Source organism: Urocitellus parryii, chromosome 5 (genome assembly GCF_045843805.1).
Source record: "Urocitellus parryii isolate mUroPar1 chromosome 5, mUroPar1.hap1, whole genome shotgun sequence".
Lineage (NCBI taxonomy): Eukaryota > Metazoa > Chordata > Mammalia > Rodentia > Sciuridae > Urocitellus > Urocitellus parryii.
Window position 1 is genome coordinate 96,615,471 of NC_135535.1, and position 117,360 is coordinate 96,732,830.

The 117,360-nt window shown below is 41.8% G+C and overlaps 3 protein-coding genes and 1 pseudogene across 6 annotated transcripts; 2 read left to right on the forward strand and 2 right to left on the reverse strand.

Moving 5' to 3' along the window:
- The first annotated feature begins 4,265 nt into the window (after positions 1 to 4,265).
- Positions 4,266 to 31,630, forward strand: Hebp1 (heme binding protein 1). Its single transcript, XM_026409293.2, has 4 exons — positions 4,266 to 4,425; positions 17,238 to 17,376; positions 19,856 to 20,036; positions 31,065 to 31,630. The coding sequence occupies exons 1-4, from the start codon at positions 4,348 to 4,350 to the stop codon at positions 31,234 to 31,236; spliced, it is 570 nt and encodes a 189-aa protein (XP_026265078.2). The 5' UTR covers positions 4,266 to 4,347; the 3' UTR covers positions 31,237 to 31,630.
- Positions 31,631 to 48,317: 16,687 nt separating this feature from the next.
- Gprc5d (G protein-coupled receptor class C group 5 member D) lies at positions 48,318 to 58,495 on the forward strand. Of its 2 annotated transcripts, XM_026409296.2 has the most exons (4): positions 48,318 to 48,449; positions 49,577 to 50,514; positions 56,561 to 56,628; positions 57,732 to 58,495. In XM_026409296.2, the coding sequence occupies exons 2-4, from the start codon at positions 49,620 to 49,622 to the stop codon at positions 57,801 to 57,803; spliced, it is 1,035 nt and encodes a 344-aa protein (XP_026265081.2). In that variant the 5' UTR covers positions 48,318 to 48,449; positions 49,577 to 49,619; the 3' UTR covers positions 57,804 to 58,495. The 2 variants fall into 2 exon arrangements, with proteins under 2 accessions (XP_026265081.2, XP_026265082.1); XM_026409297.2 differs by lacking the exon at positions 56,561 to 56,628 and having other exon boundaries at positions 48,320 to 48,449; positions 57,732 to 58,494.
- Positions 58,496 to 65,588: 7,093 nt separating this feature from the next.
- Positions 65,589 to 78,857, reverse strand: LOC144255015 (small ubiquitin-related modifier 2 pseudogene; annotated as a pseudogene).
- A 1,093-nt stretch (positions 78,858 to 79,950) lies between these two features.
- Positions 79,951 to 95,810, reverse strand: Gprc5a (G protein-coupled receptor class C group 5 member A). 3 transcript variants are annotated; one of them, XM_026409292.2, is made up of 4 exons: positions 95,732 to 95,810; positions 83,302 to 84,230; positions 81,136 to 81,194; positions 79,951 to 80,864 (listed from the first exon to the last, which is right to left on the reverse strand). In XM_026409292.2, the coding sequence occupies exons 2-4, from the start codon at positions 84,221 to 84,223 to the stop codon at positions 80,772 to 80,774; spliced, it is 1,074 nt and encodes a 357-aa protein (XP_026265077.2). In that variant the 5' UTR covers positions 84,224 to 84,230; positions 95,732 to 95,810; the 3' UTR covers positions 79,951 to 80,771. The 3 variants fall into 3 exon arrangements, with proteins under 3 accessions (XP_026265077.2, XP_026265075.2, XP_026265074.2); XM_026409290.2 differs by lacking the exon at positions 95,732 to 95,810 and adding an exon at positions 94,494 to 94,615; XM_026409289.2 differs by lacking the exon at positions 95,732 to 95,810 and adding an exon at positions 94,130 to 94,218.
- Between the last annotated feature and the right edge of the window lie 21,550 nt (positions 95,811 to 117,360).

The following is a 117,360-nucleotide window of genomic DNA, read 5'->3' on the forward strand; positions in this document are numbered from 1 at the left end:
CCCACCCCTATTCCATCCTTCTTCAGCTCCCTTGCTTCCTCTGTACCTCACTCATTCCGGGTGCTTGGAAGCCCCAGAGCCTATATCCTGTACCTTCTTCTGTGTCTGTGATGTCCCTGGAAGTGCTTATGATCATGTGTCTCACTTTGTCTGTGGCCCCTCCCGACCAGGCCGTACCTCTTCTTGTCAAGCCCTTCAGTATTGCTTGAAGACCCTTCCTTAGGTAAATATGACTAATTCGAACTCCTCAGTCACCCATCAAAGAGCAAAATTGCATCAACTTAAAAACCTTCATTGACTCTGTTTTCTATTCTAGAATCAGGCAACACTTCATTCTATAAAACAGAACAAGCGTTGCAATGAGCAAAGCAGAAAAGTTTGGCTTTATAGACAGAAAAATGTTGAAGAAAGCAGAAATAGGAAATGAAAATGAATTGGTCATCTTAAAATCACTTTCCTTGTAAGGCAGAGGCAGGGAGATAGGACAATAGAAAAAGAAATGACTGGTTTAAATTAGATTAAAACTGGCCAGTTTGGGGAAATTCTGTTGTTCTCTTCCTTATCCTGATTTCTCAAGTCAGAAAACAGCTTAGTTTCAGTTGACAACATAGAATTTAACATGAATGACTCCATTTCGATTTTTACCAATTATTTTGTGGCCTGGAATTTGGTGCAAAAATGGCTTCCAGTAATTTTTATTTAACACATCTAAAAAAAGAGAGAGAAAAATGTAAACTTCCCTTCACCCTCTTCCCCCACCTCTACCCACAGTACTAGGAATCAAACCCAGGTGTATTTTACCACTGAGATGCATCCCCAATCCTTTCTATTTATTAGTTTTTTAAAAAATACTTTTTAGTTGTAGATGGACACAATACCTTTATTTTATTTATTTATTTTTATGTGGTGCTGATGATGGAACCCAATGCCTCACACGTGCTAGGCAAGTGCTCTACCACTGAGTCACAACCCCAGCCCTCTATTTATTACTTTGAGACAGGGTCTCACTAAGTTGCTGAGGCTGGCCTCAAAACTGTAATCCTCCTACTTCAGCCTCCTGGAATTATGGGCATGCACTGCCACCTGCTTACCTTCATCATTTAAGAGGTTAGTTTATAAGAAAGAAGACAGATGAACTGGAGATACAATGTAACAGTGGTCCACTTTATGCTTTGAATATAGCACTTGCTGCTCTGCCATTGCAACTTATTTTTAAAATGGACATGTTTCTTTTTTTTTAACCATACGATTTATTTTTATTTTTTTCAGTCATACATGACAGCAGAATGTATTTTGACATATAATACATACATGGAATGTACATACATCAATCATATTGTCTATTCTATTCTGTTGCACTTCCTATCCCCCCTACTCCTCCCCTCCTCTCCCATCCTTTCTCTCTATCCAATCTAATGTGACACACTTTTTTTTCTTTTTCTCATCACAACATCATATATGTATTCTGTATAACAATGAGGTTCTCCTTCCATCTTCCGTGCAACTCCCCTTCTCCCTCTTTTCCCCTCCCACCTCTCTTCCCTATTTAGTGGTAGTCTTCTTCTCATGCTCTTCCTCCCTATCCCATTTTGAGTCACCCCCCTTATATCAGAGAAGACATTCTGCATTTGTTTTTTAGGGATTGGCTAACTTCACTTAGCATAATCTGCTCTAATGCCATCCATTTGCCTGCAAATGCCATGATCTTATTATTTTTTAGTGCTGAGTAATATTCCATTGTGTATAAATGCCACATTTTTAATCCATTCATCTATTTAAGGGCATCTAGGTTGGTTCCACATTCTAGCTATTGTGAATTGTGCTGCTATAAACATTGATGTGGCTGTGTCCCTGTAGTATGTTCTTTTTAGGTCTTTTGGGTAAAGTCCGAGAAGGGGAATAGCTGGGTCAAATGGTGGTTCCATTCCCAACTTCCCAAGGAATCTCCATACTGCTTTCCAAATTGGCTGCACCAATTTGCAATCCCACCAGCAATGTATGAGTGTACCTCCCCTCCCCCATCCTCGCCAGCACTTATTGTTGTTTGACTTCATAATGGCTGCCATTCTTATTGGAGTGAGATGGTATCTTAGAGTAGTTTTAATTTGCATTTCTCTGACTACTAGAGATGATGAGCATTTTTTCATGTATTTGTTGATTGATTATATGTCCTCTTCTGAGCAGAAGTTTCTGTTCAAGTCCTTGGCCCAATTAAAATGGACATGTTTCTTTCTCTTCCTATCTCCCTGTTTCTTTCTAGGCTCTCCCCCTCCCTAATCTCATGGGAAACAGGATTATCTTTCTTCTCCATTTTAGGCAGATATATCTGTCCTTGTACACATCCATAGGAACCAAGTAATCCGGACTTGGGGATGGTACCAGAGGTTCTCAGAAATGACAAATATACAAGTGAATTACAACTCCAACAGGGAACACAGGGAATGTAGCCTTTGAATCACTTTTTTTTTTTTTTTTTTTGTACCAAGGATTGAACTCAGGGGCACTTAACACTGATCCATATCCCCAGCACTTTTTAATATTCTATCTTTGAGACAAGGTCTCATTGGGTTACTTAGGGCCTCGTTAAATTGCTGAGGCTGACTTTGAACTAGAAATCCTGCTGGGATCTTCCTGCCTCAGCCTCCCAAGCCGCACACAGCTTTGAATCACCTCTTTAAAAGCTCCCTGTTCCTGCTGATGAGCAGAATCACAGCCTTTAGGACAGAAGTCCTAACAAAGCAACAAACCTTTTTCCTTTGTTCTCAAAATCTTGTCCTCCTTATTGGATTGGCTTTAGGGACAAGGACCAAGCTCAGTGATAGAGTGCTTGCCTATCTCTAGTATGCTTGAGAACCTGGGTTCAATTCCCAGCCCCCACCCACGCATGCAGGCGCCCTCCCCCCCACACACACACACACTTGGGGAGGGGGTAGTTGGATGTGGGGGACAGACAGACATGGCTGCAAGCAGAAAAAAGACTCAGACTCTTAAAAAGCAACATAACAATCTCTTATGAATTGTAAGCTAAATGCCATTTCATATTTTAAAGTCTCTGAATGCATTTTAAACCAATTGAATGTCATTGTTTACCAGGTATCATTTGTTTTCTTTCTTGGCAGTACATGAAATAATAGTGCCTTTTACAATCAATAACTCTTTTTTTATTCAAAAAAACTAAATAATTAAATGGTAATTTAGTAATTTATTTTACAGCAATGAACAAATATTTGTCAAAAAGTAAATCTTTTTATTCACAGTTAATAAAGTTACTGTTTTCACAAAGCTAGAAATCAGCAATTTCACCATTATTGATTGCCTCTGCTGGCTCAGGCTGGACTTGTACTTTCTCCCAAGAGTCAGATACACAAGACAAGGTCCCTCAGCTAAGCTCAGAGTAGCCTCCACAAATTAGACTAAGAATTCAGTTGAAAATTTCAAATGACTATAGATTTTATGTCACTTGGAGCAATGGGTTAAAAGTACATAAACAAACATCATATTTGCAGAATGTTAGAACAAACAGGATTACACAGTTCTTGTGGGAACACCGTGTTTGAAGTGTACTTACATAGAAGCCAAATATCAAGGGTGAGTCAGAGGGGTCACTGACCTGGTGGAGGGATCAATGTGCCTCAGAGGAGGAACATTCAAAGAATAATCAGAAAGCAATGACAAATGTAGAGGTAGACATAGATCTGTAAAAAGCTGGGGTGACGATGCAATCAAAGATTTTTGGACATTGATATCAGAAGCTTTGGTTTAAATCCTGGCCAAACTGCCCACTGGCTGGGAAACGTTATTTTGCCTCCTTTGTAAAATGGCTACAAAATGTTATTTTTAAAAGTAATATGAGGAACTGAGATCATATTTGTAAAATACTGGGCAGGGAGCAGACAATGCAATAAATGGTAATAAAAACTGTTTAGACGATTATACAAGAGAATATGCAAAGCTGTGCGGACAACTAACAGAATCTGTGATTAAAATAGATTGTAGGAAAGAATGCGGCAGGAAATTAGTGCAGCGGCTTTTCCAGTCATTTAGATGAGAGGTCAGGGGGCGGGAATTGGTGTCCCAGACGGTCTCTGTGGGTGCAGGACAGCTCCGCTCTGTCCGCCACTTCCAGGCAGCGCTGAGCGCCCGCCCTGGTCTGCAGCGGGAGTGTCGTCCCGGTGGGCGGAGCCGCTGGTCCCGCCCCGCCCCGCCCCGCCCCGCCCCCTGCCGGAGCGCCGTTCTGGTGGGCGGAGCGCTAGCGGCCCCGCCTCTCCTCTCCCAGCCACTGCGGCCGCTGGCCTGCGAGCCTTCTGCCGGCGGTGACTGCTGAGGCCAGAAAGGCGCTGCGGCAACATGCTGGGCATGATCAGGAACTCGCTGTTCGGGAGCGTAGAGACTTGGCCTTGGCAGGTCCTGAGCACTGGGGGCAAGGTAAGCCCGTAGGGCTGCTGAGAACTTGAAGGAGGCCTGCGACGTCGCCTCATCCTGGCCCGGGCTGCAGGGTTTTCTGAGGCCAGGTGGGATGGGACTGTGCCCCCGAGTGTGCGTTCTGGCCCCCTACTACCCAGAGAAGGAGGGGAACTAAAGGTCCCATGCAGCCAGACCAGGGGTCAGGGGAGAGGTTGATGGGCAGGGGTGGGGAGGGGTGGGGTTATCCACCTTGGCGAGTTGGACACCACCTAATGAAGCATTTGCTCATTAAAACATTCTGAACATTTTTGTTTGTTGAGAGACACATCGTTGTAGAAACGGCTGCCCAAAAGCCCTTGCCGGCACTAAACTTCCAAGTACTAGAAAACTGAGTATTAAAGAACAAGTAAGGTCTGTACTGCATAGACCTGATGCATGATGGGGCAGGGAATATAGGCAAGGGAGCGGTCTAATTCGGATCTTCATAGGAGTGCCATGAAAGACCTCAGGGATGATTAAGAGTGCACAAAATAGATTAGAGCATATGCAAAGGCCCAGAGCCATACTGTTGCCTTTGGCCAACTGTTAGAGTTCGCTGTGCGCATTGGCACACACCTGTAATCCCTGCGGCTCCCGAGGCTGAGGCAGGAGGATGGCAGGTTCAAAGCCAGCCTCAGCAAGAACAAGGTGCTAAGTAACTCAATGAGACCCTGTCTCTAAATAAAATACTAAATAAGGATGGGGATGTGGTTCAGTGGTTGAGTGTCCCTGAATTTAATCCCCAGTAGCCCCCTCTCCAAAAACAGGAACTGTAGAATTGGATGAATAAAATGAATGAGGAATAATTGCTATAATTTCCCCAAATTTATATCAGTGGGACTGCCTCCCTGAAAACAAGGAGAGTGTTGCTTGATTATAATATCCTTTCAGACGGGCACTTTGTACAGTGAAGCTGTATATAACCTCCCAGCACACCATCTCACTTTTTTTAAAGGACCATGTTACCTGGGGGCCAACTTTTGAAACAGTACAAGGGGCATCAAACCAAAGCCCTTCACTCAACTCTAGTCTGGACTGTTCAGCCACCCAGAGGCTTGTCACTCATCCCCGTATCTAATTTTCCCCATCTATATGTAGACTGAGTAGTATAAAGCCCAGTCAAGGTGACACATTCAGATGCCTGCAGCACCCAGGCAGGTAATGGAAATGAACTAAACTGACTGTTTTATACTATACAGCATGGTGGAGACTGAGGCAAACACGAGAGAGAGCTCAGATTTGCATGTATAAAAGATGACTTTAACCAGTTGTTGCAATGCAGTAAAGTGAAAAAGTATTACTTTTTTTTTTTATTAGTGTTGGGGATTGAATGCAGATTCTCATGCATTGTAGGCAACTGAGTTACAGGCCCAGTGTTGCCAGATTTTTAAGGAAAATCAGATATCCAAATTCTTTAGGTGAAACCTCCCAATGTAATATTCATTAACTTAACAAATAACAAATTTTTTAATGCCAGCTATGTGCCAGTCTCTCTTCTAAGCTATCAGAATAAAGAGTTGACAAAACCAACAAAAATCCCTGCCTTCAAGGAGTTTATGTTTTAGTGATTAATGATCAAATAAATAAGTAACTATATCCAATATCAGGTGGTAATCTGTACTATGAAAAAAAGCAAGCAGAAAGGCCCTTGGAGGTAGCTTTGGTAGTAGAACACTTACCATGCATAAAGGCTCTGGATTTCATCCCCAGCACCAAAAAAAAAAAAAAAAAAAAAAAAGCAAGCAGGGAAGGGGAGTAAGGAATAGGGAGCACTAGAAGTGATCCTTTGGCTTTGAGTAAGGCAACTTTGTCAGACTAACCATTAATAAGTGACTAAAAACGTTCGTAAACACTGCAAGGATCCTGCCTGGATCAGATCATGCCAGTGTCAAACCGGTCTGTGGTTTCAGCCCTGATAAGGTTCCTGTGGCTCCAATAGATCAGAATGTGTGTTACAAACCGCTCCCAGAGAGCCTTCTTTTCTATAATGAATGGGGCTCACTTGGTCTTTTTGGCTTAATGGTGATGCCCGTTCAGCGACTGAGCTGGTCTGTGGCCTATACCTTCGATTCCTTTCTCACCCATTCCTAGCCCTGCTGTCTGTCAGTGTGAAGTCCAGGCTGAACCCTGTGAGTTATTTCCCAGTTTCAGCTGTCAGCTGGCTCCCATCTTGGTTTGCCCAGTGAGGGGGGGGCGGGTATAGTGAGAGACAGAAAGTCTCCAACACTAGATTTGGGCACTTGTAACTTTGGCTTCTCTTACACATGCCTCCATGGTTCTAGCTTCTACTCAGTGATCCAGATACTGAAGCCTAGGTAACAGGTAATCCTCTGTCTTTCTTGGGATGTTTACTAGCCTCTGGGCTACCTCTCTGTCCTGTTTGGCAATTCTTCTGTTACCTATGTAACCAATTCCTTGCATTTTAATGCTTCTGTTCTGAGTGCTCCAGTCATTCCTATTCCTATTAGAAGCTTATTAATAATGTCACCTGCCACTGATTTGTTACCTCTAGAGATAAATACAGCTTTTTATAAGCATTTCCTGCCATGTTTGATGGGGCCGTATGGGATATGATATATCATTCATACTGTTACCAGGCCGAAGCAAATCATTCCACCTGAAGGAATCCCAGTTTCTGCAGCTGGAATGGGTATAAAAGTAGCTTTACCATCTACTCCCAGAGATACTATAATTTTTTAAAAAAATATGAAACTGTTTTATAAGCAAGTACTCTCTACATATATAAATAATTCAATTATGTCAGAACTTGCCTGTGCCCCACTGTTACAAGCAACTTAATCTCTGAAGCTAATCATGAGAGAAAGTAATAGTTCATGTCTTAATAGATGGTTTTGAGGTTTTATAATTGATAAAATTATAAATTGGTCCACAGCACACCTGGCCCTTGGTTGAGCACCATTACTGTTAGCTTCCCCCAGTTTTACAGGTAGTTTTAGGTCAGTTACTTAACATCTCGACCTCCCCGAACCCTTTCATTTCTCAATTCTGAAGATAAGCTGGTGTGGCAATTAATTAAATATTAAAGAGTCATGTAAACTTTTTTTTCTAAATTTTTTTTAGTTGTCAAAGGACCTTTGTTTTATTTCTTTATATATGGTGCTGAGAATCGAACCAGTGCCTCACGAATGCTAGGCAAGTACTCTTCCACTGAGCTACAACCCCAGCCCATCGTCATGTGAACTTTTAATTTACAAAGCCATTGTGTTATTATTTTGAAGACAGCCTCTGCCTGAAATTATGTCCCTTATTCTGGAAAGAGTTTGGGCCAGAAATTGTTGGCCACACTCCTTGGCAATTGGATGTTTCCCAATAGTGTGGGCTTCAGGCTCTCCAGATGCTCAGGCCAACTTCAAGCACACCATCCAGCAGACCTTTTCAAGTGTCTCCTTCATTGCTTAGGGAATGTTATGGTTTGAAATATAAGGTGTCCCCCAAAAGCTCCTGGGTTAATGCAGAAATATTTGAAGTGATATGATTAGATTGTGATACCTGCAGTCCAATCAGTCCCTGACTGGTTGGTAACTGAAGTCAGGTGGGGCATGGCTGGAGGAGGTGGGTCACCGGATGTGTGACCTGAAGGTGTCTCTTCCCTGCAATCCCTTCCTTTTCCTTTCTCTCTCTCATAATATTCTCTCTCTCTCTCTCTCTCTCTCTCTCTCTCTCTCTCTCTCTCTCTCTCTCTCTCCTCTCTGACCCTGCCATGAGTAGCCAGGCCACCCATCCACATCACCCCCAACCATGAGCTGCCACACCTTGGGTCCCAAACAATGAAATCAGCCATCCGTGGACCAAGACCTCTGAAACTGTGATCCCCAAATAAACTTTAACTCCTTGTCAGGTATTTTGATCACAGCCATGTAAAAGCTGACTAATACAGGTAGGGAGAAGGGCAGATAGCTTTCTGTGTGGGATTGGGTGGGTCCTATGAATGTTCAGGACACGACCGACTGATAATTAAGAACTTAGTCTTTATCAGATGTGCCCAGCCTGTGCAAATATGTTAGGACCCGATAGCCTGGGTTCAGTCCTGGTTCCACTGTTGGACTGCCTCTCCAGTTTGCTCTAGAAATGAGTATTAAAGCACTAAATTTCTCACAGACTTGATGGAAGAATTGAATGAATTAATTAATGTAAAGTGTTTAAACAATGCCAGACATAGAAAGTATTCCGTTAGGATATTAATATTGGGTGCAATAGCACACACCTATAATCCCAGAAGCTTGGGAGGCTGAGGCAGGAGGATTGAGAGTTCAAATCCAGCCTCAGCAAAAGTGAGGTGCTAAGCAATTCATTGAGACCCTGTCTCTAAATAAAATACAAAATAGGGTTGGGGATGAGGCTCAGTAGATTAGTACCCCTGAGTTCAATCCCCAGTAACCACCCCCCCAAAAAAAAGGATACTATTATTAATAGTATAATGAGAAAGCAGGCTTCCATAATCAACATGTATACCCCACATCAATAGCAACTGGGCACCCTGGCGCCCGCCTGTAATCCCAGTGGCTCAGGAGGCTGAGGACGGTTCACAAGTTCAAAGCCAACCTCATCAATTTAGTGAGGCCCTAAGCAACTCAGCAAGACCCTGTCTCTAAATATAAAAAGGGATGGGATGTAGCTCAGTGGTTGAGCGCCCCTGGTTCAATCCCAGTACCAAAAAAAAAAAAAAAGAAAAGAAAAGAAATAGCGGGAGGCCAATGAGAAGGTACTCTGGGTGTGGCTAGAAGGTTAGAAAGAAGCTGGGTGGTGTCAGGATTATCCAGAATAGGCTAAGAACTCAGTGAATAAAGGCTTTTAGACAAGGAATGGGTGAATATGATTGGATTCATATAGATTGTTCTACATAGGTCTGTGGGCAGTTTCAACCCCATTTAGAATCTCCCTGTGTACTGATGATTCCCCAAGTTACATCTTTTTGTTTATGCCAGCCTCCTGCGAGCTCCAGATCCCAGTGTAACTAACTTCCCAATGGACACTTTGCTCATCCATCAGGAGGCATATGACGGCAGGACAAGGCCCTGCAGTTCTAGACTAGTTAAATCTGACTTTTGTAATTCATAGAAAGGAGGGTCACTCAAATGGAGGAGGTGGTGTTGAAGAGCGTTCTTTAAGGAGGGTGGTCTTACAGTGGGGGCCTTGGCAATCTGAGTAGAACTGGACCCTTTGTTGGCAGCCTTTCTTTCCTTGGTGTGGATTTTTTGCCTAAGAGGCTGAGGGCCCAGATCACTTGTACATTCCCTAGAGTGCATTCCTGCTCCAGGTCCCTTCCCTTGAGACTCACTGAGACGGACATATATTTGAAGAATCCTATGTTTAGATCACAAAAGTCAATTGAACTCATTTTTAAAATTTTTAATTTATTCTTTTTAATTATACATGACAGTACAATGTATTTTGACATATTATACATACGTGGAGTATAATTTTCCCGTTCTTTTTTTTAATATTTATTTTTTAGTTTTCGGTGGATACAACATCTTTATTTTTATGTGGTGCTGAGGATCGAACCCAGCACACCGTGCATGCCAGGCAAGCGCACTACCGCTTGAGCCACATCCCCAGCCCAATTTTCCCATTCTTTTGGTTAAAGTTGAACTAATTGAGAGTAGATGAGTCTGGCATACTATCAGATCATCATCCTTGAACTAATGGCTAAAAATCCAACTCCCTATAATAGCTGGTGAGTTCTTCTGAGCCAGAACTTCTGGCCTCTTGCTTTGCCGTGGCTGGCTTAACAATCTTTGCTCCAGCCACGTATATCATTGTTTTTTGAGGTACGGGGTATTGAACTCAGGGGCACTTTGCCACTGAGATATAACCACAGCCCTTTTGTATTTTGAACCAAGGTCATGCTAAGTTGCCTAGGCTGGTCTTGAACTTTAAATCCTCCTGCCTCAGCCTCCCTAGTAGCTGGGATTACAGGCACACACCACCATGCCTGGCTGAACTTCTTGTATTCTTCACCATCATTATACTATCCTTGATCTCTCCTGTTTTGTTCATTTAGTAACTTGTTTTAGTCAGCTTTTTTACCACTGTGACCTAAAAGACCTGGCAAGAACAGTATTAGAAGAAGAAAAGTTTATTTGCTGCCCACAATTTCAGAGGGCATTGCAGCCAGTTTCAGAGGTCTCTGTTTATAGACATCTGACTCTATTGCTGTGGGTCCAAGGTGATGCAGAACACCACGACAGAAGGAGGAAAGCAGCTCAGGATGTGACAACTGAGAAGCAGAAAGCTTCACTTACCGGGAACAAAACATATATCCCAATGACCCACCTCTTCCAGCCACATCCACCTGCCCAGTTACCACCCAGCTGATCCATTCCAGTGGACTAATGCACTGATTAGGTTAAGGCTCTCATAACCCAATCTGTTCACTCTGATTTTTTTTGCATTGTCTCATTGTCTCATACATGAGCTTCTGGGGGAATACCTCATATCTAAACTAACGAAACTGCTACCTGGAATCCCTTCCCTAAGCAATCATCACTTACCGCATCGTGTAATAATCATTTGTGTATTTCTTTTCACCACAGTCTTCATTATCATGTTAATCTCCAAGTTGTAGCATCTGGCAGAGGTTTTCAATGTATCTTCAGTGAATCAATGAAACCAGGACTGAACACCCAGGTGGGTGATCTATAAGACCCTCAGAGTCAACAAGAGTTACCCATACATGTAAGCACACACATAAATGCCCCCATGCTAACCTAAGGAGTCCTGTTCTGTGTTCCCACACTGCCCTGGCACTCCTCACCACTTCAGACAATAATCTTCTGTTTCCCTAGCTTCCTCCCTTATTAGACCCGGCTTTTCCTGGTGTTAGAAACTGTCTTTCATCTCTGTGTTGTAGTACCTGGCACCATGCTCACAACATAGCAAATGCTCAATAACTGTTGGTTGAATGCATAAAAGAAGGAAAGAAAGGCCAAAGGAAGGAGGCTTTTCCTCCAGGAAGGTCCTGTTGTTGCTTCCCTGTTTGAAAAGAAGTAACTGCATGAAATAACTTGTAAGACCTTCATTCTGAGCTTGATATGGGCATACTGATGTCTCCCCAGATAAATAACACAGTGGCTAAAAGAGAGGTAAAATACTCACTTCACACCCAAGGGCAGTGGAGAGTCTTGCAACAAGCGTTAGTGGAGGCTGGGACAGGAATTCTACTTCCTGTTTTTGCCATTTAGTAACCAAGCTAACTTGGGCAATTCAGTCTGTTTCATTCTTCATTTCCTTTTTGGTAAAATTAGTTAGATGAGGTGAACTTTAAAACCACTTGCAGTGCTGAAATTATGTGATTCACAGAGTAGCACTTCTGGATTCAAAACACTAGAAATGGCAAGATCAGTGGGGTCTCAAACAAAGGGGGAGTTCTGGAATTCTCTGCTGTGACAGAACTTAAAAGAGCAAAAGGCCCCAAGCTTACACAACAGTTTGCTACTGACGGCTCTCTGAAAGCGTAAGATGCAATGAATGGAGGGCATTGCAGCCATCTTTGGATTACCAGGCACAAGGCCCCAAAGTCAAAGCCGGCCGATTTGCTGCCTCTTGATTCTTGATCTGGTGCTTTCTCCCACCCATGTCTAGGAGAGTTTAAGCATGAAACTGACACTCAGGGTTTGGTGTCAGGTGACCCTGACCTCTTTCTCACTATTCACCTTTAATTTTACATCACAAAAATGATAGGTGTTTTTGCATTCCAGATATAGTTATAATATTAAATACATTTGTTTGAACTGCACAGGCCACTCACAGGCTCTCCTACCTAGTTGAGAATCTTTGGTCTAGGATACATAGGGAAGCCTGTTTGACCAACCTGAGGCAGCCAGGTGCTCTATCGTGTGTCTGTTTTTCCTAATCATGAGTAGAAGAGGAAGCTCCTTAATCAAATAAATACCTATTGAGCTTCTATCATATAAAGCTCTGTGGTATAGTTCCTGTCCGCATATACTTCATTGTAGATTTGTCAAACTGTAACAGTTTTCCATTAGCAGACTGTAAAATCAATATAGACCAACTTTTCTTCTTTAGTACAATAGAATAAAATTCACTCAAGCAGAGTTGGAGAAAACAGGACAGAGAAAAAGAATCAGAATACACCCCATCCCTAAGGGTAAAGTGTTGTTTTGGGTTTAGTTTAAGCATGTGTATATTCATGATAAGGCAAGATGTAGAATTTTTTTTGATGTGGACTGATTATTTTAAAGTTTACCTTACTAAATGTCCAGCAATACAAAATTATATCCTATGAGACACCACATGGCAAGGAAAAGGGGGCTGGGATTCTGAAGGAAAGCTACATGAGTTGCCATGAATCCAGACACCAGGGAGAGGGTAGTGGATTTAGGACAGAAACTCAGTGCAGAGAGTGGTGGTGAGGGGGGTGGGGGAAGGGTTTGTGTGGGAAGAGAGTAGACCTGATCACTAAGGGCTTGGGAGGCTACCACACATGAGATAAGAGTTAGGGAGCAGAGGTGCTGGGAGTGTATCTCAGTAGTGGAGCATATGGTTACATGTGTAAGGCCCTGGGCTTAATCCCTACAAAGAAAATGGCTTAAGGACATCTTTTTTCCCCCCCATATATGAGAGAAGACGTGTGATATTAATCTTTCTGTGTCTGGCTTACTTACTTTAACCTGATGTCCTCCAGTTCCATCTGTTTTCCTGCAATGAAATGATTTCATTCTTTATGGATGAATAATACTCTATTTCTTTATCCAATCATCGATTGACAGGCACCTAGACTTATTCCATATCTTAACTATTATGAATTTTGCTGCAATAAATATAGGTGTACCAGTATCTCTTTTGTATGCTGACTTCATTTCTTTCAGATATATACCCGGGGCAGGTACAGCTGGATCATATGGTAGCTCTGTTTTTAGTTATTGAGGAAACTCCATACTGTTTTCCATAGTGGCTGTACTGATTAACATTCCCACCAAAAGTATATAAGGATTCCTTTTTCTCCACATCCTCACCAGCATTATTTTTAATAATAGCAATTCAGACTGGTGAGAGGTACAATTTCAGTGTAGTATTGATTTACATTTCCCTAATAGGTAAAGGAGTTAAACATTTTTATATATTTATTGGCCATCACATTTTTCTTGAGAAGTTTCCATTCAAAGAGAATGATGCCTACTCTCACCACCCCTATTCAATACAGCACTAGAAATTTTAGCCAGCACAATTAGGTAAAAGAAGGAAATAAAAGGAATAAAAACACAAAAGGAAGAAATCAAATTATCACTGTTTCACATGATATAATCCTATAATTAGAAGATTCAAAAAGCTTCACCAGAAGACTGCTAAAGCTAACAAACAAATTTAGCAAAGTAGCAGGTTACAAAATAAACATACAAAAATCAGTAGCTTTCCTGTACACCAATAGTGAATCTACTGAGAACGAAATCAGGAAAATAATCCATGGTTACCTCAAAAAATTAAAATATCTAGGAATATCTAACCAAGGAGGTGGAAAACCTCTAAAATGAAAACTATAAAACGCTGAAGGAAGAAATTGAACAGCTGGGATTGTAGCTCAGTGGTAGAGCATTTGCCTTGCATGCTTGAGGCAATGGGTTCGATCCTTCGCACCACATAAAAATAAACAAATAAAATAAAGGCATTCTTTCCATCTACAACTAAAAAAAATAAAAATTAAAAATAAATTGAAGAAGATGTTTGAAGAAGGAAAAACCTTCCTTGTTCATGGATAGGCAGAATTAATATTGTTTAAGTGATAGTACCAAAAGCAATATACAGAGTTGGTGAAATCCCCATCAAAAAATCAATGAAATTCTTCACAGAACTTAAAAAAAAAAAAGGTCCTAAAATTCATTTGGAAGAATAAAAGACCCAGAATGGCCAAAGCAATTCTCAGCCAAAAAAAGCAATGCTAGAGGCATCACAATCCCTGACTTCAAATTATACTACAGAGCTATGTATCAAAACATTCATGGTACTGGCATAAAACAGACACATAGACCAGTGGTACAGAACAGAAGACACAGGGACAAATCCACCCAGAACAGTCGTCTATCCTTGACAAAGGTGCCAAAAACATACATAGCATTTTAAACAAATGGTTCTGGAAAAACTGATTATCCATATACAGAGTAATGAGACTAGATCCTTATCTCTCATCCTGCACAAAAATCAACTCAATATGGATAAAAGACCTAGAAGTTAGACCAGAAACCATGCAAATCCTAGAGAAAAACAGAGTCAACATTGCAGGATATAGACACAGGGAATGACTTTCTCAATAGGACCCCTAAAGCTCAAGAAATAATGCCATGAGCTAGTAAATGGAACAGCATCAAATTAAAAAGTTTCTGCATAGCAAAGCAAACAAATAAGAATGTGACTGAAAACTTAAAAAATGGAAGAAAATTTTACTAGCCATTCTTCTGACAGAAGATTAATATCCAGAATACATAAAGAATTCCAAACACTTTAAAACACAAAAGCCCACAAGTAACCCAATTAATAAATGGGGAAATGAACTGAACACACATTTCTCAAAAGAAGAAATATACATGTCCAATAAACATGAAAAAAATTTTAACTTTGTTAGCAGTTAGGGAAATGCAAGTCAAAACTAGACTGAGATTTCATCCCACTCCAGTTCAGAGGGCAACCATCAAGAATACAAAAATAATAAATGTTGGAGAGGATGTGGAGAAAAGAGAACACATTAACACTATTGGTGGGATTATAAAATAGTACAACCACTACAGAAATCAGTATGGAGGTTCCTCAAAAGACTAGGAATGGAACCACCATATGGCCCAGCTATACTTTTCCTTTGTATTTATAGAATCAAAATCAGCATACTACAGTAATACACGCATACTCATGTTTTTTTATTGATTGTTCAAAACATTACAGAGCTCATGATGCATACTCATGTTTATAACAGCGTAATTCACAATAGCCAAACTATGGAACCAACCATTGGTGGTGTCCATCAACGGATGAATGAATAAACAAAATCTGGGAGATATATATACACACACACACACACACACACACATACAATGGAGTTTTATTCAGCCGTAAAAAAGAATGAAATTATAACATTTAAGAATGAAAGTATAACATTTGAGGAAAATGGATGGAACTTGAAGGTAAGCAAAATAAGCCAAATTCAGAAGGTCAAGGGTTGTATATTTCCTCTCATATGTAGAAGCTGGAGCAGAAAAAGGGGGAAAAGGTGGTAATGGGAGATCTCATGAAAATCTAAGGGAGAGAGTAGAGTAGAAGAAAGGGACCTGGGGTGGGGAGGGTAAAGAGGAAAGGATAGAAAGGGAAGATACTTGGGGAATGATATTGACCAAATTATATTATTGTAATGTGTGCATGTACAAATATGTAGCAACAAATTCCACCTATGTGTATTATAATACAAAGAAAAATATGGAAAAAAGAGAAGAGTCTGTTCAGATCATTTGTCTTAATTGATTAGGTTATTTATTCTTTTATTGATATCTGCCTTGAGCTCTCTATATGTTCTGGATATTAATCCTGTGTCAGATGAATACCTAGTAAAAATTTTCTCCCATTCTGTAGGTTGTATCTTTATTCTGTTGTTTTCTTTGCTTATTAATTTGAGGTAATCCCATTTGTCAAATCTTGGTTTTATATCCTGAGCTAATTTTAGAGTTTTCTTCAGGATAGTGTTGCCTGGGCCTGTATCTTACTGTGTTTCCTCTATATTTTCTTCTAGTAGTTTCAAAATTTCAGGTCTCACTTTAAAGTCTTTCATCCATTTTTTTTTTTTAATGTGTGAATGAGGGATAGGGATTATTAGGGAAGGGGAAGAGGACTGGGGGCAGGGGGAGAGGAGAGGGCAAGAGAGGGTTATAGGGAGAGTGGATATGATTAATATTTATTTTTTTTTTTAGTTTTTGGCAGGCACAACATCTTTGTTTGTATGTGGTGCTGAGGATCGAACCCGGGCCGCACGCATGCCAGGCGAGCGCACTACCGCTTGAGCCACGTCCCCAGCCCGAGTGGATATGATTAAAGAATGGAAATGTCGCAGTGAAACCCATTAATTTTTGCAATTAATTAACATGAGTTATTTTTTATAATAAAAATAATGCATTATTTTTTTTTTTTTAAAGAGGGAAAGACGTCATGTCCAGGAGTGTGGTGTGAACAGGACAGCTCTGATAATGGAATGGCTGATTTGGGGGCCTTTGACTTCTATGGGACTGTTGTTAGTACTGTATTTTTTGTTTCCTCCCTTCCATGTTTTCCTTCTTTTTCTGGCTCTCCTGTTAGTCAGATGATAGATTCCTGGCTTAATCCTCCTGTTTTCTTTTCTATTTTGGACTTCCTCACTTTACTTTCTGGCAGATTTCCTGTAATTTTATATTCCAAGGTTTCTATGGAATTTTTCATCTCTCTTATCAGATTGTTTTTATTTCCAAGAGTTGTTTTGATCTTTGAGTGTTCCATATTTATAGTATTCCATTGTTTTAGAATGCAATATGTTCTCTTATTTCCCTGAGAATATCAAATCTGAGAATTTTTTTGTTTGATTTTTTTGTTTTTGGGGTTTGTTTGTTTATTTGTTTGTTTTCAGCTTCTGGTATCTCTACATTCAAAGGAATCCAAGAATCTATTTCTGATGGTCCATCATACTCAGACCTGTCTCTTCTCACCATATCCATTATGGAAAGTTCTTAGAATTTTGTACTTCTTATAGCTGGCATAGACTGCTACTTTATACCTCTCAATTACAATGTCTCCTAAATCTCTAGGAAGAAGTCTCCTATGAGGAAAGAGCCTGTGAAGGGGGGAAGTTTGCCACTGTGGAAGTGACCGAGAAGCCTGTAGATGAGGCTCTACGGGAAGCAATGCCCAAGGTCATGAAGTATGTGGGAGGTACCAATGACAAGGGTGAGTCTCCCTGTAGGATGTAGATCTGGTCTCAGAGGCAAGCACTGCATGATTTCACTTCATCAGGAGAAAACATAAGTGGGGCCTACAAGGCTCCCCTAACTATTTCAGTATCATGTGAGCTTCCTGTTGCTGCCTGAACAAGGAGTTCAGCAGGAGCCACTCTCATGTCAGCACAGCTATCCCTCACTATGAGGTTCCCTGTTCTGTATGAGTCAGTTCATGGGTTTTTCCTAATGTGTAGCCATAGGCTCCCCCCCTCTTTTTTTAATCTTACAGTATTCATTGTGTCTTTGGAATGGCTGACTGAGTAAGGTATACCCAGGTAAGCCAGGCCCCAGTGCAAGGAAAGGCCAGCATCTGACTTGAGACCTCCATGGTGGCATCAGATTGGAAATACCAAACCAACTCCTGGTAGCTCAGACCCTGCTAGATACTGAGACCCTAGTGACCTATGGGGATAATAGGTTCCAGACTTTGTTTTGGTAACAGAAGTGTCTTGAGAATTTTTAGGATTATTTCACACTTTTTTTTTTTTAATACTGGGGATTGAACCCAGGGATACTTAACCACTGAGCCACATCCCCAGTCATTTTTATATTTATTTAGAGAAAGGGTCTTTCTAGGTTGCTTAGGACCTCACTAAGTTGTTGAGGTTGGCTTTGAACTTGGGATCCTCCTGCCTTAGCCTCCCAAGTCTCTGGGATTACAAGAGTGTGCCACCCTGCCCAACTAGGTCATTCCACTTTTAAAAGACTTGGCAATCCATGCTGGCTGACTCCTCATCTTCAAAATGATAGGTCTGAGTTTCATGTAAGGTCTACATGTTAGAATATAAACCATATTTTAAAATGTTGAACTCTTAAGAAAACTTTCTAATTTGGTCAGCACTTTGGAATCACTGCAAACTAAATATGAGTCAGAACGCAAGTGAAAAAAGAGATATTGGGTTTAATTTTTAGGTTGTTGCTCAAGCTGATAATTTAGAAAGAAAATGGTATTAACCGTAGTAACATTTTCTATGAACGAAGTAATTAGACTTTGGATTGGAAAATAAGTTGACAGATAGGAGGTCAAGAAGAAATATTTTTTCCTTAGTATTTTCATAGTATCTTCTTAGATGAATATATGAACAAAAATTATAACATTTATTTTTAAAAATCCTGAAAATAAGTAGTATCTCTAATGATCACATTCTAGAGCAATCATTGTTGTCTTTTGAAGATATTTTTAGGGCTTTTTAATGTAATCTTTTTTTTAAATTTTTTATTTTTTTGTTATTTTCTTTTTATGTGGTGCTGAGGATCGACCCAGGACCTCACATGTATGAGGCAAGAGCTCAGTCACCGAGCCACAATCCCAGCCCCTTAATGTAATCTTAATAATCCTACAATAGTATATTTTACTTTTGTTAAATTATTATTTCATGATTACTTTCTACTATTTCTAAATAGTTTTCTTAATCACACAATTTCTCGTGGCTACATTATATTGTATCATGTGCCCATGATTTACTTAGATATATTACTGGGTTTTTGGGGGGTAGGTGGATACTAGGGATTGAACTGAGGGGCACTTGACCACTAAGCCACATTCTCAGCCCTATTTTGTATTTTATTTAAAGACAGGGTCTTACTGAGTTGCTTAGCACCTCACTTTTGCTGAGGCTGGCTTTGAACTCAAAATCCTCCTGTCTCAACCACCCAAGCTGCTGGGATTCCTAGGGTTTTGGGGTTTTTTTGGGGGGGGGGCACAGTTTGAACAGAATTATAAATTCTGCTTCTGAATATCCTGTTATGTATAGCCTTTTCCATATTTTGGGTTATTTTCTAAAAGTAATGTTTAGATAGGAAGTAATTAAATATTGATATGTCTATAGTCTAGAGACATACTGCCAAATAATCTTTTTTAAGAATTGTACCACCATATTCCTATCTCCAATATATATAAAAATAAAAGTTGTTTGCATTTGTCTAACTATATAGTTTAGTGCCTGAATTATTTGTTCTTAATTTCTTTTTTTATTCTAATTTGTTATATGTAACAGCAGAATGCATTACAATTCATACTACACATGTAGAGCAAAATTTTTCATATCTCTTGTTGTACATAAAGTATATTCACTCCATTCATGTCTTCATACATGAATGATGTCTATCACATTCTGCCATCTTTCTAATTTCTTTTTTTTAAATATCATAGTCTTTTTAGTTCTTTTTTTAAATTTATGTATATATCAATTTTAGTTATTGATGGACCTTTATTTTTTATTTAAATATGGTGCTGAGAATCAAACTCAGTGCCTCACATATTCAAGGCAAGTGCTGTACTACTGAGCCACAACCCCATCCCTGTTCTTAATTTCAAGAACAAAAAATATTGGCATGAAAGAAAAATGACACTAGTTAGTGTATTTCCCATTGCCCTGAGCAAGCTCTGTCTCTAATACCTACTTCATTCTGTGTTTTTATGTTCTCAGGAATTGGAATGGGGATGACAGTCCCTATTTCCTTTGCTGTGTTCCCCAATGAAGATGGCTCCTTACAGAAGAAATTAAAAGTCTGGTTCAGGATTCCAAACCAGTTTCAAAGCAACCCACCAATTCCCAGTGATGAAAGCATCAAGATTGAGGAGCGGGAAAGCATCACTGTCTACTCCACGTAAGGAAACTTTTCTGAAGGCATCCAAGGGCAGCACTTGATTTCCATTGCCACTCCTTAGATTATCTCCAGTTAGCACTTGTATTGGCTTTTTGTTGTTGCTGAATTAACTCAAGTAAAAAATATTGGAGCTTAACAATTATTCATGTTAATTTCCTTAGGTTGCAGCCCACAGACATTTGTAATTTTTCTGAATACATACCTTGGCCAGTTGCTAAACTGGTGGGTAAAGACTGTATCCCCTTAGTTTTAGCTTAAGATGAATAATTACACTAGCTGCGTTCTAAGATACTCAGAATATCTAAGTCAAGCTGTGGTTTGGGGTCACATATGCATGGGAAATATGAAAAGCTGGAGAATACCTGATTTTCACCCCACACTCCCTTTGAATGCCAGAAAGGCAAAGAGCATTTGCCAGAGCTGGGCTTCCATATCCCTAGTTGTTCACGGTCTGTGGCATGCATTCATGCTATTGTCATTTTGATCCTATTTCCAGGACCTCATTCAGAGTCATGTTCCCTTGATTGTAGAATGTAGCAGAAACAAATGGTTGTGTATTTGTTGTTTGTATTGTTTTTGGCAGTGCGGGGGATTGAACTCCAGGCTTGATGCATGCTAAGCACACAATGTACCTCTGAGCTATGCCCACAGCCCTGTTACATGTATTTATCCCTGAGCCCCAATCATTACCCAGTAAATAAGTCTCTTCTAGATGGTTGGTAACTCCCCATTTGTTAAAATCCTCCTGTGTGACTGGCACAGGACCAGGTACAAGAGAAGAACAGGATTTTGACCAGTGGTAACCGTGGGTTGGGGTTTGGTTCTTTTCTACAACAACCTCATGAAAAATAACTACATATAATCTTGCACTGGACAGAGTTTTAGTCCACTCCCAGGACCTCCAAACTTGGTTATTTGGCTTACCTACTCCAACTTTGCAGCTGACCGTGGGCCAGCTTTCCCTGGAGATAGCGCAGTGCTTTGAACCTTCCTACTGTGGCATCCTTAGGCCACAGAGCCTCTCAGAGGACAGTGGACACAATGCAACTGCACAGCTGGCCTGGGAGCCTCCAACTCCTGTTTCCCTCTAATCCAGACGTGGTTCAGACTTCCCAGCCTTCAGTGCAGAAGCTGCAGAGAAAGCAGACTCTGATTAAGCAGTGTCTTTTCTCTGGGTAGGAAAGTGAGTCACCTAGGATACAATTTTATTTTATTTTATTTGTGCTGAGGATCAAACCCAGGTATATCCCCAGCCATAGGATACAAAATTTAAAGAAGCATTCAGTCTCATAGTCTACCCTGTCTCCAAGTGCAGGGTAGGCACTAAAAGTGAGCACCTCCTTGTCTTGCACCCTGAATATGTGCTTGTCTCATCCTTATTTCTGCTCTGTCTTTCCCATTCTCTTTCCTGTGCTTTGCGAGGCAGCCTGGTACAATATAACAAGCTAGTATTTTATACTGTGATTCTTAGCTCTGCTCCTTAGTAGCAGGATGACACTTGGGAAGTTATTAGGCCCCTTTAAGACTAGTTTCCAAAAAATAAAAAAAAATAAAAGACTAGTTTCCATGGGGCTAGGGTTGTAGCTCAGAGGTAGAGAGCTTGCCTTGTACGTGTGAGGCACTGGGTTCCATCCTCAGCACCACATAAAAATAAATAAATAAAATAAAGATATTGTGTCCATTTACAACTAAAAAATATTTTTAAAAAAACTTAAGTTTCCACATCTGCTAAGCACTGATAATATAATTTATTTTGTAGGATTATTGTTAAAGAATGTCTTTCAGTATGTACTAAGATATTATTTATAAATTAGTTAATGTTTATCATCTGGAAGTAGGTTTCAGCAATTATTCTTTTCTCTCTCTTGTTTCATTAGGAGTGAGGTTGACACAAATTAGTTCACTTAAGACTTCCTGCTGATAAGCTAATGTCTCATTATTTGTTAGACCAGAGCCATAGTGAAGAGTTGGCACAATTGTTTTCTTTTCTTTCTTTCTTTTTTTTTAGAGAGAGAGAGAGAGAGAGAGAGAGAGAGAGAGAGAGAGAATTTTTTAATATTTATTTTTCAGTTTTTGGTGGACATAACTTCTTTATTTTATTTTTACGTGGTGCGAAGGATGGAACCCAGCGCGCATGCCAGGCAAACGCGTTACCGCTTAAGCCACATCCCAGCCCTACTTCTTTCAACTTTTTAGTATGGGAATTTTCAACTTATAGAAAATAAGACAATGAAGCCATACATACCCAGCATTCACCATTGCAAATTAACTTAGTGGCAGTTTTGTGTCATGTGTTGACATGATACCACCTTGGATTAATTTTAGGCAAATTTCAAATATTATTTCATTCATAAATATTTTAGTGTGACTAGTGAAGATTTTTTTTAAATATAATCATAATCCAATTTTAATAGGAATTTGTTAATGTTCTAATAACATAGAATAGACAGTGTTAGGACTTCTCCCATTATCTTATAGTTTGTTTTGACAGTTTGAATCTGGATCCAAGTAATATCCATCCATTGCAAGTGGCTGGTATATTTTACCCCCTCTCAGTTCTGGAGATTGAACCCAGGGGCACTTTATCACTGAGCTATATCCCAGACCTTTTCAATTTTTATTTTGAGATAGGATCTTGCTAAGTTGGCCAGGCTGACCTTGAATTTGTGATCCTTCTGCCTCAGCCTCCTGAATAGCTATGATTATAGGCATGTGCTACTGCACTTGGCCTGTCAGTGTGTGTGTGTGTGTGTGTGTGTGTATTTTTTTAAATAACTTTATTTTATTTATTTTTTTATGAGGTGCTAAGGATTGAACCCAATGCCTTTCCCATGCTAGGCAAGTGCTCTCCCACTGACCCACAAACCCAGTCCCCTATTGGTATGTTTTTGAACTTTTACAATCCATGACTTTTCTCACCATGGTACTTGTTCATTTTTCCTTGTAATTTATGAATCATTTGTCCTATTTCCCACAGTCAAGATTTTGCTGATTTTGTTTCTGTGGCACTTTTATATGTCCCTCCGCCTCCTTTGGTTGCCTTATAAATTGAAGCATCTGAAACTAGAGATGTGTTCAGATTCAGGTTTTAGGATTAGGCAAGAATACTTCCTAGGTGGTGATGTATATTCCCATCAGGGTCACAGTGTCTGGTTACCTCTATTCTTGTGATTTAGAGACCAAGGTTAAGGTAGGTGTCTTATTCATTAGAGCTTGCAAATTGGTAATGTTCTGTTTCCTTCTTCATATTATTAGCTGAAATACTTAAATAATGAGAAGCTTTCCTTATCTCCTGTTTGGTTTTGCAAAGGTAGAGTCATACAGAAAAAGCAAGATCAGTGCTTGATATACCTTCTTTTATTTGCCAGACTTTGGAATAATAATTTCATGCCTTGACCTCCTCCAAAGGTGAGGTGGTCATCGTCTTTGTTTTTTGAGTAGCAACAGAAACACATGAATTTAAACATGCCTGTTGTGTTTCCTTTCTTTGAAAAAATTTTTTTATTGATGCTCATGTTGTCTCTTGGGCCAGTACAGCCTCTTTAAGTTGATTTCTCAGTCCTTTTGACATGTCTTTAATAGTCTTTTATCACTTTCTATTTTTCAAGCACTATTTTTTATTCTAAAGGAAGAATTAGCCATTTCTCTAAGAAATCCTATTCCTATAATGGAAAAGATATCAATTTAAAAGATAGATTAAAGTCAGGTTTGTGTAAGTTTCCTTTTAATTCTCTGAAATCTCACCAGATGAAAGTATCAAATATGGTATTTAACCTACAAATATGGTATTTACCCTGGCTCTGTGAATGTTTTAAAAAATGTTTTAATAGCATATAGCTGTTCCTCAACCAGCCACTTGATGTCACTGCACAATCAAATGTGCATTTAAAAGTACTGTGGTAATGTGTGCTATTTCTGATTCTGTTGAAAGGAGCATTGAGATGGAAGAAGGCAACAGTACTATTTCAAATACAAACGTATAATTTCAAAGGATGCAGTGATGATGCTCCTTGGTGGTCTAGTGGTTAGGTTTTGGCACCTCTCAAATAAAGCAGTGAGGTGTTTCATGACAAAAAATTAATTCTTTTTTTAAAAAATTTTTATTATTGGTTATTCAAAACATTACAAAGATCTTGACATATCATATTTCATACATTTGATTCAAGTGGGTTATAAACTCCCATACGGGGTAAAAATGGGAGTTCATGACAAAATTAATTCTAAGATGAAAGTTTTACATCCGAATTAAGTCTTCATTTTTTATGGCCTTGTCCACAAAGGGGATCGCACACTTATTGGCAGTATTAATTGCCAGTGCTTTTTTATTTGGGGGTGTTTTTGTTTGTTTGTTTGTATTTTGATAAGTAGAATGCTATAGGGGTAGGGGACCACTATCAGAATATTCATAGTAGTCTTAGGAGGTAATAGAATTATCCTCGCACTTAGACCAGGGGTGATATTCCAGACCACTGTCCTTCCTCTGTGTTTTCTAAAAGCCACTGATATTAGAGATTGGCCTCCAGTACTGGGTTCTCCACAAGATCCACAGTGGGAAAGGTTGGATAGTTTTATTAAAACTTTCACCATTTTAATGAAATATTTGCATATGAAGGAAAGAGCTGGAAACAGAAGGTCATTGCCAGGGTGACCAGTGCTCCAATCTACTCACCATACCCACAGGACCACTGGCAGTAACCAAGCCTTAGCTTTGCCTCATTTTCCTTATCTGTAAGGTGTGGGTAAGAGTGCCTAGCTCATATGGTTGTTGTAAACAGGAGATAGGACTATATCTATAAATGCCCACACAATACTGGGCATGAGGTAGACACTCAGTAAATCCTAGCCTGTTCTCTTCTTCTTGACTTTACCTGCCTCGAGAATTAAAAAGTTTTATTAGAAAAAAAATCAAAGTTACTATAGATACACTTGGGTCTAAATTTCAACTCTATTACCTATTAGTTTCACAACTTTGGGAAGGTGCTGAAGGAACATTAGAGAAGAAGCAACATCTGCCCTTGGAAGTAGGAAAGACATTCTAGTGGGAAAACAGACAAAAAGCAAATGTCTCCAGATACTGAAGGACTGCATTTTTCCAGAGATAAGAACTGGTATCCGGGCTGGGAATGTGGCTCAAGCGGTAGCGCGCTCGCCTGGCATGCGTGCGGCCCGGGTTCGATCCTCAGCACCACATACCAACAAAGATGTTGTGTCCGCCGAGAACTAAAAAAAAAAAAAAATAAATATTAAAAGTTCTTTCTCTCTCCTCTCTCACTCTCTCTTAAAAAAAAAAAAAAAAAAAAAAAAAAAAAAAAAAAAAAAAAAAAAAGAACTGGTATCCACAGACCAACATTATAGGGAAACATATTTCTACTCAAAGATAAAAGCACTGTGGCACAAGGTTCCTGACAGTAAAATGGACTGATGACAAGGTCGTGAAGTCCTCTCCCCCAGAGGGGTTCACACACCATCTGGAGGGGCACGTGATGTTGTGCTATGTAATGATTCGGATGAGTGGATGCTTAGTTCAGCTGAACAAGTGTTTATTGAGAATCTCTGATATTTAAGTCACCTCACCTCTAAAAGCCTTGCCAATGAAAAGATTCCATATCTAAAATTTAATTAAGCACCGTTTCATTTCCCACCGTGACCCAAACTGAGTTCCCCAGCCAAACTCGGCTTTCCTTCCTTAGTCTGATTCCTGTCCGTGATCCCTGTCCTACCAACAGTCCCCTCCACCCCTGCCTACCTGGTGCAGATGTTCTCACTCCTTCACCTTCTACATGCATTGATTGGCCCAGTCCTACCACCTCCCAGCCTTACCTTTACAGCCATACTGTCACAAGTCTCCTTCACCTCTTGCCTGAATGATTATCATGGCCTCCTGATTGGCTCTGGTTTTCCCACCACTGCCTCCTCCAAATTACCCTTTTATCATTACCCTCCCCACCCTAAAGCACAGGACCATTCACATCACCTCTACCTGCTTGGACTCTGAGCCTCATGGAAGTCTGCTGAGCTCTGGTTGTGGACATGTCCCTGACCATGATAGATGTCAGGGATTGGACCAAAGTCCAAGTTAGTAGGGAGTTGCTCCACTCCCAGGAAGAGGGGTATGGGAAAATCTTGGGTCTCCCCATATATGACCAGGTGGTTACACCCAGTGAAAGTACCTTGTCATGGCATTTATCACCCTCTACAACATGGCCCCAGTCATGGTACTTCATTCCAAATAAGGAAATGCACACTTTATTGTGTCATTAAGCTACAGCTTAAATATAAATGTAAATAGCTGAAGGCAATGTGAAGTCGATGATCCTTGGTCTCCTCTTCATGTAAAAATAAAATGAAACCCAAATATATAAACAACTGTATTCATGACAGCACCAAGACACTCCCTGAAGGATGAATAACACATAATGAATTTTTGCCACCTTGGACCAAAAGCCTGCCTCTCAGCCTCCTCCATACTACCTAAAGTACTCCCCTTCTCCCCATCTTCCAATTCTCTGTCTTTTAGTCAGCTCCTTTTGTTTTTCTGGAATTGTGTGTGTGTGTGTGTGTGTGTGTGTGTGTGTGTCCTTTGTTTCCATGGTAACCAAATTCTTTGTTCTGACATTGGGTAAGATAAAATACAGTGCCCTAGAGAACTTCTTTGAAGATGGGAGTTATAAACTTATTAACAGGCTTACAAAAATAATATACGTACCTTCTGTTTACTTCCTTTTAGGAGCTCAAACCACATTATGAGCATTCCTTAACTCACACTCAGGCATGCTTGTGAACTCAGGAGCTGTGGGCACCATGTTGTTTTCCTCCGTGTCCAACCTGGAAGCTGAGGCAGGGAGGAATGAGGCACCTTTTCTTGGATCACCAGCTGAGTCACCATAGACCAGCTCCCTTCATATTCCAAGGCAACGTCCCTGAATAGGGTCTGGTTTTTTGGCTTGTTTCTGTGGCTCTGTGATTGGGGTTAGGGTGAGTTGGTTATATGAGAAGACAACACATGGATGTTTCCATGACCCTTCCAACTTTGTTTGCTTTCTAGTAAAATGCTTCCATGATGAAGCAGTAGGGAACTTTTAATCTTCATTATGAGCATCTTGGTCTGCCTAGGAACAAATGGAAAGAAAGAGGGGCAGTTCCAGTAGTGAATTTTTGGAATCCCTTAGTGATGATATTCTCTCGATTACCTTCAGCTGGATTTCCTCCTTCTCAGACAACCCTTCTCAATGTCCTTGCCACATCCTCTTTCTCCACCCACCACTGAGGTATTAGGATTCCCAGGAGAAACCTTCTGACCCTCTGCAACATCAGTACCTGCATCACTGCTTACCATGACTGCAGCCAGTGCCTATGTGGTGGGGATGCCCAATTTCTGTCACCAGATCCATCACTTTCCCAGTGGATATCTCTGACTCCAATTCTTTCCTGAGTCTAAGATTTTTAGTGTCAGACACCCATTTAGTACTCAGTTAATAACTCACATGAATGTGTTTCACAAAGGCACCTTAACGTCATCAGGCCCCCAGACCAGACCGTTAATGCCCCATCCCCACTGCTCCTTTCCAGAGTCACTCTGCAGCCTTTAATCCCTATTCCAGTTAGAGGCGTCTGCTTCCAACCAGGGGCTTACCTATAGCCCAGGAGAACCCTCTCCTCTCCCTCTCTTACCTCCCCTTCATGTCCAATCACCTTTCAAATCTGCCTTGCCCAGGCCTTCATCGCCTCATAATGGCTATTCCTGGCCCCCAGTGACCTCCCGCCTCAGTCCCCCACCATTTCCACCGTCTCTCCACTGCCACCAGAGGAATCTTTCTAAATTGCAACCTGCTCATATCGATCCCTTGCCTTAAAACCCTTTTGTGGGTTCTTCTTGGCATCTGGGATTAGGAATTTGAAGAAGTTGCATGAGGTTCCCCTATATGGCTCTAGTCAACCCGGGCTTCCTGTTCTAGCTCCCAACTCTGTCCTCTTGGTATGTGCTCAGAGGGTTATGAGTGGGTGAATTTGGCAGCACACTGATGTATTTAAACACTTAACTCAGGAATAGGTCTTAAGTGCTATCTTTAGGTCTGTCAACCTGAAGACAATCTCTTTTTATTGTTTTGTCTTAGATTTGTTTATTTTGCCAAGGGCACTGTGTTAGATGTGCTGGGTACATCAGTGGATAGAAAGTGACAAAGATTCCTGCCATCATTGAGCCTCTAGTCTACCAGGGGGCATAAAACAATGAACAAGCTTGGGCTGGGGATGTGGCTCAAGCGGAAGCGCGTTCGCCTGGCATGTGTGCGGCCCGGGTTCGATCCTCAGCACCACATACAAACAAAGATGTTGTGTCCACCGAAAACTAAAAAATAAATATTAAAAATTCTCTCTCTCTCTCGTTAAAAAAAAAAAAAAACAAAAAAAAACAATGGACATGCTACAGTTTAGATTTTGAATGGCCCATGTGTTAAAAGGACAGTCCCCAGCTTGGTGCTGTTGAGAGATGGCAGAACTTTTAGGAGGAGGTGCCTAGTGGGAAACCTTCAGGTCACTGGGGATGTCCCCTGCAAGCAGATTGTAGGACCCTACTTCTTCCTTTTTTCCCCTTTTGTCACCTTGCTATGAGTTGAGCAGTTGCTCTCCCTGCCATGACCATCCAGCACCCTCAGAGAGACCTAAAGAGCAATAGACTGGCTGCCTGATGGTGAACTAGACCCTCCCAAACCTGGAGCCAAATAAACCTCTATTTTAAGTTAATTTTCCCAGGTATTTTGCTATAGCAACAAAAAGCTGACTAACAGAACATAATAAGTAAATCTTATTGATATGTACTGGAAAGAAAAGGGAAGGAGGGGAAAATGAGGGAAGGAGGAAATGAAAGATTGGGAAGGGGGGAGGTTTTACAAGGTTAAATAGGGTTTTGAGAGTAGACCTGAGAAAGTGAGAATTGTTAAATGAGCCACTTCACAATACTACTTTAGATTACCATCATGTCCCTCACCTGCAGAATCAGGATTGAAAGCCTGTCCTGAGAGAATTGCAAAGCATAACAGGCCCTCTGTATTGGCTAGTTCTGCATCTTCAGATTCAACCAACTGTATGTCAAAACTATTTGGGGAAAATTTTTCATCTGTACTGAATATTCACAGACTTTTGTCTTGCTATTATTCCCTAAACATTACAGTACTTACCATGCATTAGGTATTATAAATAGTCTAGAGATTATATGGGAGGATGTGCATACGATATATGCAAATACTGTGCCATTTTATATAAGGGACTTGAGCATTCACAGATTTTGGTACCCTAAGGGGGTCCTGGAACTCATCCCCATGGATACCAAGAAATAGTTAACAATAAAAGCTGCAGTGTGCTGTGAGTTTACTATCTTATAAGCTCTGGGTTGAGCAGTTTGCTGTCTTCTCTCCTTTTATCTTCTGAATCAATGCTATCATCATTCATATTTAACAAAGGACCTTAAGGGTCAAGAAATTAAGAATTTTCACAAGACCATGAGTGGAAGTGGCAGAGCTAGAATTTGAGCATCCACATTAGCCATTTTGCCTCCAACTGATGAATGGCCACATTTGAGGACCAGTCCTTTTGGGCATTTCCAAAATAAGTAGTTTGAAGAGCCAGTAACATCCCTTTTCACAGTTGGGTATCATTCACTGGCAGGGCCTTCAGGTAGCTTCAACACTTTTTCTCACCTCCAGCATCTGATTTGTTTCAGACAGGTGGTTCTCAATATAACGATGTTCTGAGTGAGAAACTTTGGCATCTTGCAGACTTTTATTGCTAGAAAAAAAAACTTTCTGAATCTTCCTTCTCTGTCTACAAATCCAATTTCCCTTTTCTTGAGCCCCAATGAAACTGGAGTTCAACTTTCTTCATCTGCCTTATACTCCTTCTTCAATATATTTGAAGAACCAAGCCTTGTCTGCTTGAAATTGGTCTCGGCTCCATCTCTCTTCTGTAGCTGTTGTCTAGACATTATAATAACCAATCCCTCACAGATGAATCCTGGGTGTTTTTCACATCAGCGACCCTGTAATCAACATGCTGAATGCTTGCCGAGCATGACTAACCACTTATAAAAGAGCAAAGCATGATTCAGAGAACTCCACCAAAAATAATGCGTTATTTGGCCTCATCTTAGCCTGGTACAAATTCAGACTTTTGAGTCATAAAGCTCATTAGAAATGCCATGTATTGACTCTAATAAAGATTTTAGTGCAACCAGATTTAGAGTGGTATAGTTAGGGTAGGCTACAGGATGATTTTGGGTTCAGAGGCAAATGATGTCAGGGACATAATAATCTCTTGAAAATGAAGGCCTTATTGCTTTTGTCCCCAGCTTCTGCCATCAAGAAAAACACCTGATTTGGGAGATGTCTCAACCTATTAGAAAAAGCAGGCTTTCGTGATTTGAGCAGAAGGGATTTATTAAAAGGAGTTTTCTTATTTGGGGAATGTGTAAAACTGACATAGATCCCTTCTAAAACTTGCTTGGGTCCCTGCCTTCATTAGCCCTGATTTAATGAAGCTGTCACATGTCCCTACTGGATGAGTTCCATCACTATAGTTGCTCTGCTTTGAAAGCAACAGTAGCTACTACCTTTAACAGCAGCTCCACCCTAGCTCCCTGATGTCCTCCTTCCTACTAGTAACAGAGGCCAGAAGAGGAGCAGCTAGAGCAGTAGAGGGAGCTAGAGAGAAGGGTGAAGGGTGGCCCTGAGACAGTTAGCTCACCACCTCTATGGGAAATTGCAGATAAGGGAAGCTGGCATTTAGCATGAGGCTATCATGTTTGAAGCCCTGCATTGTAGTTCTTCACCTCTGTTGTTGCATGTAACACTCATGACTGTGGATGAAAAAGAAAATATATTATAGATTTTACAGAGAGGTCCAGTTCACCTATCTAGGAAGTGACAGATGTAGTCTTACTACAATGAATGCTTGTCACAATGACCTTGGCTATGCCCCCCCCACACACACTAAGGTCACATTTTTTCTTACCAGCCCTTGCTCTTGTATCCTCAGGCAGTTTGGTGGTTATGCCAAGGAAGCTGACTACGTAGCTCATGCCACCCAGCTGTGTGCTGCCCTGGAGGGCACAGCCACTTACCGAAATGACATCTACTTCTGCACTGGATATGACCCTCCCATGAAGCCCTACGGACGTCGCAATGAGGTCTGGCTCGTGAAGACCTGAGTGACTCATGGCATCGAGAGCTTCCTGGAAGTGTGCCTCTGCGTTCCCTGACTTGGGGTCAGGAGGGGCCAATGCTTCTCAAGTTCCAACTCTCCTTCAAAGCCAGTCACTGCCAGTTTTCTGAAATAAGCGCAGTCCATATACTGAGGTTCTTTTTCTCGTGGTGGGGAATAATACAGCCAAGATAGGCAATATGGTTCTTGTTAATTTAGAATTTTCTGTGGCAGATCAGAGAAACTCCAGCAGTACTTTCTCAGCCATATGGGCCACTAAAAACTGATTTTTAAACATCACTGAATTTGTATTTCTGTTAATGAGGGAATATGTGAATTGTTCACGATCTTTCAGCTTGATTCTTATAACAGCTTGTCTAAAAATAAACCAAATATAAAGATCTCTGACTTAAGCAGTTGAGACAAATCTTAAGTATAATTATTTCCAAGGTTCTGCAGTCTTACAGATAATATAGTTATTAGTACTGTTGACGGTGTTTTTCACAGCAGGAATCCTGTGTTTGGAGTTCCAAAGTCCTTCAGAATGTTAACACAAAGACCCTGGGGAAGGGGATGTTCACGGGGTGCTTGGCTGTCTCTAAACTGGTGTTTACCAGGACCATCGTGGAGCATGTAATATGCCCCTAAGGTGAGCATCACTGTGGCCCATGGAGGGTCCCAGAAGTCACAGAAGCAGACCAAGGAGAAAAATCACTTGGAATCACAAACAACTCTGGGGGCAGGGAGTTTGCCAGGAGGACCTATTTGGGATGATGAGATACCAAAAAAAGGCTGTGGTTCAATTTCCTTAACTAAAAGGAACAGAAATGGCATGCAGTTTGGCTGCAGAGAAGGAAAGAGGAGGCGAGGCTATGAGCGGGAAGTGCAGAAAGCTAGGCTGGATCAGGGCTGTGGGTGAGTGTGTGCGTGTGGAAGAGGTTGGTGGGTCACAAGGCATGTAGAGGGTGCTCCGATCCTCCCCAAGGCCTACCAGAGTCTGAAGCTGTCCCCCACCCTATCTAGGACAGATGGAAAGGTTTTCCAGGAGAATCTCCACCTCAGATCCACCTGTGGCCCAACTGGGTTGGGCCCAACTGGGTTACTACCTGAGAGGTCAGGGCTCGGTAGAGTGCTTAGTAGGGAAAGAGAAAACAGCCTTCTCACCACAGAGGCTCTCACTGGACAGGAGTGAGGTTTCCCAAGGAGCTGAATGAGAGCTGCACATCACTTTTCCTGGAGATCTTCCTAGGTCTCTTCTAAAGGCAAGTCATGGTTGTTTCTGAAAATCAGCCTTGATTGTTGGACACCATGCCTGCACCCCCCTACCCATATGTTCCATGCTCAGTCTCTAGGGAAAGGGAGGTACCATTAGATCCCCACAAAGAGATGAGAAGACTGGAGCTCCCATGGGTTTTCACACTGAACTCAGGGCCAAGACAAAAGGACACCACAGGGGGCCTTAGCACATGTCAAACAGTTTAGATTTTGTCCTGAGAAAAATGAACAGTACCTGAGTGAGTTTGAACAGGACAGGATACCATCATGTCTTAGCAGGGAAATTCTGTCCATGCACGGAAAATAGATGGGAAGGGGATATGTCAGAAGGCAAGGAGACAAGTCGCAATGCTAAGTAAAAGATGATAGTGGCCTAAATTTGGGATGGTGGTGGTGGAGATGGAACAACATGGACAGTTTGGAACAAGAGAGGATCACCAGGACTGGGTGAATGATGGGTGAATGAGATCAGGGAGAACGTTCTGATGAGGATCAGAGCATATTACCCCCAAGTATGTCATTTTGTCACATTGATTATTTTGAGCTGAAGGCAATTGAAAATAGAGACCAGAAGGTCTCTCTGCTCTCCCCTTTTCTACCTAAAGCAGAGTACATTTTTCCTGAGAAATCTGCTTTTCTTGTACCAGGAAGAGAACATTCATGTCACCAGGGACGAGGGGGAGTCAATGACAAGATGAGTCTGTACAAACAGTACTCAGGGCTTACTTTTATAAGGTAGAAAAGTTCTTTAAAAGTAACCCTTATCTTCCATAAGTTATCCAGGAAACTTCCTAGTCTCTTTCCCATGATTTACCACCCCGAGCTCCAGCCCCTTTCTCCTTTGCCCTATCATGTCTCCACATTTGCTGCTCTTTGTTAAAATGGTATGGAAGCCCTGGGTCTAGCTCCTGCTTCAGGGTTTTCACTTCTTCTGGGAAGCCCTCTCCCATACCACATAAAAATATTCACATCAGATAAAGTGTGTATGCTTTTTCTCCTGCTAGTCTCCTTGGTCAGTTCAACCCACAGGTCCCAACCATAGAATTTAGGAAGGTCAAGTACAACGTCCAGGATTTGGGCTTGGGCGTGTGAGTGGGTAGTGTCACCCCTCAAGGTAAAAACAGGTGGGAAGCAGCTTGGCTGGGGAATAGTGTCCAGAGGACATATTTAGTTTTCCAAGCCTTCAAGTGAGGCTACCTAGGGGACGGCTGGGAGTGTGAGTCTGATGGTTAAACAAGGAACCTAACTCAGTAACTGTGTTTGGATGCCATGTAGAGAGAGACGGAGTGGGTGAATAGGAACTCAGGGAAAGGCTGTGGAGGAGGAAGGAACAGAACATTTGAAGAAGAACAGAGAAAAAGAGTCTGACAATGACAAAAAAGAAGTGGTAGAGGAGAAATGTCAGAAAATGGAAAAAGAAACCAGCCATTGTGAGAGTGCTCTGACCCAGTCCTGAGTCATCCGGTGTCCTCCTTCACCTAACTCCTACAACAGCCCCTCTCTGGCCTTCACACTTGCACTCCTGCCTCCCTTTTTCTACACAACATCCAGAAAGATCTTTGCTTTAAAACTCTTTTTTTTTTTTTTTTCTTTTTCACTTAGACTGAGATTCAGACTCCACTTTGAGACCTGTAAGGCCTTGTGTGATTTGGCCCCTGACTTTTCTCCACGCTCCCTCATTTCTTGGCTCTCTTTCTATCCTCCAGCCTTGGATACACTGAGCCCTGCTTGACCCTAGTAGCTGCAGTAGCTGTTATGTCTGCCTCATTCCCTTTTTGTCCCCTTTTCAACAGCTGGGTCTTCTCATCCTAATAGTCCTAACTTGACCCCCTTCTCAAAGAGGCCTGCAATGGCCCCTCTATCTGAAGTACCACCTCCCTATGGTGTTCTGTCACAGCATTTTTTATTGTTTTTCTTTATAACACAAATTATCACTTGTAATGTTTTGGACTTATTCACGTCCTTTTTTTGTGTGTCTCACACCAGGTAAGTTTGGTGAAAAAGAGATTCATATCTGCTTTGTTCTCCATTAGATGGCCATCACCTACCTCAGGGATTTATCATTTAGGAGTAAATTAAGCTGTAAGTAACAGAATACTTAGACATCAGTAGCTGAAACCAATAATGTCCTCTTTCCTCTCATAGCAAAAAAATCCAGAGGTAGGTTCTGTGACTCAATGCTGGCACCTCTGAAATTGTTCTCTTTCCCTCGGGGCTGCAAGATGACTGGTGTAGCACCTGCTATCACAATCAGTGTTCAAGGCCAGAAAAGGGGAAGAGGAGAAGATGCTGTATCAGTTGCATCCATCCCATTTTACAAGAAAACACAAACTTCCCCAAAGTTCCCAGAGCAGCAGGAGGCAAAGCGTCCTTGTGGAATCAGTTCTATATTCAGTTCTATAAATCAGTTCCTATATTCACGGGTCAGAACTGACACACAGGGCCCCCTATAGCCAGAAGAAAACTGGGGAAAGTGAGAGCAGCGAGGGAGAAGGATGTTCAGAATGGCTTTGGGGTAGCTGGTCAACAGTGTTTTCTGGAAGGGGACAAAGAGTAGGTGTGTGCCTGGGGTCACGAGTATGGGAAGGTGGGAGGTGGGAGACATCAGACTGCAGAAGATCCTACAGACTTGGATTCTACATCTGGCTTCTGAGCCAATGGACACTGGTTCAGAGGCACTTTCCTACCTGCCCTCCCAGTGTCCTGCTCCCACTCCGCTCTCCTCTCTTCACCTTTGAAAAGCCAAAAGAGTGGAGGATGGTCAAGGGAAAGAAGGGAGAAATGATTTCAGCCACCTGCCCCACACGGAGGACATAGCAGGTGACTGGATAGTGGTGATACTGTAAACGGAGGGGAAAAGGGACAGGACCTAAGGAGAGGAAATAAGTTTATCGTTATTCTGAATTTAATAGTGACAAACAGAACCAGAGACCAGAGTTTCTAATTGCCAATCTATGGGCTGGCAGAGCAGTCTTGTTTCTTGATTCCCCCCTCCCACACTCCTAATCAGTATCTTTCCCAAAATAGAAGCTGATGAAGGCCTCATCTCATTCTTCTTTCCCTAGGGTCTGGAGTAAAACTTTAGAATGCTGTACCACTAAGTTGGAAACTAGTCAACAGGAGACTGCAGATACCAACAAATACCTAATCTGCACTCTAGGCCTACCTCGTTCCCAGGGTCACAGCCTCAAGGCTGAAGCCTCTCCAAAACTGATTCTGTAAGGATGCTTTGCCTCCTGCCAGAAGCCACCTTCCTGTGGCATTAATATTCCTTGCATTTTTGTGAGCTCCACCCAGTAAAATTTGTTCTGCCTGAACCACGGTGCAATACCACATTCTTAGGCTTCTATGAGTGTTCAAGACCCTGGGATGATGGTTATAAACACAGGGGAACCCTAGGCTGAGTTCAGGGAGCTAGTTGGTCATCACTTGTTTCAGGAAGATCTTTTTCATTTACACTTGGCTTCTCCACTCTTGAGTAATGTTACTTTGATCTTGAGCACAGTAATTAAAGTTTCATAGCATGCCACATTGACAGGTATTTATTTGGTTGAATGCCATGGATTTTGCCTTTGAATTTATACTCTTGACTAGCTCTCGGCTTTTCCCTTAGAAATATTTTTGTTTCTATAGCAACAATTATTCTGCCGGAATTTCATGCACCAACCCAAACAACATAGCCATCAATGCAAAATTAAGAATCAAACCAGCTGAGGTCAATGCACAGTGGACTGCAAGTGTGGTGACAATTGGTAAAACCACCTCTTGTCTCTTCTTTATCATCAATCAACTAGATTCTCATCAAAAAGTCATTTTGTAGCTGCTCAGACCCCAGCTTCTTCCTATATGATGATTCTTCCTCTCTCCAGGGTTCCTTGTCCTCCAGTGGCATTAGGATAATTGCTGTTTCCCGTAGGGTTCCCCCACCTCCATCCCTTCTGCATGCCTTCGTTCAATCTGCTCCTATACCTAGAATCCTCTCCCCATTCCTCAAGTCCAGTGCTAGCATCTTTGAATTCTTCCCTGATCCTTGCAGTAATACCCTTCTTTTCTGTGATTTATGACCCCCACTTCATATCCATTGCTTAAGGAGATGTACATAGAAGATGCTCAGTTTTATTCATGTAGATTGGTCAGAATTTTAAAAATAAGAGCTATCAATAGCTAGCATTGAGCATTCACCATGTCAGGCACTCTGCAAACCAGTTACATGAATTACCTATGTTACCAGTCACTACTTCTGTGACTTTACCCCTCTCACAGATGAACTAGGCAGCTCAGGGAGGTTCATCAGTAGCTCTAGGCCATCAGATGATTTGTGACAGAGCCAGACTTTGAACTGTGGCAGTTTTAACTCCGGAGCCCAGGCTCTTGGCCATTCTGCAGTGCAACACTATATACTCGGTTCAGTGTCTGCTTTCCCTGGCTGGCACGAAAGGCAGAGGGTATACATCCCCAGTGAGTGTGCTGGGTGGATGCTTCCTCCTCCCTGTAGTATTTACTCTGTGGCTCAGCCAAAGTGCTGATAATATAATCCCTGTGTCCCCAGGGTTTATGCCACTGCCTGGGGACACAGAAGCAGCACAGACACCCAGGAGCAACCTCTCTGCCACTTATCCAATCAGCAGCCTCATCTTGTGCCTCTGCCTCTGCCTGTTGATTAAAATTCAGCTAAAAGTCCTTGCCCCTGCCCTCCTTTGAGTCCTTTCTTATGGGTTATCAGATTGTGGATTCATCCAGGTGTTTTTCAAGTGGACAGAGTGTATTGTATGGAGACAGGTAGTGACAACACTAGAGGTGGAGTCTAGCAAATTATCAATTGTTCTAAGAATCAAATGAAACCTGCTGCACTTGGAGTATTCATAAGGCCCCATGGAGGAAGTGGGGTCAATTTAATCCTCAGGTAAAGCTTATTGGCTACTGGAAAACACCATCTTGACTTTTTCCCCCTCCAGGGGATTAGGTATCCCATCTAAGGTTAATCTTGTCACCTGTACTGGGAACCAGGTCCCTGTCACCTACTTTTTTCATCTATTCTGTCCTTGAGGTTTCAATCTCTCCCCCATCTCTGGTTCTTTCCTCTCAACAAGAAATCACACTCATGTCTCTCCAATTAGAACAAAAAAAAAAGTAAGAAATAAGTCTCCCAGCAGATCTTTCCAGTACACTCCAGCCCTCTCATTACCTCCATAAATTACCTTACAGATTACCTTACATACAAAGCTCTTGTATCCTTTTTTTTCATTTATTCCATTTGTTGATATTTACTTTCTGAAATCAATCATCATTCAAGGTCCAGCACACACTGGTCTTTATCAGGTTGCATGGCTACTCCATATCATTTGACCCAGATCTCTCATTCTCCCTTGTGTTCCTCCTTTTATACCTGTGAATTGTAAGAGAAAGGTATAAAATGCAGAAATAAATCTAAAATCTCCAGAAGCATATGTCCAATGACCTACTTTGACTTACTTGCACAACTAAGTCACATATCGCAAAGTTACCATGGCCAAAACTGAACTCTTGGTTCACACCCTCCCAACCCCCAAAACCTTTCACCCCTCCATCTTCCTTGTCTCTAAACTATACCACCATTCACCTACTGCTCAAACCAAAAAAACGGAGATCAGTCTGAGAAAGATTAATCTCCCTTGTTTGTTGATGCCCTATGGTGTCCTTCTCCCCTGGTACCTACAGTCTGAGACCAGATATTCCTCCAGTCACAAGGCCATCTTTCCCTTGGAAAGTCCCATTCCTTCTTGATCATCCAGCAAGTTTTCTGACTTCTCCTAACTTCTCTTATATAAAATGGAAGGATGGGTGGTGGGCAAGAGTGAGGACCCCCTCCTGGAACACAAACCCCAACAAAGCCTCCAGCCAGAAGTGAGAATATGGGATACCACATGCATTTGACCAATCCTCCGCTTAAAATTCTTCCCTTTGTTTGTTTGTTTGTTTGTTTTGTTTTGTTTGGCATCAGGAATTGAATCCAGGGGTGCTCAACCAATGAGCCATATCGCCAGCCCTTTTTATGTTTTATTTTGAGACAGGCTCTCGCTAAGTTACTTAAGGCCTTGCTAAGTTTCTGAAGCTGGTTTTGAACTTGCAATCCTCTGGCTTCAACTTCCCGAGTCTCTGGGATTATAGGCATGCCCCATCATGCCCGGCAAATTCTTCCCTGTTAACCATACTTTAGCCTGTACCTTGTTTATTGTATTTGGTTCCTTCTTCTGGCTTAACACAATCTTGATTCCTTATCATTCATTTACTTCACAAAAATTTATGGGGACCATCTGCATACCAAGCCCTGTTGCAGGCAAGTAGATATATCAGAAAAAAAATAAACATCCTCACTCCTGTAGAGTAGGGGAGATGGCTAGTGAATAATAAGCATAGAGATGGCATATTACATGATGGTTTAGAAAGTAATAACTGCGAGGACAAATTTAAAAGCAGAGCAGGATAAAGAGAACGGGCAGTGTTGCGGAGTGCAGTGTGAGAGGAAGGTGTGAAGTCTTTGCTAACGTGGTCAGGGAAGGCCTCGTAGAGAAGGAAGGCTGCAAGGTAGGGCCTGAGTTAGCCAGAGAGATATCTAGGGAAGCGCATTTCTGGCAGAGGAAACCACCAGTGCACAGGTTCTCAGGCCCAGGTGACAGAGGGACATCTAGGAGACCAGTGGGGCTGAAATGGTGAGCAGAGGGGAGTGTGGAGAAGATGAAGCCACTTTAAAGCCTTTGACCTTCGTTCTGTATAAAATGGAGCAGTGTATTGATGGATTCAAGCAGAAGAGTGATATTATCAAACTCAACTTAAAACAAATCCCCCTGACTGCTGTACTGATGACTCACTAGAAAGGGGTGCAAGCTTGCCAGGTGTGATGGTGCACTCCTGTGATCCCTGAAACTCGGGAGGCTGAGGTAGGAGGGTTGCAAGTTCAATTCCAGCCTGGACAACAATTATGGAAACCCTGTCTGAAAAGAAAAAATAAAGGGGCTGGGGTTGTGGCTCAAAGGTGGAGTGATCGCCTAGCATGTGTGAAGCACGGGGTTTGGTCCTCAGTACAACATAAAAAATAAAATAAAATAAAGATATTATGTCCATCTATAACGAAAAAATAAATAGTAAAGAAAAAAGAAAAACAGCTGGGGATCTAGCTCACAGTTAGAGAGCCCCTGGGTTCAATCCCCAGTACTGACAAAAAAGTTTTTGAAGAGGTACAGGTTTGGGATTGGACAGATCAGAAGCAGATGAGCATTCAGGAGCTATGCAGTAAAGCAGATGAGAGATGAGGGCCACCGAGACCCTGATGGTGATGCTGAAGTGGTGGGAAGAGATCAGAATGCATTTATATTTGGAAGGTAGACTGACAAGATCTCCTGATAGACTATTTGTGGGCTGTGAAAGACCTCTGGAATCAAGGGGACTCCAAAACTTTTGGTTTCAGCAACTAGAGGATGGATTTGCTCTCAACTGAGATGTGAAGGGCTCCTGGTGGAGCAGGTTTGGGGCTATCAGGGCCATTTGTCTTCATTCTGTCTCCCATAACCAAGAAGACCCAGATTCCACCTCCAAAGTGTCTCTTGAATCTCACCAGCTCTCTCCACCACCCCCACCCAACCCTGGAGAACTAACAGCCACTGTTACGTCTCTCCTGGACCAGAGAGGGTCTCCTGCTTTTTACCCTGGTCTTTTCTACTCTGTTCCCAATACCAGGTGTCCCTTAGTACATTTGACAGTCTACAGCCAAACTGATCCTTTCACAACATAAGCTGGATCATGTCACTTCCCTGCTTGATGCTCCTTCTTGGTATTTTTGCATCAGACTACATTTCTGGGGTCTCTTGTCCCTGAATCATCAAGGCCTACTTCCAACTCCCCTGTCATCCTTTGCTCTTCCCCTTCTTGCTGCAGATACAAAGGACTTCAGTTTCTCATACACACTATGCTCTTTGGCATCTTAGCGCTCCCATTTACCTTGGCCTCCCCACCTGGAATGCTCTTCCTCCCGCTCTGCATGTTCTCCTATCCTTTGGGTCTCAGCTTGAATGGTGCCTTCTAAGAGAGACCTTCCTAACCCACCCTAATAAAGGGACCCAACTCCATTATCCTCTGCCACAATATCTGTTATAGCACTTTCCACTTTCAATAATTATATATGTATGTTTTATTTGCTGTTCTGTTAGCTGCTCTCCCACCAAACTGTAAGCTCACTGGGGACAAAAACCATGTCTGCTTTATTCATCACTGAACTTACAGCATTTAGTATAATGAGTATTATGAACGTTCCTGAAAGATCTGTTGAATACATGAATGAATATTAAATATAATGCAATTTGTAAATTAAATTGCAGCAAATTAAATTACTTTCAGAATAATATTCATACTCCTTAATATAGGACACCAGGCCCTGGGTGATCAGACAGGGGACCCTCCTCCCCTCTCACTATTCCTGCTCCCAGGACTTGCCTACCTGCATTTGGAAAAGAGGCTGTGGCCGGCCTCATCTTGACCTTTGTGCAGGCTGTTTTCTCCTCTGGATCACTCTTACCCCTCACTTCATGTAGCTTACACATCTCTTCCTCTGAAAGGTCTTCTCTGAGCCCCTTTTCTGTGCACCTACAGGACATTTGCTGAAAAGCTACTGATATCTTCATTACTTGCTTACCCCCTTCCCTGTCCCAGTTGATAAGCAACTTGAGTTTGGGTAGTGGGACCTGAGTCTTGTTCACTGTGGTAGCTCAAGTGCAGCAAGAACCTAGCACAAAATAGATGCTCAAAAAAGTCATTAAAAGAATGAATGGGCAAATGAATGAATTATCACTCACAATACATGTCTAGGAAGAAGGTCTAAGAGTAAATAAATGAACTACTCTAATATGTAAACCTAACACTTGAATTTAATATAACAGTTTGCATGTTGATAATTGCAGTATAAAAGACCTTCAAAATTGTTAGCATTAAATAGTCTTATTTAACCTTTGATACAGTTTATGCTTTCAAAACCCTGTAACTGAGCTCAGAACAAATGATCAATTAAATCATTGATAATTTTCACTTATGTAAATATAGCATGGGGAAGAAGAAACATTTAAGTTCAAAGAGATGAAGAAACTTTACCAAGATCAGAGAACCAGTTAGTAGCAGAGGTCCAAACCCAAGCCAGACTCCACTGCTCATTTGATGACACTAGTATTTTCAAACTTTTCTTTTGTTCCAAGCCCAGTCAGAAATACATTTTATACTCAGACAAAAATTTTATGGAACAATATTTACTATTCCTACCAATGGTAAAGTTAATGCATAGAAAAATTAACATCACACATTATTTTATAGATACTTATATATTTTATAAAAAATCCAAAATACAGTCTTAGCCATTTTGGTTTGTGTAAGTGCACTGTATGATGTTTGTACAATGATCAAAGTGCCTTTTGGTACATTTCTCAAAATGTATCCCGTGCTTAAGTTGATTCCAGATTCTAACAGAAATTTAGACATAATTTTTACTCAGAGAATGAACCTGTTTATAAATTTATTCCAATGGAATACCTGGGGACAAGTCAATATACATGTATGTATGGGACATTGTTCAACCTAGTTCTTTCCTTTTGAAAATCCAATCCAAGCTGTTACCCCAAAATTCATACCCGCACATTGTGATTGTTAACAATAACCATATATTAGTAATGACAGCAGCCCTGGAAGTCTTTCTTGAATATTAATCCAAAAATATGCATAATGCTTTTAATCATTCTTTAGTACAATTAATGACAGTCACTATTCTCTTCTTTCTTCATGAAGTTTAATTAAATGACTGATTCAGAATTTTGAAAAGGAAAGATATTTTCTTTCAAGCTTCAGATTTTCTTCTAAAAAATAATCGTTGTGACTTTGAGAGAAAAGTAAAATATAACAATATCTCTAATTTTATTTCATTCAAACTGATTTTACAATGTTCCCTTCTATAGGTTGCAACAGTGTTGGGAACACAGAAAAGTTATAATTATTACATTTATAGGGACAATTTTAAGACTTTGGAATGCACATCCTTTTGGAGGAATGCTGGTGTCTCCGGGTTTATCTGACCCTATAGGGCTATGTGCCTTTGGCTCTGACAAACTCTGTAGAAATAAAAAGTTAGCATGTAGAAAACTGATAACAATGCAAATAATTCTTTCATATAGAGATGTATATGATTCTGTTCCACAGAGATTCAACTAAACAACTGGAACAAAAGGGTCAGTCCTACATGGCTTTCCATGCATATGGCTGTTGCTTTCATGGCAATAGCTGGAAGTCTGGGCTTCAGGCTCAGGTGGTGCATTGACCAGAAAACCTACATGTGGTTTCTTGTGTGGCTTGTAATTTTCAGAGCACAGCAGCTGTGTCTCTGGAGAGAGCATTTGGTAACCAAGTATTCCAAGAGACCAAAACAGATGCTGCAAAGCTAATTTTGACCTCGCCTTGGAATTCACACATCATACTCCCACTGCATTTTATGGGCTACAAGAGACTCACTAAAGCCATCCTAGGTTCAAGTGGAGGGGAATTAGACCCCACCTCTTGATGGGAAGAATGTCAGATAATTATAGCCATCTTTTAAAACTGCCACGTCTTTTGGAATCCTCAAATGTGTTTTGACATATTAAAATGTATCATGGGGCTGGGGATGTGGCTCAAGTGGTAGCGCGCTCGCCTGGCATGCGTGCGGCCCGGGTTCGATCCTCGGCACCACATACCAACAAAGATGTTGTGTCTGCCGAGAACTAAAAAATAAATATTAAAAAAAAAAATTCTCTCTCTCCTCTCTCACTCTCTCTTTAAAATAAAATAAAATAAAATAAAATAAAATAAAATAAAATGTATCATACTTTTCTCCCCTAATTTAAATTTTGGTGAAGAATGCTCCCAAATCAGCTAAATATGCAATTTATTACCCAGATACTATGTCCAAAAATATTTATCAAGTGAGATCATTTTTCAGTTCAAAAAAATGTAAATCTTATTTCTGAATCTGTATACTTTTCCTAGCATGGTATTTTCCCTCATGGCAACCAGGAATTTGACTATTATGGTAAGTGGATGTGGTCAGCTCTGACATCTGAACAAATGATTTCTACAAGTTTTGTTTACTAGAATCTTACTTGATTTCAATAAACCCATGAAGTTCAATAGAATTTCTTTTGGTGTCAATGTCTGATGACAAATGAACCATGAGTGTTAGTGATTTTTAAATAGTTTTTAATACATGTTTTTGGTCATATTTGTTACCCACACTTGAAGTTTCCTTACAATTTTTTTTTAGTTTATAATTCCAAGTCAATAACATACATATATTTTTTCTTTTCTTTTCTTTTTTTTTTTTACCAGGGATTGAATTCAGGGGCACCCAATCCATATTCCCAACCCTATTTTGTATTTTATTAAGAGACAGGGTCTCACTGAGTTGCTTAGCAACTTGCTTTTTGCTGATGCTGGCTTTGAACTCGAAATCCTCCTGCCTCAGCCTCCTGTGCTGCTGGGATTACAGGCATGCACCACCACACCCGGCAATAATATATTTTTATAGCTAGGAAAGTATAGCTAATCTAGTTGTGTATAAAATTAAGTTTAAGCAATGCAACAAAATCTCGGTCAAAATTGTCTTTTCACTCAGATCTGATCAGACTACAAGGATTGGAAACCTGAATCATTAGTGCTTTATTCAAATTTAACTATGAAACCTTTACCAGACTGTAACTGTATTAAAAACATTGTGTCTTTTCAACTAACTATAATATGGATTTGCTGAGATATTATGGTATACTATTTAATTTAGCTGATGATTTATCATTTTATCATCAAAATTCATATGTACCATTCCATACATCCTGGAAGAATAATTTTTGGCAGCTACATAACCTGTTTTCATTTTTGCCACCTGTTACACAACTAAATAGATAATTATAAGGCACTTACATCAATAGTGGCTGACAACTTAGAAATTATTAATAAATGTATATGATTTTCCTTTGGAAATATTGAGATGCTCTTTGAAAGAATATAATATTTTCCCCAGGTGTGTTTTTTATTTTGGAGGTTTTATGCTTTCAAGAATTTTATTATAAATGACATTGAGTCTGTCATTTTTGTTAAGCCTTGCATATTTTATAGAATCACATCTAAGTAATCTTCACTATAAGGTCCTATATCTACTTTTTCCTTTTTAGAATGTAACTCAAATAAAATTAAAAATTTCACTAGAGTCAACATTTTTTTCAGCAGTGTCAGATGTTACCTCCAGTTGCAACAGTTGAACTTGAACATACCTCTAGCTATTTCATTCATCTGCTTTCTCCCAATTAAAAAAAAATCCGTATAAAAAAATGTATACCAGTTCACTTGAAATGGTATAATAGTCACAAACCAGAGGGGGAAATGTAGAATAACTTCTTTTCCAAAAAAATACCCTGACATTTATAAATGACACTCATTTGAGAGTCTTGACAATTTGCTAGTCCAGGCAAGTTGCTCTAGGACTTCACAGCTAACTGCACATTATATAATTAATACAATTAGACTATACAATGTATGCAACCTTTATACAATTGATCAAATTATCCGTCATATACCAAAAAATAAAAAAATAAAAATTGAATGAGATGTCCAGAGCATCATAATTTCTGGGGCCCAATGTAAAATGAAAATGTGAAGCCCTGCCTGAAGGTAGGTAAAACAGTTCCCCTTTCCAAGGGCCCACAGATTTAACCCATGGCACACAGGTGAGTCCAGTGAGGGGCAGCAACAGTCATAGGTAGTAGGCAGAAATTCGGAGGCCAGGTGACCCAGGGCACTAAGTGGTGGCATAGATTGGGTGGTCAACAGCCTGTCTGTCTCTGAGAGGCAAGGAGGCCATGGGAGACAGGACTGTGTTTGAGTGAAAGCTCTAAGACATGCGGAATGCTTTGGCCCATCCCACTTCATTTACCAAATACAAATTCAAAGATAAAATTACTAAGAATTTCAAGATGGTGACCACCATTGAACTCTAAGCCCAGGGCCCTACTGAGTGGAGGCTCTGTGTAACAACACTGGTTGCACCCCATGAAGCCAGCCCTGGGGATATCAGTGTGTGGAAGAACAGAGGTCCCTTCCTGGCCAAGATCTCCCTCGTCCTTGCCTGTCCCCACACAGCCAGGCATAACTGCAGGATGAAGGATACAATGTACTCTCATATTTTAGTACTTTCTTATTTCTTTCTGATCATGACCCATGAGTCTCATCTAAAGGCTCATGTCTCTCTAAGGGCCTGTCCATATGAGGTGGATGTGTCAGGAGAGGCAGCCTGGTATGGAGGCAAGAATGTGGATAGGAGCCAGACAACCCTGGCTGTCCTCTCTAACATCCTATGCCTCCAACTCTCCTGGCCTCTGCTTCATTATGATGAAATTCCTCGTTATAATGTTGGTTTCCTCATTATTAATGAAAGGGATGCTAGATGATCTCTAACATTCCTTCCAGTTCTATTTTTGTGAGAGAGAGACAATGCAAATAGGTGTTTGGCAAAAGGAGTTTGGCCTCCTGGCTGTTTTACCTCCATTTTTAAAGGACTCATTGTAACCAATGTATTTTGATTCATCAAAGCCATATCTGAGCTGTTGGTTCTGATGTTGCTGCATAGAAGCCAAAAGAAAGGAGGTATGAGTAATTTGGATGTGTGTAGGCAAAATGGGCCCTCATATCCTTCAGGTCTAGCAGCAGATGTGTTAATTCTATCACCCTAGATTATAAAACAACAGTAATTAATACCTGAGCCAGGTCCTTTTATCTAAGGTGCTCAAAGTGCTTTGTGGTCATTAACCCACTAATTCACCTGCCTCAAGCCATCTGGAGGTCAGGAAGAATCTCTTACAACAAAGAAGGATGACCTGACTAACAAGCAGGAAGTGGGTATGAGGTGAAGGGGGATCACCAAAATAGTTCTCTTGGAAGACGGAAAATTACTGACAGAAATTTAACCACTCACTAGGCTCTTGACATGAATTCTCATGGATGTCACATCTCCTCCTCCTGGAAATCCCTTGACCTTTCATGTAAGCTGTAGCCCTTACAGCTTCAGATAGACAACAGTGATGCCCAAAGCAAAGAAGGGGAAGCACTCCCATCCCTAAAATTTTTTTCTCTTAAAGAAGGCAAAAAAAAAAAAAAAAGCTTTTTCAAGTTAAGGAGTCTCTAAAGAGAAAAGAGCACTTCAGAATGAGTTGATCACGGTTCTAAGGTCCTGACTTCTTTACAGGTGGTTTCCACTAAAAAGCATCTAATGAAAAACCACACTGCTCAGAAGTATCTTCTGGCAGGTGCTTTTATCATTAAAATCATTTAGTTAACCATTCAGTTAGAATGGATAGTCACCTAAGAGGTTCTCTGCATGGGGCCAGGTGCTATAGGTGCAAAAAATGTGAAAACTGACCCTCTTCCAAGCAGCTATTAATCTAACCAATTAAAGGAGATTCATACAAATAAAGTAAGTTGCTAAATTTATTATTTATAATTATTCATTTATTTCTACTAGTCATTTCCTAATTAATGTTATTGATAAAATTAACAACAGAAAACAGGATTTCTATAATTTTGAATGGTATCGACCCCAAGTCTTGTACAGTCCTGGTGGAAGGTGATCCGTGAGTGATAGAATGACCAGGGAAGGAAGGAAGAGCCTAGGAGATAGGATGAACTGGACCTTAGAGGTAGGGAAAGCATTTAGATCAGAATCAGGGACTAAGGGACGAAGACAGCGACATCTAAGTGGAATTGAGCAGATGGGAGCTTATTTCTTTGGGATGCTTTGGGAAAACCAACCTGGCTAAATCCTCAGGTCTAGAATTCGGAAACAAATATGAAAGGTAGAGCCAGGTCATAAAGTACCTTAAAACCAAACGAAACAAGCACTGACGTGGGGTCTTCAGAGTCGTCTGTCAAAATGAAGACATTCAGAAAAAGAAGCAGGCTTGCTTCTAAATTTAGAAAGGTACACTCGGTACAGGCTAGATACTATCATATGTCACCACAGGAAAAAAAGAAATATGTAATTTCAGTATTGGCTGGTGACCTTTAATTGTGAATTCTTTCATCTCAGGACCTAGGAATGTCCCCATGGAGTGAGACCCAGAGCAATAAAGACTTATGGAGGTGACGAGGGAAGGATGGAGGGAAATTATAGACAAAGCCTTGAGCAGTATTAGGAATGGCTGGTCCAGGTAAGGGCCCACCCTTGATGGACCTCCTCGGCCACAGAAAGGATTTCCAAGAGAGAAAAAGAGAGTAGGATAGGCAAAATAAATTTCCCCTAATTCACAAATTTACCTACCATTAGCCATTGCATGTCAGAGGTAGAAAAAGTTACTCTTCCTTCTGGTCCAGTAATAATAATCTTGTTACTGTTGAATGGATGCTCTTTTGCATCTCATGATTAAAATCAAGAGGTAAGGAAATCTCTGGAAATGGCTCTAGAGAATAGGTCAGAAGAAGAATAAAGTCTCCTGGTTCGAGGCCAGTTGAGGGCCTCCTGTGGCTTCCTGAATACCCTGGAATATATGTGAAGAAGCAGTTTCCTACATTCACACCCCCTTCAGGGAGTGTGGGTCCTCATATAAGTCACCATGTATCAAAACTGCATGGACTCCATGCAGTCTGAGACCAAGTTGCCCCTGGTCGACAGTAGAATTAAAAATAATTGTTCTCACCAAAGAAATCTGTGTAGAAAAGTTGCTGTGAAACTGGAATAGGTGTGTCTTTCTGTCCTTCCGGTTCTTTTTATAGGCACTGCAGGTACCTGAGTGAGGGCCTACAGTCCTTCCGCCCATTTGGGAAGAGATTAAAGAAGCTGAGGTTGTCTCCTTCTTACTCATTTGCAGTAACAACCTCACCACCACTACAGCCTCAGCTTCCAGAGGGGACACAGAGGAGGTAAGTCGGAATTAAGGGGCCATACCATCTACTATAAACCAGAATCACTGTGGCCATCTGGATGGGGAATAACTGAAGAATAGGGATAGCAATATTTGATGGCAAGGTGTCTTTTGTTTTGTTTTTCCCCCAAATGAATATGCAGGGTTTTTTTTCCCCCCCTAGATCACCTCAGTCAAGACATGGGCTTTGGTACTAAACTATTCAAAAAATTATTTGAAAGAAGGGACAATTTTGTGTAATTCTTTGATGAACAAATAGCAGGTGTTTAATAATAATCTGGTGCATTGGATTGACTTGAACTGAAAGAACAAACAGTCATTAAAATTACTGAGGGAAATCATCCACCTGTCTCCTTCAAGCAGTGCATCAGTGTTTAGAATAATCCAATGATGCATTAAGCCCATTCTATCCCATCGTTCCAGATGTGGAACACCAATAAAAACTTAAATTGAGCAACAAATATTAACCTATTTTAATGCACCTGTGCTGTTGAACTATTTGCACAATTAAAAACTTGGGTCTTAAAAGGGTTTGTGTTGGCAGTCCTTGTTCTGGAACCTGATATAGCTGGAATTCCATCAGTCAGGCAGATTGTCACATATCATTTTTCATGAAAAAGACCCCATATTTATGTTCAAAAAGCCTTAGAAATTGTGATGCAAAAATTGATGAATGATCTGGAGACTCTAAGGAAGTCTGTTCTGCTTTTCCCAGAGAAGGATGGAGCTAAGATAGTTTTGAGAGGTTTAGATTGGCTTTCTCATCTCCTTCCTTAACATCCTCTAAACAACTGTCACAGCGTTAGGGGGTAATATGTGTGACAGCATTTCCCATCCCTATAGACCATATTGGTATGTATCTGATTCCCACTGCCCATCCCCACCCACCACCATCCACCACCAAGGAAGCTTAGCATTTAGAAAAGTATCAGGAGTCAAACAAAATATAACTGGAGTCCTCTCCAGTGTCTGCATGACAATTTGGTATAGCCATTTTTTTCATTTGCCCATGCGTCTTCATTTGGAATGTGAGACTCTATGGTGCCCTCTATAGGACCCTCAATGTAAATACATGTGAAATCTTAAGTTTGTCCCATCTTTTTTTTTTTTTTTTTCCCCCTGCAGGGGACCAGAAGACCATTCTTGTGAGGTCCTCATATAAGTCACCATGTATCAAGACTGCATGGACTCCAGTGGAGAGTATTATTTCCTCTGTGACAATGAGGGGCCATGGGGCATTGTTCTGGAGTCCTTGGCAATAATTGGCATAATAGTCACGGTGATTCTACTCTTGGCATTTCTCTTCCTCTTGAGAAAGGTCCGAGACTGCAGCCAGTGGAATGTTCTCCCCACACAGATCCTCTTCCTCCTGGGTGTGCTGGGACTCTTTGGACTTGCTTTCGCCTTCATCATCCAGCTCAATGAAAAAACTGCTCCTGTACGCTTTTTTCTCTTTGGGGTTCTCTTTGCCCTCTGTTTCTCATGCCTCTTGGCTCATGCCTCCAACCTGGTGAAGCTGGTCCGGGGAAGAGTTTCCTTCTGTTGGACAACGATTCTGGGCATTGCTATTGCTCTCACTCTGTTGCAGGTCATTATTGCCATTGAGTATGTGACTCTCATGACAAGTAGATGCATGATGTTTTTGCACATGACACCCTGTCAGCTCAATGTGGACTTTGTTGTCCTCCTGGTCTATGTCCTCTTCCTGATGGCCCTCACATTTTTTGTCTCCAAAGCCACATTCTGTGGCCCATGTGAGAACTGGAAGCAGCATGGGAAGTTTATCTTCGTCACTGTACTCATCTCCACCATTATCTGGGTGGTGTGGATCTCCATGCTGTTGAAAGGCAACCCACAGCTCCAGCGACAGCCCCAGTGGGACGACGCAGTCATCTGCATTGGCCTGGTCACCAATGCGTGGGTTTTCCTGCTGTTGTACATCATCCCTGAGCTCTGCATTCTCTGCAGATCCTATAAGCAGGACTGCCCTTCACAAGGCAATGCCTGCGCAGTCCCAGTCTACCAGCGCAACTTCCGAGCCGAGACCCAGGAGCACTCCAGAGGTACTTCCCCCCGCGGTCTTGGGGGCAGGGAGGGTCTTTGGGAGAAACAGGAGAGAAACAGAGTAACAGGAAGAACCCAGAGGGATCCAACAGGGAATGGTTAGCTTTTTGGTGGGTGATTTCGTTGTTCAGATATAGAGATTAAGACTATCAGAATCATGGTTAAATTTTTATGAAAACTTCGTTCTTTCAAACTTAGAACTTCATGAGGAGAGAAACAAGACCCGAACACATCAAAGGCCCTAAATAAAGAAGGTGTGACTCTGAGTGCTCAACCTGAGTAAAGCAAGGCACCCTCTATAAAACGAGTTAACCAGCTCCAAATGAGGCTTGGGCCATGTAGTCGTATAACATCAAATGCTAAGTCCAGATGTGTTGGCTGTGGAGGACAAAAATCAATCCTGGCAAGAGTGGTTTGCGTTATTAAAATTTGAGTCTCAAAGCTAGTTTGCCCAAACATAATCTTAAACTGACTTGTTGGACTTACCACTCATAAAAGTCACAAAACCCTGTAGCTTCTGGATTTCTACTTTTCAAAACATTTGCTGTTTACAGTCTTTCAAGGTTCACAGAAAGCAATAGGAAGAGGCATTTAATCTAAATTCCGAGGAAAGGTTCAGATGTATGATCATTCGTAGACATAAAGTAAGTTGCTTATGCAACATTTTTATAACAATTTTATAGTCATATTTTTATCGTTATATAATACCAAGACATCTGAATGTTTTGTTAAGGAATAAAATTTATTATCCGTGACAACAAAGATGCTTGGTCCCTAGCAACATGAGGGAAATAGTGGCTAAATTTAATTATCTGGAAATATATCAAAACTCATCAATTCCTTTTCTGAAAGATCTGGCCTATTTTTCATAATCCAATATCATAGTTTTGCATAATTTTGTGTCTTAATAGGCAACTGATTTCTCACATTTTATTTCTAATGTATAATGATGTTATTTTATATACACATATATATAGCATACATAATGTCTCCAGGCTCAAAAAATCAACATTCGCTTTCCTTTTAAGTGCATATATTTTTTTTTGAGCTGTAATCTATGGCTAATTGCATATTCAAACTAAATCCTGTTTAGATAAATGCACCCATTAATTCTTTTCTGTTCAATTGACCAAGAGTCGGAAACGGACACTATACATCCTTCCTATAAATTTTTTCACTGCTTGCTGATGATGCATAATCAGATCACTGGGGTTTCTGGCAGAATTGCAGAGCCCAGCTTTCTTGAAAATTCTTTTCATAGTTCTTACCAGAAGATAAAAGTTGTTGTGTTTGCTTTTGTTGTTGCGTGTTTCCAGGAAACGAAAGTTGGAGAGAAAGTTCCTATAGTTTCACAATAACCCAAAACACCCTCTTAATGTTCAATATTCCATCCCCCAAAACACTGGGCACATGTTTAAAATGCTCTAAGGAGTGTCTTGGTTGAAGAGTGAGGGCTTGCAAATTTCCTGATTTGACCAGCACTAACCTATTACCCAACAAAGTTAGAAAACCAGGAAATAACCTGTCATCATAGTCATTGCCAAAATAGTTTGATATTTGGGGTAGGTGCAGGGAGGAGTGCCTATCAATAGTGTAAAATATATATATATATATATATATATTGCTCTCCACGACTTCAGGGTCACCTGGAAATAAGTGCAAATATCAAAAATTCAAAGAATAATTAAAACTCAATCAAAAGTGCAGGATTACACCTGGCTAGGAAATACATGCAAACAGACTAATTAAGATCATACTAACAGTAACTTGAAAAATCCTGAGTGTTACCCTGGGTCATGAACCCACATTGAGAAAGCAGCTGTTTCTATTTGCTGAAAACAATCTCAGGTCTATGTAAACAGACATGCAGCTGGCAAGAACAACGTGCCCTCATTCACAGCACTGGTCAGCAAGAATACCCATTTCAGGCCTGGGATCCACTAAGGAGAAGTGTGGGGAACTCAGGGAGGCTCTATGGAAAACCACAAGGATGATTAAAGGGTTACAGCAACAGACTGTGTAGAAGGTTTAAGAGGAGGAAACTGACAGGGCAGTGTTGAGCTTGATGTGTTTCTCTCATGGACTACCCAAGTCCCCCACTCCCTTCTGTACTAAAGCACAACATTCTGCTCTTTCCCATGGGGCGTGCAGCTAGTTGTCATTTGACTCTTCTGACTAATGCTGTTTGTAGCTGTGGCTACAGCTGCATAATTATTTGATTTACCTCTGAGTTTATGAGGCCAGGATTATTCAGCTGAAAGAAAAGTAAGTCAAGGGTGATCAGCAGAGAATTTCCTAAATATGAAGACCCCTCTCCAAGAGACTGTTGTCTGTTGTTTTCCATTTCCACTTAAAATGATGGGTGGAAATGGGTTTGACCAAGATGTGAGGGTCTTAGACTAAATAGGAAAATAAGAGATGGTAAATATTTTGCTGAAACACATCAGCAAAGGGGATTAAGGACTCCATTTCCCTGGAAGTCTTTCAAAAGATTAGACTTATCTCTCTGAAGTGGTTTATGGACTTAGATAGAAAAACATCTGGCTGGTGAGTGGCAATGCAATCAGGCATGTCACTCAGAACACCAACAAATGGACTAAGTATTCTTTGCCCTACATTATAAATGCCTACCTAAAAAGTGTGCATTGATTGAACTTTTAGACCAGTTGCTCTTCATCAGAGTCTTGAGCCAAAAATATAGATACATTCTTTCACAGCATTTCACAAGCTCAACATATTAGAAACAGGAAGCTTTAACTTGAAGATACCTGAGAGTAAGGCAAAGAGTTTGTGTGTGTATAAATGAAGTATTTAAAGTGCAAGATAAAAAATGAATAAGTCATTTCAAAATTATGTTAATGTTTAATTAGGTCATTTATGAACCAACTAAATGCATATGGGCGTATGCACTTTTTTAAACATATCCTTCATTAATTACATTAGTTAATGGATATGTTACTTGTTTTGTATTTGAAGATGGTGAATTTTGGAATCGTTCTGATTCTGAATAAAGCAGAGCTAACCTCCAAAAATAAATGAACAAATTACTTCATTAACTAAATCTGTTGCTCTCCTCACTGAGTTGCAAAGATCTTAAATACAGAATACCAAATATTTTATGGGAAAGAAAGCTCCTTTTCTAATTATTGCCAGCTTTTTTCTGTTTTAGATCAATTAGAATATTGTCATATCAAGCTTGCTAAAAGCAAGACCCATCCATAGTCAAAGGAATTACATATAGGCGTTTCTTTTTACTTACTTTAATTTTTATATGATTTATTTATTTATAGCAGGGATTGAACCCAGGGTACTCAACCAATGAGCCACATCACCAGCCCTTTTTGTTTTTTTATTTTGAGACAAGGTCTTTCTAAGTTGCTAGGGCTGGCCTTGAACTTGTGATCCTTCTGCCTCAGCCTCCCAAGCCACTGGGATTACAGGTGTGCACCACCACACCTGGCCACATGGGCATTTTACTATGCAGTATTTGAATGTATACAGACAAACATAGTATGGTTCTTTTTGAAGGCACTACAAAAAAAAAAAAAACTAATGAGATTACTTAAGTAAAAGTGAGTCAATGAGTATAAAATGAGGTGAACCAAGAAAAAAAATTCCTGAAAAACACAGCCCTTCGGGTTCTTTTTCCTAGAAAATATTGACTTTTGTTGGGTATAGTCCATTTGGACAGTTCTTAACACTGTGTTCAAGGCGCACACATCTTACTAAAAGAGACCCATTAGAATGGTTCCATGTAGTACCATTTTTGTTTGTCCTTTGACAGGTATTTCTTTCTCAGGAGTTACAGTGATCTTTAAAAGTTTATTTGTTAGAAGCTAAGAGTAGAGTGGTCCAAAGGTTGAGAGAGAGAGGAGAGGCACAGGTGGACGGAGGCTGACCAGTGCCATCTAAGCTACAGTTAGACAGGAGCCAAGAGCTCCAGTGTGCTGTGGCATGTTGAGGGGCGCTGCACACTGTACATTCTTTTAAAACATTAGAAGGAGCCAGGCATGGTGGCACATGCCTGTAATCCCAGTGGCTTCAGGGGCTTAGGCAGGAGGATCAAGAGTTCAGAGACAGCCTTGGCAACTTAGCGAGGCCCTAAGCAACTGAGACCCTGTCTCTAAATAAAATACAAAAGGGGCTGGGGATGTGGCTCAGTGGTTAAGCACCCCTGGGTTCAATCCCCAGTTGAAAGGAAGAAAGGAGGGAGGGAGAGAAGGAAGGGAGGGAGGAAGGAAGGAAGGTAGGCAGGCACTAGAAGAGAGGACTTAAATATTTTCACATAAAAAGAAGGAATAATGTTTAAAGAGACACATCTTTCCCTGGATTTAAACGCTATGCCGTGTGGACAATGCAAAGCATCACATGGCATCCACAATATGTACAAGTCTCGCATGTCAATAAAATAAATTTTAAAAAAGAGTTGAAGTTGCAAAGAGAGAACTAGCTTATATCAGGGAAGAAGACAGTGGGTCATGGACAGGTTAAGGTGAGGATGATGACATTCCTAATACCTGAGCAGCAGAGGGCAGCAGAAAGAGCTCAGAATCAGACCTCACACACCCTGGCTTCCAGACTCAGCTCTGCCCCTTACCACCTTGGAGATCATACAAGGTCCTTAGCCTCTAGGAGACCCAGGCTCTGTTTTTTTGTTTGTTTGTATTTTGTTTTAATGATAGTTATAATGTCCCTTCCTGCCTGCCCCACATGTAAATGTCAGGTCTTAACTGAACTCATGTTTGCCACCATGAGGAAGTTGTAGGTTTGATATAAATACTCAGCCTTTCGGTGAATTCATGAACAATAACTGGCTGGAAAAATTAGGCTTTTCTAATTTATGGTCTGGTCTGATGAGAATGTTGGGTTAAATTTGGTTACCAAGGGAGTGAGTTTGAAGGAGTATTATTATGCCACAAGGAACAAAGTTAAACCAAGGATCCAGTTTGTTCTACATTGGAGGAAACATGAGTATTTCATCCTTCACAGCACCCAGTCCTCCAAAAAATATGTCAATAGAAGAAGGTTGTCAGAGCATCAGCCATAACTACAGCAGCAGCACCAGTAATATCCAAAGGCGGCTCAGACAGGGATTTCTTTGTATCATGCTCTGATCCAAGGGTTTTATATATATATATATATATATATAAATTGGTGGAATCCTCAAAACAACCCTATGATTTACCATTATGATTATCATTTTGTCCAGCGAAAGGTTAAAGGAACTTGTCCCTAGGTGACAGAGGTGAGGGACTGAAGTAGTCCTGCTCCAGAGTCCATCTACTCAGCATGACAGCTCCTGAGTGTGGTCACAATGACACAGTCACGTGTGTGACCATCAAGGCACAAATGTGGATCTGGGGCTGTAGCTCAGTGACAGAGTGCTTGCCCAGCATGTGTGAGGCACTGGGTTCAAGCCTTAGCACCACATAAAAAATAATAAAATAAGGGCATGCTGTCCATCTATAACTTCAAGAAAACAATTTTAAAGGAAAAAAAATGTGTGTGGAGCAAGTTCCTGGCTTGGAGAAACACAGCTTTATCTTCACAGAGCTTACAGTCTGCTTGAGACTGACATTAAGCAAATAAGTGTGTGCATGTAGTCATTCTGTAACGGTATAGAATTGTCTTCAGGGATCTTTTTTATGATGTCCAGCTTTGAGAAATGAATCTAAGCTGCAAGTGAATAAAGCCTAAAGATACTATTGAAAGAGTGAGATGCCCATAGTTATGTAGCTAATGGTAAGAGAGCAAGCACTCTCACCCAGGGCTAGTGCTTTCTCTAGAAAGTGAGAGAATTCTTCAGCCCTTGAGTTTCTAAACTCTGATGTGCTTCTCCTGAACACATGTACGCTATCCGTATACAGCCTTCCTCATAAACTTCAAAAGCATCCTTTTAAATCATCCATTTTTTCCAATATCAGCCTCAGTGGAGTATTCCTTTTAAAGGGTCAGGAGCCCCTTTGCAGGGCTTCTCACAGCTCACGTGCTATTTCCACACGAATCCCTGACACTAACCCAGCCCTTCCCTCGTTTGGCTTTCAGCCCGAGACAGTGACGGAGCTGAGGAGGATATAGCATTAACTTCATGTGGTACTCCCATCCCGAGGCAGGTAAATGTGCTCGTCTCACTCACCTAGAAGGACACAATAGGCACTCCTTCCTTAGGAGAGCCTTCAGGCTTCACCCCCGGGGGCTGTGCCCTGAGAGAGGAAAGGCAGGGCAGGATCATCCCCAAAGGTACATGGAGCTGGAGCCATCTGGATTCAAGGGTGGCACGAGAGAGGCAAGGTACCCTTTTAACCCATTCCTAAGCCTCCACCACAGCCATCAAGAGACATGCTATATTCTGAGGCAGGGAGATGTCCCTGGAAAGAACAGGGGACTTAAAGGGCTTGTATGAGGATGAAGAGGAGCAGGTTGACTGAGTTTGATGTTGGGGTCAGTAGAGGATTGTAAATATGCATGAGTGTCGGGTCCGTTTTTAGTATCAGTTGTCTAAATCTATCCCCTGAGTCCCACCAACTGCCTCTCTGAATCAACGTCTAGCTCTGGCAGCCCAGGCTGCCCCCCAAGAACTGGGCTAGGTCTGTCACCATCATCTGGATGGCCAGATGGATGAACCAATTTTAATCCTTTCAGGCGAAAACAGAGGGAGCATTGCTGAGGGGATTGGATGTAACTCAGATTTGTGCTGTGATCGCTCGAAGACATTCAAAGGCAGACAGCCAAAAATACTGCACTGGCACACAATTCTTGCATTATGGGGATCAGAGGCAACAGAAATCCAAGAGTGAAAGTCATGCTTGTTCAATGAACTTGACCAGGCAACCAGCTAAGCTAATCCCTCTGGTCTGTTATCTGAGGCTTTGCCGTTTCCTGCAAGGACGCGTGGAGCAGGACACAGCTATCTATCATTTGCTGTAATTAACCCTCAGGAGGGCATTTACACAATGAGAAAATCTTTATTATCCCCTGTAAGAGTTTCTTGGATGAGTTTCAATTTCCAGCAATCAGCTATTCAAGAATCTCACAAAAAGATTCTTATTAATGGCTACGAGGGTAGCCTGATACAAGTAGGCTCAGTATTTATTTCTCCCTCTTTTTTATTAACAAAGAATTAAGTGATGGTGAGATGATAATATTTCAGACATCATTCACATTTTCATCCCCTATTTGGCTCAGAAAGTTGACGATGGCATTTCTTCCTTTCCAGACTGTTGATCTCACACAGGAGTATTTAATCCCACCGGCTACTCTGAGCCCCCAGCAAGATGCAGGATTATAAAGTCTACAGGAAACATGAGCAGTGAAAACCCAGGAGGCGGTCCTGGTTAACGTAGCCCTGGCTGCGCACTGGAGAGATCAATGAGTCGTGCTGCCCACCGAGGCCCGTCCTTCCTTCTCTGTTTCCTTGACCTTTACATCCATCGGGACCCTTCATCGGAAGACCGCCCTTTCAATCGAAATTACAATCTTGCTGGCCACTGTACCTCAGCTGTGTGTCTCTTTCTTCATTCGTGAAACTGAAAACATCCATTTCTTAGCAATGCTGGAAAGAAGTGGTGCCTTGTTAATGGTCTAAAGAAATTAGGGCCATTCTAATGCAACAAAGTATCGGTGTTAATGGCAACCAACTGCTGGATCAGTCCTCTAGTTAATAATTTTTAATCATGCTAAGAAACACATGACACAATTTACCACCTTAACCACATTTAGGTGTTCAGTTCAGTAGCATTAACTACATTCACATTGTCGAATAAAAGGTCTCTAGAATTTTTTTCATTTAGCAAAATTGAAATCCTATAGCCCCAGGCCCTACCCACCACCATCTGCTTTCTGTTTCTATGAGTTTGATTTAGATATCTCACATAATAGAATCATCTAGTATTTGCTTTTTTAAAAATTTTTCTGCTTTCTCTTTACGAAAGTTTATGTATTTCTTATAGAAAATTTAGAAAATACAGGTAAGTTAAAAAATGCAATTCATACTCCTCTTTGTCAGAAGTAAATATTGACATTTGTAAGAGTTTCTTACTAACAACTGATGATTATTCTACTACTCTAATCTAAAAATCATTCAACTCAGAAATTAGCATTGCTCTTAAAGAATTCAGGCAGTGAAATCAGATTGGTTGGTTCCAAATCCTGAGTTCACCTTGGGCAAGCAACTAATTTCCTTGCTGTCTCATTTTCCCACAGTTTCTGAGGTTTCAACCCACGGTCGACCAGCTTCTTTACTCTGGGCCTGGAAGTGAGGCACAGCATCATGGCAAAAGATTGTGGCAGCTCAGGGGCTGGGACTGTAGCTCAGTGGTAGAGCACTCGCCTTGAATGTGTGAGGTACTGGGTTTGATCCTCAGCACCACATAAAAATAAATAAATAAATAAAGATATTTTTAAAAAAAAATAAAAGAAAAGAAAGAAAGAAAGCATCTCAGAACATGGCAGCCAGGAAGCAGAGAGAGACGGGGGGAAAGGGTTCACAGGGAAGATCAGTATTTGTCCTTTTGTGACTGGTTTATTTCACTTACCATGATTTCCTTAAAGTTCATCAATGACATAGTATGTAACAGGATTTCCTTCTTTTTTAAGGTTACATAGTATTACACTATATGTGTATACCACATTTTCTTTATTGTTATGTGGACGGATATTGAGTTGCTTCCACCCTCATGACTACTTTGAATAATGTTGCAGAGAATATGAGTGTTCAAATATCTCTTTGAAATCCTCCTTTCAATTTTTTTGGAGATATATATATATATATATATACACACACACACACACACACACATAGAAGTGGGATTGCCACATCATATGGTAATTTTATTTTTAATTTTTTGAGGAATCTTCAAACTGTTTATCTTTGTGACTACACCATTGTATATTCCCACCAATAGTGAACAGAGTTCTACTCTCTCCATATCCTCACCTACATTCTTTATTTCCTGGGTGTTTTTGTTTCTGTTTCTATAGTGGCCCTCCTAATGAGTTTGAGGCATTTAGTCATTTTTCATAAAGAAACCCCAAAGGGTTGAGGGGTATAGCTCAGTGGTAGACCACTAGTCTAGCATGCATTAGGCCCTGAGTTGGAACTCTAGCACTACCAAAAATAAAGAGAAACACAAAATATGATTGACTTGGAATTTTCTATAAAAGTGATAGCAGAATCCTCAGGATCACCACACCTGGACAATGTGAATAACATGGACATTCCCATGGACAGTAGGCTGATAGGCTTCTCCCATGGTGCTACCACCCTGAGACAGCTAATATGAGTGACCTGCTTTGATGAACCAGTAATAGCAAAGGTAAAGCCACTCCATGTGATGCTCGTAAACGATGTTAAGTGGTGAACATAAAAAGCAAAGTCTGCCCGTCTTGATGTTTCTAATGAGCTGGTGCCTCTGTGCTAATTGTCCAGCCTTCGTTCCTCACACAGCCCCACATCCTTCCCAGGTTTCATCTGTCCTCAAGTACTCATTTGTTATTTATATCAGGACCAAAGTCAGAGGTGCACCTCCAGAAAGGTTCTTGGGGGTCCAGTTTTGCCTTCTTACTTTGCAGAGAAGACAGAATCTTGGGAAAATGGAATGACTTACCAAAGCCACACAGCAGTTAGTGGTGGGCCAAGTTTTCTGACCCCCCAGGCCAGTCTTCATCTCCCTCTGTGAGGCTTCTCCGCTCCTACATTTCTGTATTAGCAATTTAGGTATGCCCCCCTTGGGAACCAAAAGAGATAGTGATTGTTGAGTGCCTGCTACGTGAAGGCATTGTGAAAAATAACTAAGGCTCCATATGTGTAACAGCCTTTTTAAAGAACAGTCGACGGCATGGATTATTCAATAGCAACAAATATTTCCTGAGCATGGGCAAGGTTCCAGGACTCATCCCTAGACAAGGCAGACAGCACTGCCTTGGCCAAGCTCTTGTGTCTGTGGCAGAGAGAACACAATGGAGACGCTTTCAGGAACACAGCTTCCTTGTCTTACAGATGCAGAAAAGGGATAATATGTCTTCTTAGTCGCCAAACAAAGCCAGAATCCACATTCTCAATTCTATTCAAGTGCTCATCCTCTACACAACAGAACAACATTGTCATATATTTTTCTGCTACATTAACATTAGCTGCTCTTTAAAAAAAAAAGGTGCCCTAAGTAATGTTACCAGCACAATCCCAGGACCTAGCCTTTATAGGTAATGAAAAATTGAAAGAAAATTTTCAGCATTAATCCATTATGTTCCATCATCCCATTTATGGAACATCTGAAAACTTACATTAAGCAATGCATATACCATTGATGGTAATTTTGAGATAAATGTTTTTAGAGTTCTAGTCTTTTAAGAAAAGTAATGCCTAGTAGCAACATTCATTAATATCATTAATATTAGTGATAATAAATTATATAAGCTCTAGGTTATAATTTCTATTTGAATACACCTGTGTCAATTTTATTGCAATATTAACAGAACTGAAAACCTGGGGTTTCATGGGTTAAGTAAAACCCTGACCTATATAAATTAAGTGGTATTAATCAGCTAATTTAGAAACAAACCATACAACCTTATGTCTGCTCTTGGATAAAACCAGTATCATTGATCTTCTTGAGTTTTATTCCAATAATTATGACAATGATTCCTTCAGCAAATTTTGCTTTTCAAGCAGGAGATGTTTCTGTACAGTTGGCTGACAAAGTTTTAAAACCTACTGAAGCATATCCAGTGGCCTAATATCATCTCTCAAAATGTTTTTCCAGATTAGTGAAGCTAAAATTGAACCAAATTGCCTCTGAAGTTTACAGCACAATTTTACCTAATTTTTGACAATGTATTAATTAGATTTGGGAGACTGTAGTTTACAAGTGTCTCATTCAGACTGTTTCACAAATGGAGCTTTATTGTGAAGTTACCTACAGGGAGGAGAAAAACTCTTAGGGCATTCAGTACCACCACTCAACTGGCCTAGCAGAGATGAATACTTTGGGGCACTAGGAGGAACTTGCTGTCCCCCTCCCCTGCCCCACAGGCCCCCTCAGCCACTTTGACATGCTCCTTACCATCTCTGCTCTCCTTTGTGGGCGTTTTCACTCACTACCCACAGACTGATTCTCTCCCTAGATGTCAGATTCCTGAGAGGGACTTGGATGGGTCTAGCTGATCATTGTCCCTGATTGGGACCTCCTGTGCATCATCCCATCTAACTGACAACCAGTCTGTGGACTGCCTGATCTGACACCCACCATCAGTACCTTCATCTGTGCCTGGCTGGGTTGTGTGAACCTACAGACTTGGTCATGTATGTCTGCTTTCTGTGGGAAGCGCTAGGCAGTCAAATGTCCTTTGGGCAGTGGGGGAAAGCACAGCATGCACTTTGACCAAAACAAGGAGAGACTGATCCAGGAAAATATAATTTTATGAAATTATAGAATATTTTAATGAAAACACTATTTAATTTCTTTTGAATTTTAGTAGCAATTCTCATAAAGCTATGAGTCTCAGTTCCTTTAAGTATTTTTTAAGCTGTCAATGGATCTTTTATTTTATTTATTTTTATTCAGTGCAGAGCATCAAACCCAGGGCCTCACACATGCCAGGCAAGTTCACTGCTACTGAGCCACAATTCCAGCCCCTTGCAGTTCCTTTAAATGGAGATCTATGAGGAATTTGCTTTAGAAAAAATAGATAAAACTATTTATGAATAACATTTGTACCAAATTCAATAAATATTATTTGAAAAACTAAAGTCATTTCTTACATGTAATGAGTTACATAATTCAAAAGGTGTTTATTCTCTTATACTAATATTAAATAGCTCCCTTCTGATTTTATTTATTTTATATAAAAAAAAGGTATCAATGAGAAACTTCATTTTTAAATATCAGCCTGTATATATAACACAGCCAATTAGCTCAGGTAGTTAGAACTTGGTTCTAATAAAATAACTGCCCAGGTAGAGTTAATATTTCCTTTACTCTTTTTTTTTCCTGATTTGAAACATCAAGATTTGTTTCCCTCCACATTAAATTTCATGATCTCCCCTTAAGCTTACAGGACTTTCTAATTATGCTTCATTTCAACCTATGTTTGGGTCAAGCTAAAATTTTTTCATTCTGTCTATTCATTATTCCTTTTGTCTTGCTAAAATTTCCCTTTTTCTAGAGTAATACATAATCACTTTTTTTTTTTTTTTGTACCAGGAATTGAACCCAGGGCACTTAACCACTGAGCCACATCCCCAGCTGTTCTTGTATTTTATTTAGAGATAGGATCTCACTAAGTTGCTTAGGGCCTTGCTAAATTGTGGAGACTGGCTGTGATTTCATGATCCTCCTGCCTCAGTCTCCCAGCCACTAGGATTACAGGCATGCGCCACCACACTCGGCTGAGTAATACCTATTTTATATTGGCCAAATCTATGCCATCTTGTCCTTCCATAATCAATTTGGAATCCACCTTTTCCTAGAAACTTTCTCTGCTGATGTGGGGAGATGGGGTTGGCACATACCAAACTGCACTTCAGTTCTGGAAGAATGAAGGAGGCAAGATACTTCTGGGACATTCTCCTCAGAATAAGCCTAATCATCTACTTTAAAAGAACACAATTAATAAAACTAAACTAGAAAGTCTCCTTTTGATTCCTTGACACAAAAGCCTCTATATTTTGTACCTGGGGGAGATGCTTCCAAACCAACAGTAATCGCACAGACCTGAACTTATAAGAAGATGCATCTAACACCCAAATAAAGACTTTTTCCTGAGTCTGTTCAAAATGTCATAATGGGCCAGGTCAATTTTAAGCCCTGGTCTCTTGTGAGACTTGTGTTTGCCACTATTCAAACCATGTTTTAAATTGAATTTGTGTTTTAGCATATATCTTGTATATACTATATCAAGATAGTTATCTTAGGGGGCACAAAGATTCTACATTGCTTAAAACATGTACGAGTTCTGAAACAAGTATTAGAATGCCCTTCCCCCAACTGCCTTCCAGAATGTCTCAAGGAACAGGTGTGATGGGCTGACCACCATGGCCCGAACCACTGCGCCCTGCTATGCCAACACCTTTCAAATGTCAGATCAGAGAAGTGAGCACAGGTATGAATTTCTGACACTGGTCTGATTCACCCCTCAAATATCTTCCAAGTGCACTTTGGAAATCCCTTTGAATATCTTTCTGGATTTTTCTTAAAACGGTGAAAATATTAGAACTTGAAACATATTTAGTGTCTGGTTAAAACAAGTCCAAGTTTGCAAGTGGTGTGGGTCTTGAAATGTGTCTCCATAGGATTCAAGATAAACTAAGCCAGTAGGAATTCCAGTTGCATCTGTTACTGCCCACTAATTGTAAGATGATGGTGTATCTGCTGCAAATTCAGAGGAAGCTGTCCATGAAAGAGGTATAAAGCAAGAAAATATATGAATTGTAGTGTTGCATGTAGATTTCAATTTGTGAAACTGACAATTTTTAACTTACTAACATTTTCTTTACATGATATAAATTTCTAAGCAGCACATTGTGCCTTGAAAATTCCTTTTAAATATGTAATGCATCCCTTAATTATTCTGCTTTAAGAGTCTGAGGATTTTACATCTTTCTAAACAGGACCCACCTGCATATCTTGAGGGGGCTGGACTTTTTAAATTATATGCTATAAATAGAATGTTTTGTTGTTGCTCCCACCTGGATTTATTTGTATGTAGGAGAATTTGTGTAGACTTCATCTGCAATGAATTTTTAAATTCCTCAATGTTTAATTCAGCAGCAATATGCCTAGGGCAATTTGTTTCTAGAAAAATTCAGTTTCTCAATTTTAGTCTTGAATATGTGGCTGGTTCAGATTTTAAAAAAATGTTTGCTGTATCTGTTATTATTAGGGTTTTGTTTAAAAGCAAATGAAAAGAAATTAGTATGTACCTGTAGCAAAATAAAATCTTAGATCATAAGGATCTTCAAAATGCCCAGTCCTTTAGGCTAACAATAATTTTTTTAAATAACATTTTGCAGTTTATTGCACTTTACAACTTACAAATGATTTTCATGTTCATCATCTCATGGGATTCACTGGGTGGAAAAGCCAATGCTTTTCTTTTTCCATTCAGTATTGGGGATTGAACCCAGGAATTCTCGGCCAATGAGCTACATCTCCAGTCCTCTTTATTTTTCTTTTCTTTTTTTTTTTTTAAAGAGAGAGAATTTTAATATTTATTTTTTAGTTTTTCAGCGGACACAACATCTTTGTATGTGGTGCTGAGGATCTAACCTGGGCCGCACACATGCCAGGCAAGCGCGCTACCACTTGAGCCACATCCCCAGCCCCCTCTTTATTTTTCATTTTGAGATAGGGTCTCATGAAGTTTCACAGGCCGACCTAGAACTTTCGATCCTCTTGCCTCAGCCTCTGGAGTCATTGGGATTACAGGCCCATTGCACCCTGCCATGCCAATGCTTTTCAATTATAAAATATATATATCTTACTAAAATATGAAGAATCTCGCTTAATAAACTGCATTTGGGTCATTATTATGCTGCTGGTTTGGGTTTTTTTGTTGTTGTTGTTTTTTGTTTTTGTTGTTTTGTTTTTTTCATTTTAAACAAGAAGTTTATTTAAACAACAAGACGCTTGACTTGAAGGGAAAACTATCTAGGGATCTTTTTTAAGAGTAATTTACCCCTACTTAAAGACAGATTGCCCTACATGTAACAGCTACGTACAAAAAAGTTATAAAATTGTCCTTGGTTTTACAATGATAAATGAAAAACATTAAAATTCTCCAATCGAACAAGGTATGCAAGGATTTTTATGTTGTTCAGGTTTTGTTTTTGTTTTTGTTTTTTGTTTGTTTGTTTTTTGTTAAAACAGTGAGAGCAAAATAACTTACTGGAATATAACGATAAGAGCTGAATGAGCATGCCACTAATGGAGAAAGGGGATATTTTCACAGAACCAGTATTTTTCCCCATCCCATCTCCATTTGATGTCAATCAAAACATATCATTGGCCATTTAGTTAAAAAAAATGCAATATGCTTGTGCACATACGCCAGTTACTTTATGTACAGTAAAGGAATGGGGAAGGGGAAAATGAAAGAATAAAGAAAACTATACTGTAGTAGTCAGGATGTGGTGGAACCAAATTGCAGTTTTCTAATTGAGAATGTATTCTTGGTCTGTAAGAACAGAGTTCTGGAGTAAAGTAGCAGGTTCCCTTTTTAGTAGACACCTCCTGTCTGCTGCTGGAACACGTCAATTGTATCTTCATCCTCCATTTCCAACTGTGCAGGTGTGTCTGTTTCATTAATTGGCTGCCCGTCAAATCGGAATCTGATCTGCCTCATCGATAAACCCTGTCGTTCACAATATGCTTTCATGAGTTTACTAAGTGGAAATCTTAAACTGCACCACAGAACCATCCTGCCCCGCCACCTTCAAGTTAATATGATCCTTGTTCTCGGTCTTGACTCCTTCAGGTTTCTTCCAAGTCTTCTGTATAAATGTCGATCCGACCCCAAGTTCACCAAAACCAAGTGTGGGAAGAATTCTGCAGCCCCTAAGTCACTCCAGAAAGCAGTGCCGAGGGAGGGGAGCGTGTCAAACCATCCCAAGTGGCAGGTCCCCTGTGGCCTGGAGATGCGCGTCCCTGGTCCTCCAGGGAAGTCTCCCGTGCCTCCAAGCCGCCCTCCGCTCCAAAGTTAAGCCCCACTCGGACCCCGGCCTCCAACTTCACGGAGCCACAGGGCCCCTGCGCCTCAGGGGCAGCTGGCACCGGGCAGGGCCTCCGCCCCTCCCTGTTTTTTTTGGTTTTTGTTTTGTTTCCATGATCTGATCTACCTCTAAAGTAAAATAGACATAGACCTCCGTAAGAATCCTTATTTATTTATGGGCAGAGATGTCACTGTAAGATTTTTTTTTTATTTTTTAAGTGGTGTTCTTGGATTTAAGCTATAGTTATTATTGCTGTGTCCTGCTGTGGACAACTGATTTTTCTAAACACCAAAACAACTGATAGAAGTGATTATTTTCAAAATTAGGAAAAATAAGTCAATTTTGTGGAAAGTATCATTGTGGTAGGCTTAAATGCTATCCTCCTAATATTTCCAAACCTCCTTCTGGCACATGGTAGAATTAAATTTTTTGTCCATTTTGTGGTTGGGTAGGACCATGACACTAATTCTGGCCAATAGCCTGTGAGCAAAAGTGATGTCACTTCTAAATCCCATACAAGCCAAAGCAATTGATTATTGATACAAGATCCTTGTGAGCTTCTTTCTTCCTGCCATGGTAGTAAGCAATATTCCAAATGGTGGCTGCTCTATCCATCTGAATTCTATGTTGAACATGCAGTGTGAGCAAAAAAATAAAGCTTGGTTGTTCTAACCACTGAGACATGGGGCTGCTTGTTACCTCAGTTAACCTGCCTATCCTGACTGGCATAGCCACTGAACCGGTTGTTTGGTATCCTGAAGTAAACCAAGGAGTTGCTTGCCTGAATATTTCACTTTGCCACCTGTTATTGCAGTGTTCTTCAAAGTCGTTCTTAAATTAAAGAAGAACCACTTTGTCCTTGACTGATATACATGCCAGACCTATCTGCCAGCCATGTGGCTCCATGGTTGTCCACATAATTACAATTCACTGCGAGAGCCACCACCATAAAAGCATTTAGAAGGTGAGGTGGTAACTTAGAACAAAGAGCAGCTCTGTCTGGGAGACCCAAGGCAAGAAAGACTTCAGAGAGGAGGACAAAAACTGGAGCTCTGTCTTCTAGGGTGGATAGGAATTCACTGGGCAGATAATGTAGGGAATGAGCAGCCATTAACAGAAGTCTTTGTGTGACTTAGTAAAATGTGGCCCTCTGGATGAATTTGAAATTTTGCCCCCAGCCCCAGAAGCATGCAACCTCAGGCCAGGGCCCAGGGCTTGCCAAGTAGAATGAGGCTTGATTCCAACCCCTCCTCACCATCTCAGATGGGTATCTTTGTTTATTTAAAAAAAAAAAAAAAAAAGCTAGTCTACTGTCTGCAATGGCCCCAATAAAACCTAGATACATTCAGAGAACTGTGGGGCTTTTGTTATGCTGGCGCAGGAATGCACAAAGGGTGACGCAATAGGAGAAAGGGCTGGAGAGCTTGGCTGAGTGTGGGCTTCGTCCCAAGAGGAGGCCCTGAGACATGGCATGTGAGTAAAGAGCCCTGGAAGGAGGAAGCACATCATCAGTGGTCAGCACTGCTCCGAGCCCTAGGGAGCCCGAGGCAAAGGAAAATGTGATCCCTCTGTCCACTCACCAAAATACCCTCCCCAGTTTGGAAAGTGCAGTTAATGAAGTCTCCAATCGAAAAATAAAAAGTCCTTCATTGTGCAATCACTTTGCACACCAGTGTCAACCCTCATACCCGGGGGAGGGAGGTGACAGCCACACAAACCTGGGAACCGCAGCCTGGTTGGAATCAATTATTCCTCTTACACAATAACACAAGATCTTACAGCAGACAAACCACAATGGCCTGTTTCCATGAAATGTTGACATTATTTATAAACTTTTTTGGCATTAATTTTGACTTTTTAATATATCATGTCTCTTGATGAACTGATTTTCTGACACTCCCTTGAATTCTGTGCCCAAGGTCATGCCTTCCCCTGGTTCCAGCCCAGATTTGCCTCGTGGGACAGGATATAACTGGGAACGCTGAGGATGCCTTGGCCACACGTTAGAATCACTTGGAAAGTTCTAAATGCTGTCCCTGGCATGGCCTCATCAGAGACCAGTTAAATCAGAATTTCTGGGAGTGGAGCTTAGGCATGGATATGTTTAAAAATCTTTTCAGGTGATTCTGTTTTGCAGCTAGGGTTTGAAATCACTGCCTTAAAGACATATTTAGGATTCGATGTAAAGAACGAGGAAAATGGATATGTCATCCTCTCAGCTTGCTTACCTAAGTGCACTTTCTAAAAGAAGGAACTGAGGAAGAGGGTCAGGAGGAGAAACAGGTCCTGGAGACGACAGCAAATGAGGGTGGTTTTGAACAGGCTGTTTGGAGAGAAAATGCACATACACAGATGACTCTGAGACTGTGGAGATCCAGGAGAGACAGATCAGAGAATAAAGAGGTCCAGGTGGAGTTTGTAGAGGAAGGTAAAATTATAGAGGGAGAAGAAGGAGAGGGCCCCAAGAACGCCTAGGTGGTGCAGCAGCTGCCACATCACAGAGGCTCCCTCTGCATGCCTCTGCCTCCGCCTCTGCCTCCAGGACCCAGGGGGTCATCAACAGGACCCCCAGAGACAGGGAGCCTGAGTACCGTTTCCAGAGCCACACACTAATTCTGAATGAATTAGCTAAGAGAACATACCTAAGGATTCAGTTCAAAGGTTGGCTCCTGGGGCTTGCCCAGAAGATTGATGGGTCTGTTACCATACAAACAGGTTCAGTCTGCCCCTGACAAAATGGAAGCCAATTACTCGAGAGATAAGGCAAGGTGATGGCAGAAAAAGAACTTTACTATGATGAATTAGTGATGGGAACATAGAGGACTCTTTCATCCTAAAGGGCTGTCTTCTCCTGTATAAACTTAGGGCTCTTTTATACAGGAGATGGGTGATGGCAGACTGGTGGAAACCTTTCTCACCAGTGGAGGTTTGTGGCCAAGTGACGCACACCTGACCCTAATCACCCAGTCACAAGATGCTTCTCAGTTCTGCAGATTTAAGAGTAAAGATCTTTATTTCCTTGTACTGCTCTTGTAATTGATTCAGTAGCCCACCATGCAGTTTCTAACCCAGTCCAAGACCCTTGCCGATCACCAAATTCACAGCAATGAAAGAAAAACTACCTCACCTGATTTTGTGGAAGACAAGGGTCAGATGAGGTTAAATAGACAGGCACAAGTGTATATGGTCTCATGCTCAGCTTCAGATCCACCTAAGACGGATGTGGCTAATTGACTCATGCCTTTCCTCAGCCTGCCTAATCTGAAGCATCTTCTGTAATACTTGTTACAAATTCTCATACCCTGACCCAGACTCCCAAATCAGAACTTCCAGGAGAAGGCCCTGAGACTCTGCATTTTTTTAAAATATTTATTTATTTTTTTAGTTATCGGCAGACACAACATCTTTGTTGGTACGTGGTGCTGAGGATCGAACCCGGGCCGCACGCATGCCAGACGAGCGCGCTACCACTTGAGACACATCCCCAGCCCGAGACTCTGCATTTTTAAGAGCATGTAGGTTCAAGAAACACTCTGTGTTGACAAAGAAAGGCTTTTGGTCTGATTTATAGCAAAAAATGTCCATCCAAGCTTTTCCCATTTGACCCTGGGAAGGTGGGAAATGATAGGCCTGATATGGCATAATCCATGGAAAGTGTTTATGAATCACTCTTGTCCCTGGAGATATTCAGCTTTCAATTTGCATCTTCTTCTCCCCCATAGGTTTAGTGTTCAGCCCACCCTACCCCATTACTACCTGCTCTAACCCTGTGCTCCTACTTCCAGAACACACTTGCCCTGTGTTGAAAAGGGGAAATGTCAGCAGCATATGCCTTGAAAAATCAGGAAGATAAATCCTCTCTAAGCCTATGTGGTGGGACTTTCCTCTGTTTCCAGTTTGGTTTATAGAATCGGAAGAGTTGTTGTTCACCCATTTTGGTTCAAGTCAGTTTAGAAAATTAATGTGCTTGGGAAAAAAGGCAATTGATCTTTGGAGGGATCAATCTAAATGCTTCTCTTATTTTTTTTTTGTTTGTTTTGCTTCAGGGGATGCTTTTCCTTCTTTTCCTATTTGAAGTTTGTTCTTCTGCAGCTCTCCTAGGAAACAGCACTTTCCCAAGCTTGACAAAGAAAAGCCTTAGGGAAATAAACTGGGACATGATGGAATGTACTCAGCCCAAGAAATAAAGAATTTCCTTTCTTTGCTCCAAGCCTCAGGCTTGCGAGTTGCTTTTATCACATTGGATGTAAGCGTTCTTGTTTAGGACAAAACAACAAAACAAAACAAAATCTGATGGCTGATCAGCTGAAATTCATCAAAATTATTTGAGAACAAATGACATTGGAGACACCAGGGCAGACAAGAGGGAAATCTGAGCATGATGTTCTCTGAGTGGGAGCCATAAATCTAATTAGTCTGTGCCAAAAAAAAAAAAAATCCCCAAAAGTTCACATTCAGACAAGATCAGGCACATTCAAAGTGGTATGGCCATAGACCCCAAAATTTCACATTCAACTTATGTGTGCAGGCACCTAACTAGGCCCAGGGAATACAGAGGGGGAGGAACAATTTCCCATCTTCCTGGGACCTACAGAATAGTAGGAGAAAAACAAGAAAACCAACGAATCACACGTATTTTTAGTGGTCTAAAGATCAACTACAGGAGCCCAGCTGTGTTAGCTTCCTTTTGCTTGACAACTGAGAAAATCAACTCACAGGGAGGAAAGGCTCATGATTTTGAAGGTTTCGGTGCATGCTCATTGGCCCTGTTGCCTTGGGCCTGTGGAAAGGCAGCACATCATGGCAGGGAGCATGTGGTGGAGGAGGTCTGCTCACCTCATGGCAGATGTGAGGCAAAGGGAGAAAGAGGAATTGACCAGTGTCCCCGTACCCCCTTCAAGGACATGCCCCCAGTGACCTCACTGCCTCCATTAGGCCATGCCTCCTAAAGGTTCAACCACCTCCCAACAGCACTACAGGCTGGACAGCAAGCCCTCAGTATATGGTCCTGTGGATACATTTTAAGATCTAACCATAACACTAGCACAAAATTCACTGGCTGTAGGCCTCACTGAGTGAGCAACATGTGAGCTGAGGTCCGAAGAAGCATAGGGAAGATTCCAGGGGGAAGTGGTCAGAGCTGAGGCCCTTCTAGAAAAGGGCTTATGGGTCAACTTGGCTCTGAAGCCGATAACTGAAAGCAGAGGTCATTAAGAAATCTAAATTGAAGGATCAAAACCAAGAAGGACTGACAAACAGGAGAGAGACAATGAGCTCCTCACATAGGTTACTATGGAGGCAGGATGATGGTTGCCTTGTTCCTAGAGTGGCTGGGCAGGGTTGGAAGTGATCATGTCTGGCAATGAATAAAATCATCCATTTGCCCCATGTGCCTTAAAACATTTGCATTATTTTCTAAGTGTCCCATAGAATGAAAATCACTGGGAGGCCCTGCTTAAACCTTTAGGCCCCAACCAAACTAAGTGTTGGGAAAATCTACTTGGGAGTAACTCCAAATAGTATAAATATGTTGTGACATCAAATTTCCTCACTGTAGCCAGGCATAGTGGCACAGGTCAATAGTCCCAGCCATTCAGGAAGCAGAGCAGGAGAATCACAGGTTGGAGGCCAGCCTGTCTCAAAATAGAAAGGGCTGGGGGTGTAGCTCCATAGAAGAGCATTTCAGAGTTTCCCCAGTAATGGGGGTGTGGTGCACACACAGCCATCAGCAAACAGCCACACCCATGCCAGGAATTGCTGAGATTCTCACAGACCAATAGAAAGAGCATGAAAAGTTCTCCATTGCTCTTTATGTAATCTCTTCTCCCCCGTCCCCCACACAAAATCCTCACTGTGTACAGGAAGATGTCCTACACTGCACTGCATTCCTGGCTGAAGGAAACACCTTGAGAAAAAGTTGGTGTGGGGAGGGTGTGTGTTGGAAACTGTGAAAAGTGAGCTAATGCCATTTGACGATGATATAGTTCGCAGAGTACATGAGGAAGATCACCAGAACCACAGTCCCTGGGACAGGGCATTCACTCTAAGTCAGGGATAGTTGGCGACTTGCATTCCTTTTCAGCTACACAATTGACAGTACTGTGTTGCTTCTAATCTGAATAGAAATGCTTTTTATTTGGCATGATAATATGTATGTTCACATACAGTGAATATACTGCAAAAGAACTAGTTTCCCTACTTGTAGAAAGGACTGTACATGACAATTACATCCATCTGTGTGTATGGGGGCGTGGTGCACACACAGCCATCAGCAGACAGCCCACGCCCATGCCAGGAATTGCTGAGATTCTCACAGACCCCTGGAAAGGATTTCTCCAGAGCATTAAAAGTTCTCCATTGCTCTTTATGTAAAATTGATAACCGTTTTTCTTTATATTCTTTAATTTTCTCTTAAAATTAAATGCAAACTACACATGCGCATGTGTGTGTGTGTGTGTGTGTGTGTGTGTGTGTGTGCATGCATGCACACACATACACCCTGGTGACTGAGGTAAATATACAGATGCCTATTTGGAGCATCTCACACAGCCACCAGGTTCCTCAGAAAAGCACTAGCCTGCCTTTCTGTTTCCCCAGTAATAGGGGTGTGGTGCACCCACAGGCAGGCTAGTGCTTTGGGGGGCCAGAGGTGATCAACACACTCAAAAGACCCTCCTCCTGCCGTGCCAGGGTCTGTGTCTTCTGGAGGCTGCTTCCTATCATGCAGTCCTCCCTCTTTCAGGAAGCATGGGCCTTCTGGGAACTTAAATAAAAAAAAAAAAAACAGATTCTCTAACTGGAAAAAGCTTCCACGATGAGGTCAAATCCACCCGCCCCCTTTCAGACAGGTCATCGCACTCAGAGAATTGTAACTTAATATTTTCCTGAGCTTTGTAAATCTTTAATTCCTCTTAACATACTTTTCTCTCGATTATTTTGCCGGCTCTCTGGTTTTACAATTTTTCCTCCTACTTAGGGGCTCTCTCCCACCCCCACCCCACTCCCACGCTGTCTCCTCAGGCAGGGCCTGGGTCCCCTCCCCGCCTCGCTGGGTAAGTGCAGTCCATGTTCCTTGACCCTCATCCCAGTTCCCAAATATGCAGAGTTCATGGGTTTATGACTCAGATGACTATAACTCGTGCTATACAAGTTCAACTACAAACCTTTTTGATTTTGCTGAGTAACACAAATCATAGGGTTCTTTCTTGTTGTAATTAATCCTCAAAGAACAACATGGACTAATTTTGTTGTGGTTATCTTTAAATATATATATTTGTGTGTGTGTGTGTGTGTGTGTGTGTGTGTAGTAGCTTTTGCCTAAAGAACTAAATCAAGCAATATTTTAGGCATTGATTATGTACCTGAAGGTGAGCACACTGATTTCTATAAAATCAAAGTAGCTTTTTGAAGAACTCTACACATTATCATTGTGCCAATAATGACATAATATTAAATATGACATATACCTTAGTCACATGGCGCCTTCTGTTCTTTGTAAAGCAGGGTTGGGAAGAAGAGAATTGTTCTGTAAAACACGGCTGCCAGTCAGAGGATTCATGGCATCCAATAATGGCACTTACTAACAGATGAGGACGCTTCCAAACAGTAAGGAGCATTTTCCTTCACACCCAAGGGGCAAAGGAAGTGTTTGGGTTGGAGGTATAGGGGAAGAAAACTGTGCCATAAAACCCATAATCCCTCCATGCAAAACCCAGGAGAATTCCAAGCACTTGCTTTTAGTCTCTTGCTCTTAGTTGTCTTTAAAACTCACTGATTTTAGAACTCACATGGCTGAACAATATACTTCTGGGTCTCTGGCTAGCTTTGCTGTAGATAACCCCCAGATTCATGGGTCATGAGGTTAGCAGTTGCCTCGGTTGCCTTTCAGGGGTTTGAAGGCCACTTTTGTTGAAACCACCCACCCTTCATGTGGGCCTTTGCAGGTATCCAGTTGGGTGACATCAAGGGGCCAAAAACTCTACCCTCGGCTCACACTAACACCTTTATTTTCTGAACCCGGGTCCATGAAGAGCTGTGAAGACTGATACATGTGTGCAGACCACTGATCACTTCACCTCATACTTTTTTTAATCCCATAAATGCCCTCAAAGCCTACTCTTGGGAGGCAGGTTTGAGTCCTGCTCTCCCACCAGGCTTCACCACCTTTGAATAAACTTGCAAAACTCGCGGGTTCAGTGATCTGCATACTACACGCAGACAAAAGGAATATGGTTCAGTAACACACATCTCTTAGACTCAAATACTAATAAGAAATAATGACTTCGATGTTAAAAGTCCTGAATCCCCAGAGTTAGGAGAACTTTTAAAACTTATCTAGCCCAGCCTTGCTCCAAACAGAATTTTCCACATCTTCCCCAGCACAGCATCCCTGAGCCTGAATTCTCTAGCACCAGAAAATCATTACTCCACAGGAAGCTCTTCTTGAATCTGCCTTCCTAAAATGTCTGGCCACCCAGCCACCTGCTATGCTGTGGTAATTAGAGACAGCTGGGAGGCAGTGAGTTGTGACTAAGAGGTCAGGAGGCAGCCCTCCCGGCTTTGACCCCCAGCCCTACCACCTGGCGATACGCCACCTTGAGCATACTTGGCCTCTAGGTGCTTCGGTGTCGGCAGGTGTTAAATAAGAGGGGGATGATAGTGATAACTCATAAGGTTTTTCTACATTTAAATTATATCAGACGCATAAAGCACTTAAAGCTGCCCACACAGAGCAAGCACACAGTGTGTGATTAACCATCTCCAACCCCAGCAGCCATTCTGTACATTGCAAAGTTCTAAAAATAGCCCCTCTGCTAGAGGCTCTTCCAAGAAAGTGGAGGCAGAGAAATGGATTCAATATTCTGATGCGTAACATGTGTGCCCCCAATTCCGTGGGAGCCACACCTGCCTTGACCTCAGCTTCACAAACGTCTCAGTGCTGCTGATAAAGCCTCGACTTTTCTACTGCCGAGCCTCAAGGTGGGTTGTCATCAGTCTTGCAGGCATCTGAAACTGCCGGGTCTTTGCATAAAAGCTGCTGTCAAACGAAGCCTTTCCAACCTATATTTATGTAACTATTTGGAGAGTATGAATACATTTACATCTATTAAACTAGATTCTTGGTTTGGTAATCTTCATTCTAACTTATAGAAACACGTTGTGTTCTGGTTTTTATTAGTCAGCCTTTCCTAATTTTGCATCATGTCCAAATGTGACAAATATGCTTTATTTTTATCCAAGTGATTGATAACTGTGTTGTTACCAAACATACCCAAATATAAAGCCCCATGGCATGCCACTAGAAATCTCTACCCAATAAAGGATCTCTTTGAATGTTTGACTTATGACTCCATCTAACTCTAAATGATTACTATCCCTGCCTTCTTCCCACTTGTTAATAAAGATATCATCATCAAATCAATATATGTTTTTTCTATTTCAATTCCTTTTGAGTAAAAAAAAAAAAAAGTTGATCTAGAATAATTTTTTTCTTAGAGAAAGATAGTTGACTTTACAAAACCACAGGATATGGTGCTAGGCCCCACCATTGTGTCGCAGAGCTCAAGGCCTGGAGTCATCACTGGAGGTTTTTTAATTGAGTTGAAACAAAGCCAACAGACTGATAATTTGGAAGAAGAACCAAGTGAGAATCAATGGGGACCAGGGAGTTTGGTGGTATACATGTGATAACCAAATTCCACTGTGGTTCCATCTTCTTGCCCTTCAAAGATCCTTGCTGATTTTAGTGCTGGAGATACATGGCTCGGGGCAATACCTTAGGCAAAGTTATTGCAAGCATTACAGTTACATGCAAGGGTTTCCCAAGGACTCCCTCTGCTGTCACTAGTGACACAGGGAGTGAGGAGTCACAGGGGTATGTTCCCTTGTAACTTCACATAAAGGAAAAAAGAGGTACTGGGTGTGGGTTTTGATTCAATATGGAACTCGGGGAAGCTGAAGGATCATCACTTTGGCTGGGCAAAATGAAGATGAACTCTTTGCCTAATGGTTTTCAAGCCCTCCCTTGACAACCTACTCTCCCAAGAAGTGAACAGCCATAGGACTTGAGTACTGCCAGGCAGGGAGGAGTGGTAAACCAGAAAATTCCAGTCCCTCTCCCATGGCTTATAAGGAGAGAGGAGCCAATAACCAGAGGAGAAACCAAGGGAGAGCACCTGGGGAAACAAAGGAAAGTGAGAGAATGCTTAAAATCTGTGATGACCGTGGTCAGTTCATTGGATTATTTGCTCAAAGACTCCTGGGGAAACATGTCTAAGACTGACAATAGAAAGAGCAGAAAACTGGAAATTTGATACAGGTTGAATTAATTCCATTCAGCCTCCAAAATGGGGGCTGAGTGGCACCAATGGAAGGATCTCTCTGACCTCCTCAAACTCAACAATCTTAGGCACTGGAATGTTCCGCTTCAAAGGGTGGAGAAAACTGTACAAACCTGGAGGTGGCAGAAATCAGGGTCAGATACCAATCTAGCTGCCATGCAGACCCATCTGAAGCAGCAGCATCTGCCCTACACAGAAGGAACTCTGGACAGCCACCATGAGGACAGACCATGTGGTTTCCAAAGGCAGAAACCTAAGAGCAGGAGACGGACTCCCAGATCCTGGCTCGGTGGCCAACACTTGAGAACACTTTTTTTCTGAAACTGTCATCTCCAATTGTGAAATAATCCCAGGTTTTAAGTCGAGCTGAGACGTTGGCAAATCTGCAAATCCTGATAGCAACAGAAGGAAGTGGGCACGGAAGGAAAAGACCAGCAGGGCATGATTCAGTTCTCAGCAGTAATGAAAAGTGGAGAAACAGAGGAAGGAAACTCAGGATGCATGGGAGAAAATGGGACTTACTGCTGTGTTTCCAGGGCCGGGCTGTACTCTTTGTTTTGGCACGTTTTTCCTGACTCAAAGCCAACATTCTCACCACATAAATACTGGTCGACATTAATAACAGCAGCATATGAGACCATTATCTGTAAAGATGCCAGATTGCATGCAAATAGACTGGAAATACCTTGGAGAGTTTCACAAAAATAAAACAAAGGGCAAAGAAACTCTGCCAGTCGAGATTGAGAACAAATTCTTTAAAGATGGGTGGCGGGTGGCAAACAGCTCATATTTTTAAATGGGACATGTTTGGTCTCAAGGCAGCTGAATTTCTGCAGCTCTGCTTTGTGCCCTTCACAAGAAAGCAGCCTTAGATGTCTGCTTTTGAGAGGTACCAAGTCCCAGAGGGTGGAAGCCTGAGGTTTTACCGCCATCCAGTGGCACTGTGGGGTGTGGCAGCTTTGGATCGCCTTAGCTTTCAGAGAGGCAGAGGTCTCCCATCTATTTATCATCTGACAATGAAAGATGAGAGATAAAGGCTGTTGAGCCTTATTACATTATCACCCATTTAGTTCAAAGGAGATTACACTTTGATTCCCAGCCATCAGTCAATGGATATTACCCAAGGACCAGGCTGGGCTAAATCTTTATATTCCATTTCTATCCAGGTAGAGAGCTTTGGAATCTTCTTCTCCAATATAGTGGTTCTCCATTGCCAAACTCCCAGCCCCTGAGATGTCCCTATTTGAACAAAGGAGCTTATTTATATAGAGAAGACATGAGACCTAAAAACGAGTTAACAGTCCTGGGGGTAAGTGCTGCTCAAAGGGGGAGCACACTCCTGCCAAACGGAACAAGAATCTAGTGAGGCAATGGCCTACTGGTTCCAGCTCAGGGGATACTTTACCTCATAGGGCACAAACAGATTTCCAGAGCTGGAGACAGGCACCATCCCCAGGCCCTCTCATGTTTGAGGAGGTTGACCAGAGGAAGACAGCCATGGGGACACAAAGGGCCAACAATTCTTCTTCCCTAGAGCATTGCACAGCTAACTCTCCACTCATCTGCCTTTGTTTGGTTAGAAGAGGAATGATGTCATATTATGATATATATTTATTTGGGTTTTCCCCATGATTCCAGACTTATCAAAGTGGGTCATAGAAACCTAATCTTCCCCTGTCTTTAGCTGGTCCTAAGAAATTTTCTGACTTGTCTTGTCTGTTTTTAGGCCCTAAAACCATCCTTATTCTAGAGGCATCCTGTCCCATACCCTGGAAGAAAGAGTGCTGTACAGAGAGGTCAAGAAGAACCTGAACAGATAGGTCTTACCAGGTCCCTCCCTCCGCAGTCTACTAGCAGTCCTGCCTGTGCAGAGAAGCCTCCACAGAAACCCAAAAGGTCAGGGTGCAGGAAGCTTCCAGGCAGCTAAATACATGGAAGTTTCTGGAGTGTGGCACATCTAGAGAGGGCAGGGAAGCTGCAGGTTCCTTCCCCCATACCTTTTCCTATGCATCTCTTTCACTGTATCTTTGTAGTATCTTTTATAGTAAACCAGTAAACCTGAGGAGGGGGTTGTGGGACCCCAGTATAAATCAGATGGGCCACAAGCAAAGGTAAAACAAGCTGGGTCTTGCTTGCAACCTGCACCTGAGGTGAGGGAAAATATCACCTTGGGAATGGAGCCCTTGGCCTGTGGGATCTGATGCTGCCCCAGGATATTCAGGATGGAATTGAGTTCACACCCAGCAGGGTCCACTGCAGCAACAGCACCATTTGCTTGTTGCTGAGAAGTGCCCATACCTTTCGGGGTCACAAAAGTCTTCAGGGGTGATGGTTGTGGTGTGAGAGCAGGAGAACTTCATCTTTCCTAACAGCAGGGAATATGCACTTCTTCAGCCCTACACTAGGACAGACAAGTAGCTGTGAAACTCTATCGTTTTTTTTTTTTTTTTGCTCACAACAAACCTCACCGGGTCATGGCCTCTTGGGCAGAACTAGAATAGTCTAGAAGGATTCATATCATTAATGGTCATTTTCCTTTTCAATACCAAATGAGGCTTAAATATTAGCACAAAGTCTACTACTCAATCTTGTAGGGTATAAAATACCCCTAAATCAGCATGTCACTCACCTCCTCCCTCTTCTCACCTCTGGCCCACACTGGTTTTCTCTTCTTTGGATGCAAAGCAGAATGGCAGGCCTTTATAGGTAACATACAGACTTTTTAAAATATCATTCAGTTTCTATATATGGGGACTTTCTATTTCCTTCACCAAAGGGAGATTTCCTATTCCACTGCCCCCACAGAGCTGCTTCTTGAATCAATAATAATTTTTAGGTACCATGTCTTTGCCAAGAGATATTGTGAACCAATGCAGTCAAATATGGGATCAAGGTCTTTCCTCTCCTACAATAAACCTCAGCTGAAATGTGACACTGGATTTGAGGTCTGTCTGTCTTTCCATTCTAAAGCAGTCCTACCTCTGCCTTCCTGGAGCAAAACCTCAGGACCTGTGATGCTTCCTGGCTTTCTCACATCTGAAGTCTTAAAACTTGGGAAAAACACACTCAAGTCAGATGTAATGAGGAGGAAAGACACAGGGAAAAGGGTCAAGTACAGACCCACTAGAACTGAGCCTGAACTCAGCTCCAACAGGAAACCTAACAGGGGAGCCCGCTATCTCTCCCTCAGTGTCAAATATCCACCACCTATATCACTGCTACTGGAGGAAGAGTCAACACCAGAGCTGGGGATGTGCTCAATGATAGAGTGCTTGTCTAGCATATATGAGGCCCTGGGTTCCATCCGCGGGACCACGGAACCCAAAAAATATATTTAAAAAGTCACCGCCACATCTTTATTGCATATACAAGTGAATAACTTACCACAGAATACCCCCAAGAGTAGACAATGCCCACTTACAGAACTCAGGAGATAAATACAGTGTAAATCTATTAACAGAGGCTGAGAAGCAAACAGATTAGATAAGAATTTATAAGAAGAACAGTGCATAAATTTTCCTGGCCAGGAGAAACTGGGCTGTGCATGCTAGTGAGGTCCGGAGAACTCCTGGCAAAGTACACATGGAAGATTACGTTTGGGGGTCAAGAGCAAGTTTGGGGATGGTATAAGAAAGAAGGATGCCCTGTGAATTGGTGCTGGGGAGATGGAGAGGCCCTATGATAAGGAACGTCATCTAGAAGCATAGATTTGGGTGACCTTGACCTCTCCTGTCAGGCAAGAAGGCAAGGAAGGGACTACCAGGAGGTTGGCTTCCAGTGTAGATTTTGACAAGATGAGGCTGAGACACAGACCCTTGCTGGATTTGCTCAGATTTGCAGTTCTGCTCTGGCCAAGTGATTTCCACCAAACCTACCTAATGAATCGTCTCAGGAGTTGAATGAGCCAGCATGCGGTCAGATGCCCAGACTTTTAGTCACACATGAGAAAATAGTAAGAGTCACCCTGAGCTGCCCAGGACTCCTACTTCAATAAAGTACCCTAAGTATGGGACAAAGGAAAAGACCACAATGCTAAGAAGAACTGGAGTCTCAGAAGCCCCACAAGCACAGTGGCTGAGGCTGAGGGCAGGCAGCTGTCCCCACAATGTTTCATGCAGTTCTCTTGGAAGACAGGATTTAGCCCACATCTCCTTGGACTGCTGGCTGGGTCTGCTGCCTGGCTGCGGTCACTCCATTCTTCGGAACAGAGCTAACTGCTCTCTTTCCTTCCTTCGTAGTCACTGTAAGGGCTGGTTCGAGCCTGGGCCCGGGGGATGGAGAAATCCTTTTGGGGAGTCCGATTCTGAAAAAGAAGTGATCATATTGTTATATTTCATAGATCTTCCAAGCTGGGCAGGGATTTAATCTTTCCTTTCTACCAGGTCTCCTCCCAGGTACTGCCTGTGCCCAGCATTCCACCCGACCCCATGAGGCAGATTGTAGGAAAAAAAAAAAAAAAACAAAACACGTCATCCTTTCAAGATGGCTTCCCAGGAACCATCAGACAACATCATTCCCAAAGGGCAAATGTCCCTGGGTGCCAACACTACCAATAAAGAAGAAGGATTATTTACCTGAAGCTGCAAGTGGGTGGAATAAGGGGCATAGCCGGTATCCCCTGCCTCTTGAAAACCTGAAACACAGGGAGAGGAGAAATTGAAGCATTAGGGCCACCTGTCCCACTGCACCACTTGCCACAGTATGTATGACAGCTTGTCTCTTTGTTTCTCCAGTAAATTTCAGGTTTCTTGCAGGGAAAGACCAGCACCAGGCACCCAGTGAGCACACTGATTAGATGAAAGAATGACATGGTCCCTAAGGAATCCCCTTTCCAAAATGTTCTCCTCCACTGCAAAAGCACCCTTGAAAAGTCATTAAAAAGTCTTTTCAGATATAGATCTGACCAGAGGTGTCCCTAGAGTGAATCTCACTAGGGATTTACTCACTTCCTTAACTGCCTGACAAGGCAAGAAAAGGAAGGATTTGTGAGCACTTGTTTTCTATGTCTTTTTGGGAAAATCAGAGAGTTTTAAACTTGGGAAACATACATGGTAGCTATTAATGCCAATTAAAGCAATTCAATTATTTCCCACCAAATTTACCTGCCCAATTTGATACAATTTAGAGTATAAGCATTAACCAGAATGATTCCTGCCCTGCAACTGACCCTGGAGAGTAAGGAACTCATGATGAACACACAAATAACTATTGAATGAGACAGACTCTGATAAGAGCATTTCAAAGTTCTACAGATGCAAGGGCGGAGCAATGACTGAAGAGACTGGGGAATGCTTGACTTGCAAAAGGGTCAGAAGAGCAGGAAAAGGCCTCATCAGGCAGAGGACAGGTGCACCTGCAGCCCAGCCACTGTGACAGGAAGATGCAGGGACTTGGTCTGTGTGGGCTGAGGGCAAGGCTTCAAAGGGGCTTGAGGCCTCACAGATCTGACATAACAGGATGCATGGTGGGAGGGTGTGCAGTGAGGAGTGTGAGAAGCCAAGTGTGGTGGCTGGAGAAGCACTTGAGGAGAGTAAGCTGACAGCATCCCACACACGAAAAGCATAAAGGAGAAGCCAAAAGAGAACCATGACAGGGAATCCAGGAGCAGGTGACAGAGTGAAGCCCTGGGAATGCAAAGGAGGGGTTGGGATGGTAGAAATTCTGCTCCTGTCCTTCCACATGCCCAGAAGAGAGACCAGGCTGCAGTGAAGAGCCCCAGGAAGCTCAGCACCTCAGGCTTCCAAAGAAAAGGCATTTTTTTTTTTTTGTACTAGGGATTGAACCCAGAGGCACTTAACCACTGAGCCACAATCCCAGCCCTTTTTATTTTGAGACAGGGCCTCACTGAGTTGCTGAGGCTGGATTTGAACTTGTGACCCTCCTGCTTCAGCCTCCCATGCCACTGGGATTATAGGCCTGTGCCACCGCTCCCAGCAAAAAAAAAAAAAAAAAAAAAAAAAAAAAAAAAAAACACCTCTTTTAAGTGGTGCTGAGAACACAGGCTTGAAGTTCCCTCATTCCTGTTCAGAAACCATTTCTACCCTGTGATAGACTCCAAGATCAATGTGAACCTAGAGACCAATGAATAGATCCTCACTGGCAATGCAGCTTCTGGCTATCAGTGTGGTCTCTCTCTCTCTTATGAGAATATCTGAAGAGCCCCTGGCTACTCACACCTCCCAAGGAGCACAATTGGCTCATTTTTTTTTTATGTCATATGTCATCTTTTCCCTCCCAGGGGCCCAGAGATATACAATCAAATGTTTGTGCTAAAATCAAAAAACCCTTGGTAACTTTATGGAGATTCCTGTCAGTTTATAATAAAAGGACTTGCTCCCTCCTGTACCCCATGTCAATGCAGGAAATCATGGCTTGGCATCCTGCACTCTAATCCACAAAGGCTGGAAGGAATTTCCACTTATCTTTTATAAAAAGCACAATCTCACCCACATACCACTAGAAACTCTCCCAGTCATTCCTTTTCCTTTTCTTTGCCCCATCTTATTTTGATTCAGAGACACCTATCTGGTATTGCATAGAAAGTACTAGATAAAGACTCCAGAAACTAGCTACTGGTTCTACTTGTCTCTAAGTGGTTGGATGATTTTAAGCAAGATCTGAGCTTTGGGGAATTTATTCATTCTATTAGGACATAACCTGGAAAAATCCTGCATATTCCTTATAGTCACAATATCCTCTGACCCTCCCCCACCCTCCCACCCCAGGATTCTCAATCGCACCTGGAGTGATTTCCTCTTGGGAATAGGCTCTGTTCTCCATACCATAGCTCTGCTTCATGAGCTGAGGTTGACAAAAAGCATCTTCCAACGGGTAATCCATGGGGTTCCGTTGCTTTGTGAGCAGGTAAAACTCAGGGGCGACATAAGCCAAGAGGAAAACCCAGCCATTGGCAACCAAGGCTGTGCTCAAGATGGTGTCATCCCATTCGGGACCAGGGGTAGGAACCAAGAGCAAAGTGATCCATGCCACCCAGATGACAATGGAGAAGAACATGGTGAGGCAGATGTGGGCCCCATGTCTCTTCCAGCCACTGAAGGATCCACAGAAGGTGAAGAAGGATGTGAGGAAGGTCAGCGCCATCAGGAAAAGGACGTAGATAAGCAACATGATAAAGTCTTCGTTTCGACGAGCAACAGAAAGCTCAGAAAAGATGTCGACATTGGTCCTGTTCATGGTGAGGACGACATATTCAATGGCGATGACGTCCTGTACCAGGCTGAAGCCCACGGCTAGGCCCAGAATCACCATCCAGGACAGGGGCTGCCTCCCACGGACTAGCTTCATCAAGTTGAAAGCATGAGCCAGGAGGCAAGAGAAGCAAATAGAAAAGAGGACACCAAAGAGGAAGAAGCGTGTGGGCCCTGTGCCCCCATCCAGCTTGATGATGAAGGCGAAGGTGAGGCCAAAGACCCCCAACACTCCCAGGAGGAATAGAAACTGGGTTGGGAGCATTTTCCGTCTGTTGGAGTCCTGCACCCTACAGATGAGGATCAGGAGAGCAAACATGAAGACCACTGAGGTCACAGCCCCTGCTGCGGCTATTGTTTCTAGGACGATGCCCCATGCTTCAGACATATCACAAAGTCTCTGGTACCTGGAGTCCAGGTGTGAGCGGCAGCCATTGGAGGGGGTTGTGGTCATTCTGGTCCTACATAAAAACAAAGTTAGGGTTGGGGGTGAGTTTGAACAAACTCAGACACAAGACTGAAAAAGGATTAGGAAAAAAGACATGTTCAGCCAATTTTGCCCTTGAACTTGCTACATTAGATAAAGCTACCAACTTTTCCTTTACCTTGAAGCCAGAGGATCCAATGTGCCAAAGAGGTATTTATTTTTTTGTGTGTGATATGGTCAAAAACCATATCACATATGACCTGCCAGAGTTCTTAATATTTCGGTTTGTTTTTCTTTCTTTCTTTCTTTTTTTCCCCAAGGAGGTATTTCAGAGCCTAGTTTCCTCATCTTTAAAATAGGGATAATAATTTGCATCTCATAGGGTTGAGGATCCAAGGTGCCAAAGAGGTATTTCTTTTTGTGTGTGTGTGTGATATGGTCAAAAACCATATCACATATAACCTGCCAGAGTTCTTAATATTTTGGGATAGTGTTTTCTTAGGAATTCATGAACACAGAAATATCTAAGCATAAAGTGAACACAGTCTCAAGTCATTTTCCATCTTTGGCCCTATTTCAGATATCACTTATAAGCAACCCATTCTCCCATGGAACAGAGGAGTTACCAGAACTGGAGATTTCTCTGCAGAGAGCTAACACTCACTTCTGAGTCCCTGATTCCTCTTCCTTGGCTCTGCTGTCTCATATTGAAAGAGTTTCTCCCCAGCCTTCACACTTACATGGATGGTTTAACTAATTCCCAAAGAATGTGGAAGGAAACTTCCTTACCATAACCAGCTTTAAACTAGCTACCTATAAGGATGGAAGTCCTGGATGAAACAAAAACAGGGGGTAACTCAACAACAACAAAACTATTACTAATACCTAACACTCATTTCTACTATGAGTCAGAATTTGACTTCTGATCACCTTACATAAATATTAGTTTAATTTCATGTCAACCCTATAAGATGCAAATTATTAGCCCTCTTTTATAGATGAGGAAACTGAGTGCCAGACATGGTGGTTCACACCTGTACTCCCAGCAACTTGGGAGGCTGAGGCAGGACAATCAAATTCAAGACCAGCCTCAGCAACTTAGAACCTGTTTCAAAAGAAAATATAAAGGGCTGGGAATGTAACTCAGCAGTAAAATATCTCTGGGTTCAATTCCCAGTTACACACATGCACACACACACACATACACACACACACACACATACACACACACACACAGATTAGGAAACTGAAACTGGAAGAGGTCAAGTTACTTGCTGAACATCATATATATATATATATAAATATATATATTAGATAAATTTTTTTCCAATGCTGGAGATCAAACCGGGACCTTTTGCATACTAAACAAATACTCTACCACGGAGCTATATCCTTGGCCCCAGAGATAGATTTGAATCCAAGTTCCCTGGCTCTAGGATCCATGCTCTTATCGACTATAGGTGCTCTCTCTCTCTCTCTGATGAGTTCTACAGGATATTAAAATACAATCTGAGGGCTGGGGTTGCGGCTCAGAGGTAGAGCGCTCACCTAGCATGGGTGGGGCACCACATAAAAATAAAATAAAGGTATTGTGTCCACCTACAACTAAAAATAAATGCTTTAAAAAATTATTTTTTAAAAAATGCAATCTGAGCTTCTCTCCCCTACCCACCCCATCTTTCTTTCTTTGGATGCCCCATTATGGCCCTGATTTCACTCTTAGACCAGGAAGGCTGAGAGGCCCCAAGTGATAGATGATTCACAAGCAGGTAATCTGCTCACTCACTCGGGATAATCAGGAATTGACTGGGTATGCTTACTTCCCATATATCTGCCCTTAATATCTCAGGAAAAAGCCTTTTTTTCTCTGCCCCACAACCTCCTTGTGAATTTGACACCCAGGTGACCCCCATGACATCTAAATCCCAGGGATTCAGGGAACACTAGGAAGCTAAATTAGGGAACTGGAAAGAGAAGGGACTTTCCACATTTCCTCAAAGTGGGTGGCTCTCAAATTTCCGTCAATGTCAGCTAATTCAACATGGCTAGACATAGCTACAACCCCAACAGTTTCTACATAAACTATAAATTTTATCTGAATTATTTTGCTGTATGTTATTTGTGAAGTCTTTTCCCTTAGCTTTTCTTTTTCTAGTGTGGGGATTGCTCACTTGTTGGTGAGAAGCTCTAAATGGACCAGGAGAGAAGCGGGAACTCATGGGAAAGGGGCACAGGGCCAGGAAGAGAGGACTTGCAGAGGCCTTCCACGGAAAAGCACAGTGAGAGCATCTCCCTTGTCTACTATTAATGCATGAAAGGAAGACCCCTTTGAGGCCAGCAAGGACAAGGAAAGCAACACAGGCCCTGGCATCTCATTTCATCTCTCCACATCCTCTGAGAGTAATCTTAGGGGTGATAATCTAGCAGGAAAGGTATTTCCCTCTTTTCTTTGTTCCTTCACCCTCCTGACTTCCCCTGCCACATGCCACTTCCCTGCCCCTCAAGGTATTTGCTGTCTGTGGACAAGTAGTTGTTATCATAATTACCTGACAATTACTAAGGACTTTGAACCTCAGGACTCTAAACCTTGACTGAGACTGACAAAGACAAAACAGTGCTGAAAAAAGAAGCAGTAAGACAGAGATCCCAGCCCCAGCCTGGACCTACAGGCCCTTCATTCAGCTGTGAGGAGGGAGGTTCCACAGACCAGAGCCCAACAAGCAATGGGCAGTGGGTGTGGAGAGAAGAGAAAACTGATTTCTCCTAATTCATCTGCACCTCAATCAAGTAAGGAGGATAGAGAAACAGTCCTAAAATGCCTGGAAAACATTAAGAAAGAAAAATAAATAAATAAATCACTTTGGCACACGCCTGTAATCCCAGCCACTGGAGAGGGGGAGGCAGGAAGATTCCAAGTTCCAGGCCAGCCTCAGCAATTTAGTGAGACCCTGCCTCAAAAGATAAAATAAAAAGGACGGAAGATACAATCCAGTGGTAAACACCTCTGGATTCAATCCCCAGGACCAAACCCGTACAAAAAAGAAAACAAAAACCCTTTTTAAGGTTTTAATTATTGAACTTCATATAATAGAGGTCCTGTGTCCAAAACTTGGTTTCAACAATTATCAGTATATGACCAATTTTGCTTCAGCTAATGCCCCATCCCACTCACTAAATTATTTTTTTAAAGAGAGACTGAGAGAGAGAAAGAGAGAGAGAGAGAGAGAGAGAGAGAGAGAGAGAGAGAGAGAATTTTAATATTTATTTTTTAGTTTTCGGCGGACACAACATCTTTGTATGTGGTGCTAAGGATCGAACCCAGGCAGCACACATGCCAGGCGGGCACGCTACCACTTGAGCCACATCCCCAGCCCTCACTAAATTATTTTTAAGCAAATCCCATATATCATATAATTTTATTCATAAATACTCTACTATGTCTTTCTAAAAAATAAAACTCCTTAGCCACACTTTTAAAAATCAGCAATTTTTAAAATATCAAATATCCAGTTAAATTTTTTTTCTCGGTATTGGGGATGGAAACCAGGTCCTCATGCATGCTAGGCACAAAGCTCTACCATTAACCACCACACCTCCAGACACACAAATGTCTTCTTAAAAATGTCTCAGTAAATATTATTAACCCGAGTGACTAATTTTTTTGCCATTACCATTGTAATTTACCTCCATTAATCCTCATCCACCCCTTCCCCAGCCTTATAGGGATTGCTCAGCAGGTTGAAAGCATTATAAATACTTTGCATTTAGTCAGAGGAAAATAAAACTGTCCAGGATCATTAACAAGCAAGTCAGTATTGCAAGAGGTTTGTGTACCCAGAGGATGGTGCAGATGAGGAAGAGACACCAGGAAGGTACCAGAGGAGGAGCACAGGGTACTGATCACTTCGTGCTGCCTAAGCCCTTTCAGAATGAGTCAGGGCATGAAAGAAAGGTTAAAAAACAATCAGGGAAAAAAGAAGGAACAGAAGGAAAAAGAAGAAGAGGAGGAAGAAAGAAGGAAGTGAGTCACATATTAGGCTCAATCCCAAAGCCTTCTGTCATTCCTTCCTCTTAGGAAAAATGGGTCTCCAGTGTGTGTGGACCAAGTCATATAACCTCTCAGCCTCTGCCACTGCTCTGTAAAATAAGGAAAGGAGCACACACCTTTATTCCCCGAAACTCTGGGGCTAAGGCAGGAGGATTGAAAGTTTGAGGCCAGCTGGGCAACTTAGTGGACCCTGTCTCAAAATAAAAAGGGCTGGGGATATAGCTCAGTGTCAGAGTGCCCCTGCATTCAATCTCCAGTATTTAAAAAAAAAAATCATGACAATAGTGGCAATATAATTATGAATAAAAATAATGACAACAACTGCCACATGAGCCTGTCACTATGAAGGTTTTAACATGTTTTCTCTCATTTACATATTTTTACACATACGATCTCATTTAATATTACCACAATCTATTTATATTTAACTGACAGATACAGTCATGTGTGCACCGTCCCATGAGAAGAACATTCTTTAGAGTAGTCATGATCATAACTCCGTCCTTCACTTTAAATCACTGTCATGGTCTGTAAAGTTTTTCTTCTTTCCTTCAGCCTTTCTCCTCTCTCATCCTCTCTCTCAGCACTGGCTTACTGAGAAGTTTCCAAACCTAGTGATTCTATACTTAGTCTTCCTCTCAATTAACTTTTTCTTTTCTTTGTGATACTGGAGATGGACCCCAGGGGTACTCTACCTAATAGGTGACTCCTTTCCTTCCCTCCTCCTCCTCCTTTTCCTCCTCCTATTCTTTTTCCTCCTTTTCCACTGGTTGGTTTTTTTTTTTTTTTTTTAACCTTTCTTCCACTCCCTGATTCATTCCAAAAGGGCTTAAGGCAGCACGAAGTGATCAGTACCCTGTGCTCCTCCTCTGGTACCTTCCTGGTGTCTCTCCCTTATCTGCACCATCCTCTAGGTACACAAACCTCTTGCAATACAGACTTGCTTGTTAATGACCCTGGACAGTTTTATTTTCCTCTGGCTCAGCTACATACCCAGCCCTTTTTAAATTTTATTTTAAGGCAGTGGCTAAGTTGCCCAGCTAGCCTCAAACTTGTGATCCTCCTGCCTCAGCCTCCTCAGTATCTGGGATCACATGCATATACCACTATACCCTGCTCAATCAACAAATATTTAAGTGTGTAATTTGTGTCAGATACCACACTAAGTGTACAAATCACACAGTATGGCCACTGCCCCTGGAGAGCTAATAGAGTCAGTTGCACTGGTGCACAACTCAGGAGTTATGGGATGCAGAGAATGCTGAACACACATGAAAAATAGGGACCCCTTCTACCTAATTGGGGACAAGGTGGGAGTGGCAGGCAGTTTGAGAAAAGAGACTGGAAGAAAAGACATGAGAGATGAACAGAGAATGGCAGATGTGTTCATGAAGGTAGAAGAGAAAGGGCTTCAGGAATGGAGGAATCCAGGATAACTCCTAGACTTCTGGCTTAGGCAGCTGCTAAATTTAGCTTTGCTGGATCTTAGATTAATAAATAATAAATCTTAAATTAATAAATAAATTTACTCAAAGTCATTCATTGCTTCATTCAGTCCTCACTGAATTACTATTTGGCCCCCATTTTACAGTTGAGGAAACTGACGCACAAAGAAATTAAAAATTTGTACAAAATTATGTGGCTCTTGCTGGGTGCGGTGGCACACATCTGTAATCCCAGTGGCTCAGGAGGCTGATACAGGCGCATTGAGAGTTCAAACCCAGCCTCAGCAACGTAGCAAGGCCCTAAGCAACTCAGCGAGACACTGTTTCTAAATAAAATATTTAAAAAGGGCTGGGGATATGGCTCAGTGGTTAAGCACCCTTGGGTTAAATCCTGGTTTAAAAAAAAAAAAACAAAAACAAAAACTGTGGTTCTTAAAACAATGCAAATCTTCTAAGATTGTTTTCTCCCTGGGATCATCTACAGCCTTCTCCTACAAGGTTATGCTCTTGCTTCTGACCATGAATTATTCTCTTAACAAGAAAGACCCTTTCCCTCTTGTTCACAGTCCATTTGCCAAATTTCTTCAAAATTTGGCCCAAAATCTAACCTCTATAATGAGGTTTTAAAATTGTCAATATTAATCCTATCTCATTCTAAATTTGTAGGTCTTGTCATAGTTTTTATAACTAAGTGTTTTTAGGCCCTGAAGTTTTTCCATATATATGGTATATATTAACATTATCACCAGTGCTGACCAGCCTATCAGATAACAAGCTTCATAAGGAAATCAAACAGATCTTCTGTTTGTTGGTATCAATCTCACCATGTACTCTGCATGGCAGTTGCCGAGAAAATATTTTGGACTAAGACTGACAGCTGAATATTTACCCAAAGCAAGTTATTTATTAGCAAGTGTGAGTAATAGGGAGTAAAAATTTTTGAAGATGAATATGTGCTGATGCAAATCCTCATATTTTTATCCAGGTTGAATTATGCTAAGGGAGGAGTCCCTCAAGAAATCTCTCTGCCCTTAGCAGGATTACAGGAAAAGGAAAGTATTCATAGGAAAATCTCTAGGCTCCCCTGTTACGGGTAGCCAGCCCAATTCTGATGACATAAAAGTGAGGCATCATAGCAAAGTCTCATGAATAGCATCTTACTAAAATCATGACTTGAGTTTCTAGGTGGTTACTCGGGGAAAAAAAATCATCACAGCACTATATTTCAAAACAAGTGTAACAATAATGTTCATACTCATTTCTGCACTTTTCCTCCTACTCTAAACAGCACATGTAAATTTTAGATTAATGTGAATATAAAATAAATATCGGAAATCTTTTTTTTCAGTTAAGATACTGAGTGAAGCTTCCAAATCTCTTTGGCCCAGAATTCTGAGAAATCAAATATCCAGAAAACAGAGAATAAAATAAAGTTCTCTACTGATTTTACATCTCAAAATTCTTAAAGATTTCTTCCTTCAAATAGTTTACTTCAATATATAAGGACAAAATATTTATGTTGGATTCAAGAGTCCAAAGTTCAGCTTTTCATATCTTCCTACCAGCCTGACTTCTAAACCTTCTGAATGGCACTACCATCTACTTGTTGCCTGGTAGATCTAAAAACACAATATATACTGTCTAATGGGGGAGACAATGGGGAAAAACAGACTACATGGCCTAAAATTAGATGACCACAGAAAGCAAGTATTATTACAATAATGAAATGGTGACTTATTTTGAAAAGACTAAATTAAACTATTATTTCTACAAGAACATCACCCAAAGCAAAGGAATCGAGAAAGGTTGAAAGTTAAAAAAAAAAAAAAAAAGGAAAAGAAATGAAAAAGAATTACTAATAGATAATGCTTATTTAAGAGGTATTATGAGTCAAACATAGTTAAATAGCTGGCTTACGGTAAAAGAATTAAGCAAGAGTTGAGATTTTAATATCATACAAAGTTGAGGTAAGGGAAAAAAGGCATTATATGTACCCCAAAGCTTGCTTCAAAATAATTAGTGATGCTCTACATTGAAGATAAAACTGTCATAAACTTTCATGTACCAAATACAGTACCAAAATACTTAAAACAAGGATTACTGATATAGAAGGAGAAACCAGAAGAAATACTTAATTATAGAATACTTCTTTGTCAGTCTTTGGTGGATTAAATACATAAAATTGATCTTTTCTTTTTTTTTCCATACTGGGGACTGAAACTGGGGGCACTTCTACCACTGTGCAATAACCCCTCCTTTTTATTTTTTATTATGTTTCAGGGTCTCACTAAGTTGCTCCAACTAGCCTCAAACTTTCGATCTTCCTGCTTCAGCCTCCCAAGTAGCTACAATTCTAAGTGTGTTAGATCTCCATTATTAATCATATAATTCAGATCCTCTGTATCAGTAATGAGCAAGCATTTTCTGTAAAGGGCCAGTAAGCAGTTCAGGCTTTGTAAGCCATATATTTGTAGCATGAAAATAGTAATAAATGTATGAGCATTGAGGTTTTCCTATAAAATTTTATTCACAAAAAGAAGTTGTGGGCTATATTTGGTCCATGGACTATATTTTGCCACCCCTGTTCTATATGATCACTTCTACTTAAGTGGTCATTTGGGGGGATGATTACACTCCCCGAAACACACACAAAAAAGCATATTTTAGAACACAAAGAAAAATCTGAGGGCTGGGGTTGTGGCTCAGTAGTAGAGGGCGAGGTGCTGGGTTCAATCCTCAGCACCACATAAAAATAAATAAAATAAAGGTATTGTGTCCAACTGCAACTAAAAAATAATTTTTTTTTAAAAAAAAGAAAAATCTGAAATTCTAAAATAAGAAAAGTATAGATTACATATTCTGGCCACAATGCCATAGAAATAGGACTAAAAGTAGAAACAAATGCACTGAAATACTCTGAAAGTCAAAGACTCCCTCAAGAAAAACTGCTGTCCTGTTAACTGTGTATTATACCTTCACATCATTTCCTCAGCTCAATCTTGTGAATTTTTACATAGCAGTAGAGAATGAGAAGAATAAGAATTGCAGTCAAAATTCTTCTTCAAAATCTTATCTTCAACTACCATTAAGGAACAGAATATTAAAAAGTAGATTCCAAACAAGATATGTGCAGACAGAGGGGCTAGAATCTTAATGCAGGAAAGGCACTTGGGGCCTCCCTGAGACCTCCCCCTCCAACCCCAGGAGGTTGTCTGATGACAGTTACATGATCCTGCTGAGCAGAAAGAAGAAATCAAGTTCCCTGACGCCACATTGAGAGCTTTTGGGAAACCACACAGTTCTGCTCATTCCATCCATCCTTTGGAGCCCTGCCCTCTCCATACTTTTGAGGGAGTAAATTCTCAGCACCTGTTTCCTACCCTCTCTCCCCTTCATTCTTACATCTCCTAGTAGTAGCCAGCATCCAAAGCTGACCTCACCCTCGTTGTCCCTCCCATGGTCCCCAGGCCATCCCATCTGAAGTGACTAAAAGAATTCCTCCTCAGGAATAAGCCCACTGCAGTGACTGATTGCGATGAACCCTTCAACAGGTGCATCATTTACAAAAGCCTCTTCAGAGAAATCAGCCTGGAATCCTTCATCCTCCTTGATCCTGAGCAGACTCTGGCTATTTGTTATCCTTCTTCCCATGGATATTTTAAGAGATATCTTGAACCACATTTAAGCCATTCCCAGGGGCTACTTAGTTGTTGAAAGGTGGGTGGTTACTGCCTTTTCGATTTCCATCTGCTGGGTATTCCGGAGCCACTCCAGGGACTAGGGATGGAGAGGGACTAGGAAGGAGGTGGGGCGGGTTTGGGGGGTAAGCAAGGCAGGAAGAGGGAGATGGTGACAGCTGCTTCCTCCCGAAAGGAGGGTATGCTGTGGAATCCAATATAGAGAAAAGGGGTGGCTTCTAGATCTATTTCCCAAAAATAGAAGAGTACGTTGTAGTGGAAGAATAAAATTAATGGAAACTTTTCAGTATCTCAATCAAGTAGTAACTGTCATCATCTCCTCCTTCCTACACCCTCATCCAATTTTCCTAGACCTTCTCCACCCTAGTCCCTTCCCTAACTTTAACATTTTTCTCTCTTTCTTCTCTTGCCCCAAATTGATCCCAGGGTTGCTCCCCTCTTTCTTGACAAGAATTCAGCCTATTCGGAGTTTGTAGAATGTGTCTAAGCAGAAACTATTACCCTGGTGATCTTTTTGCTCTCCGCCTCTATCTTAGCATGGGAAACCCAGAAAACAAATTCTGAGTTGAGTTAAACTAGAGGAATCCCCCTTTCTTTCGGATTAGTTATTTCCTCATAGTCAGCTGTAGTCCATCACCAGGATTCCTGGCCTCCTCTAGGCCACCCCTCCCGACTCCTACTCTCCGGTCATGATTTAAATCTGGAGGTCCCGCGCTCTCTGAGCTCCACGCGCCTCACTTACCCTAGGGTCTAGGTTGTGGCGGTGAACTTGGCGCCCTCCTCACGCGTAAGACAGAAGCAAGCGGGCCCCTCGGTGCTGGACTAGTCAGTCTTTGGACAGTGATCCCGCCCTCGGCTAGCTGAGCAGTTATAAAGGCTGCCGTCGCGGGAGGGAGGGAGCGGTGAGCAAGGGGGTGAGCAGAGGGCAGGGGCGGGGAGGGTCAGGGGGAGAGGACACGCCTATTCCAGTTCCACGGCACTTGGTGCTGTTATGAAAATAAAGTCACCGTGCCAGGGAATGAACCAAAGGATTCCTGACGTCAGAAGCACAGTCACTCCTGAAATGGTTGGGGGGGTGGGGTCGGGGAGGACGCGGCGGGACCCACCTTGCCCAGCGCAGCGCATCAGACTCCTCCAAGACTTGCGCTCAGGCTACTCTCAGAGCACCGGATGATAGAGCGGCCACGGAGGACTGCTCCTTACAGGCCCTACAGGTTGTCACCTCCTGGAGGAAACCACACCCGCCTTCCCCGCTGGCACTCCAGCCCCGCAAGGGCAAGGACCTGCAGGCTAGATCCTAGCAGCTCCCTTGTTGATTTCAATGGAACAAGCCCGTCTTTCTGCACTTTCCCTTAGCTTAGCTTTTCTCTCCACCCTCTCACTCCGCCAGCGCGGGTGGAAAGCCAGGCTGAAGGAAAAAGAGATGACCACCCTCCAGGGACTCCTGCCAAAGCGAGATAAAGGTCAAGGAAGACTTCTTCACTGGGTCCAGTTCAACAAGGACACTTGTCAAAACTTGTGACCAGATGCTGGACGCTGTGCCGCACACGTAAACCCAGCGTCTCCGGAGACTGAAGCCAGAGGATCACAAGAGGGCAGCCCCGGCAACTTAATTTTGAGACCCTGTCTCAAAATATAAAAATTTTAAAAGGGGTGAGAGGTGTCGGGAAAGTGGCTCAGTGGTTGATCACCTCTGGGTTCAATCCCCAGTACCAAACAAAAAAAACGAGAAAATAAACTGTGGTCAGATAACATGGGTTAGTGCCTGGGGCTGAGAGATCATTATCTCTTTAAAAACTTTCCTTGTTACCTCCCCTAAAGCTTGACAATGCAGGCTGATGGGAATGGAGACACCTGATAAAATTATGGAATAAAGGAATTTGTCTTTGTTGCTTGGTTCCTCCTCCCTCTCCTACCCACTCCTCTTTTACTATCAAGCCAATCCTACTTGCCTTTGTTGACTTGTCAAACAATCCTGGAGTAGCTGCCCCTCTGTGTCAGGGCTGGGCAAGGTTCTACACCACTGCTTTGGGGAAAGGAGGCCTGAGACTGTGCTTTTAAGGTGGTAGTCAGCAGATCTAGTAAACTAACCTGTATTAATCTGCATATGAATTAATGGGGGAAAGCCTAGGGCCACCCAGATTTCTTCTCCCTTCTGTCCCCCTCCCTAAATTTCCTAAATCTAAAGTCCTTTCAAAATGTGACTATGAGCTTAGTGGGTACACAAGATCCTGGGTTCAATCTCCAGCACCAAAACAAAACAAAACAAAAAATGTGAGTCTTTGGAGACCATGATTCCACCTTTGTTAGATTTTATTTCACTCCCAAGAACCACAACCAATACCTTGGGTCTTGGAACACTTCCCTTGAGGGTGCAGGCCAGGAATCTCCAAGCTCACCAGCTCCACTGCTAGGGCTTCCAGGGATGTAAGTGGCAGAGGGGTCACTGAGATGTTGGTGGGACTAGAAAGGGCAGTGCATTTTAGTGTGTACCATCCATGAAGTCAGGGCTTCTCTCAAGACTTCAGCTTTCTCATCTGTTAGAGAAGGAAGTTGAACTAGATCACCATTGTACAATAGAACTATAATTCAAGCCACAAATCCAAGCCACACATATAATGTTTTTTTAGCAGCCATATTAAAAAGTTTTTTAAAGGGAATTAATTCTAATTATACATTTTATTTTAACCCAATAGACCACAAATAGGATTGTTTCAACATGTAATCAACTTTTTAAATATTATTGAGCTATTTTACATTTTTTTGTCAAACTACATCCTCAAGAACCCAGTGAGTATTTTATACTCACCGCACATTGTCACTTTGGACCAGCACATGTTAAGGGCTTAAAAGCCATATGAGGCTAGCTAGTGGCTACAACTCTGATCAGCACAGAGATGGTTGTCTCTGGGGTCTCTTCTAGCTCCGGCATTTTAGGATCTGAATCACCATATCCACAGTGAGGTTCAGGACATCAAGCAAAAGACATCAAATCTAAGAAGGAAGCAAAAGCAGAGGGGACATGATTTCTTCTCCCTCCATACACTCCCTTCTCAGGACAAGAATCTTGGGAAACCTAATGAGAGTGTGGTGAGTGTGTTTTATTTATTCTGTTCTTTATTCTCTGTGTGATGTCTAGCTGGCTGGTCTAGGGGTTGCAAGAGAAAGATGGTGTGGGGATGCTTGTTCTTAAGTACCATCAGCTGTCACCATCCTTCACTTTGCTGTTGACTGTGACCTGGTTCTTTTAGCACTCTCTCTCTCCTACCCTCCTTTGAACTTCATTTTTTTTCTTCATTTCTCTTTACAGATGCATCAGCCCAGCTCAAAGCCTGGATGAGAGTTAGGCCAGGGAGCATCCAGAACACAGAGTTTAGGAGAGGTGCTTCACACCCCTGTGAGGAGTAACTCCTTCAGTTCTGAAGCCTGAATTCCTTGCCTGCCTCTCCTGGTCCTAGCCCGTACCTGAGTTTATAGATCCTGATGTCTGGGAGGTAAGAAAGATAAAGGGAGAGTGGCATAACTGAGTGATACCGAGATGCTTCTAAGGGGGAAAGGGAAGGAATCAGTAGATGGGATAGTTCATTTCCTGAGTCTGTTGTCTGCTAAAAGTTGAGGGTCTTCTATGGTTTGCAAATGGTTTGAGTGTGTGTCCCCCAAGGGTCCTTGAGTTGGAAACTTCATCTCCAGTGTGACATGTTAGGAGATGGTGGAACCTTTAATAGGTAGGGCTGCTGGGCTGTGTGGCAGAATACCCCTGGGTTCAATCCCAAGTACCACAAAAAGAAAAAAAAAAAAAAGAGGTATGGCCTAGTGGGAAGTCACTGGGGACCCTGCCCTTGGAAAGGATTAAGGGTTATTACAAAAGAAGTGAGCCTGGCCCCTCCCTTTCTCTGCTTCCTGACTCCAGATGAGACAGCTTGCTCCTGCACAGGTGCTCACACTATTACAATTAGCCATGAGGGGATTCAGCCCAGGGCATGAGGCCCTCATCAGAGTCTGCAGTATGCTGTTTGCACTTTAAACCTCCAGAAATGGGAGTTAAATAAACTTCTTTTCTTTATAATGTTAGACTGTAGCCAGTAGTGGTGATGCACACCTGTAATCCTAGCTACTCGAAAGGCTAAATCAGGAGGATCACAAGTTAGAGACCTGGAAGGGAAACCTGATGAAACCTGTCTCAAAATAAAGATAAATAAAAGCTGGGGATATAGCTCCGTGGTAAAGCCCCCTTAGGTTCAATCCTAGTACCCAAAATAAAAAAATAATAATTATAATTATACAATTATACATACATGTGTGCACATATATAAAATACCTGCATCAGGTATTTGGTTATAGTGACAGAAAGCTAATTCAGGGCCCTTGGAAATCAATGGAAGAAATATTATGAAGAAAGTCTGGAGACCCATGCTTCATCCAAATCTAGCTGTCCTCCTTTGAATGTTACCTGGTGATGTTAGCATGGTTGAGCAACGCAGAAGGGACACTCACCTGACTGCAAACGAGGAGAGGAGAAGAGAGAGCCCACAACAAAGGTGCCTTGTTCCCCTGAACAGAGAGGCTGCTCTGACACTGGAGTGGCCCTTCGCTCTGCCGTAAGGCCAGCTAGGGATTCTCGGGTTCTATGAGGATGGTCCTGGCTCTGCCCCAATCGGGGGGCACCAGATCCCAGTCCTTGCTGACACTTCCCTTACCAATGACCCACTAAACATGGCCACCACGGCCCCTCTCAAGCTCAGAAACTCAGACAGCTCTACCAATATCTTCACCTGACCTCTTTAGTAATGCTACCCTAGGATGGGGGACGCAGAACTCAGGCCTTGGGCTCTCCTTTTTCTCCCTTTACTTCTTCACTAGGAGATAGGTGAAAGGTACCACCTATCTCCCTCCCTGACCCCAATGAACTCTCATTTAAGAAGCACCTGAGTCAGCAGAAGAAGAACACAGAGGAATTGTCTCCTCAGGTTTTTACTCTTTTGGAACTACCAATGTCAGAGAACCACAGCCCCCACTAGGTTCCTGCTAATATGGCTCTTCCATATTAAACAACATAAGTATTTGAGAGCCAACTATGCACCGAGCATTATAGAAAATGTCACAGAAGAATGAGACAGACCCTACTTGGTCTCCATTCCCTAAAATAAATTTTCATGTATATTCAGTCATCTACATCTATGGATGATCTTCTATATCAAAAGAAATTGCCTTAAGGAGCTCAGTCTCTCAGACAGAAGGATAGTAATCAAGGAAAAGCCAACCTGTTGTGTTAGAGGAACACATAAGGACCACAGCCAACCAAACCACAGTAAAGATTCATTGCAGAGTTCAGGGTAAATCCCACAAAGGAAGGACAGACTAAAGGATGAGGATGAGTTTTACATATGGAGAAGGAAAGAGGGGTGAGGAACAGGAAGGGTATTTAAGGCAGAGGGAGCAGAATGTACAAAGGCACAGAAGCAGGGGAGAGCTCTGCCATTGATAAAGTGTGAGAGCTAAGTGTGGACCATAGGAGATGATGCTCGATGAGTGGGTAGTGGCCAAGTTGACTTTGTAGTCCCAGACTCATCTTAGAGGCAGATGGGCATTGAAAGCCTGAAGCAGGGGACTATTGTGATGTAATATGCAAGATGATGAGCCACTCCAGTGGCCCTAAATCCACTGGAGTGCCTTTATAAAAAGAGAGCACAGGTGTAGTAGTGCACACGTGTAATTCCATCTACTCAGGAGGCTGAGGCAGGAAGATTGCAAGTTCAAGCCAGCTTTGGCAACTTTGCCCTATCTCAAAATTTTGAAAAAAGGGGTAGAGAGAGAGGCTGAAAATATAATTCAATGGTAGAGCATCCCTGGATTCAATCCTCAGTTCTGAAAAGAAGAGGACACAGAGATACACAGGCACAGAAGAGACTAACACATCTGGAGAAGAAGACTCTGTAGAGACAGAGGCAGAAGCTGGAGTTGAACTGCCAAAGCCAAGGAACACCAAAGGACTGAGGGCAACCACCAGAAGCAGATACTTTAAATGCAGACTTCTAGCCTCAAGAACCGAGAGAATATATTTCTGTTGCCTTAAGGATTCAGTTTGTTGGGAGGTGCTTTGTTGCAATAGTCCTGCGAAGCCAACCTAGGCACTTCTAAAATGTGGACAATGATTGCATGTACTGGTAGGTTATGTAAAATGCTAAAAAGAACCCACCCAGCAGAGCAGGAGTCTCCAGGGTTTAATCTCCAAGTGGCCTTGGTTTCGGCTCCCCACCTCTACCAGGTGGGAGAGGAGTGGAGTATACCGGGGACAAACAGGCGCAGAGTGAGAGATGACACTTGAAGCTCCGGAATGCAGTCTGCAGGGAACAAGCATTTGCGGTCAGCATCCTGGCCAGCCACCAACTCTGCCTCTCTCAAGCCTTTTCCTTATCAGGCTATTTAAAAAATTCTCTGGTTACAGCTGGGACTTTCTTGCCTTTTCTGGGACTGACTTTAAGACATTTTTATTCCCAGGGTCTTCATTCCAAGGAAAGTGATGAACCAAAACCTCCATGGTACTCCAGCCAGCCCAAGGCTGGGTCAGAGAATCCCATAAAGTGCTCAGACTGGTTCAGTGACATGAATCCCAATGCAGCTGCAGGATTCTCCTCTTCTCACTCCTCAGGACAAAATAACGCACCCAATTATCAACCCGACTTCTTCTCTCTCCATCTCTCTGAGGCTGTGCTCAGCTTCATCTCCGCCTCATTCCTGGTCAGTCCCCACAAACCAGTCTATTCTCCTTGTTCATGCCTGAGCTGGAGGCAGTATATTGAAATGAATTTGAGCCTTGGGGTTAGGAAGAACAGGCCTGGATCCTACTTAATGACTCAGTCAATGGCCTGTTTCTTTATCCAAAAAAAGGGGCATTCATAATACTCAATTCACAGGGTTGTGGGGCATCAAGAACAATTACATCTAGCCCATCGGGGATCTTCAGAAATATTCACTTGCTTATTCTTGAATTTCTGGAACTGAAGGCAGGAAGGTAGCTTTTAATGGGGTGTGGGGTGTGTACTGGGGGTTGAACCCAGGGTGCTTAACCACTGAGCCACAGGGTCTCACTAAGGAAGATAGCTTTTTGAGTCTGTTTGCAAAAGACAAGCCATGGAACTGGCAAAATTGCCTTTCAGTGCCCTACTCTTGTCAAGGCCTCTCCCTCACGTCTATACCCAAACAACCCTAGACCATGACGTGGCTCAGCTAAAAAATAAATAAACAAACCTATTCATCTCATTCACACTAAATCCAGAAGCACTAAAAGACTGAAAGAATTGCTGGTTGCCCCTCCTGGGAATATTTTCTATTTTCTATTAAAAGAAGAGCCAGCCTGGCATGGTGGCACACACCTATAATCCCAGCAAGTCAGGAGACTTAGGCAGAAGGATCACAAGTTCAAAGCCAACCTCAGCAACTTAGCAAGACCCTGTCTCAAAATAAAAAATAAATAAATTAAAGGACTGGGGATGTGGCTCAGTGATTAAGTGCCCGAGGGTTCAATCCTCAATACAAAAAAGAAAAAAAAAAGAGCCAACTGATTCTACTGAGCAGTATTATAGCAATGAACTATAGATGCACACAGCAATAAGGATTACTCTCAAAAAGGACTGAACAACAGAATACAAAAGTACATACTATAGGCTTCCAGTTATTGAGCAGGCAAAACTAATCTATGATGACAGAAAGCAGGTCAGTGGTTGTGGGGCGGGGGCAGTGGTGGGGGCTGAGGGCTTTCTGCAAAGGGACACAAGGAACCTCCTCAAGGTGATGGATGCATTCTATACCTTCATTGGGGTGGCTGTTACACAGCTGTTTGCATTTGTCAAAACTCTACAAATTCTTCTTTAAATTAACCTATTTTTTAAATTAAAAAAAAAAAGAGATATGGACTACCAGCTTTGATGCCACCAAAACAAAGTGCAAGATGCAGTTTTAAAGACAGAAAGACCTAAACATAAAATTTCTGGAACATATTAAAGGCTATGGGAATTGGTTGTGGGGAGACTGTTTGAACCTGGGATGATCTCATAAAATATTATCACCTGCTACTTTTCCAAAAGAATTATAGAAGTGCTTTATCACAGGTTTTTCCTTCTTATTTACAGTCAAGTCACTGGAACCAGCATGACTGCACGGGTAAATTGGAATCCTTTATTGGTGAAGCAAGAGTTTGGTGGCACATCATATATTAAGGTGTAGAAATTGTTTTTCTTTTTCTTTTTTGTTTATTTATTTATTTTTTAATTTTGAGAGAGGGTCTCTCTAAGTTGCCCATCCTGGCCTCAAACTTACAATCCTCCTACCTGGGCCTCCTTCTGCCGGGATTATGGTGTGCGCCACCATGCCAGACTAAGGTATAAAAAGTAACATGAATATACCAGTCACTAGAGAATTTTGGAATAAATCATCATTTATTCAAAGAGGAAATATTCCAGAAGAGTACAAATGATGTTCTCTATCTATATTTATTTTCTGCAGCACCATCTTCTACATGTTTGAAGAAAGAGGTTTTTCCCCCACAATTTTCCACAGATAATAATCCATTTAGATCCTCATCTAGAATTACAAATTCCTTCCTCTGCCTTCAAGCAAATAAAATAAGGTGATCAGAATGGGACATTTCTACTTACAAGGACTAGCAAGCTTCAGAGTCTCAAAAAGTCAGGGAACACCTTTACTTCTAAAACTGCTTTCCAATAAAACTGCTTCCCAAGCACCCAGATCTTCCCAGGTCCCTAAAGGGATGAAGCCAATCTTTGGAAGAAAAGAAACTTGTCCAAAATTTATAGTAGAACCTAGAAAAGGATTCCTACTATAAGAAGTTCAGTTAATTCTCTCCTGAAATATTTCACTTTCCAATACAGACTGTCCTGAGGTTGTTAAATATAACGTGTTCTTCAATATAGGCTTCATCATGATTTCTTGAGTTATCAAGTTAAAAAAAAAGGCACCAGAAGAATAAAGAGATGAGAACCAAATATCAACTGAAGGCCTACTGTGTGCTGGCTCCCACAAGGTGTGGGATGAGAGCCTTTAATCTGTTTTTCAGTCTCTAGGCCACATGAGTCTGGTTCTGTCCTTGTCCCAGAGATGGCCCAGTGGCATCAAAGGACATTGGATACTGTCAGATTAACTGGATAATTTCAAGGAAAACACAGACCCAAACCAAAGTGAAACTCCTGTGGAGACTGTGAGCTAATGTCCAAGGTCCTGTCCATCAGGGACACCCAGCCGAGGGGCAGTGCCTAAACCCCGCCCCCCAGCCTGTGGCAGGTGGGCAGCAGACAAGGCTGCTACAGGGCTCTCACTCACCTGCTAGTCATTTCCTTGTTTCTTTTATACTACTCTAAACCACAACTGCTGGAAACATCTTTTCAAGAAGCCGATAGGTGTGGCTTTGGGAGTGATCCGTGTAAATAGGCACCAACAAAGGTGAGTATTGACAAAAGAAGACATCGGGAGGGGAAGCAGGAGACCAAGCTGCCTTCTCTTGCTAAAGATGAAGGCCTCAAGTATTTCTAGGCATGATTATTTGGTTTCCCATGACTTAGGAATGTCCCACAACCTCTGAGAAAGAACTTCAGAATTGAGACCTGTGGGGATTTTATTTTCCCAGTACAGAGAAGGATGGCTGTCTTCCCACAAAATAATAACACTGTGTGTGTGTGTGTGTGTGTGTGTGTGTGTGTGTGTGTGTGCGAGCGAGCACGCACAGAAAGAAAGATAATGCTTCATAGTATTCAAAAGACTTCTCTACATTTTGTACTGTGTAATTCTTACAACAACTACAATGTCAATACACTGTGTATAGCAAAACCCTGGACTTGGCTAAGCATGAACAGCAATCACTGTGCATTCTTTAGCTGGCTAGGTGACCTTAGACCACCTACCTAACCTCCTATGACTCAATTTCTTTATCTATAAAATAGAAACAATAATTCCTGCCTTGCTTTTAAAACAGATTGGTAAATATATTGAGGAGAAGAGGCTGAAGGGAACACTTAGCATAGGGTCTGACCCATTATATGATGTCAATGAACAGTAGCATCAGGCAGGAATAAGCTAACCAGTGGGAGAAATCAAGTTCAGAAAGACCAAGTAACGTGTCTTAGGTTTCAGTTCTGCTTCACTGGGAAGCCAAGACTAGAACCCAGGTCTCTAGATTCCTGTTCCAGGCATCCAGCCATTATAGCATCCTATATCCTCACTTCATTACCTATCTAAGGATCACATTTGACATTGCAAACTCTTGTTCTTCTTTTTATTTTATTCTGTATTATTTTCTCCTGCCCACCAAAATAGGAAAAATCTTTGTGGATGTTCTCAGAGACCCTGTAGTATAGGGTCTCCTAACCTGGGCTATGGGCTGGACTGTGTCCCTACTAAAATTCATATGTTGAAGCCCCAAGTCTCCCTGTGGTGATATTGGAAGGTGGGGCCTCTGGGAGGTGATGAGGGTCAGAAGAGGTCACAACAGCAGGATCCTCACCATGGCATTAGTGTCCTTATAAGAAGACACCCTGGGAAACTTGCTCCTTCTGTCTTCCCTCTCACAAAAAGGAAGAGGCCCTGTGCATACACAGCAAGGCAGCAGCTGTCTACAGGCCAGGAAGCATCGTCTCCAGAACCCATCCACACTGGCACCCTGATCTAGAACTTCTAGTCCTCAGAACAGTGAGAAAATAAATCTCACTCAATTCATGGTATTTTGTTATTGCAGCTCCCGCAGACTAAGACACCTGGAGTCCACCACCCCAACATACACACACAAAAACTAGAATCCAAAGATGAGCCTCAAGTTGAGAAACCCTTTCCATTGCTTTCAGGAATGTGGGTGCAATTTTCTTTAGAAAACGTGTCCTCAGCTTTCATCATGTTCTCAAAGGAATCCACGGAGGGAACAAAGGTTAGAACCACTGTTAACCTATCGCCCTTCACATCTGTACTTGCCAGTGTACTGAAGTTTCCCTTAAGAGTCATACTTGGCTCCTAATAATAAAAGGATGCCCCACGAGTAACAAAAGGGGTATGGTGGTCATACACCAATACAGGGCTAAGAAAGACAGTGTTGGTCCAGGGAATAGATAGCCCTCGATTGTGGTATTTTATTTGAAGTTTCTTTGCTTACTAAACAAAAATAAATCTACACCTTTAGATGGTGTTTTTTTTTTTTTTCTCACACTAAAATACATCATGGAATGATCATCAAAAGGAATGGTTTCTTTTTAACCACTTTACTTAATTTTTTATCTTTCATCTTTAGAGAAGTAGTTGTTACTCTATTTATTTTTACAGACAAGGAAACTGAGACTTCAAGAGGTAAATAACCATTAGAAAGAGGTGCGGTATCCACCCAGCCCAGCACAGCACAGCCCCTACCTCCAGACCCAAACCTGATCCATCCTCGGCACCCTTTGAGGTTCTCTGGCTGTGCATGTGGCTGACTATGCTGTGACATTAGAGGATGTGCCCTCTGCCACCTTTTCCCCAGAGGACTCTGTAGCCTCCCTTCAGGCCTCGCCCTGCTGAGCTCATCTGCAGCTGGTGTTGCCTTGAGGCCTCTCTAGTCACACAGTCTGCTTTTCAACTGTTAGGTTTGGCAGAGGCTGCAGCTCCTCCCTTCCTTTCTTTCTCAAGTGAAAATCATTGCCAAATTGACTTCTCTGGTTCCAGACTGGCATCTCTTAGGGAATGTCTCCACTCATGGCTTGTTTTCCATCATTGGAGTTTGGTGTTATTATTGTATTTCTGCACATGCTAAGCATGCAGAACAAAACTATCAAACAGCACATCTTTTTTTTTAAGTCTTTTTAAAATGGAGACCATTATGCTAAGTGAAATAAGTCAAACTCAGAAACTCAAAGGTCAAATGTTTTCTCTCCTATGCAGAAGCTAGAGTGAAATAAAGGAAATGGAACGGGAAAGATAGAATAATATAAAGAACAAGTCAAATATATACCAATAGACAAATGAAAGGAAGTTGAGTAGAGGAAGGAGAATGGTAGAGGGGAGGGAAGATGGGAGGGGAAACAGGAGAAGAAAAAGGGGAGGATCATGAACTGAAATCAATTTCCATGCATATGAGTTTGTCAGGATGAACCCAACTACTACTATGTATAATCATAAAGCTCTAATTTTAAAAAATGGTGCATCTTTACTGAATATTGATGAATGACTTGGTCTCATTTCTGAGATTCCAGCTCGCATGTAATTCTCAAGGACTTCTAGCAGGCAAGACCTCTGCAGTCTAAAACAAGCTGGGAAGGAATATCTCTGGGTGCTGGACCTCTAGCCCCCTCGGCCTCCTGGTCCACTAACTCCACTACTGTTATAATGTGCTTCTTTGTGATTTTCTTTTTCATGCTAATAACTCCTATTGAGCAGCTTCAGATCCCAGTACAGAGCTACTGGGGAATAATTCAGGGGTGCTTCACCCTGTAGCTACATCCCAGAGATTTTAATATTTTATTTCAAGACAGGGTCTCACTAAATTGCTTAGGGTCTTGCTAAATTGCCAAGGCTGACCTCGAACTTGCCATCTTCCTGACTCAGCCTCCCAAGTCACTGGGATTATAGGCATGTGTCACAGTGCCCAGCCATGTTACTTGCTTTAGATTCATTATCTGAATAAATCTTCCCCTGGCAGGAAAAAAGTGATAGACATATTCATGGGAAGTTTTTGTTTGTTCCTTTGTTTTTCTTTGAGGCACTGGGGATTAGACCCAGAGCTTCACACATGCTAGGCAAGCACAGAGGCCATGGCAAGGCTTATAAGACAGACAAGGTTAAATAGCTTCACCCCAGGAATTCTCAAGGAAACCAAAGACCTACTTCACTGTCAATATAAAAGTATTAGAAAGACAGATGGCAGAAGAAAAGGTGTGGTTTGGCTTAGTTCAGGTACACTAAAGTTGTCTTCCTGTGGGACCTTGAATTATGCTGTCAGGTGTTCACCTGCTCTACTTCTGCAAGACTTCTGTTTCAGAAGCCTCATTATTTGGTTTCGTTCCATGCAGTTGTGTGTATTAAGCAACTGTGAGTGCAGGGCATTGTGCTAATCTGACAATGCAAAGGTCTCTGCACCATAAAGCCTCCTGGACTCCTAAAACCATGCAAAATTAATGTTTTGACATTTTTCAGAAGAGAAGCTGCATATCTGAGATGTTCCATGTTACTTCAACTGACTAGAGGTTCAGAATGATCACTTTACAAATTTAAGTTTTAAGTCCACAGATGTTAAAGACACTTTGAAAAAGAATGAACATAAACCCAGCATGGTGGCGCATGCCTATAATCCCAGCAACTCAGAAGCTGAGGCAGGAGGATTGCAAGTTCAAAGCCAGCCCCAGCAACTCAGAAAGGCCCTAAGCAACTTAGCAAGAACCTGTCTCAAAATAAAAAATAGAAGGGACTAGGGATATGGCTCAGTGGTTAAGTACCCCTGATTCAATCCCTGGTACCAAAAAAAAAAAAAAAGAAAGAAAAAGAAAAAACAAATGAACATAAAAACCTAATTTATAAACGCATGCAAAAAAAAAAAAAAAGTTCTTTCTGTTACAATCTACCAGAGAGGCATGCCAAGTTGGTTTGGAAAGGAAGGAAACCCCTATCACCTTTACTTTTTCCTCTGGTCCCATCTGGCCATTCACCTGGGAGTGGTTGGCTGCACTAAGTACTGGCCAAATAAAAAGCTCCAGGAAATAACCAATCTCTGGTTTCACCTTGTCCATTTGGTGTTCACTTAGTGTTACTCCTTAAAAGTCAACTATGTAGTTTGTTTCCTTGGCTGGATTTGCCTTAAGTGAAGAAAATTATCAAGATAAACAATTTTAACCATACACACACATGCATATATGCATATATGTAATTTAGGATAACAGGCATCTGGCTTAGCCACCTGGCTCATTCATGCATGCACTCAGTCAGCATTCATTCTCCTACCAGGACCTATGCTCTGGAACTAAGGACATAAGTGTCCCCTGTCTTTAAGGCCATCAATCTACTGAGATAGACACATAAGCACATGATTACTATACAGTGAGTTAAGTGCAGAGAAGTAAATCAATTGGGAATTCAAAAGAAAGGGGCCAATTGCTCCTGGATGGAAAGAGAAGGCAGGAGAGACTTTACAGTAGAAAGAGTTCCATGAACTGAAGAATACATTAAGCCAGAGATAATATGGACAATTTTTAGAGCTTTTTCCTCCACAAGGGCTGCCCTTCATCCCTGATTGCATTGACTCAACAAATGCCAATCCAGCACCTGTGCAGCTCCACAGTGACTTCCCAGCCTTCCACTTTGTGGTTGCCATAATACATAGTCAAATCACCACTGGGGTGTGCCTCTGCTCCTTTCTTCAGAATTCAGAAAGATCATTTGTCTTGCAAACATCCTGGCTGGGATGAAGGACACTTAGAGAACTGGGGTTCATGAATTCAAGCACTTTATAAGAAAAATTAGCCTGCTCTCATCTGCAGCAAAAGCCAACCTTTGGCATGAGCTATGTAGGCAAGGCCCCTCCAAACCCTAAATTTCCTGCCAGAATCCAGTCTTTAGCCTGAGGGTCAACCATGAGCATTAATAAGAGACTTGTTTTGAAATACTAACACTCCCTGTAAATCTGGTCATTAGATTATTAGTTATTCAACTTTGCATAAATCATAACCCAATTCTCTTCTGATAGTTGCCAGATATCACCCTCCATTGAGGCCCCTTTGCCTATATCTGTGAAAAGCCAGCAGTTTCTGGAATTTTTGCCCCTCCAAGGTTGTTAACAGAACACTGGCTTTCCCAGGGACAGAATTATGGAAGGTTCCAGGTGAGGACAGCTCTGCTTCCCCCAACTCGCACTCCAGGAAATCAAGTGGAGCTGTCCTCGGAGGGGCTTGGCCTGGGCACTCTGACCTGACTTTCTCTCCTCCCTGGTCCAGCTTCCTACACTCTGTTGGGAAGCCAGATATCACACAGGTATAAGTGAATGCAGGGGACACTACACAGGTAAGCAGAGGAAGGAAGAATGAACAGCCTGGAAAATAAACTCCAACTGTTAGTGTTGCTTTGAGATGCAGCATGTGAAGAGGGACTGATAGTGGTGCCTCATAGTACCACTGTTCCTCTTCTAGATTTCTGTCACAGACCTTTAAACAGCCATTAGCCACAGCTGCCAGTCACTGTGCACTGTGATGAGGGCCACACCACATTTTCTCATTCAGTCCTACAACCAGGCGAAGTAGGCATAATTTGTATCCCCACCTTACAGGGAGGAATCTGGGGCTTACTAAAGTCAAGTAATGGTCCAAAGTCACAAATCCAGCGAGAGAGAGAGAGAGAGAGAGAGAGAGATCGATCCACCTCACATCTCACTGGCAAAAGATTGAGCCTGTGCAGCTATTATGAAGACAAACAATAATAAGTGTTGGTGAGGATGTGGGGGAAAAGGTACACTCATACATTGCTGGTGGGACTGCAAATTGGTGCAGCCAATATGGAAAGCAGTATGGAGATTCCTTGGAAAATTGGGAATGGAACCACCAATTGACTCAGCTATCCCTCTCTAAGTCTCTACCCAAAGGTCTTAAAAACAGCCTACTACAGGGACACAGCCACATCAATGTTTAGAGCAGTACAATTCACAATAGCTAAACTGTGGAACCAACCTAGATGCCCTTCAATAGATGAATGGATAAAAAAGTGGCATATATATAATGGACTATTACTCAGCAATAAGAGAATAAAATCATGGCATTTTCAGGTAAATGGGTACAGTTGGAGATGATGATGCTAAGTGAAGTTAGCCAATCCAAAAAAAACAAATGGCGAATGTTTTCTCTTACATAAGGTGACTGACTCATAGTGGGGTAGGGAGAGGGAGCATAGGAGGAATAGACAAACTCTATATAGGGCAGAGGGGTGGGAGGGGAAGAGAAGGGGCAGTGGGTTAGCAATGATGGTGGAATGTGATGGACACTGTTATCCAAAGTACATGTATGAAGACATGAATTGGTGTGAACATACTTTATAAACAGAGATATGAAAAATTGTTCTATATGTGTAATAAGAATTGTGATACATTCTACTGTCATGTATTTAAGAAATAAAAGCAATTAAAAATTTAAAGAATTAAAAATTTAAAAAAAAAAAAAGATTGAGCCTGTGGCCACACTGTAGGTAAAGGCTCATGGTCACTCTCTCTGAGATCTGTGGGTTCAATTTAGATCTCTGTGTCACATAGGTAAAACAAAAGGGGGCCACCATGCAGGCCTGAAGGGGTCCCCAAAGGAGCTGCTCACTCACCACAGTAACTTTTAAAGGAACCCAGCAAGTGAGATTGCTCCCGACACATGCTGCTGCCACTCTGAGGGGAGAAGAGGCTTCTGCAAGAGCCCACCCTGAAAGAGGACAGGCCAACCTAGTCTTCACAGGAGGCAGTGCTTACCTGGACTAGAAGCAAGCTTTATTGTTGGCTCTTCATTCATTTTAATGTGTGGTTAAGTAGAGTTTATCAAACATCAACTATGCATGAGGCTCTGTGCTAGGTCCTGATGAAAATAAAAACAGAAGCATAGCTCCTTCCTTTAGGAAAGGCAATAGTCTAATTTGTAGAGGGGACATGTGAATGTCCCCTCTAATGTCTAATTTGTAAGTGAACATGTAATATCATGTAGGGAGTGCTAAAAATAAGAAGCAGCAATGAATAAGATCATCTGGATTTTAATTCTGGGTTTGACACATAAGTGGGATGGGGTCATTTTAAAACTATAAGCTTCAGTTTTCTCAACCATAAAATCAGACTAGGATGGACCTCTTAGGGGTACAACCTTAAGTTTGTATTTAGTTTTTTTTTTGTTTGTTTGTTTTGTTTTTTTAGTTTGTTTTGGTTTTAGTGCTGGGGATTGAACCCAGGGGCATACTACCACTGAGCTATACCCTTGGCACTTTTTATTTTTGAAATAGGGCCTCATTAAGTTGCCCCAGCCAGCCTCAAATTTGAAATCCTCCTGCCTCAGCCTCTAGAGTTGCTGGGATTATAGACATGCAACACCATGACTGGCTCTTAGGGTTTGATTAAGCAACAAATGTATGTAAAATATTTCACTCTGGGAGTGTCCTTGGCTAGCTCCTGAGTAAATGCCAGCCTTCACAGTCTTGGGCTGGGGACTTAACCCTTCCTTCTCAGCTTCTCAATGTGAACATGAGAGCTAATACATCTTCTAAACTTCTGGGTCTGTCAATCAACAGAGCTTGCCTGAAAAACTCAGAGAAGTGTTTCAGAGACACAGAAGGAATGAAAAGCCTTCAGAAGAGTTCCAGTAAAGTTAGTCCATATTAAGGGCAGCATATAACTGTTGAGTTATATGGTACCTGTCCTTCTTCTCTGGTTCTTTAAATATGAAAGAGGGTGAGTAGAGAGGTGGCCTACAAGGCCCATTATCAGTGAGAGGAGGCTTCCTACAGAGCTGTGCCTTGAAGAATATGTGGGATTCTGTCAACTAAATCCCCATATGGAATTAGGTGTCCATGGTCAAGGAAGGGATCATTTGGGAATATAATCTTAGACTTTCAGGGTCACCTAATTCAGTGGTGGAGAACACTGCCAGGCTCATTCTTTGCCCACAGTCCCAGCCACCATCTTGCTGTCTCGGATATATTTTCTCAGAAATCTCCTCCCCAAAGCAGTAGCCATTGGGATCACCTGTTGCCAGGTGCCCTCATTTCATCAGGCTCCTCTCAGTTTGCTTCTACCCATTAGCCTGAATCCAGGCCTGGACCTTCTAAGCACAGGCTTTCATGACCAACCTGTGTCCACAGAGATTGTTTGAGAAACACAGCTTAAAAGGCTATGTTGTCATCAACAAAGTAGCCAATCACATCTTACAGTGTTTTATATGCCAATTAAGCCAGAAAAAGCAAATAAACACTCCCAGTCTGACCCAAAGGAGAACAGATGAGGTAGTTAGAAGATGGGGTGTGACCCCATAAACAAAAACCAGGAGAATTGAAGAGAATGGCTCACCTTGTTCAACTTCCCCTTAGGTACAGTGACTCCCAGATCACATCTATTATCAGTACTGCAGGCATAAGCAATGGAAATGAAAGCCATACCTCCAAGCTAAACCATCTCTGCCCAGTTACTCGTAGCTGCTTATCTTTCTCTATCAAATGGCACATATTAAACTCATGCCTAAATAAACAAGTAAAAAAGGTTAATTTCCTGGCAGGAAATTCTTGTGTAATTAATCAGCAGCTCCAGTCTCTGCTCTGTCGCTAACCAGCACTGTGACCTTTAGCAGGCCCACCTCTCTCCATCCCCTTTAACATGACCTTATACCAGGCCACTACCTCTCTCTCCTGGACCACCACCACAACTTCTAATGGATCTGTCTCTAGTTCCTACCCCATCACCTCTGAGCATCCTCATTCTAGATTTATTTTTAGTATAAAGATCCTCCTAAGACCTCAAATCTAGTAAACACTCCCTGCTTAAAATTCATAACCCCTCTTCATTTAGTCTAGGATAAAATTCAAACACCTGTGGATATGGATAACTTACAAAGTCATTCATGTTCTGGCCCCTGCTCACCCCTCCACATTCATATCTCATCATTCCCTACCTAGAGTTCTGTGTAACAGCCATATTTACATATGCCCATGGTTCTTTGTATAATACTAGTAACAGCAACAACACCAGCACTGTTGTTTTCTATGTTATCAGGCATTGGTTTAAAGAACTCTTTTAAGACAGGTGCAGTGGTGCATGCCTATAATCCCAGCAATTCAAGAGACTGAGGCAGAAGGATAACAAGTTTGAAGCCAGCTTGGGAAACTTAATGAGATCCTATCTTAAAAAAAAAAAATTAAAAGGTCTGGGGATGTAGCTCAGTGATAGAGTACCCTGGATTCAATCTCTAGTACCTAAAAAAAAGAAAAGAAAATATGGCTGGGGGAGTAGCTCAGTGGTAGAATGCATGCTTAGCCTATGGGAGGCCCTGAACTCTTTATGTATCAACTAATTTAATCCTTATAACTATATTAGATACTAACTACCACTGTCATCATCTTTCTGCCACTACATGAATGCCTGAGATAATCAGTTTATGAAAAGAATAAGGTTTATTTGGGTTAACAGTTTTGCCCTTCAAGGGCACAGATTCAATGGTGGCAAGACTTCCCACTAGGCCCTACTCTTAAAGTTTCCACAATTTTGCAATAGCACCACAGCCTTTAGGGGATACTTAAGGTCCAAACTATAGCATCTAAGATTATCTCCATTTTATATGAGAAAACTGAGACACAGGAAGGGTATATTACCATTGATGTCACCCAGCAAGCACATGCTAGTACCTGAATACACCATGCTTATCAACTCCTCACTCTTCCTTCTCTGAATCTTTGTACAGGCTTTCCTCTGGCCAAAAGACGCTTTCTTTTCTTCTTTTTCTTCCCCACCTTTTTTTTTTTTTTTGGCTAGGTTCACTACTATTCCTCATCTGGTAGTCCCTATGTATGTATCTCCTCCTCTGAGAAGCTTTCTTTCCACTGCTTCCCCTAAACAGCAGTTAATCCCAAAACATGCACCCCCCCACATACAAGTAAGGCTGATCTCTATACCCTTATGCAGTGACCTCACGTATTTCATCTCCTTTGACCCTGTGACTCACAGTGAAGTAAGGTGGATATGATGCTGAGTAACTTCTGGGGATAGGTCATAAAAAGTCTTGCAGCTTCCACCCAAGTCTCCCAGGATAATCACTCTGGGGCAAATCAGACATTGTGTAAGTAGTTCACCCTGTGAGGAAGCCAAGCTAGCCATGTGGAAAAGCTACGTGGAGCTGGAGAGATGCCCAGGCAGTCCTCAGCTGTCCCAGCTGTCCAAGGCCAAGCACCACATATGTGATTAAGAAGCCATCTGGGGATGTCCAGCTTGGGTGAACCTTCAGGTAACACCAGCACCAGCCACCACCTGACTGAGGGAACCATCTGAGAGAACACAAGAGTCACATAGCTAACTGAGCCCAGTCAATCCACAGAACTGTGATATTTCCTAATAAATGGTCATTTTATATCTCTAGTCTCTAGGGTGGGTTACTCTGTAGTAAGATGGATAACCAGAACAACCGAGGATACAGTGGTGAACAGTAGGCTGTACCTACTGTCAAGGAAGACTTATGTCAAAGATAGTCCAGCAAATAGACAACTGCAGCACAGTGGAATGAGTGTGGTGGGGGAAGGGTTAGAGAATGATAGTGCAGTCCTTAGTATAACTGAACTGAAAATCAACCAAAGAAAGCTCCTTCGAAAAAAGGAGCTTTCATAAAGCTTTGCTTCCTTAATAAAAGCAAAGGCTTCTGGGTCTCATGTAGTAATGTTTGGATCCCTGTTCTTACTTATTAAGTGACTGAAGGAAATTTTCTCAAAATCTGAGAGCAGAACCTTCATTATCTATATAATTAGGACCATAATGCTTCGTTTAGGATAGGTTATAATTCAGAGCTTGCCTAATATGACCAAAGCTTTGGGTTTGATTCCCAGCATTGCAAAAAAATTAAAATAAAATAATGCTTAGTAGTTAGTTATAAGGATTAAGTGAAGTATTGTTTGTAATGTTTATCACATAACATTAAAATAAACATATTTATAACTAATTATAAAAAAAGGATCTGGTCCAACAATAAGCTGGGCCTATCAAACTCACATCAAACTTACACAATGAAAACATGTCCCTCTAGATAGTGAACTTATCTCTGTGGAATAAATTTTATGACTGTCATTAAGTATATTCCATTTGAAAGTCCATATCTTTGGAAGAGAATGAAGGGGAAGGTTGGCTTATACTAAACAAGACATTGGACTAGCCACTGTTTAAGAGCAGGAAATGAGTCTTGTTCATCCTCATATCCCCATGTTGATAGCTCCTGGTTTATAGTGGCTGCTTAGAATATTTGAGATGAATGAAGAACTCACAATAGCTGAGCACATAAGCTGTGCCAGTACAAGGCTCAGAATTCACCCAGAATTTCTCCTTTACTTCTCATTATCACCCTATTATGTACATAATATGGTTCTTTCTGACTGAAATCATTCTCCAGTGTTCAGAACCTTGGTAAACAGAGACACAAGGATGATATTTTTCAAAAAGGAAAAAAGTATGTGTTGATTTACAGCCAGAGGGAAGACTTGCTTGCCACACAATGTTTATCTTCCAAACATTAGATAAATATATGAACAAACTTTGAAAATTTCAATAAACTGATGGAGGAAATACAGTTAAGATAACTGTCTAGAACTGGAGCAGAATGAGGGTCACACAAGTAGATCCCCTCAAACCCATTGCTGAGTGTTTGCAATTCATGAATGAAAGGAATAAGGAATCTCCATCAGGGAGATCAAGCCAGGTGTCGGGAGAATTACGCAAAGACCACTTTTGAGAAAAAAGAAGTGTCTACATTTTTGCTTCCTGTTGAAGAGGGAATAAACCTACATTAGTCTGTGTACAATCAGGAGGTAGAACCTACATAGTAATTTAAACAAGTGGAGCTTAATACAAAGAATTATGGGGCCATAATAGATGACTCACTGTGAGCTATAGAAAGAACTCTAGGACTGAGGGAGAGTATCCAAGAACAACAAGCTTGGAAGGCCCTAGGAGTCAGATTTCAATGGAGAAGGTATAGTTGCAATCCACTGGATGGCAGAAAACTGATCCTGAAGGGAACAACCTTCCAGGGTGCAGGTGAGCTGACATTGATGGGCAGGTGAGCAAAGGAGTCAGGATACTCTGGCAGGTACAAAGTCTGGAACCTAGAGCATCCACATGGGAAAGGTTTGGATAGGGGCTGCAAAGTCACTTAGAGACTGCAAATTTGGGGTACACAATGAGGTTAGAGCACCATTAGATATCCTCACAGACCTGCACCACTGATCAGCTATGCAATAGTAATAAAAAGGGGGGAAACCCACAATGCATGAGAACTAGAAGAGAAGCCTGCAATTTCTCTCCATTGGCCTCTACTAACACAGCATAACATCTTTCTCACCATAGAGAAGAAATGCTTTGCATCCAGTCCATTATCACAGAGCAGGTAATGAAGGATGAATTTGGAGCTAGAAGCCATAAATTGATAACTAGCATAGTGCCAACATATGATTTAAAGTATTCTATATGGTGCAAAGAATAAGCATGTACTCTTTTTCTTCCTACTCCAAAAACAAAGGTTATTCTTGGCAAGATTTTGTATCAGGGTTCTGTCTTTGACCAGAAGTGGGTGGGGACTTAGATACCCAAGTTCACCCTGCCTGATAGCAATCTTAGAGTCTGAAGACAGATGCCTGAATTTCCTGGTTCTCCTCAGTGATTCCAGGTGGTTTCATCCTTACAATTCCACCTACATGTTTTATCAAGCTAGATACAATTGCAACCTAAACCTCTCCTACTTGTCCTTGAGTATATCTTATTTAATCTAAATGTCTCAGTATATATATGTAGTGATGTGCCTTACTCCAATGTCAAGAATGTCTTCTAATTTCTAGAGTTCTGTTTTTTACTGCACTTCAAAAGGTTTGTTTGCTGTGTTCTGGTGCAAACTTGGTGAATGAAGTCCTGGTCTCCTAATTGGTATCCTAGGTGATCTTTCATATCAGAGCTCTGAGGGCAGCTTTGCCTTCAGAGAACATTTTATTCATTTCTTGGGATTTCCATAATAAATTACCATAGATTTAGATGGCTTAAAAGACAGAAACTTCCTTTCACAGGTTAGGAGTCAAAAAATCAAGTTGTCAGCAGGACTAAGGTCTCTGAAGCCTCTATGGAGCAATTTCCCTCCTCTCTTCCTAGCTTCTGTGTTTGTCACAAGCCTAGGTACTTACTGGCTTGTATAGCCACCATCCCTCTCTCTCCCTGTCATAGCATGGCTTTCTCCCTATGTGTCTTCTGTCTCTGTGTCCAAATTTCTCTTTTCTAAGAACAGCAGTCATTGGATTAAGGCCCAACCTACTCCAACAAGATTCCATCATAATTAAATCTGCAGAGACCCATTTCCAAATAAGGTCACATTCACAGGTTCAAGGCGTTAGGACTTGGATATTTCTTTAGCAGGAGCACAATTCTACCCTCCTCAGAACACTAGATTGTCCTTCTATTTCCTATGTGTATTATTAAGTTGGGGCTGGAGGTATAGCTCAGTGGTAGATCATACATTTAGCATTTGTGAGGCCCTAGATTCAGTCCCCAATACCCAAAATTGGGAGGGGAGAAGAAGAAGGAGAAGGAGGAGGAAGAGGAGAGGAGGAGGAGGAAGTGAGAAGAGGAGAAAGAGGAAGAAGAGGAGGAAGAGGAGAGAGGAGGGGGAGGAGAGGGAGAAAAAAATAATAAGAAATGGAAGCAGAACATTTTGAATGTTGAAACTAGCCTCCAGGTTTTCGTTAAGGAGTTGACCATACATTTTAGAAGAAGTAGGGGAAAACAATTTGAGCAAACCTGAGCAAAGGCTAATTTAATGAGCAGTTTTCTATATATGGTACTTTTAGCAATGAATAACTCCAACAGTGTGGGATGGGAACAGCAACCCAAGAGGCATCCATACCAATTCTGTGGGTCTTTGGACCACCACTTTGGGGTTTTGTTTGTTTATTTTCAGCTCATTAACACTTCAAGATCACTTGCAAGTTGCCTTATTAGTTTCCCTCTTCTGAACACTCCTTTCAACTCTACACCTTCCCTATTTTTTGAGTCCCACAATGTCCTTGATATCTGTAGAGTTGTCTTTACTTATTCTTCAAATCATTCCCAATTTTTTTTTCAGTACTAGGGATTGAACCCAGGGGAAATCTAACACTGAGCTGTATCCCTAACCCTTTTTATTTTATTTTGGAGAAAGGGTCTAAGTTGCCCAGGCTGTCCTCAAACTCCCTAGCTGCTGGCATTACAGATGTGCACCACCATGCCTGGCAATG

Coding starts and splice junctions, on each gene's coding strand:
- Gprc5d (XM_026409296.2), top strand. CDS start 49,620: ATGTATCAAGACTGCATGGACTCCAGTGGAGAGTATTATTTCCTCTGT. Junction 50,515..56,560: donor GACCCAGGAGCACTCCAGAG/GTACTTCCCCCC, acceptor TTTGGCTTTCAG/CCCGAGACAGTGACGGAGCT. Junction 56,629..57,731: donor GTACTCCCATCCCGAGGCAG/GTAAATGTGCTC, acceptor CTTCCTTTCCAG/ACTGTTGATCTCACACAGGA.
- Hebp1 (XM_026409293.2), top strand. CDS start 4,348: ATGCTGGGCATGATCAGGAACTCGCTGTTCGGGAGCGTAGAGACTTGG. Junction 4,426..17,237: donor TCCTGAGCACTGGGGGCAAG/GTAAGCCCGTAG, acceptor CTAAATCTCTAG/GAAGAAGTCTCCTATGAGGA. Junction 17,377..19,855: donor GGGAGGTACCAATGACAAGG/GTGAGTCTCCCT, acceptor TTATGTTCTCAG/GAATTGGAATGGGGATGACA.
- Gprc5a (XM_026409292.2), bottom strand. CDS start 84,223: ATGACCACAACCCCCTCCAATGGCTGCCGCTCACACCTGGACTCCAGG. Junction 81,195..83,301: donor CCAAGAGGAAATCACTCCAG/GTGCGATTGAGA, acceptor CCTGTGTTTCAG/GTTTTCAAGAGGCAGGGGAT. Junction 80,865..81,135: donor CCACCCACTTGCAGCTTCAG/GTAAATAATCCT, acceptor CTTCTTTTTCAG/AATCGGACTCCCCAAAAGGA.